The sequence below is a fragment of the Oncorhynchus mykiss genome, chromosome 19, assembly GCF_013265735.2.
Source record: "Oncorhynchus mykiss isolate Arlee chromosome 19, USDA_OmykA_1.1, whole genome shotgun sequence".
NCBI classification, from domain to species: Eukaryota; Metazoa; Chordata; class Actinopteri; order Salmoniformes; family Salmonidae; genus Oncorhynchus; species Oncorhynchus mykiss.
In genome coordinates, this window is record NC_048583.1 from 44,994,145 (window position 1) to 45,131,341 (window position 137,197).

A 137,197-nucleotide genomic window follows, 5' to 3' on the forward strand; every position below is an offset into this window, starting at 1 on the left:
CTCCTTCTCAGCCCTGTCTGTGGCGTATCTCAGTCTTAGGAGAGCACAAATGCTATGAACAAGACAATGCAGCGAGGTCAAAGAGATAATAATAGATCATGATGTCAAGGCTGTGTGTTGCCATGAAAGATTGATGCGGACCTTGGGTGTTAGCAGCACACATGCTCTGCCTCCAGACCCCAACACCCTGGGTCTGGTAGGGCACATGCAGTCACAACCCCAGCCACAGGCCCCACTCATCAATATTTCACCCAGGGCACTCTGTACTTGGGCTGTAATCCCTATTTAACCCACACACTCTGATTCAGGAGAAGCCAGGTCACCCATGATACAAGTCAGTATTCGACGTCCGTCCCTGTCTGAGGACGTTGAGAAATGACGTGGAAACCGGCCACTAGGGGGAAAAGTGAGTGCAGATTTGCTAGGGCAGGGCTGCTCAACCCTTTTCCTGGAGATCTACTGTTCTTTAGGTTTTCAGTCCAACCCTAATTTAGCATATCAGGTTCAGCTAGTTAAGGTCTTGTTGCACAGCTAATTAGTAGAATCAGGTGTGTTAAATTAGGGTTGGACTGAAAACCCACAGGACGGTAGATATCCAGGAAAAGGGTTTGGCAGCCCTGTGCTAGGGTGTTATGGGAAGAGTATAAGCATCTGCCTCTGGCTGGAATCATGTTCGAATCCAGTGATAGAAATGTGTTTTTGATACATTCGTTTTAAGCCTATCCCAAACCTTAACACTTACCTTAACCATTAACCATCCATGCCTAACCTTTTTAAGAATTTTTAGTTTATGCCTGATCTTAACCTTTACTTTATAATTTCGTAGTTAATGCCTAAACAAATATTCAGACCCTTTGCTATGAGTCTCAAAATTGAGCTCATGTTTCTTTTAATCATCCTTGAGATATTTCTTAGAAATTTGACATTTGAAACTATTTCTAAATTTGACGTTTGAGAAACATGGATGAACGTCTAATTCTGATGTGAGACTGTGAGAGCTGGTATTTCAAGAGAGTGCCATCTACTGCATCTGCCATCCATCTCAATGCCATCCAAAAGATAACTTTGAATGTAGCTATACTGTATATCTCGCTCTGAAACCTCAAATGTATTGTATATATAAAAGTGGATGTAAAACATAAAACATTTCTTGAAAGACAAGGATAGGAACACAGTATATTTGCTCTGATGTAAGACAGATATGTCACGTTTACACAGGAAATTACTCTAGGAAAATGTTTCGAGTATATATGAGAATTAGACAACCCTTGGACGTCTTCTATTTCTTCTCCGTAACTACTACTGTAACTCTGTAGGCCATAGTGATTCTTCTCACCTCCTTACAGCTACAAAATACTGATAGACATAAATAAATATCTACATTTCACATACAAGTTGTTACAGATGTAGGATCTTAATTTGATCACTCTTTCGTTGCTGAGAATTTTTCTGCACAGCAGGAAATGTAGATGTGTATTCAAGGTATAAAAAGGCTTCTAAAGTTTGTAATTTCCACTTTAAAATGTCAAACTTGACGAAAAAGATATAAACTCTAGAAAAAAAGGACAAATTATAATCCACATAATAGTTTCCATTTCCTGTTGTTCCAGGATGATTTACCTAATGTAGCAAACTTGCTCAAATGAAGTTATTATACGGTGCATTCGGAAAGTATTCAGACCCCTTGACTTTTTCCACATTTTTTTTAACTTTACAGCCTTATTCTACAATGGATTAAAGGGGGGAAAAATCCTCATCGATCTACACACAATAGCCCATAATGACAAAGTGAAAACAGGTTTTTAGAAATATTTGCAAAAAGAAAACAAATGTTCAGACCCTTTGCTATGAGTCTCAAAATGCAGGTGCACCATGTTTCTTTTAATCATCCTTGAGATGTTTCTTCAACTTGATTGGAGTCCACCTGTGGTGAATTCAATGGATTGGACATGCTTTGGAAAGGCACACACCTGTCTACAGTGCTTGGCGGGTAGGAGTGTCGGGCCAGTAAATGAAAGGTTGCTGGATCGAATCCCCGAGCTGACAAGGTACTGTAAATATCTGTTGTTCTGCCCCTGAGCAAGGCAGTTAACACCTGGGCGCTGATGACGTGGATGTTGATTAAGGCAGCTTGAAAGATTCTGATTCAGAGGGGTTGGGCTAAATGCAGAAGACACATTTCAGTTGAATGCATTCAGTTGTGCAGCTCACTAGGTGTGCAACTGACTAGGTAGCCCCCTTTCCCTTTTGAAAAGTATTCAGACCCCTTCCCTTTCTCCAGATCTTTTTTTACTTCACAGCCTTATTCTAAAATGGATTAATTAAAAATAAATCCTCATCAATCTACACACAATACACCATAATGACAAAGCAAAAATAGGTTTTTAGAAAGTTTGCAAATCTATTACAGATTAAAACCGGAAAAACATTATTTACGTAGGTATTGAGACCCTTTACTATGAGACTCGAAATTGAGCTCGGGTGCATCCTGTTTCCATTGATCATCCATGAGGTGTTTCTACAACTTCATTTGAGTACTGTGGTAAATTCAATTGATTGGACATGCGTTGGAAAGGCACACATCTGTCTATTAAATGTCCCATAGTTGACAGTGCATGTCAGAGCAAAAAAACAAGTCATGAGGTTGAAGGAAATGTCAGTAGAGCTCCGAGACAGGAGCTCAGATCAGAGGCTCAGATCAGGGGATGGCTACCAATGTTTGCACAATTGCATGTCCCCAAGAACACAGTGGCCTCCATCATTCTTAAAAGTAAAAAGTTTTGAACCACCAAGATTCTTCCTAGAGCTGGCCGCCCGGCCAAACTGAGCAATCGGGTTAGAAGGGCCTTGGTCAGGATGGTGACCAATAACCCAATGATCAGTCTTACAGAGCTCCAGAGCTTCTCTGTGGAGATGGGAGAGCTTTCCAGAAGGACAACCATTTCTGTAGCACTCCACAAATCAGGCCTTTATGGTAAAGTGGACAGAACCCACTCTTAAGTAAAAGGCACATGACAGCCCGATTGGAGTTTGCCAAAAGGCACCTAAAAGACTCTCAGACCACGCGAAACAAGCTTCTCTGGTATGATGAAACCAAGATTGGATTCTTTGGCCTGAATGCCAAGCGTCAAGTCTGGAGGAAACCTGGCGCCATCCCTACTGTGAAGCATGCATCATGTTGCGGGCAGCATCGTGCTGTGGGGATGTTTTTCAACAGTAGTTACTCTGAGACTAGTCAGGATAGAGGGGAAGATGAACAGCACAAAGTACAGAGAGATCCTTGAAAACCTGTTCCAGAGCGCTCAGACTGGGGTGAAGGATGACCTTCCCACAGGACAATGACCCTAAGCACACAGCCAAGACAACGCAGGAGTGGCTTCAGGACGCAGTCTCTGAATGTCCTTGAGTGGCCCAGCCAGAGCTCGGACTTGAACCCGATCCAACATCTCCCCATCTAACCTGCCAGAGCTTGAGAGGATCTGTAGAGAAGGATGGGAGAAACTCCTCAAATACATGGGTTATCATACCTAAGAAGACTCAAAGTGCTTCAACAAAGTACTGAGTAAATGGTCTGAATACATGCAAATGTAATATTTCATTTTTTTAATTTGTAAAACATTTGCATTTTTTTATTGTGTGTAGCTTGATGAGGGAAAAACACATTTAATCCATTTTAGAATAAGGATCTAATGTAACAAATTGTGGATAAGGTCAAGGGCTCTGAATACCTTCCGAATGCATTGTATCTGTATAGACAGTTGTGTTTCCCCTCCACTATTTTTCCTTTCCCCTTTGTACACCTTTCCCACAGCCAGTGGTGTGTGTAACCCTCCCCAAGCTGGTCCGGAGCCTGCATGAATGAGCACTGTGGGTGAACTCTGAGGGAGGCTTGTTTTCACATGGGTTAATTCAGAGCAGGCTGTAGACGTTCTGTACTGCTATAGTCTTTCTCTGCTCTGACACTATGGGGAACTTGGATCGGGTGTGGGTGGGGGGGGGGGGGGGGGGGGGGGGGCGCATGCAAGGATACAGAGAGTAGCTATTCCCCCTAGCCCAAGGACCCAGACCTGCTGAATTGTATTTCGGACAGGAAGACAAAACTCACACCAACCAACGTTTTTTTCAGCTTGGGTTCTTCAGCTCGGGCCCTCCCTCCACTCTGCCACCAGCTACAGCTCTGTGCTGTAAAGAATCTCATTCCCTCTGCCAGAGTCCTGAGAGGCATGTTAAAAAGACTGTTTATTAGATGAAGTAGTAACCATAGTGACTGTAGACAGAAGCCGTCGGAGAGATTGAGCAGACAGATGTAATACGTAAAGTAAATGTTCTACTGTCAAGTGCCATCCCTGGAAATACAGTGGAACATTGTGTCTGAGCTTTGGCTTCAGAAAGCCTGGGAGGTTCAGTCTTTCCAACGGAGACACTCCTGAATACCAGAGTTAACCAAAGTGAAGCACCGCCGCATAGCTTTAGTACGTTCAACAAAAAGTTTTGTTGAACAAAAAGGAAAGTACATGTCAAATCGAAGGAAAATACACGTCTAAAGTGGACAATGAGTGAACTTTCCCATGAAGTAAAGACACCAAACTGTCTGAAACATTGAATGAAAGGTGACATTCTAAAAATGCCTATAAATATAACAAGTGTTGTTATGAGGTTGAAAATATCAAACATACACTTCAAGTCTCCACAACAGTTTGCCATGGTCTTAGAATATTGCTGGAAGTATTGGTCCCATTCAGATAAACAGGGACTTTCTTTCCCAAAGATTATCTGGCTGTCACTTTTGGACCCAGAGTGGAAATCATCACCTTCTGCCTGTCAGTTTAATAAGCATGATCCTTCCTTTAACTTATCCACCATTTATTAGAGAATGTCAGTCTGTCATCAGAACACTTCATAGCATGCAAAGAATTTAGTTGTGTTCAATCCAAAATGGAAAGAGTTCTAATTTGCATTCTAATTCAGTCTAATATATTCCAGAGATGGTCTGTGACGTTCCATTGGTTTTTCTGGTTAACCCAAAATGTGTTTCCCTTCATTTGAAAATCTATCTTATGACATAGCCATAAGCACTGTGCAGGAGTCAGGATATTGTTCCAGTTGACATTATAATGAGTGCAAAATGAGTTTACGTTTAATGCCTTGCTACGTAGAGGATATAATAAAACAAATTAATGCTTGAAGTAAATCCCAACAATCATTGAAACGTAGCTTTGTGGTCCTGGCTACCACCTCAGACCCGATCACATGGATGGCTTACTCTAGATGCCCCGTTGATCTCAACAGAATAATTTAAATCTGTATTCAGTTTTTTTGTGTCCGTGTATGGAGTAATCTGCAGACCCACTGGGCACAACACGTCATTTCAACGTGGAAAATTGGGTAATATTTGGTGGACGTTGATCAATGAGATTCCAACCTATTTTCACCCACTCAAAAAGTGAGAGATCTTCTGCTTGGATAGTTCCATCTATGCCACTGACTTAGTCTACAGTTTGTCTACAAATGAATAATTAATATGTTGGATTCACATCTCCATCTCAACCAAATTGTTTTTTAAAAAGTTAAAGAATAGGACTAAATCAAATCAAACATTAAATGGACTTTAAATACAGTTTGATTTGATTTAGTCCAATTCTTTAACTTTTTTTAAATGTTTTGGTTGAGGTGAAGATGTGAATCCAACATATTTATAATTACCTTGCAGATTCCATTTGAAATCAACCAAAGTTTGAAACTCTAGGCCTGTAGGTATTGTCTAGTTTTAGTTGAATCCTGGGCTGTATTAAGGGATAGTCCGCTTTTTAAAAATGTTTGCCAAAAAAGATTTACCCAAACATAAGCAAGGATATGCATATTATTGGTACCATTTGAAAGGAAACACTTCGAAGTTTCTGGAAATGTGAATTGAATGTAGAAGATTATAACACAATAGATCCGGTAGAACAAAATACAAAGAAAAAAATAAACTTTTTTTTGTATTTTCTTTCTACCACCATCTTTGAAATGCAACAGAAAGGTCCCAAATATATCCATCACTCGGGTTGTAATTCCGATGGTGTCCACAAGAGGGCAGCAGTGTATGTGCAAAGTTTCAGACTGATAATTGAAGAATGAGTAAGCTAGTATGGGCAAATCATGAAGGACACATTTACATTACATTTTTCTGCAAGAATATAGTATCTGTATAAATCTGTATACTTGGACTTTGATTTAGCTTTTCCAGTATTAGGAACCATATTGTAAGTTCAACATTTGCAAAACACCCAGTTTTTATAACTTCATAACTCTCCAAAAGGAAAAGGCTTGCTGTCGCACAAGGTTAGCAGTCAAATTTTGCGACAGATACGGAGTTTCTGTAACGATCCTCTTCCTGTGAATGACTATCCCAAAGCGCAGCGTGAGACGTGTTCATGATATTTTATTAAAATCAGAACACTAGAACCAAAAATAACAAAGAGGAAAACGAACAGTTCTGTCAGGAAACACAGAAATACAGAAAACAACTACCCACAAAACCCATGTGGGCAAGAGCTACCTAAGTATGGTTCCCAATCAGAGACAATGATAGACAGCTCTCCCTGATTGAGAACCATACCCGGCCAAAAACCAAGAAATACAAAAACATAGAAAAAAGAACATAGAATGCCCACCCCAACTCACGCCCTGACCAAACCAAATTAGAGACATAAAAAGGATCTCTAAGGTCAGGGCGTGACAGTTTCCATATACTCCCATAAATCCCAGCTCTTGGCCATCTAGCTAGCTTAGTTTGACCCCAATTGGTGCTTATTTGACAAAGTTACAGTCAATCAAGTGAAGACCGCCCGTGTCATCGGCGCACCATGAAGGCGTCGCTCTCTGAACAAATTTGGTGTCCTATAGGATATGCTACACTCCTAATGATATAGTGAAGTCTAGTTACGTTCTTTAATCTCTGAGGAAAAAATACGAATGTACTTTAACTGGTTGACTGTACGTACACATTTCACCTTCAGAGGTGAATTTATCAAACCTATCGCGGTGAAAAAAAGTGTTTTGTTGTTAGGAGCTCTCCTCAAACAATAGCATTGCATTATTTTGCAGTAATAGCTACTGTAAATTGGACAGTGCAGTTATATTAACAAGAATTTAAGCTTTCAGCCTATATAAGACACGTATATGTACAGACAGTTGTTGTTTCTCTAAAATCTGTGATCGTGACACACAGCGCTGCATGATTTACAACTACCCAGTTGACGGGACGCCTATCCCTAGTGTTTAAAGAATAGCTTCCCAAATGCTATATAGGCCTAAGTAGCATTATTGATGATATATGGTTAGACTACATTTAATTTTCTCTGTTAAACCTATCATTTGGAATGACTTTGATAGCAACAGTGTATCAATTAATGGGATATTTCTAAAAATCATTCTCTGAATAGCACATTGGTAATAGTCCGTGTCAAATATCAAAGCTAAGCAGGACTGTGCCTGGTCAAAACCCTGGGTGGGAGACGAATGGGATAGCTGTAGATAGATCAATTCTCCAATAGGACGTGCTGCCCAGACCATTTTTTTTATGTTGAAGTTCTGACATTGTTTCAAAGGTACATATTCAACATATTTTAGACAAGGATTATACAAGCCCGTGGATGAAATTTCACCCTCAAAACAATAGATGACTTTTTTCAAATACAATGTTTTTTTCCACATAGATTCCACATTAAAATACTTTGACAAATAACATTGAAAAATGTTGAAACAATGTTGATTTATCCAGTTTGCGCCAAATGGGGAGCTCTCTGCACATAGATGTTCTGTTACTTCTAGGGCAGTTCAGGTTGTTGATGGAGGACCTCCTTGTTGAGGAATGTGATAGCTTTTCTTAAATTGCTTATAAATATTGTATGTTTTATTACGTTGTATTTGTAAATGTAAATGTTGTATAATTTGTGCACTGAATATGTATTACTGTACAAAAGCACATGCACAATGTAATCATGGAATTGCAATTTACTGCAGAGATAGTCTGCAGAGATCTGTCATGCTATCCAGGTCTGTGCCCAAACAATTAGAGCTCCTACTTTTAAAAATCCAACTTTCCAGAAATAAGTCTCTCAAGATATAGATATCATCCTGACCAACCTGTCTCTAAATACACCTCTGCTGTCTTCAACCAGGATAATGGGTCTGCTGTCAAACGACCACCCCTCATCACTGTCAAACGCTCCCTAAAACACTTCAGCGAGCAGGCCCTTCTAATCGACCTGGCCCGGGTATCCTGGAAGGATATTAGCCTCATCCTGTCAGTAGAGGATGCCTGGTTATTCTTTAAAAGTGCTTTCCTCACCATCTTAAAAGTTTAGAACTAAGAACAGATATAGCCCTTGGTTCACTCCAGACTTGACTGCCCTTGACCAGCACAAAAACATCCTGTGGCGTACTGCATTATCATTGAATAGCCCCCACGATATCCAACTTTTCCGGAAAGTTAGGGACCAATATACACAGGCAGTTAGGAAAGCAAAGGCATCATGTAGCACAAACTCGAAAAAGTTCTGGGACAATGTAAAGTCCATGGAGAATAAAAGCACCTCCTCCCAGCTGCCCACTGCACTGAGGCTAGGAAACAATGTCACCACGATACATCTACAATAATCGAGAATTTCAATAAGCATTTTTCTATGGCTGGCCATGCTTTCCACCTGGCTACCCCTACCCCGGTCAACAGCTCTCCACTCCTCACAGCAACTTTCCCAAGCCTCCCCTACTTTTCCGAAACCCAAATCCAGATAGCTGATGTTCTGTAAGTGCTGCAAAATCTGGACCGGGACGGCATGGAAGAGCCCCAGTAAGCCAGTGACTCAGCCCCTGTAATAGGGTTAGAGGCAGAGAATCCCAGTGGAGAGAGGGGAACCGGCATAAGAAATATCCAAATGCCATGCATAAGTATTGAAAGTACCAAATCAGTGGAGAGAGGGGAACCGGCATAAGAAATGTCCAAATGCCATGCATAAGTATTGAAAGTACCAAATCAGGATGTTATGTCCATTTGCCATATATGATCATAGGAAGTCGGCTTCCGAACCCAAAAGTCAGTAAACCATGTCCAAATGGCATAAGAAATGCCCAATTGGTATTTATACTGACCAAATTATATATGTCACTATGTTAAGCCCTGAATCAACCTAGAAGGTCTATTTGTCATGTTGATCATAGGAAATCATGGGAAGTAAGAATTTGGTTCAATGAGAGAGAAGTGGGACTTAAAAGATTTTTGAAAAACTTCCAAAATGACCAGGGGCGCCCCTCTATTGGTTGGGCACTGGTGGGGTGTGCTCCCTACCCGGCCATGGACCCCTTGTACCCCCCTAAAGGCTTTAAAAAACATTTTCAAATGTGCTACTAGTGAACTGTTCAGGTAACAAGGTGCACGGCTGCAATGTCTTACAATGGGCATTTACCATCACAAATTTGACATGCTCTAATTTACTGCAGAAATGTCCAATTGACTGGCCCTTTGAACTCGGGATTGCCGGTCAGTGATAGTGGTTCCTCTCCATCGCTCATTGGTATTGATTTCAGCACATCTGTCACGTCCTGACCTTAGTTCCTTTTTTATGTCTCTATTTTGGTTTGGTCAGGGTGTGAGTTGGGGTGGGCATTCTATGTTTTTCATTTCTATGTTTTGTTCTGTGTGTTGTATTTCTATGTGTTTGGCCTGGTATGGTTCCCAATCAGAGGCAGCTGTCAATCGTCTCTGATTGAGAACCATACTTAGGTAGCCTGTTCCCACCTGTGTTTGTGGGTAGTTGTTTTCTGTTTTGTGTTTTGTGTATTGCACCTTGCAGAACTGTTCGTTTGTTGATTTTGTTCAAGTGTTCGTATTTATTAAACGCAAGATGAATACTTACCACGCTGCACCTTGGTCCTCTTCTCCTTCTCCCGACGACATTCATTACAACATCCATTTGGTGATGGTAAATCCATCATTAAAAACATGTGAAATGTACTGCAATGTCTTACAATGGGCATTTACCATCACGAATGTAACATGCTCTAATATACTGCAATGATAGTGGGCAATGATAGTGGTGCCTCTCCATCGCTCATAGGTGTTGATTTCAGTCTGTCAATTTGGTGATGGTTCATCACTTTTTAAACTTATTGCAAACGGACAAAGGTCAGCCATCAAGTCAGCGTCTGTCAGAAAATAAAATATCATTCTGATACCAAACTAATACATACTGACACCAAACCCACTTTGTCCAACATGTTTAGAAGCCAACTATCACATACAGTTGAAGTCGGAAGATTACAGACACTTAGGTTGGAGGTCATTAACTTCTTGACGCACCCATCTCGTTAGCGGGATCATTTGTCAACATCCGCTGAATTGCACAGCGCCAAATTCAAATTAAATTACTAAAAATATTTAATTTTCATGAAATCACAAGTGCAATATAGCAAAACGCAGCTTAGCCTGTTGTTAATCAGTTGAGTCTATGGGGGCGCTATTTCATTATTGGATAAAAAAACGTGCCCGTTTTAAGCGCAATATTTTGTCACGAAAAGATGCTCGACTATGCATATATTTGACAGCTTTGGAAAGAAAACAGTCTGACGTTTCCAAAACTGCAAAGATATCATCTGTGAGTGCCACAGAACTCATGCTACAGGCGAAACCAAGATTAAACTTCAAACAGGAAATGAGCAGAATTTCTGAAGCTCTGTTTTCCATTGTCTCCTTATATGGCTGTGAATGCACCACGAACGAGCCTGCCCTTTCTGTCGTTTCTTCAAGATGTCTACAGCATTGTGACGTATTTGTAGGCATATCATTGGAAGATTGGCCATAAGAGACTACATTTTCCAGGGGTCCGCCCGGTGTCCTTTGTCTAAATTGGTGCGTAATCTTCAGGTGCGGGCATTTTCTCCTGGGATTCAGGAGAGAAAGCACACTTCCACGAATGATATATCATCGAAGAGATATGTGAAAAACACCTTGAGGATTGGTTCTAAACAACGTTTGCCATGTTTCAGTCGATATTATGGAGTTAATTTGGAAAAAAGTTCGGCGTTTTGATGACTGGATTTTCGGGTTTTTTTGGTAGCCAAACGTGACGCACCAAACGCATCGATTTCTCCTAAACAAATAATCTTTCAGGAAAAACTGAACATTTGCTATCTAACAGAGTCTCCTCATTGAAAACATCTGAAGTTCTTCAAAGGTAAATTATTTTATTTGAATGCTTTTCTGGTTTTTGTGAAAATGTTGCCTGCTGAATGCTAACGCTAATGCTAAATGCTATGCTAGCTAGCTACTGTTACACAAATGATTGTTTTCCTATGGTTGAGAAGCATATTTTGAAAATCTGAGATGACAGTGTTGTTAACAAAAGGCTAAGCTTGAGAGCTAGCATATTTATTTCATTTCATTTGCGATTTTCATGAATAGTTAACGTTGCGTTATGGTAATGAGCTTGAGGCTGTATTCACGATCCCGGATCCAGGATGGCTAAGTGCTAGAGGTTAATCCACATGGCGTGTCAGATTTCAAAAAATATTTTCGGCAAAAGCATACCAAGCGTTTATGTAAGGACATCTCTCTCAGTAGACAAAACATTACAAACAGCTAGCAGCCAAGTAGATTGGTCACGAAAGTCAGAAAACAATTACCTTTGATGATCTTCGGATGTTTGCACTCATAAGACTCCCAGTTACACAATAAATGTTCCTTTTGTTCCATAACAATTATTTTTATATCCCAAATACCTCCATTTGGTTGGCGCGTTATGTTCAGAAATCCACAGGCTCAAGCGGTCACGACCAGGCAGACGAGAATTCCAAATAGTATCTGTAAAGTTTGTAGAAACATGTCAAACGTTTTGGGTGGATCACCAGTACTTCTCAGTCAGGCAGGCGATGGAAGCCACGTGTTGAATCCCCGGATGAACCTCCTGAAATAGTTGGTGAACCCCAAGAATCGCTGGGCTGCTTTGCTCCCCATTTCCACTCCCTCCGTGAATATGAGGTAGCGAAAAAAGGACACGGACTGCTGGAAAAACAAATATATTTAGATTTGTGTGTGTGTGCATGTGTGCGTGTGTGTAACTATGTCCAAAGCATTTTTTTTAAAGGTAAGATGCCCAAGTAATAATTTGTATTGAATGACCATACTGAATGAGACAATTTGATAGAACACATCATTCTAAGTTGACTGAATTTGAATCTGAGTTTTCTCACGTTGGAGCTAATTTTGGGCCAGCTAAAAATGTTATATTAACGTAACACTTTGACCGAAAAGTCGTGTAAACTAAAGAAAGGCTGTGAAACCAGTTACTGAATAATATTTAGTTGAAACAACTAGATTATTTTTAGTGTGTACTTGCAAAAGAGGCCTTGGTCTCAATGGGATTTCCCTGTTAAAATTAAGGTTAAGCCCTTACACTCGTGGAAATTGGCTAATTGAAATGTTTCTAACAGCAGAAATATAAAAAACATATGCATGACCATGGTAGCAATAATGATAGAGAACAATTTGGAGATTATGGGGAAATTATCAGGAACAAAAGTGAGAAAAAAATAGTTCACCTTACTCAATACTGAATCCAAACATTACACTGTTCATTTTATGTGCATTTTACATTTACTGTACTTTTCACAGCATTTGTCAACAACAGAATCTGAAAATACTCTGGATACATTTAGTACCTAATAATAATATTAATTGACATTTTGGAATAGGTGCAAGATAAGAATAAACTATTACAAGGGGTTTGAGTGAAATGTCTATCTGGTCTCTTCAAGTGCCGACACACCTCTCCAAACTGTGCACAGTTCCTAAGTAATTTCAATGCACTTTTATTACTCAAGGAAAAAGCCTTCAACTATTAAGTGCTCTTTTGAGCTCTCCTAGCTTTGCCATTGATGAACTTAAGCAAGCACACTTGTGGGGTTTTCTTAGGAACACAGCCCTGCGTCCCCACCATCACACAATATCTGCTCTTGTTTACGCAATCCAAAATGTAAATCGTAATCTAGTTCAGGTGGGCATAATTTGAAAACGTAGTCTATTGTAGGGTGACCAGACGTGCCCGTTTTCCAGGGACAGTCCCCGTTTTTGGTGGAAATGTCCCTGTTTTTAACTGTGCATTAAAAACAGACTGCAAAGTGAAATAATATTTTACGTGGCAAGAAAGACCGGGCAGCAGAGACTACCGGTTGACATCTCAATCACGTTGCACTTGTTTTGTCCAGCAGAGGGGGCTACTCGCTATAGCAGCTTCATTATCTCGTCTACTGACTACTTGCTCGCGCTAGTTTTAGAGAAAACTGCTGTGGAAAACTCAGCCAGAAGCTAGCAAGTGTCAAGTTAATCCACATCACCACAAACAGCTTTTCAAGCCAGGTAAATTACAATTGTTTAAGATACTAGTTAATGATGTTATAATGTCACAATTTATTATATAGATAGATGATATGCTACGATAAGGTTTTAAATAGGTTATGCTAGCTAACATTAGCTATGTCGACTAAGTTAACATTATCTAGCAAGGTTAACTAGCTACTTTCATGGTAGCTAGGTTAAAAAACGTTCACCTGTAAACATGCAGTGGACGGGCTATTTTGAAAATATGATTATATTAAATGAATGCATAATTCTGAGAATATTTATTTGTATATTACAATTTTAATGGTTAGGCATTATAAGTAGTGTGAAAATATATTTCGAAATGTTCATGGATAACATTAGCATAATGTTATCTGTTAGAGTGGAGAGGAGGAAGACTGGATAGGAAGAAGAGTGAAAGAGATAGAGGAGGAAAGGTAAAGATATGATTGCAGAGCCTGCCAATTTATTATTCCAAACAATGTTTTTGAGATAAAATACAAAAATGATGCAAGCAATGGGAATCTGTTAACCAAAGTTTTTTATATAATAGTGTACTTTTTATTATTAAAGATTGGAGAGGAAGGAGAAGGAAAAATTAAGGGAGTAAAAAGAGTGAAGCAAGGAGAGTGTGGAAGAGTGAGGTGGAAAGGTAAAGAGAAGGAAAGGAAGAAAGAGCAGGAAGACGAGTGAAGAAAAGAGGAGGAGAAAGATTGGAGGAGAAGAAAAAGTTAAGAGAGTAAGAAGAGTGACACAAAGAGAGTGAAGAAGAGCAGAGAGAGGAGGTACAATGGCTCTTTCCAATAAACGGAAATGCCGTGTTAACGACAACATGATGAGAGAATTTCCCTTTATACACTCAGGTCAAGACGATAGAATGGTTAACTGCACCCTTTGTAATTCTTATTTTTCAATTGGCAGCGGGGGAAGAACGGCAGTGGTAGAACATCAACAGACGAAAAAGCATAAAGCCTGTCTGATTGGCCGTGTGGGTATGCCCTCTGTCACCACATTCTTCAAGAAGGTAGAGCCTTCCCAAGAAGAATATGATTTAGCTGTGCAGGAGGGTGTCTTTGCATACCACACTATGCGACACAATCATAGATACAGATCTATGGACTGCACAGCACAACTCACAAGGAAGCTTTATGAGTCAAAGTTTACTCATGCTAGGACAAAATGTGAAGCCATAGTAACGTGTTAGCACCATGGGCAACTACGTTGGTAACACAGGACCTAGACCAGGTTGAATTTGTGTCCCTGTCCGTTGATGCGTCCAATCATGGACATGTAAAGCTGCTGCCAATACTAGTTAGATATTGCAAGATATATGATGGCAGCACATCTGTGGAAACAAAACTGCTTGATTTTGTTGAATTGAAAGGAGAAACAGCAGAGGAAATTGCAACTGAGGTCCTGGCGGTCATCCAAAAATGTAACCTGGAAAACAAAGTCGTGGCATTCTCTGCCGACAACACAAATACCAACTTTGGTGGACTGAATAGGCTGGGAAGGGTCAATGTCCATACCAAAGTTAAAAATGCTCTGCAGCGGGAGGTGATTGGCTTAGGTTGTCCTGCCCACATCATTCATAACACGGCCAGAACAGCTTTGGATATGATTCCCCTTGATGTTGAGTACCTGCTCACAAAGATATTTGCATATTTTCACCGTCAGAGTAGAAAGACTGAAGAGCTTTTGCGATTTTGTTGGCCAGGAGTACCATAACATTTTAGGACACAGCAATGTTCGCTGGCTGTCCATGCTCCCTGCTCTAGAAAGAGTGCTGAAAATGTATGTGCCATTGAAATCCTTTTTTATTTCTGAAGACAAATGCCCTGCGATGTTCGTAGATCCACTGTCTGAACTTTGGCTGGCCTTTGTCCATGGAAACTTGACTGTATTCAGTGACACGATCAAGATGCTTGAAGGCCAGGACCGCTGTGCTGTGGAGTCCGCTGCAATTCTGAGAAACATTGAGGCAAAATTGACTGCAAGACGTGATGACAACTTCATTCCAGTTTTGGTCAGAGGACTTCTGAGAGCTAGAGGAAAATGGAGCCATGTCTAAAGAGAGATTTCTCACATTCTTCACTAAGGCTGTGAACTACTTGCAAGCATGGGGAAAGCACACAGATAATCTAAAAGATTGACATTGTCTCCTTTTAAAAAGGCAACCTCAGCGTGAAGAGATCCAGAAGGCAGCAGGCATACTGCAGGAAAAATGCCCCAATGTGACCATCAATGAGGATGCATTGTTTGACGAGGTTACTGGCCTGCAAGAGTTCCTAAAGGGGGGATCGCTTGAAGAATGGAAAACATCTGAGACACCGCTTAGTCAGAGATGGAGCACGGTGGTTACCCACTTCAAAGAGAATGACATCCCAATCACTAACCTGGCTAGATTAGCGTCTGTTGTCATGTGCTTACCTGGAAGTAATGCACCGGTCGAGAGAGTGTTCTCCCAAATGAATGATCTATGGACAGCAGCAAGAAATAGGTTCACTGTTCCTACCATCAAGGCCATGCTTATTGTGAAGACAAACTTCAACCTTCCCTGCCAGGAGTTCATGGAGAAGCTGGCCAAAGACAGAGCAATCCTGAAGAAGATACATTCTTCTGAGAAATATACAGATTAGGTTTTGGTATAAGGATACAATGTAGGTACCAACCTCATCATCGTCTTATTTCTTTATTATGTTGTTAAGTATTTCACATATACTATTGTCTGTTCTTTCAATTTTGCTAATGTTCTCTTCTGCTCTTATTCTACCCAGACTACCAGGACCACTGAATGGCTGTTAAGATCAGTTCTGCCCAGACTACCAGGACCACTGAATGGCTGTTCAGATCAGTTCTGCCCAGACTACCAGGACCACTGAATGGCTGTTCAGATCAGTTCTGCCCAGACTACCAGGACCACTGAATGGCTGTTCAGATCAGTTCTGCCCAGACTACCAGGACCACTGAATGGCTGTTCAGATCAGTTCTGCCCAGACTACCAGGACCACTGAATGGCTGTTCAGATCAGTTCTGCCCAGACTACCAGGACCACTGAATGGCTGTTCAGATCAGTTCTGCCCAGACTACCAGGACCACTGAATGGCTGTTCAGATCAGTTCTGCCCAGACTACCAGGACCACTGAATGGCTGTTCAGATCAGTTCTGCCCAGACTACCAGGACCACTGAATGGCTGTTCAGATCAGTTCTGCCCAGACTACCAGGACCACTGAATGGCTGTTCAGATCAGTTCTACCCAGACTACCAGGACCACTGAATGGCTGTTCAGATCAGTTCTGCCCAGACTACCAGGACCACTGAATGGCTGTTCAGATCAGTTCTACCCAGACTACCAGGACCACTGAATGGCTGTTCAGATCAGTTCTACCCAGACTACCAGGACCACTGAATGGCTGTTCAGATCAGTTCTGCCCAGACTACCAGGACCACTGAATGGCTGTTCAGATCAGTTCTGCCCAGACTACCAGGACCACTGAATGGCTGTTCAGATCAGTTCTGCCCAGACTACCAGGACCACTGAATGGCTGTTCAGATCAGTTCTGCCCAGACTACCAGGACCACTGAATGGCTGTTCAGATCAGTTCTGCCCAGACTACCAGGACCACTGAATGGCTGTTCAGATCAGTTCTGCCCAGACTACCAGGACCACTGAATGGCTGTTCAGATCAGTTCTGCCCAGACTACCAGGACCACTGAATGGCTGTTCAGATCAGTTCTGCCCAGACTACCAGGACCACTGAATGGCTGTTCAGATCAGTTCTGCCCAGACTACCAGGACCACTGAATGGCTGTTCAGATCAGTTCTGCCCAGACTACCAGGACCACTGAATGGCTGTTCAGATCAGTTCTGCCCAGACTACCAGGACCACTGAATGACTGTTCAGATCAGTTCTACCCAGACTACCAGGACCACTGAATGGCTGTTCAGATCAGACAGTTCTGTCTTATCTGGAGTGTTTCTGTAGTATAGTTGTTTTCTCTATCACAATGTGCCTGTTAGACTAAATACATGAAACCGGAATTGTCCCCCTTTTTCATTTTATAGATAATAACATTGGATATTTTAATTATATATTGACAGCCGAACTGGAAATGTCCCCGGTTTTCATTTCAGAAATCTGGTCATCTTAGTCTATTGCCAACATGGCTAGCTAAGTTATAAAATGCGATCTTACCATTTTTGTCTGAAGTGCTTTTCGAAAGCCTAACAGATTGGAAGATGATGGTGTCATGAGAAGGAGTCATGATGGAGTCAGGAGCTTGCATTCAAGTACGTGTTCCGCGACAAATTTTCTTCACAATACAATTAACATATTCTCACTCTATTCAGGACAACGCATGGTATAACACATGTCATCCTTGTAACTGTGGATGAAACATAGCGATCATAAACATTGATACTGTAAATGACATTAATTTCCAAATATGGAAATGTGAAGTGCACATTTGTACTCGGTGTGTGGTTTATTTGTATGACATCAACGTGGCATTTATTACAATCCTCAACATCTCATCTTTCAGAACACATCAACTCCTGCCTATTTACAGCATTTCCCTAACAACAACAAATGCGCAAAAGTAGCTCAATTAGAGGGAGGGATGGGGGTGTCTTCTTGTCGCAGTGACTGGTTACTGACCAGTCACTGCGTTCCAATTCCGGCACTTATCAGTGATAATGTCTACCATTTTCAAACAGTATATGGGATGACAGGGGCTATGAGCGGAAAGGGCCGCAATAATAACAAAAATAAATAAATAAACATTCATTCCATATTATGTGACCTGACCTTCATCACTAAAGGTCATTGTTGTAGGTCATTGTTGTGTAATTATAAGTAGTTTTGGGGACTTAATTCCAATTTCCAAATTTCCTTCACATAACAAAATGTTATTTTCAGGAAACAAAATATGAATACATCTGCATAGGTGAAATGCACATGCAACAAACTGCAAGCACATGGTTTGGTCAAATGTTTATGTGAACTTAGCAATTGTTGGAAAACATAATTTATTAAAATGAACAAAATGTTAGAACAAAATATTCAAGAGAAACACACATGCACACACATACAGGGGTTTCTAGGTGAAGCAGTGACTGTGAGAGCTGAGGTAACAGTCTAGTCTCTGATTTGACAAAGTCCAGACTTCTCCCATGAGCGTGTCTCAATTGTTTCCCCCAGAACCATTGGACCTTCAGTCCTGCAGTTTTCTGGGGCTTCTAATGCTTCCTCCAGACTATTGCAGACATTCATTACATCATAGAGGTCTGTCAAAAGAAAAGGCAGAAGTTCTGTCAGGATTTACTACATAGACCCTCCCCAGTGCATTTCCCCGGTAGGCAGACGGTGACGTGTGGCGCGGGCGGCTGTGAAGGTTAGGCCAGCACACCATAGAGGGACCATTCACACGAGATCATCACTACCCAGATGGCCAACCACTGACTCTTTTATTGGAATCACCATGCTGTTGTCATGGTCTTCTGCAAATGAACTCTAATGACAAATAAATCGTAGTTTCAAAAAGTTGTACAGTAGGGATAAAACTCAATAAACTGGAGCAAGTAAAGAGTGCATCGCCAAGTTTAGAACAGAGTATTTTAACTGTTGTTTTCTGGACTGTGTTGGGTCATGATGGATGTGTGTCCCCATGTAACTTCTCAGGAAGAGGAAGAGCTGGGTAATTCATGCTGTAAGTCAGGCGGCCCCAGGAGACTATAAAACTTGTGTAGTGTCAGATATAGAAGCGTCAAGCAGTCTCACAGGACGTAACTGCTCAGACAAAAGAATCCGCTGGCACCACTCTTAAGCACCCCAAATGGAACTGTCTTTGAGAAGCAGACAGATCTATTATGTTTTTAATGGGGAAATAAATTGTATTATTGCTGTGTATATTTTTTCAAGTAACAAGAGAAGGTTGGAAGCACAAGAGAGTGTGCTATCCCACATATGGGTAAGATATCAGAGGGAAAAAACAATAGCTTCTCAGATATCAAACGCACAGATCTTCAAATTGAATTAAAGGATTGTCTTTTACTGCAAAAACACAACTAAAAGGAATACAGAAGCATATTGCTTAGTTTTTAGGCGCTATAGCTCAATCTGTCGATAGCTGATACTTGACAAGACAGTGACCGTCACAAATGGAGGAGGAGATTCATCATCAGCACAGCTGCTTGGGAATAATATAATGTGACGTGACATACTGTAGCCTAATGTACCCCATTTGAGTGGATTGAAAATAACTATCCTCAGCCTACTCCATAACATTGAACCCTCCCTAAACTTCCAGCCCGGCCCGTGGTGCTATGGGAAGAGAGAAAAACAGAAAAGGAGATGGCACATGCTGTGGCAGACCTTGCCCAGCCATGTGCTCTTGGCAAGAGACACACTATATTTAGTGTGGATGCACGCACGGCAGCTATTCATATAATTAGGCCCATTGAGCAAACTAGCCTGTTACTATGGTGATGTAAGCCTCTGCGTCTGGTAGAAGCATGGGCTTAACTCCTCGGCTTGCATGGAAAATCATAACAACAATATAAACACAAGCAGATTAAGGATATTCCTGGAATTAAAGGGAATACCATCATTAGCTTGTTAGCATTATGCACTTTTCCCAACTGAGCGTGTCCTAATAAACCAGGCCGCAAAGCCCTGGTCCACAGTTCTGCTGATTGATTGTGGCCACAACTGAGGGGCATTGAGAGGTGCTTCCCAGCTAACAACAAACATTCCCAAAACATTAGAGAACATTCCCTTAAGAGTCTCATTAGGTCATTAACTAACGTTTTCATAGGAATGCTCCTGTGATGTGCAAGGAATGTTTCCAAGAATCAATTCCCTTAATGTCAAATAGAATTTACCCAGAACGTGGTTACCGTGTTCTCAGAACTTAAGATATGAATGTCCTAGACACGTTTCATGGGAACATTGGAAAAACATTAATGTGTCCAGTTTTCTATTGGGTAGGATAATAGTCCCTAATTGTCCCACCAAACTTACAAAGAACATGGTTGCAATGTTCTCAGAATGTAAGATATGAAAGTACTAGACACATCAAATGAGAAGGTTGCAAGAACATTAATGTGTCCAGTTTTCTGTGGGTTAGGAGAACATCTCTAACTGTCCCACCAAACTTACAAAGAACATGGTTGCAATGTTCTCAGAATTTAAGATATGAAAGTACTAGACACATTAAATGAGAAGGTTGCAAGAACATTAATGTGTCCAGTTTTCTGTTGGTTAGGAGAATATTCCATCAATGTCCCACCAAACATACACAGAAAATGGTTTCCGTGTTCTCAGAACATGAGATATTAATGTTCTTGACACATTTCATGGGAACATGGCAAAAACATTTGTGTCCAGTTTTCTGTTGGTTATGAGAATATTCTGTCAATGTTCCACCAAATCACAGAAAGTTGCTGAGGGGAGGACGGCTCATAATAATGGAACAGAGCGAATGGAATAGCATCAAAGACATGGAAACTGTGTTTGATACCACATCATCAATTTTTTTAACCATTATTTTACCAGGTAGGTTGACTGAGAACACATTCTCATTTACAACAACAACCTGGGGAATAGTTACAGTGGAAAGGAGATGAATGAGTCAATTGTAAGCTGGGGATGAATAGGTGACTGTGATGGTATGAGGGCCAGGTTGGGAATTTAGCCAGGACACTGGGGTTCACACCACTAATCTTACAATAAATATGATCTTTAGTGACAACAGAGAATCAGGACACCCTTTTAACATCCCATCCAAAAGATAGCACCCTACAAAGAGAAGTGTCCCCAATCACTGCTCTGGGGTATTGGGATATCTTTTTTTTTGACCAGTGGAAAGGGTGTCTCCTACTGGCCCTCCAACACCACTTACAGCGGCATCTGGTCAGGGACCATTCAGGGAACAACCAGGACCAACCCTGCTTAGCTTCAGAAGCAGGCCAGCAGTGTGATGAAGTGTGGTATGCTGCTCCAGCCATTACCATGAGCCCGTCCTCCCTAATTAAGGTGCCACCAACCTCCTGCGCACCAAACATACACGGAAAATGGTTGCCATGTTTTCAGAATATACTATATTAACGAGCTAGACACGTTAAATGAGAACTTTACAAGAACATTCATGTGTCCAGTTCTGTGGGTTAGGAGAATATTTCATCAAGGTCCTACCAAACATATAAATAACATGATTGCCATGTTTTCGAAACATAAGATATTAATGTTCTAGATGCTTTTCATGTTACATTTGGTGCTTCTGGGCAAAGAGAACAATACTGCCTTTGCAGAGTTTGCACTTTGAGAGCTTGGACTATAAGGTTCTGTCTGCAAAAAGATGATTCTGAGATAATTTACTTTAAAGTTCGAAACCTCATTGGTTTGAATTGTTTAATTGTATCTAGTATTATTTTGAACTTAACAACACAAATTGGGATATTTAAAGTACAGTATAGGTAGAATTAAACGGTTAAGGCTATGTCAATAACAACGTTTTGACAAAAAATGCAAATAGGACCTTATAGTCCCAAGCTCACGATTTGACTAAATTGTTGCTCTCTTTCTCATCAATTAACTCAAAATAATGGGAGCATTTCCACAAGGAAAAGGTTAAGCGGGGTAACAACAAAGCCAGAGACATCATGCACCACAAAAATCTGAGTGGGCACAAAGTACATAAGGATGGTTGGGGGGGTGGTCCGGAAGTTGGAGATTTTAGCATTTTTTTAAACACCTGAAACAGCTTTTTCATGCAATTTAGAGCCATTATCCTTATGCTTAATTCTATGTAAAAAAAATATGTCTATTTTTCTGCATATCTAAGCAGAGGTAGATGTAAAATAGTAAATGTCACTCCAATTAGTATGATATATTATGTTTCGTATGGTATGTTTTCATTTGTGGATGTCCACCATCTGTTTCGTATGACATGTTACAAAATGACAATTTGTACAATTTGTTACGAATTGCAATTTTTACAACGTGTTACGAATTTGCTAAACGTATGATATGTTACGAATTCCAACATGAGCTAGGTGACTAGGTGGCTAATGCTAACGTTAGCTAGGCTAGGGGCTAGTGTTAGTGAGTCATGTTAAAGGTTTAAAGGGGAATTTCACCCTGGGGGAATCTGGGTTTGTTTTCATCACGTCCCAGGCATTTCTAGGACAGTGAATTGTGTTTCACATATAATTGCCCAGGAGGAAGGCAAGTCAGGGCTTCGTACACTGAATGATACACCCTTGACGGCTTCCGGTGTATTGATGGGGGGACAAGATCTTAAAATAAATATATTCCAGCTTTGTGACATTTTGCGAAAACTCTATGTTAAACTGATTAAACTGTACGTTTTGTGCACGTAGATATGCTTATCCTTGTTCGATAGAACCATTGGACGTCTTTCAGCAATATTCCTATCAGTGGATTCATTGCTAAATATACAAGCAGACACATTTTTCCAGTCTCTGATAGACTACAACTTATGTTGGGCGGTGCTTTGTGCACTGTCCCCTGTCCCTCCCTTGTCGAACATCTATTTCCAAAATCATGGGCATTAATATGGAGTTGTTGCTATAACAGCCGCCACTCTTCTGGGTAGGCTTTCCACTAGATGTTGTAACATTGCTGCGGGGACTTGCTTCCATTCAACCACAAGAGCATTAGTGAGGTCAGGCACTGATTTTGAGCCTACAGCATGAAACCCGTTAGCATAAGACAACCAACTGGGCACAGACATCAGTTAAACGTCTAGTTTTGATTTACATTTTGTTGAGTTTTCAACTCAGTAAAACACAGTGAATGGTAGTAAAGAGAAACTACAGAAATGTTGTTTTGTTGCATAACCATAGAATAGAATGTAGGGGAGACCAGGGTTGGTTGTCACACCTTTTACTCAGGAGCAGTATATCTTACAAGACTTTTCAATATTAGGAGAAATACCAAGGTATTGGATTGAAATCGCGACCCTTTTTATCCTCATATCTTATTCCAACATGGAGTTATTAGCCATCAAACACACTCTGTCCACTTGTGACAACCAGCTCCATTGCGGGGTTGGTATTGGGTTGATGGTCACAATGTTTGCTAGTAGCTTATTCCTTTTGTAACAGGAAGTGAAACAAATCGTAACAAAATTCCGCATTTTAGGCCTTGTTAATATCGTATAACATTTTGATGAAAGTTGTGCGTGTATGCGTGCGTAATATATGTGTGTGAGAGAGGCAACGAAGAGAGCTCTTTATAGCACAAGCACAAAATAGCTTGGGATTTATTTTAATACTGGCAGTGGCAATGTTGATAGTGACAACCAACCCCACATTCTATGTGACAACCATCTCCCTTTCCTCTTTTCAACAAACATATTTTTTCATGGATACTCCCATAATTCAAACATTTACAAGAAAAATACCAATAATACATTTTTAACTTCCAACTATGAAAAACATAAATTCCCCTCACCTCAATGATGTGTCATGCTAACATGAATTAACCAGGAGGATGAGTTCTTTCGAAGAAGTCACACGTTTTAACCTTGAGAAAATGACATAGGGCCATTTAGATTGGGGGTAATTAACACTGTGACAACCCACCCGTGAAACAACCAACCCCGGTCTAGACAACAACAAAAACGGTTCCAAAAGGATTCTACGGCTGTCCCCATAGGAGAACCATTTTTTATTCCTGGTCGAACCCTTTTCGGTTCCATGTAGAACCCTCTGTAGAAAGGGTTCTAGATGGATCACAAAAGAGTTGTAACTGGAACCAAAAGGGTTCTTCAAAGGTTTCTCCTATGGGGACAGCCGAAGAACCCTTTAAGGGACTAGATACTGTAGCACATTTTTTAAGAGTGTATATTTGTCTTCCAGACATTCATCCACAGACTTTCTGTACTGTACTTGCATGTTTTGGCAGTCCTCTGCTCAGGATAGGTCATTTTCTCAGTAACAATTGTAACAAGAGGCCAACGGTTTCATCTCTCCCCTGCACTGCCCCATGAACTGCACCACCCTCCATCCCACTTCAAGCCATTTATTTTCTTGGCAATGATCAAATTTACTAATACATTTGTGTTCGCAGGGATTTGTGTTCGCAGGGATTCATTTTCAGTAGTTTTTACATTCTCTGTTTGTAGGTGGGTCTGATTGCTCCTATCAGGGACTGACTCCCTCCTAGTTCTATTTAAACACAACTAACCCTAAGTCTTAGTCTCTTGAACTGATCACTAAACACTGAAAAATATACATTTTGACATTATATTTGGGGATCTGAACATTGCAATGTGTTGAGTGATTTTTTACAGACAGATACTTGGTCCATAGTCACTCCATCCCTGTGCTGTTGTAACTGTTTTCTTGAGGTGAAGGAGAGGCAGACCAAAACGCAGCATGGTGGTTATTCATGGTTCTTTAATATAGACACTATACATGAATAAACTAACAAAACAAGAAATGTGAAGAAAAAAAAAACCAAACCAGCCCTATCTGGTGCAAACACAGAGACAGGAACAATCACCCACAAAAACCCAACACCAAACAGGCTACCTAAATATGGTTCCCAATCAGAGACAATCACTAACACCTGCCTCTGATTGAGAACCATAGCAGGCCAAACATAGAAATAGACAAACTAGACACACAACATAGAATGCCCACTCAGATCACACCCTGACCAAACAAAACATAGAAACATACAAAGCAAACTATGGTCAGGGTGTGACAGTTGTGTACAGAGTCAAGCAATCTGTTTCACAGTAGAGCCCATGCTGTCAACCCTCTTTCTTCTTCAAGGTTCAGTCTAGGGTTTATTCTGCAAACACAAACTCCCTGGTGAACATTGGCTACAGGTCTGATAAACATTTCAGCAAGTCAACACTTTGTTCCTTTGGCTGGGCCGGCAGCAGCAGATTCATATTTATGTCATGTCAGCCAGAGTCAGTGCAGTGTACAGTACCTGGTGTTTTCTTTTCGCTTCTTTTCAGGCAGCTCTGTCCCCATTTAGGGACACAATGTGCCCCATGCTTTATTCAACAGTCATTGGCTTTATGACAGCACACTGAGTGCCAGCAGGGCCCCCCGCTTAGCCTGACAAGCAGGTGACATGGAACAGGTGGGGTCAACATCAACACACAACAACACAAGCTGTCTGTCTGTCAGTCAGTCAGTGGGTGAATGTATATTCATGAGTGTGTAGTTGCTTACATGTCTGCTTGTACTAGTATAGTGTCTCTCTATGAGTATGTGCTACAGCTAATGTAGTGTAGTGTGTTTTAGTATAGTGTAGCATAGTGTGGTATAGTGTAATGCAGTATAGTATATTGTAGTGCAGTATAGTGTAGTATAGTATAGTGAGTGTAGTGTAGCATAGTGTAGTGTAGTGTAGTGTAGCATAGTGGAGTATAGGACCGTGTGTTTGAGTGTAGTGTAGTGTAGTATAGTATTATGTAGTGTAGTGGAATATTGTGTAGTGTAGTGTTTTAGTGTACAGTAAGTAAGGTAAGCCTACTTGCGGCGGACGTCGAGGGGTGCTGCTATAATAAAGGGTCTGAGTGAATCCAGGGGTCGCCTGGGGACAGAGAGGGGGGCCCTCGAAGGCAGGCTGAGCCAATGCGAAGGTGCAGATGGTAAAGAAGAACAGCGCAGGATGAAGGGTGCCTACGGGAACGGCCCTGGCTAACACAGGGGTCCGGAGACACCGTTTACTCCTTAAGGGACTTGGACTGCAGTTCTTCTCCATGATAATACTGTAGGAGTCACTGTGTCGTACAGGGAATGAGTGGGATGCAGAGGAGAAGTAGAAGCTGATCTGACACAGGAATGTCACAGATCCTTCTGGAACTTTCATTGTGCACACCTGGCCCCTATTCCCACTGATTGTATTTGTATATATGTGCACTTTGTTCACCATGGTGCTGTCAATTATTGTTACAATGTCTGTTGGTGAGTGTGAGTACCTGTGCTGTGTTTTTTGGATTTTGTGTCATTGTGGATTGCGCAGATGATTACGGGTCTCTTCCCATGTGTTAACCATTGTGCGCTTGTGTTATTTATCCGAGGTACTCCTCGCTCTTTTGTTTTGGGTTTCAACCCTGGGTTTTTGTTACGTGTTTGTTTGGTCTTCATCACCGTGCCTTTACACGGCACGCGTCATTTGGGCTAAATAAAAAAAATAATACACATTCCTGCCTCTATCTCCCGAATCCATTATGCAAACGTGACAGAATAATCGATCATTAAGGGAGAAAGCGGGAATGGCCCGTCAGCCGACGCTGCGACTTGTCTGTCCAGCATCGCCGCAACGGGTCTGTCCGATGACCCCACTTCAGCAGCCACAACTGGCCCGTCCGATGCCGCCACAACCAATCCGTCCGACGTCACTGCTACTGGTCCCCCCCGACGGCGCCGCAACTTTGGCAGCGGCAACTGGCCTGTCCGACGACAACACTACTTCGGCAGCTGCATCGTGTCCTGAACGACCCGCATTGCATTCTGGTGATCGTCCTCGAGCCTGGTGTCGTTGTGCTACTAATGCAGCACGTCGGGGGGGTGGGGGGGGGGGGGGGGGGGAGTGTTCACCATGGTGCTGTCGATTTATTGTTACAATGTCTGTTGGTGAGTGTGAGTGCCTGTGCTTTGTGTTTTGGATTTTGTGCCATTGTGGATTGCGCAGATGATTACGGGTCTCATCCCATGTGTTAATCATTGTGCACTTGTTAGGCAGAGCGGAACGGGTGAACCCAAGAGCAGACTCAGACATGGAGATAGGGGTGAAGTAAGCAAGGTATTTATTGGAACATAGGGGGAAGATGAAGTGCAGGTCAGGGGAAGCTCGGGCGGGTCGCTGGAGACCAGGTGCTGAGGCTGGAGCGAGAGGGGTCTCAACAGGAAAACAGCGTCAGCAGGGAAACAGGCACAGCAGGGTAACATGATCTGAATAGAAACAAATAGCTAGAAGCGTAGACTGACTGAGCAGAGATGGCAATCTGGCAGTGTGGACGTGGCAGGACTGAGTACTTGTAGAGGTCTTGATTATGGAACAGTTTGCAGCTGGTGGGAATCTACTCTGGCTCCAGCACACCTGTCTCCGCTCCCACACAATCACACACAGAGCGAGGGAAAGAGCACTAGGGGAAGCGGCAGGTCAAAGAGACACAGGATGAGCAGTAGAGGGCGTTGCAGGAGCAGATGTAACAGTACCCCCCCCTCTACGGGTGCCACCTGGCGCCCGACCAGGCTTATCTGGGTGTGAGATATAGAAATCCTGTAAGTGGGATGGGTCCCGAATGTGGCGGCAGAGCACCCAGCAACACTCCTTTGGCCAGGATCACTCCCAGTCCACTAGGTACTGCCAGCCACAACCCCGAAGGCGCACGTCCAGAAGCCGCTGGACAGTATAGGCAGGATGGTCATCGATGAGCCAAGGGGGTGGAGGAGCTGCAGCAGGAGGAGACAGGGATACGTGGAAGGTAGGATGGATCCTGAGAGAGGCTGGGAGTTTCAGGCACCCCGCCGAGGGGTTGATGACGCGGTCATTTTTAAAGGGGCCATTGAATCGGGGGGACATTTTCTTTGATGCCACCTTCAATCCAATGGCAGGTCCTTCGATGAGAGCCATACCTTTTGCCCCGGGGTGTAGACTGGGGCTGAGGCCCAGTGACAGTTGGATTGTGGGATTATGATAAAACAATTTTACCATATTTCCACTTCCAGGAATAGCATGAACGATTCTTTCTCTGACACGACAGAGCAATATGGCACAAGGACTACAGTACTTTTCTCTGACTGAGTTAAAGACGAGAGAGATGGTGAGCATTAACCCAATACTGACTGTGCTTGTCTTTATCAGGACGTTTCAGGCTCAGGTGCAAATCCAGTTAAAGTGACTCACAGGTCAGTTTTCTCACTGAGAAGATTGTTCCAATGATCAAGAAGCCCTCCCTACTTGTTCTGTGAGTATGCTATACCAAGTGTGTGTCTTCAATCACACTGAAGAACCACTGGTGTCTGTGGTTTAGTCACCATCACCTTTCCTCATGTCGGAGGCACCAAAAGGCAAGGATGACTGTCGCCCCCTCTCACACACACAGTCCATCGCTCCATAGAGAGAGCAGGGAAGACAGGAGTCAGGGTGTCTGCTCCAATTCTCAGAACTGGGATCACATAGCAGTGGAGAACCCATTAAGGGAGGCCTGCACTTTGGCTGACTCCCCAGCAGAGTAGGCCCCTTTCCCTTCAGCATACCCCCCACTAACTCCACCACACCTCCCTCCTCTCTCACCAGTCTCCCCCTACACAGCACTGCATCCCCCGCAAGCTTGGCTGCCAGGATGTATAGGCCACCACAGCCCACCACCTCCAAGGTAGAACTTCTCCTCTATGCCAGTATAAATAAACCCAGCTAGCCCCTTCCCTCTCTCTCACTTTTCTACTAAAGCCGACCTGCATCACGGCCTGCCAGGGGCTACTGCCAACAGCTACACTCTGTTTTGTCCTTTTTTCCTCTCTCAGGCCAAGATTTACTTTACCCAAGAACATTTATGCCAGTTTTAGAGGAAATGTGTGCACGCCAAGATAAGTTACTATGTACACACTGGAGCAGACCACTTGTTGCGTTTATTGTTCTTTTGTTGGAAATTGGGATTTAAATGGGCTCTGGGGTGTCCTTGCTCAGCCCCCCCCCCCCCCCCCCCCCCCCCCCCCCCCCCCCATATACACACACCAACACAACACACCCTTGTGGCATGCTTTCATAGTAACATGATGGTTTTTGGATGGATGGCTGTTACTGTTTGGTATCTGGCATCCTGCTACCCAACCGGTTTATCAGCATAACTAAGACTCTAACCATGAGCTCAATCACTGATCTATCATTACTTCAACATAATGTTTGGCTTTTTAAGGGTTGTAAACTTTATAGACTTTTATATCGACTGAGTAACTTTACTATTAAAAAGTGCAAAATCCACTTACAAATCTGGCATATGACATTGCATCATTGTAAAAGGCCTATGAAAGATGTTTGGTTGGATACAGACAGTTTACCTCCTAGTCTCTTGAAGAGCCATGCTTCACTACTTTACTGTCTCTACGTGCCTGATTTGTGCAAGTCACTGAAAATGAGGAGCGTGCTTAGAACAGTGTGTTTGCACACAGAGCACACTGTACGTGCTTTGATCTGGTTTAGAGGATTCACTTGCATGTAAGCTAGTGTGTGTGTGTAGGTGTGCATGGATGTGTGTGTGGGCCTGTAGCAGGCTATGTGTATACCACCAGTACTGTCTGTTTGGAGAGGCTTAGTGGCGTTCATGTGAAACCTGACCCATTATTGAGAACGTGCATATCTCAGAGTGCACAGAGCGCTAGCGGCATCCTCCTCCTGACTCAAACAGCTGAGAAAACACTCCTGACGCTCCACTGCGTGATGCGCATCCGACTCCGAACAGCAGCATTTAGAGCCCTAGAGCTCATATCCCACAGCACTACTTCGGTTTGGCATGTCCTTAAGTTGACATCACACCTTCCTCACGCAACCCTCCGGGGGCTGTGTTTAAGTATGTAATTTAGCATTGTATGATATATGACAAGTCATCGGCTTTAGTACTGTGGGCTATGGCTGATCTAGCATGGTTAACGTGTGGTCAAACTGACCTTGAGAGGTCAATATAAATGTGACGGACTGGGGAATAATATGTGCCGTGGTTTCATAGGAAGCAAACTATACCTGGTGTCGTGACTTGACTTTCATTAATCTGATGACTGTTATTTATCTAATCAACTAACTGTGTGTAATTATTACCCCGATTAAATGAATCATGTAACAATTAACTCATTAGGATTTGGGGCATCACGAGAGTGGTTCTTTAAAGAGTTACCATCTCCCGAATTAAACTCTAAAGGTCTTTACCAATCACATCCATAAACAGTCAACTTATTAATCATAACCTCGTATCATATCATCATTCTGAACAGTCGTAACATTGCATCTGCAAAACCCGAGCCTTACTTATGATTCAGTACTATACACATTTGTTTAATAATGTATTTACTAGCTAACTCAATTGTAACACAGGATAAACATTCACACTTAATATATTAGAAACAGGCTCCTAGCGGATTGACAACAATATGGCTGCTTGTTACAAAAAGACATGGAGAGGGCGAGAAAGAGAGAGGGACAGAGACTACTCTCACTTATACTTTGCACACGAACCGCCACCCGCTTGGAGTAAGAAACCCCCCCCCCCCCCCCCCCCCCCCCGTCTACTACCGTTGTTCTTCCATTTGCTTCTTATTCTACTTCCAAGATGCTTCTTTAAAGACAGGCTAGCCAGCCGTGTCGATGGTTCCCAGGGGGGTGATGAGAGTAGCGGAATACAATGGTTTGAAAAGAGTAGTAGAATAGTTCCACATGAATCACTGTGGGTGAGAGGGGGTCTGGTTGAAGTTATTTATTGCAAAGCTGATCTGACCTATTTGGATCCTCACAGGACAGTCATGACACTGGGGTGGAAGGTAATTCACACAGTAACACCTGTAGCATGCGGAGGATACTTTAACAAAGAGGAAAGAGGGATCTCTGTGACTATATAAGAAAACGCAACCATCTTCCTCTTGGTGGCTACTGTTATATCCAATCTACAGTAATCCAATGTCTTGAGTGAGATCAAGTTGTCTACGCATTCCTATCCCAAACTTTGTCAATTAGAAGTGACGCTCATACTGTAAATTTATACAGAATTAGGGGAAAAGATTTGAAGACAATAAAGATTAGAGAGTAAAAGTTACATTGGAGCCCTGCACCAACCTATTCACACACATAAATGCAGCTTACACGCACACATGCGCACATGCACACGCGCGCGCACACACACACACACACACACACACACACACACACACACACACACACACACACACACACACACACACACACACACACACCACACACACACACACAGAATCCCCCAGCACACGCCTGATTGTTGCTCCAAGTGCAGAATTGCGGTAGAAATCCAAGATTTGGACTTCAGGGAACATAGTTAGGGGGATTAGATGATAACAGAGGATAACGGAAAAGAAGAGGTAGATAAAAGACACAAAAGACCTCTGAGTGACCCTGACTGCATCGTGATCCCACGTGCATGGTAATGAGGGCATTAAGCCCGTAATGTTTTGCCTGCTGATCTTGTTCAAAGATATCTCCCCCGGAAGCCCAGTGATGTCACCTGTCCACACTCACGGTCGCTTAAGAGCAAAGTGCAGCCAGCTGCTGTCCCTGGCCACAGAGAGAATAGAGATATAAGGAGAGAGAGAATACAAGAGAAATGAGAGAAAGGGAGATGCAAGAGAGAAGAGTAGTAGAGATATGGATGAAAAGAGATGGTACAGTTTATGGCCCCTACAAGAGAGAGAAGAGGAGGAGGAGAAAGATAAAAATACATGGTTAGATGGCACTTTAGGGCCCCTACAAGGGAATATGAACACTTACATAACCCATAATGGTGGTGACCAATCAAAAAACATTCTAACAATCTTTTCATCATCTAGACTCATGGCCTTCTCTCTGTTAGTTCTGGAGACGTTTCCAACAGGACGACATGAGAAGCGTTCTTTACCAGGACTGATTCCTGGATAAAGAAGGATCTGAGAGTGAAAAGTAGTGAAATATGGGCATGGGGACAATCAATCAAAGGAAAACACAGACATTTCATAATAACTGTGTGTTGGCGAGAGAGAGAGAGAGAGAGAGAGAGAGAGAGAGAGAGAGAGAGAGAGAGAGAATCCACAGCTGGGCCTGCATACGGAAATGACACACCCTCACTAGGGGGGGCTGTGATTGAACCTAGTTTATAACAAAGCCTCTGGGTGCTAATTTGAAGTAAGGAGAGCTATCTGTCAGCTGTGCCAGCCCCCATGGTAAATGGTATACACAGATTGAGGAAATGGCCCTGTTATTGATGGTCTCCCATGTGTGCTGAGGACATTTACTATTGGAGGTGACCAGGCTGAATACAAGGTAAGTTCGCTGCCAGAACAGGAGTGTGGTGCCAAAACTAGTAATTGACTAGGCAGCGAATTGTGGCACAGGGCATGGGAGGAACGCTCGCTTGCAAGGGGGAAAATAAAGAAACTTGAAGCACACATGTTGGCAGATCTTCATATTAGTAATGTAGGAATGCTCAAAAAGCAGCAGAAATATGCAGTGATCTTCAGTAGCTGGCAGTTAAGTTAACAATTGCACAGCAAATTCCAGGAGGTTTTGCTGGTCTGCTGTTGTGTTTGGATCAAAATCCAAAATGCCTTGAATACAGCCATATACTTACTTTCAAGTTTTTAGTAAAAAATGCTATAATTTTGATATAGTCATACAAATGTAGAGGAAAATATGCTTGCCTTTTTTCTACTGAAACAGATATATAAATGTGTGTCAGTTACTTGATAAGGTTAAGTCATCTGGTTGGTTGTTGGACTGAAGTGCGATAATTACAGACCCATTTTACTGGTGGACCATGATGACATTGACTCTCTGACTGGAGCAGTAGGGTCCAGGTCCTGGCCAGTGTAAGCAACAGGACAGCAGGATTAAGCAAATCTCTTGTTGTGGGATTCAGTTTCACATTTGCCTCATCCATTAGGCGCAGCTGCCTTCCATGGACTACATTGAGACAGAGTTAGAAAAGTGGGCTGGGGGTTGTAAATGAGGGATTCCAGAGCTTCAACATAAATAGTCCTAACAATTTACTGTGATGACTGGGACACAACTGCACAGATCAGGAAAGGGCAGGCTGCCAAGCCAAACAGCCAAGAGAGGCAGAGGACAAGGCCCCTGTAAGGGACTGTGTGTGAGGAACCAATACATGGCTGTGGAGGGGAGTTAACATGGACAATAGGGGAACAGGGACCACTACAGCATTAATGAGAATCTGAGGAGAGAATCAGAATGTTCAGGAATATTCCCCAGCACTGGGAGTTAGAGCCTGGTTACACACTGATGTACAGCATACCTGTGTCATGGAGCTGTGTTGTGGCGTGTAGCCATAGAAAGAGAAATTGGCATGCTCAGCTCAAAATATTTGTAGTCCCAAAAAATCTTTGGGTGCTGGGTTCAAAGGGCGTATACTGGAAGAAAGGAAAAACCCGCACTCACTGAAATATTAATATGTTTTAATATCTTATTTTTTAGCAGCAGAGGTCAAAACAAATGTACGCATTTCGGCGGCATACTTTATAGTGTGTAGCCCCACCATCCTCCCACCACCACTCACGCACACACATGGTGACCTCCCGGGTGCTGTGTTATGTGGAGAGAGAGAGAGAGCTGCCAAGTCACACAGCTTGAGCAGCAGGGAGGTCCAGGAGCCCAGGGGGAGATGGTACGTGACAGAAAGCAGGCTGCTGTGTGTGTGTGTGTGTGTGTGTGTGTGTGTGTGTGTGTGTGTGTGTGTGTATGTGTGTGTGTGTGTGTGTGTGTGTGTGTGAGGGAGGGAGGGGAGGGAGAGGTGTGGGAGGGAGGGAGGGAGAGTGGTGTGTGGAGGGTGCATGTGTGTTTGTTGTAGGAGGGTGTGAGGGGGGCTAGAAGGGGGAGGCACACCATTAGAGAGGACAGAAGGAAAAAAATTACATCACACTCGCATGCTCATTTGGTTTTTGAGTACCGTATTTAACAAGTTTGTGCCATCAAAGGGACAACACAGCACACGAAAGGACATTAGATGACCTCCTCTGCTTTGTTGGAACTGTATTGCATCTCACCACATGATATGCTGATTGGCTAATCCTCACAGGAAGGCGAGGAGGAGGAGAAGAGAGGAGAGCACTACACGCTGAATCAGTCCCCTAACCGACAACTCTGAAAGTGATATTCTCACCGTATGTTGGAGGAAATGATTCATTAGGCTGTGGCCTAGGTTGGATCGCCATTACTGAGAATCAGAACCAGCCGCTCACCCCAGGCTGGTGCATGTGGAGTGTGTGTTCTGTGACGAGTGGATGGGAAGTGAGGGATAGAGGAAAGGAGGGATGGGAAGGAGGGGAGGGGGCCACTATGGCGCTGAGTCAACTACATAACAGCTCTCTCCACGCTCAGGGACAGACTCGTCTTTCCTGGAAAACCACAGGAATACTCAGCATGCTGCATTAACACAGGAACAGGAGTTTTACCTCACCACATTATCTGATCAGGAAGAACTTCAGGCTCTATGGCCCGTGGGCCCACAGTTGTTGCTGGTCAGGACAACAGATACTGTAGGCCAAAACAATTTCTGGCTTTAGGCTTTGTGGAGGCATGGTGGTTATTTAATCAACCATAGGTTCCCGTTATAAAGGGTGTGGGGGTATGTGAATACTTGTGTACTTGCTCACCTCAGACAGCATGCACTGAAATGGAGCAAGGACAAGGAGTAGCATTTGAATGATGACACAATGGAATGCATTGCTGTCTGAAACAACAAGAGGACCATTATGTGTTAAAGACAAAGTGGTCTCTCCCATGAGTGAAATGTAGAAGGTGATACCTACGAGGAGAGAGAGGGAAAAGAGGAGGACAGGCTGAGATAAGAAATGGAGGTTAAATATCGTGATCTTCATTACTCCACCTCCCCAGTCTCTACACATTACAATAGTGTATGTGTGTGTGTGTGTGTGTGTGTGTGTGTGTGTGTGTGTGTGTGTGTGTGTGTGTGTGTGTGTGTGTGTGTGTGTGTGTGTGTGTTCGTGTGTTCGTGTGTGTGTGTGTGTGTGTGTGTGTGTGTTCTCCATGACCTTGCACCTCACTTAGAGTTTGTAAAATGGGAGCAAATTGTGAACTAGATAAGTGTCAGTGAGGTATTGGTCTTGGATCAGTTGGGACCGCGCAGTCCTCCCAACACTGTTATCTGAGATTGTGACACTACATACAATTTTGTGAGAAGACCGATTTTTGGGATTTCTCATGGTCTGACAAACACCGCTCTAGCTCTGTCACCTTGAGGGATACATTGGATTGAGACACATCTAATGCAAAAAAAAACATATGCCTATCTTAAACTGACATATTTTTATGGGAATTTTTTAATTGTGCTAATTTGATTTTCACGGGGGCATGGACATTGACTCTAGGGTGTTTTAATGGTCAGATCGCAAATGTGTTTGTCACGACAATATTGCAAAAATAAATCATATCTACTGTCATGACGATGGCTTGATGGGGGAGGTTTATGACCTCCATAAATACCTTTCTCCTTTTTCCTCTCTCTACTCTACCGATGTGACTATTGAAAATCCCTTTGTTAACATGGAGAGTCTGGTGACAACAAAAAATGGGAAACGGAACCATATTTTGGTAATCGAACCAGTTGAAAATTTGCGTTGGTACTTAATGAATATGATCTCAGAGACATTATGTCTGAGACATTATTACTAATGACAGGATGACATAACTGTATCTTGGAAAGTCGACACATTCTAGTTATGAGATTCACATGGAATTGTTGTGCAATTGAAATGTTTAAAAATGAAACTATTTGTGAAAAGATTAAATGTAATTTTAGCTTCTTAATGAGAGAACAGTTTGTCAGAAGAACACCACTCTACTCACTCAGAGGCCCCGCCCATGTGAACAGACACTGGGTTTAAACCATGAAACACGGCCCTCCCTCCCAATCCTATATAAGCCCCTTGATGAAAATGTAACTTTCTGTTCCAAGGACGTGAGGACTTACCATCCCCACGTTGAAAGGACAAAGACCACCTACAGAACTAAGCCAACCTCAGCAAGAAACTAACGAAATTGGCATCGAATTTCAACGTGAAGGTGACGACCTACATGCCGGAAGGATGAATTTCGACTCTACCAGCCAGAATATAGCATGAGCTTAAAAGTATAGCAACTTGGTCTGAACTTTGAACTCTTATTCACTAAAGAAGTGCTACCCCCTCCGCCCACTAAACGTGGGCTAGGAGCGGACGGACAGAGTATCCATTCTACCGCGCTCCAGTTCACCAAGAGACATTCTTCAAAGGACAAACCGTCCATCGACGACCAATCTACCGAAGCGCAGCTCAGAGTAAATATTTATTGCATTCTCCTTTTTCAAATGGGCATTTAGAATGCATAAGATACTGTATTTATGATAGCATAGCTTCTTCCTTTGTTCCTCAGTCTGCTCGCTCTTTCACTCAAAAACCCACACCCCCTTTTATTTGTGTAACCAGCCGCTATACTGGTTCCGTTCACCAGGTCCATCGATGTATGATTCACTCTGTGTATATGTAATTCTGTGTGATTAGTTAGGTATTTAGTAAATAAATAATGAAACCATATTTGTATTGCTGATTAAACTTGTTAGCCAGGGTTTGTGAAGATAACCAAGAATTTACAACTTTCAGATGAGACCCCTAAATCCCTAAATTTACCGTGTGAGGAATAAATTCCGTGTGAAGGAATAAATTCCCAGTAAATGGTATATTATCTGATTTTCGTGAAGATAAGGAGAAGTTTATCTATATGTCCATGTCTAACACTTATATTTTCATCAACATTTATATTGAGTATTTCTGTAAACTGATGTGGCTCTCTGCAATATCACCGGATGTTTTTGGAACTAGTGAACATAACACGCCAATGTATATTGAGTTTTTTTTATATAAGTATGCACTTTATCGAACAAAACATACATGTATTGTGTAACATGAAGTCCTATGAGTGTCATCTGATGAAGATCATCAAAGGTTAGTGATTAATTGTATCTTTATTTGTGCTTTTTGTGACTGAATTTTTCTGTGACGTGGCGGTGACCTAAAATAATAGTTTGTGTTGCTTTCGCTGTAAAGTCTATTTGAAATCTGACACTTTGGTGGGATTAACAACAAGATTACCTTTAAAATGGTTTTAAAGGAATTTATATTATGAAATTTCTGTTATTTGAATTTGGCGCTCTGCACTTTCACTGGCTGTTGTCATATCAATCCCGTTAACGGGATTGCAGACCTAAGAAGTTAACTTTTTTGGGAACGGGGGCAGTATTGAGTAGCTTGGATGAATAAGGTGCCCAGAGTAAACAGCCTGCTACTCAGGCCCAAAAGCTAGAATATGCATATACAGTGGGGTGAACAAGTATTTGATACACTGCCAATTTTGCAGGTTTTCCAACTTACAAAGCATGTAGAGGTCTGTAATTTTTATCATAGGTACATTTCAACTGTGAGAGACGGAATCTAAAACAAAAATCCAGAAAATCACATTGTATGAATTTTAAGTAATTCATTTGCATTTTATTGCATGACATAAGTATTTGATACATCAGAAAAGCAGAACTTAATATTTGGTACAGAAACCTTTGTTTGCAATTACAGAGATCATACGTTTCCTGTAGTTCTTGACCAGGTTTGCACACACTGTAGCAGGGACTTTGGCCCACTCCTCCATACAGACCTTCTCCAGATCCTTCATGTTTCGGGGCTGTCACTGGGCAATATAGACTTTCAGCTCCCTCCAAAGATTTTCTATTGGGGTCAGATCTGGAGACTGGCTAGGCCACTCCAGGACCTTGAGATGCTTCTTACTCCTTAGTTGGCCTGGCTGTGTGTTTCGGGTCGTTGTCATGCTGGAAGACCCAGCCACGACCCATCTTCAATGCTCTTACTGAGGGAAGGAGGTTGTTGGCCAAGATCTCGCGATACATGGCCCCATCCATCCTCCCATCAGTACGGTGCAGTCGTCCTGTCCCCTTTGCTGAAAAGCATCCCCAAAGAATTATGTTTCCACCTCCATGCTTCACAGTTGGGATGGTGTTCTTGGGGTTGTACTCATCCTTCTTCTTCCTCCAAAAACGGCGAGTGGAGTTTAGACCAAAAAGCTCTATTTTTGTCTCATCAGACCACATGACCTTCTCCCATTCCTCCTCTGGATCATCCAGATGGTCATTGGCAAACTTCAGACGGGCCTGGACATGCGCTGGCTTGAGCAGGGGGACCTTGCGTGCGCTGCAGGATTTTAATCCATGACGGCATAGTGTGTTATTAATGGTTTTCTTTGAGACTGTGGTTCCAGCTCTCTTCAGGGCATTGACCAGGTCCAGCCATGTAGTTCATGATCATTGATGCCCCACGAGGTGAGATCTTGCATGGAGCCCCAGACCGAGGGTGATTGACCGTCATCTTGAACTTCTTCCATTTTCTAATAATTGCACCAACAGTTGTTGCCTTCTCACCAAGCTGCTTGCCTTTTGTCCTGTAGCCCATCCCAGCCTTGTGCAGGTCTACAATTTTAACCCTGATGTCCTTACACTGCTCTCTGGTCTTGGCCATTGTGGAGAGGTTGGAGTTTGTTTGATTGAGTGTGTGGACAGGTGTCTTTTATACAGGTAACGAGTTCAAACAGGTGCAGTTAATACAGGTAATGAGTGGAGAACAGGAGGGCTTCTTAACAGGTCTGTGAGAGCCGGAATTCATACTGGTTGGTAGGTGATCAAATACTTATGTCATGCAATAAAATGCAAATTAATTATTTATAAACCATACAATGTGATTTTCTGGATTTTTGTTTTAGATTCCGTCTCTCACAGTTGAAGTGTACCTATGATACAAATGACAGATCTCTACATGCTTTGTGAGTAGGAAAACCCGCAAAATCGGCAGTGAATCAAATACTTGTTCTCCCCACTGTAATTAGTAGATTTGGGTAGAAAACACTCTGAAGTTTCTAAAACTGTTTGAATGATGTCTGTGAGTATAACAGAACTCATATGGCAGGCAGAAACCGTAGAATCCGGAGAATCCAGCCAGGAAGTGGAATATCTAAGGTTTGTAGTTTTTCAAGTCTTTGCCTATCCAATACACAGTGTCTATGGGGTCATATTGCACTTCCTAAGGCTTCCACTAAATGTCAACAGTCTTTAGAACCTTGTTTCAGGCTTCTACTGTGAAGGGGGAGAGAATAAGAGTCAGGGGTCTGGCAGAATGCCATGAGCTCAGGCAGGCGCGCGACCGTGAGAGCTAGCTGCGTTCCTTTTCATTTCTAAAGACAAAGGAATTGTCCGGTTGAAACATGATTGAAGATTTATGTTAAAAACATCCTAAAGATTGATTCTATACATAGTTTGACATGTTTCTACGAACTGTAATAAAACTTTTTTGACTTTTCGTCTGAACTAAGTGCTCCCGCACTATGCTTTTGGATTACTGGGCTAAACACGTGAACAAAAAGGAGGAATTTGGACATAAATGATGGACTTTATCGATCAAAACAACCATTTATTGTGGAACTGGGATTCCTGGGAGTGCATTCCGGTGAAAATCATCAAAGTTAAGTGAATATTTATAACGCTATTTCTGAGTTTTGTGACACCTCTCCTTCTTTGGTAAATGGCTGTATGCAGCCATAAGAAGATAACCAAGAATGTACAACTTTCCGATGAGACCCCTAAATCCCTAAATTTACCATGTGAAGGAATAAATTCCCAGTAAATGGTAAATTCTCTGCTTTTTGTAAATAAGGTGAGGATTAAATATTGACTGCTACTAACGTAAAAGATGACCAGATCTTTCAAAGTTTATTCGGAAGATAACAGCTCTATAAACATTATTTCGTGGTGCCCCAACGTTCTAGTTAATTATTTACCTGAGTAGCTTAATCAGGTAATATTAATTACAGAGAAATGATTTTACAGAATAGCATGTCATATCGCTTAATCCGGCATAGCCAAAAACACGACCCTACCCACCACAAAAACTTAATGAACCAGATTTACAGATTGTCATTGTCGGTAATCCCAGCCTACGGTATTGTGTAATGCAGAATGGAGCTGCTATTCTACACAATGTAGTAGCGCAATCTAAACATCTCATGTCTATGAAATTCTACCACCTGCATATTCTAACCTAATCTCATAAAGATATGTATCATGTTGAGAGGTCAGAGGTCAGAGGTTATGGTAATGGTCTGTTGGTTCTCTCCAGTAATGCTGTGGTCACATTCTCTTGGATCTCTCTAGATGGGGAAGAACACGTGTTTTATTTGAAAGGTACCAGAGAGAACTAACTCCATGGGAACCCCCCAGACATATGGACTTCATCAAAGCCAGTAGTCCAATGACATCATTGTCATATAATTGACTCTCACCTCATCCTCTCAGCATCTAAGTGGAGAGCTGAAGCTAGAAAGCCTTTTTTCACCTCATAATAAAGTCTGCTGCTGTGAGCTTCTCTCTCACTCTGTACAGATCTGATTTGTCACACAGTGCAGGGCCACAGGTATCTAGGTTCACCAACCACCACTGTTTTCCCATGAGGTCACTTTTAGACTGAATGGTGTCTTTGTTAAGTGAAGATGAACCAGAGGCCAATTATTTAAATGGGCTCCAGATTGCAATGATTTATTAAAGGAAAATAAGGGCAGGCCATGTTGAGCACAACCATTTTATGTCAGCCTCTGTAGCTGGCAGATCAGTTCAGGGTTTATCTGTCTTAATAAATCACAAACACTTACTCTCGCAAGGGGAAGCTAGACTTTATCACAGACATAAGTAACTAGACTATTACACCATTTGGTCGGATGACGTCCCCAGACAAGAGGTTTCCCACAAAGATAGAATACTTTTTGTCCCCCTTTTGCCTCTATAACCTCTATTTATTTGGTCCTCTGTTCAAACTACTGTTCCTCTTCTCACGCTGTGTTGGAGCAGAGTTGCTCCAGCTGTTGTCCAAAATGGCATCATGTAAAAACACCTCACAGTGGCCAGCCAGCCATATTTTACTGTAAACCATCGGACCTCTCCCTGCTTCCTGTGCTGTGGAAGGGCGGGTATCTGGACAACTATTTTGCTGTCTTGTTGTTATATGTTTAACAAAATCAAGCTGTCGCTATGGGTTTTTCTACAGATTGTTGTTGTTGTTGTCTATTTTTTATCCAGAGACGATACACTGAACAGATTTACTCTGCAGGGTTGTTCATAAACAACAACCGCATGCTGCACTGTAATAAAAACCAAGATGTAAACCCCAGCACTTTGTGTCCAGGTTGACCGGCTTCCTCCTCTGTCCCTGTGTCTCATCTGCTCCTTGATGGAGGAGAAGCTAAACTAGAGCGCTACAGGGTCAGAACTTCACCAAGAGGCTGAGAGGCCTGGACCGTTTCCCGCTGTCAACACACACCTGTCAAACGGTCATGTGCTCCCTGGTATTTCCTGAATCAAAGGCTTCCTATGAGAAGCAATTTTTTCCTCTCTTCAACAAACTGAAGCCCAATGCCAATATCCTGTGGTGGCTAAGTAACTTTGAATAAAGACTTCACCACTTAGTGGCACTTGTTTTTTATCTCCTCTTGGGCATGCTGAGGTGTTGAAGAGGTACTTCAGGCTAATCAGCTTGTTAAATGTGTTATACTAACACCCATTCACAATCCTCAACTGTCAAATGTGGAGGACAGACTGAGTCCACTTCCTAGCCTTCAAGGAAACCAACTGTTCCTAATAAAGCCCTCTAAATTAAAATGTATTGTGATTTTAAGGCAATTAAGGAAAGGAACATTTTTACTTGTCCATACATTATTGGCCTATTTTTTGTTTAATTTTCCCTTTTTTTCAAACTATCATTGCAAAAAAATATGTCTTGCTTTAAAATGTGTCCTTTCTGTTTAATAATTGCCTTCTGCGAAGCAACGCCGTCATTCTGTACTTTTGAGGGGAAATAAAAACTAATGAATTAGTAGGAAGTGGTTGCTGGGACTGTTGTGTTTAAATAATAAAGAGGATCTTAGCAGTGCTCTGTGCTCTCAGAAGCATCCAGAACCACCTCGGGCCAGCAGACTGTTGATAATTAATCCTGCTGAATGCAGACCAGACTCGTGGTCAGACATAGGCACAGAATACTGAGGGAACAGATTCTGAAGGAAGAGAATGATACTATACACCTTCACCAGTTCTCCAAATACAGTAGTTAAGCCAGCCATTATTCCCAATACCGTAACTGTATTCCAATGAAGGAGGGTTGATTTTATAAAAATTATTTCCCTAAGCATATGCGACATAACTGGTCCCATAGACCCCAAAAAATAAACCTAAAAAAATAATAGGTATAAATACTCTATTATTATTACATTTTTAAGGAACTCAGTCGGGGTCTGAATTTACTGTTGAGGGTTATAAAGTAGAATAGTACTGTAATGTCTGCTTCCAACTCACACCCTCCAACACATAGATCCCCTGAATGCAGCTCACTATCCAGATCCCAATCACCTGAATTTTGATCACCTGTTCACACACCTGTATGCCATTATCACACACAATTTAGTTCAGTTCTTTGTACCCCATCATTGTAAGGTATTGTTTGTTTTGTGAGACACTTCTATTCGGAGCCCTGCTTTTCCCGTAATGTAATCCTCCCGTGTATGATAGTTTTTGCCTGCCTCACTAACGATGCCTTTTGCCTATTCCCTGCCTGTACCTTAGCCTATTAGATGTCCTGTTATCAACCTATTGCCTGATCTCCTGGATGACTTTACTAGCCTTTTCCCTGCCTGTACTGTTGCGTTTTTGGACCCCCTGTGTATGACCTTCTGCCTGGACCCAGCTACCTGCCTCCTCCTGTGGTCCTTTACAAATAAACACCTGCTGCGCCCTGCACTTGAAACCAGCTCTCTGTCTCTCATCGTGTACATTACAGAATACCTCACCAAAAACAACAGATGGATTCAGCGGAGCTGCAGCTACATCTAGCCCGATATCAGGTGCCACAGTCTCCTCTCGTTCATCTACCCATATCCATGCCTAATAAATATGACGGCTCCCCAGGGAAATGTCCAGGACTTCTCATGCAATGTAACCTGGACATAGACCATCACCCCGCTGACTTCACCTCTGACAAAGACAGGGTGGACTTTGTTATCGCCCAAGCTCTGGATATGGTCACAGCCCTGTGGGCCACTCAAAGTTCTGATCTCGTTTCCATGCCCTCTTCAAGGAGGTTTGACCATTCAGTTTCAGGTCGTCACACCGGGGACCTGTTATGTGAGCTGCGACAGGGCCGTTGCTCCACCACTGAGCATGCCCTTGAGTTCCGCACCATGGCTGCCGGCAGTGGATGGAGTGAACCAGCTCTCCTTGTCTACCGGAGGGATCTTAAATCAGGAGTTACAGACCGAACTGGCCTGCGGACTCGGCCCGCAGGTAATTTCATTGATGAACAATTGGCACAACAGTTAAGAGTTAAACTAATTGCTGTTAATCCTCCCCTTAGGATTAATGTGCTGGACGGACAACACCTCAGAACTGGTCTGGTGACTTGCATGACCGAAAGTATCACCCTTCAGATTGGCTTCCTTCACTCTGAGGTCATTCAGTTAATGGTGTTGTCTTCATCTAAAGAACCCCTTCTCCTCGGTCACCCCTGGCTAAGCCATCACGACCCTACCACCTCCTGGCGGCAAGGGGAACTGCTGCCATGGTCTCCCGCCTGTTTTAAGAACTGCTTCAATCTACCCTGTCGAGCCACCTCTATAGAAGGATCGGAGTCTGCCCTTCCATCCCACCTGTATATGCCCAGTTCCAGAGTGTCTTCAGCAAGAAAAAGGCATCCATTCTGTCCCCTCATCGCCTGGGGGACTATGCGATTGACCTCCTTCCTGGGTTATCGCCCCCTAAGGGTCAGATCTACCCTTGTCCATCCCAGTGAATGAGGCTATGGTCACCTATATTGAAGAGGCCCTCGACATAGGATTCATCCATGTCTCCGGCTGCATCCAGTTTCTTTTTTGTGAAAAAAAGGGTGGTAATCTCCGTCCCTGCATAGATTACCGACCCCTCAATGACCTTACGAACAAGAATCGCTTCCCTCTTCCTCCGATTCCGGCCGCACAAGAACTACTTGGACAGGCTACCATCTACTCCAAACTGGACCTACGTAGTGCTTACAACCTGGTCCGTATCCGAAGTGGGGATGAGTGGAAGACGGCGTTCATCACTGCTAGGAGTCACTACAAATACTTGGTTATGCCCTATGGACTCACCAATGCTCCTGCAGTCTTCCAGTCCTTCATGAATTAAGTTTTCAGGGAGATGATCAACCAGTTCCTCATCATGTACATTATCTTGATATACTCTCACACCATTGCAGAACATGTACAGCATGTGCAACAGGTCCTCCAACGGCTACAGGACCACCATCTTTGTCAAGGCTGAGAAGAGCGCCTTTCACGTTACTATGGTAACCGTCCTAGGTTTTGTGTTAACACCAGGAGGGGCCAAGGTGGACGAAGACAAAGTCACGGCCGCGCTTAACTGGCCCAAACCTACCATAGTAAAGGAACTACAATGTTTCATAGGATTTTCCAACTACTACCACCGGTTCATCTGAAACTGCAGCAGCAAAACCACTCCCCTCTCAGCTCTCACCAGTCGAAAAACCTGTACCCTCCAATGGACCGACACCGACCTTACTGCATTTGAGACCTTGAAACACCTCTTCACCCATCCTTGGGCGCTTCCTTTTGTTCTGGAGGTTGATGCATCTGAGGTCAGCGTAGGAGGGGTTCTCTCTCAGCAGGTAGGGACACCTCCCAAATTATACCCATGTGGCTTCTTTTCCAAGAAACTGTCACCCGCTGAGAGGAACTAGGATGTCGGGAACCGAGAGCTCCTCGCAATTAAGCTGGCTATCGAAAAGTGGCGCCACTGGTTAGAGGGAGCTCATCATCCATTCCTTGTCCTTACCGATCACCGGAATTTGGAGTACTTAAGTGCTAAGAAGCTCAACCCCAGACTGGCTTGCTGGGCACTCTTCTTCACCCGCTTCAATTTCACCACCACCTATCTGCCCGACAAGAAAAATGTGAAGGTTGATTCCTTATCCCATCTATTTGACTCCCCTTCCTCTAACCCTGCTCCCGAGACCATCCTGCCTCCGTCTTGTGTCGTGGGACCCATACAGTGGGAAATCCAAACAGCAGTCGAAGAGGCCCTATGCCACAACCCAGCACTTCCCGACACCCCTACAGGTAAGACCTACATTCCAGATTCCGTCAGACCCCAACTAATGGTGGTCGACCCTAACAGCAGACATCCGAGATTACGTACTTTCCTGTCCTGTCCGTGCATGGGCAAAGAGCCCTCGCCAACTACCTACCGGTAAGCTCGAGTCTTTACCCACACCACACAGACCATGGTCCCACATCGCCATGGATTTCCTCACTGATCTGCCAGACTCTTCGGGCTTCACTACTATTTTAGTTGTAGTGGACCGGTTCTCCAAGATGTGCCAACTCATCCTCCTTCCACATCTACCTAATGCCTTGGAAATGGCCGAGTGCATGTTCCAACAGGTGTTTCTTGTGTATGGGATCCCGAAAGACATCGTTTCGGATCGGGGACCCCAGTTCTTCTCCAGGGAGTGGCGAGCTTTCTGCGACCGATTGGGGGGTCTCCATCAGCCTATCCTCCGGATACCATTCCCAAACCAATGGGCAGACGGAACGCCTGAATCAGGAAATAGGGACGTACCTTCACCAACACTGCACCCACCAACCACACACCCACCAACCACACGAGTGGAGTCGCTATCTAGCCTGGGCCGAATATGCACGGAACTCCCTGGTGTATTCCTCACTACATCTCACTCCTTTTCAGTGTATCCTCGAATACCAAACCCCCCTCCCCGTGTTCCCATGGTAGACAGAGCCCGGAACTGTGCCTGCCGTCAATGAGTTGTTTCGACGGAGTGGGCATGTTTGGGAGACCGCACATCGGCACCTACAGTGGGGCAAAAAAGTATTTAGTCAGCCACCAATTGTGCAAGTTCTCCCACTTAAAAAGATGAGAGAGGCCTGTAATTTGCATCATAGGTACACTTCAACTATGACAGACAAAATGAGAAAAAAAATCCAGAAAATCACATTGTATGATTTTTAATGAATTTATTTGCAAATTATGGTGGAAAATAAGTATTTGGTCACCTACAAACAAGCAAGATTTCTGGCTCTCACAGACCTGTAACTTCTTCTTTAAGAGGCTCCTCTGTCCTCCACTGTATTAATGGCACCTGTTTGAACTTGTTATCAGTATAAAAGACACCTGTCCACAACCTCAAACAGTCACACTCCAAACTCCACTATGGCCAAGTACAAAGAGCTGTCAAAGGACACCAGAAACAAAATTGTAGACCTGCACCAGGCTGGGAAGACTGAATCTGCAATAGGTAAGCAGCTTGGTTTGAAGAAATCAACTGTGGGAGCAATTATTAGGAAATGGAAGACATCCAAGACCACTGATAATCTCCCTCGATCTGGGGCTCCATGCAAGATCTCACCCCGTGGGGTCAAAATGATCACAGGAACGGTGAGCAAAAATGTGCCAGACGTATCCCCCTGCTTAAGCCAGTACATGTCCAGGCCCGTCTGAAGTTTGCTAGAGAGCATTTGGATGATCCAGAAGAAGATTGGAAGAATGTCATATGGTCAGATCAAACCAAAATATAACTTTTTGGTAAAAACTCAACTCGTCGTGTTTGGAGGACAAAGAATGCTGAGTTGCATCCAAAGAACACCATACCTACTGTGAAGCATGGGGGTGGAAACATCATGCTTTGGGGCTGAAAAATCACATTGTAGGATTTTTAATGAATTTATTTGCAATTGATTTGATCGTGGACTTGAGGAAACCGCAGAGGAAGCACCCCCCTATCCACATCGACTGGACTGCAGTGGAGAAGGTGGAAAGCTTCAAGTTCCTCTGCATACACATCACTGACGCCTCACCAACCTCAGAAGGCTGAAGAAGTTTCCTTGACACCTAAAACCCACACAAACTTTTACAGATGCACAACTGAGAGCATCCTGTCTGGCTGTATCACTGCCTAGAACAGCAACTGCACTGCCCGCAACCACAGGGCTCACCAGAGGGTGGTGCAGTCTACCCAACGCATCACCGGGGGCAAACTACCTGTCCTCCAGGACACCTACAGCACCCGATGTCACAGGAAGACCAAAAAGATCATCAAGGACAACAGCCACTCGAGCCACTGCCTGTTCATCAGACTGTTAAATAGCCATCACTAGCACATTAGAGGTTGCTGCCCTATTTACATAGACTAGAAATCATCACCGGCCACTTTAATAATGAAACACTAGCCACTTTAATAATGTTAACATATTTTGCATTAGTCATCTCACATGTATATACTGTATTCTATCCTATTCTATCCTATACTGTATCTTAGTCTATGCTGCTCTGACATTGCTCGCCCAAGTAGTTATATATTCTTAAGTCTAGATCAGAAAGAATACTGCAACAATAACATCCATAGTTATGGACTTGCAAACAGAAGTCACCATACTGTCCATTACTGTCCGTAACGTTGTAATGTTAGGCCGATTTTTTGTTATATTTACCATGTGTATGTCACGTGAAACTCCATGAGGGCGACCAACGGCGACACTAGATCCTTCCCATTTTCTTGACTACCAGCAGAGCCATCTGGTAAATCAGGCTCTTTGGTGAACCCCAGTCATGAAAAGAGTGAAAACATCTTCTCCTTCGAGAAAAGACTTCAATGCAGTTATTTGCTGTTCTTTCAATAAAGTTATGCCCTCTAATAATGTAACTGCTGCTATATTTTTTTCTTCTGCGCACAGTACATGCGCTTCTCGTTGTCATTATCAATTAAACCACCCCCACAGATTATAAGAGGACGCTGATTGGTCAGACCATACGGTGGATGGAAGGGAGGAGCTCAAATGGTTTGAATCTGATCGTGGCCAGACTGTATCTTTGTGGCGAAACTTTCAATTTCACTTAGCTACTGAATTCAGCTAGCTAGTCTAGCCTACTCAAACACCCAGCTTAAACAGAGAGGGATGTTTTGTTAGCTAGCTGGCTATGGCCATCCAACACGTGGAACTCTTCAGAGTGAAGGTAAGCTTTTGGTTTTACTATCATATTGCCACTGGCCTGCCGGTGTAACTGCTAAACTGCTTTCTGACTGTAAACTGTACTGCATGATTGTAGCGAGTTCACTAACGTGTTAGTTCTAGTATGTTGAGAAGGTAGGCTGTGTGTAGCGGTTAGTGGTCATGATATGAAGGTTTGGCTTGGAAATTTGCCTTGTCACAGACAGCTGATGTGTTGTGCACTGAAGAGCACCTCCTCCCAACTGCCCACTGCACTGAGGCTAGGTAACACGGTCACCACTGATAAATCCATGATAATCAAAAACTTCAACAAGCATTTCTCAACGGCTTGCCATGCCTTCCTCCTGGCTACTCCAACCTCAGCCAACAGCTCGCTACATATTCGTCGCCAGACCCACTGGCTCCAGGTCATCTACAAGTCCATGCTTCGTAAAGCTCCGCCTTATCTCAGTTCACTGGTCACGATGGCAACACCCATCCGTAGCACGCACTCCAGCAGGTGTATCTCACTGATCATCCCTAAAGCCAACACCTCATTTGGCCGCCTTTCCTTCCAGTTCTCTGCTGCCTGTGACTGGAACGAATTGCAAAAATCGTTGAAGTTGGAGACTTTTATCTCCCTCACCAACTTTAAACATCTGCTATCTGAGAAGCTAACCGATCGCTGCAGCTGTATATAGTCCATCGGTAAATAGCCCACCCAATTTACCTACCTCATCCCCACACTATTTTTATTTATTTACTTTTCTGCTCTTTTGCACACCAGTATCTCTACCTGCTCCTGACCATCTGATCATTTATCACTCCAGTGTTAATCTGCTAAATTGTAATTATTCGCCTACCTCCTCATGCCTTTTGCACACAATGTATATAGACTCTTTTTTTTCTTTTTTCTACTGTGTTATTGACTTGTTTATTGTTTACTCCATGTGTAACTCTGTGTTGTTGTCTGTTCACACTGCTATGCTTTATCTTGGCCAGGTCGCAGTTGTAAATGACAACTTGTTCTCAACTAGTCTACCTAGTTAAACAAAGGTGGAGGGGGAAAAAAATGACAGATTTAAAACAGGTTTTTAGAAATGTTTGCTAATAAGTATTCAGACCCTTTTCTCAGTACTTTGTTGAAGCACCTTTGACAGCGACTACAACCTCGAGTCTTCTTGGGTATGACGCAACAAGCTTGGCACACCTGTATTTGGGTAGTTGCTCCCATTCTTCTCAGCAGATCCTCTCAAGCTCTGTCAGGTATAAATTAGCAAAAAGTGTAAAAACCCTGTTTTCACTTTGTCATTATGGGCTATTGTGCAAAGATTTCTGAGGATTTAAAAAAATATGTATTTTTAGAATAAGGCTATAATGTAACAAAAAGTCAAGGGGTCTAAATACTTTCGGAAGGCTGCGAAGAGACAGAATCATCAGATCACTTGTTTTGGTACTGCCCATATGTAGCTTGTGTTTGGCTGCAGGTTCAGGAATGTTCAAGAATTGCAACATTTACCTGGAGCTAACTCTGCAAAAAGCACTGCAAAAAGCACTTGAAAAGCCATAGTCAATCTATCAATAATTTAATAATACTTCTAGTAAAAATATTAAATCTTTCATTTACAATCTATAGAAACTATGAGAATAGAAAGGTTCAGAACTTTTGTGAAACATTACAGCACAGTTGAACAATATATGCTAATTATACAACGGTATAATCCCAAATGTCGATTGGTTAAAACCACATTCCAGACGGTGTCGATTCCACAAGTTATCACCAGCTAAATCTTCCATTTATGATGTTAAAATGCCTATTTACTCTGTTCCATCTGACTGTGCAATCCACTGTCTCTTCAGCTCAGCCAGGCACTTTATAATCTTGATCTCCACTATAAAAAGCATCTAGACATTATCTCACATTTCTTTTAGATTAACATTTCGTTTTCAACAGCGGAGATTTGTATAAACCTTGCTGTCTGTCTCTCCGACATTTGCAACATTGTTTCAATATTCAAATTCGATCTCCAGCTGTCTCATGGTAATGAACATGTCAGGAATTGGGAGGAGACAGACAGGCAGCGTTTCTCAGAAATCATGAATCAGCTGGCATCATTTTTATGGATATATACAAAGAAATGTAAATTGCAAAGAGGTAAAACTAAACGAAGTGTAGCTAGTTTGCAGTCTTTCCAGCTTCAGTTTGAAGTGATTGTGTTAGCTGTGTTGTTGGCTAGCTCCTCTGAACAACAGTGTCCTGACGAGTGAGCACATTTTCCATGCCAGGCGAACTTGCGCATCATTAGCTCATGGTTACGGATGTATCCAAATAAATGTCACGAGAAAACAGCTTATGCAAATGCAGCTACTTTGCTGTTATTAGTTGGCTAGCTAGCAAGCAAGGGGTAAGAACGTTGCCAGCCAGTATGGTAATGAAACATGTAGAACGAACTACTGGGTCGCGTCCATAGATACAGAACAAAAAGCCTGAATGACTGGGTCGCATCTCTAGCAACCGAACCGATAGAACGAACGACCCGCCGACTTTGGTGGCAACCCAAGATTCGTATTGGGACTATATCTTGTGGAAGGATGAAATTGTAAAAATAATTCAGCAAAATAAAGTTTTTAATTAAAATATGTAAATCACTATTTGAATATGTTAGTATCCCGTTGTATAAAAGTGATAATGCCTTCAAAGTCAGTTTTTGGAGGATATATTGACTTCGTCTTGGGCTCAACAACAACTGGGCCAATATATCCTCTAAACACCGGATTCTCGGGCATTATCACTTAATTAGAAATCAAAACTGGATGGCTTTCAGAGATAAATGGGAGTGGTTGAGGGTAGCTGTAGGGTGGGACTAAAAACAAGAAACAAAAAAAAACAAGAATAGAAAACTAATATAAAATGTATATACAGTTGAAGTCGGAAGTTTACATACATTTAGGTTGGAGTGATTAAAACTAATTTTTCAAATTTTGGTAAGACGGTTAGGACATCTACTTTGTGCATGACACAAGTCATTTTTCCAACAATTGTTTACAAACAGATTATTTCACTTATAATTCAATGTATCACAATTCCAGTAGGTCAGAAGTTTACATACACTAAGTTGACTGTGCCTTTAAACAGCTTGGAAAATTCCAGAAAATTATGTAATGGCTTTTGATAGGCTAATTGACATAATTTCAGTCAATTGGAGGTGTACCTGTGGATGTACTTCAAGGCCTACCTTCAAACTCCGTGCCTCTATGCTTGACATCATGGGAAAATCTAAAGAAATCAGCCAAGACCTCAGAAAAGAATTGTAGACCTCCACAAGTCTGGTTCATCATTGGGAGCAATTTCCAAATGCCTGAAGGGACCACGTTCATCTGTACAAACAATAGTGCGTAAGTATAAACACCATGGGACCACGCAGCCGTCATACCGCTCAGGAAGGAGACGCGTTCCGTCTCCTAGAGATGAGCATACTTTGGTGCGAAAAGTGCAAATCAATCCCAGAACATCAGCAAAGGACCTTGAGAAGATTCTGGAGGAAACAGGTACAAAAGTATCCTTATCCACAGTAAAAATGAGTCCTATATAGACATAACCTGAAAGGCCGCTCAGCAAGGAAGAATCCACTGTTTCAAAACCGCCATAAAAAAGCCAGACTACGGTTTGCAACTGCACATGGGGACAAAGATCGTACTTTTTGGAGAAATGTCCTCTGGTCTGATGAAATAAAAATAGAACTGTTTGACCATAAGGACCATCGTTATGTTTAGAGGAAAAAGTGGATGCTTGCAAGCCAAAGAACACTATCCCAACCGTGTAGCATGGGGGTGGCAGCATCATGTTGTGGGGGTGCTTTGCTGCAGGAGGGACTGGTGAACTTCACAAAATAGATGGCTTCATGAGGGGGGAAAAATTGGTGGATATATTGAAGCAACATCTCAAGACATCAGTCAGGAATTTAAATATTGGTCACAAATCGGTCTTCCAAATGGACAATGCCCCCAAGCATACGTCCAAATTTTGGGCAAAATGGCTTAAGGACAACAAAGTCAAGGTATTGGAGTGGCCATCACAAAGCCCTGACCTCAATCCCATAGAAAAGTTGTGGGCAGAACTGAAAAAGCGTGTGCGGGCAAGGAGGCCTACAAACATGACTCAGTTACACAAGCTCTGTCAGGAGGAATGGGCCAAAATTCACCCAACTTATTGTGGGAAGATTGTGGAAGGCTACCCGAAACATTTGACCAAAGTTAAACAATTTAAAGGCAATGCTACCAAATACTAATTGAGTGTATGTAAACGTCTGACCCACTGGGAATGTGATGAAAGAAATAAAAGCTCTCTACTATTATTCTGACATTTCACATTCTTAAAATAAAGTGGTGATCCTATCTGACCTAAAACAGGGCATTTTTACTGAGATTAAATGTCAGGAATTGTGAAAAACTGAGTTTAAACGTGTTTGGCTAAGGTGTATGTAAACTTCCGACTTCAACTGTAGTATGTATTAGCTGTCAATATAAGCCTACGTATTGTTGTCCATTATTTTACTCCAATTATGGGAGTATCACCATACATCTGGAGGATTGCCTGCTTATGTACTCTCCCCACTGGGCACAGATGTCAATTAAACATTTCATTTTGATTAACACTTGGTTGAGTTGTCAACTAAAGTGAATTAAAAGTGAAATTAACAAAACATGTAGGTTAAAAGTTGGGTGAAGTAAATATGAAATTTTCTTACGTTGATGACTTTTTGCAAACCCAATGAGTTTTCCATGTTGATTCAACATCATCACATAGATTTTTGTGGTAGCATAGTTGTTTCAACCATAACTCAATATCTTATCTGGCAGCTCGATTCTTATTGCTTACTATTTGATTTCTCTTTCTGTAAGAACTTAGTGTACGTCTTCCATAATTCATCCAGCCCACACTATACTTCCATGATTTAAAGAGATTGCTTTAGCAGCTAATTCTTGTATTTTACCTTCGTCTCTGGTCCTCTCCCACTAATTCTCACAGCAAATAAATCCCTCGGCCATTGACTTCATGCATTGCTCAATACCTTTTGTGGGTTGCTGGGACCTCTGTCCAAAGGAAGATGCCAGGATGAAGGAAATCAATTAAAGATAACTGTTAAACTCATACAAAAGAGTACTATTCCTCCATGTCCCCTAGACTGGTGAACAATGATCAGTGAAGGCTTCTGAAAGAAACAACATTCCTTTGTGTTAGGTCTGTAGGTAGGTTCGGAAAATATAGAAGTGCTCCCTATATCCAATCCTTGTGGCTGTCATTTGGAGACGTCTTAGGGTCCAAGGCAAAGCAGGAATCTGAAGGAGCATTCTAATAGGCATTTATTACAATTATTTTACATAGCGATAACAATCTAATGATAAATTGGGTATGAGTGGCTGTTTAGCTAATTCAATACAATACTTATAACCAAACACTATAAAACGGCAGGCAATCAACTATCAACCGATTATCATTGCAATGCCTTGTGTATAAATCACACTTCCGCAAAGGACAGAGGTGTATTTATTTTTTTGTGGTGGAAAACATAAATGTGTGTTTTGCGACCATAGCCCAGGCACACATTTAGAAACTGGAACTGTAGGTGGCATATGGATTTCCAGTGCATTCAGAAAATAAAACATAATTGAGTGTGTGTGAGTGAGAATGTGTGTGTGTGTGAGTGTGTAGTATTCAGAAATTGACTGAGCTACTGCTGTTTTGATCAATTAAACTCCCTGTTGCTGAAGCCCGACAGGGTCAAGGGCATCCTTGCATTTCCCATCATGTGGCAGTATGTGTTCTTACTGCTGTCTGTGGGGAAGTACTCTTCAGACAATAAATAGTATATCTCCCCTCATCACTAATTCTCAGTGGTGAGGTGAAGGAGAGGCCCTTGTCACAGCAGCGAACTGCTTCCTGTGGCTGGGTTGACTGCTCCGGGGATGAGCCCTGCTGTCCCTCCAGGTTACTGTAAAGGCGACCTGGGGCTCTAATAATGCACAGCAGATGAGCTAGATCAGGAAGTTCCTCAGAGGACCACAGGATGTTCCGAGGGCCCCAGGAATACATTCTAAGAGAGTGTTTTTTTGGCAGAAGTGGTATTTCATTTGTTTTTGGAATACAGCAGCGACAGCTCCACTGGTTTCCTGTTTTCTTTCCTGAATCATGTCTCCTGTGCTCTTTGGGTGGCGCTACAAATATGAAAAATACATTTTCTGGGAAACTACCCTTACTTTTTTACATTTATTTTTTTACTTCCTTTGTGCGGATGAGTGGGTAAGAAGCCTACTGGTGACATTGGTCTACAAAGCCAGCAGGTGGCAATCTTCTCACCAAACCTCCCACCTGTGTCAATGGGAACGCATAGCCTGTACTTATCAGCTTTTTAGAGTTTGTATGACTTTGTAATGCAGCGTAGAAAACATGATTTGGTAAAGACATAAATTATGCTTGAGAAAGACAGTCGTTATTTAACAGCAAGATTATAATTTGGGATTGATGTACCATACAAGTGACACATGCTAATAAAATGTATTTCCAGGAATCACATCAGAAACCAAAATGAGTTATCTGATCAATTGAATGTATGTATGTATGTATGTGTTTCACAATAAGAACTTCCAAACCACATAAACAAATTGTCTGCAACTCTGGTGTATCAAAGTGCATGGAATGGGTTTTGTGTACCATGAGTAAGGTCTGGTTTACTCCCATATCTCTTCCCATCAGAGCAATATCAAGCTGTGATCACACTATAAATTACCAGCCCCACTGAGCATAACATGCAAAGCCAAACTGATTGTCTGTCAAGTCCTCTTTGGCATCAAAAGGACATTAAATTCATATTGCTGATTTAATCAATGTCCCCTCCATTGTTGTTAGGATATGGGTTATGTCTTTCATTTCCCCTACAGCCTCAAAAGACTAATCCAAATGAGTTTTTGCTGCACTGAAAGGGAAATTAATACATCTCAGAAAAGGAAATCATAGTTCCAGACTGTAAAAATATGGTTGAGTTCTGCATGCATACAAAATCACAGTATATACTATAGGACTGTGTATTAACACGTGATGTGGGTTGAATCCAAGTCATTTGTAACAAAACTGGAAAGGCAACATAATAGCCCATACTTAGCACCAGGAAATACTGTCACCATTCATCAATACAGTGATGGGATACTGAAAGCAGTAAGTCTATCGCGATAATGAGTGTTTGACCATGGAATGTTTCCCAATATAAAAAAGCCAAAAATCACGAGAGACAGAGGTAAAAAAAAAACACACAAAAAAAACAGAAGAACTCGGTCAACCGCTTACAAGTTTGACAGACAAGGTTTTTATTTGAGTTATTTGAGATAACTTACTTGTAGCCTATAGAAGCTCTTCAATCTCTTCACATATGTAAGATTGCTACACATCCGCGTTTTGGCTGAAACCTCAGTGGACATAATGGACAGTTTCAAAGCCACATAATGAAAAGATAAACCTGAGCCGAACCGAGAAAACCATGAACATGGCAAATATTCAAGCCACTATACACAATGGAGATTGGACGTAAAGCATTTTCTTTACTTTTGGCTCTGTACTCCAACAGTTCACATTTGAGATTCAATTATGAATATGAGGCAAAACAACAGCATGTCAGCATTTCTTTGAGGGTATTTATCATACATATGTTTTACTGTTCAGAAATGAAAGCAGCCCCCCCCCCCCCCCCTCACTAATGGTGTATTAAAGTAGCCAAAGGTTTAGTATGTGTTTTGGGTTATGATTTGCCCAATTTTAACTGAATGGTGAATGATGACTGGAGTCATTTTCTTTCTAAGTGAGCCGATGAGATGTTTCTGAACACTTCTAAATTAATCCGGATAACGAGTGAGAAAATTACTACAACAAAAAATGCTAACCTCTCACCATTACCAATAACAGGGAAGGTTAGCATTGTGGGTGAGGTATGATCTTTGTGCCTCTGTGACTTTCTCATGATTCATTCATGATTATCCATAATCATGGTAGCATCCAACTTAATGTAGAAGTGTTCAGAAACATCTTCTATTCTTATTTACAATAAAAGTGACTCCAAGATGACAATATATTATTCACCATTTAGTTCCTATCGGGCAAAACATCCTCTGAAACACAACCAAAAACTGCAAATGCATCCAACAAATTTGCAGTCACAAGCTTGATAATGTCATTGCGTGCAAGGATTATGGGACCAAATACTAAACTTTTGACTACTTTAATACACTATAAGTGAACTAGTCCAAATACATATGACTTCTTAAAATGGGGGGGACTATATGCATAAAGTGCTTTCTAAACGGTAAAGCAGATATGAAAATACCCTCAAATAAAGGTGACGTTCTGTACTCTCGCCTCATTTGTAACATTTTATCCCCAAAAAAATCTGGAGTATAGGCAAATTAAAAAGGTTAGTTATACTGTCCAAATACAAACAGAGGGGAGTGTATACTCTTTAAACAAACAGTGCTGCTACATTTATGAGTGGCCCTGATTTTAATAGGTCTGACAAAAAAGCCATACATATGACATCAGATATGCCTTTAATATGAAACATGTTCACATTCTGTCCAGTTTGATGCGTAAAATAAGCAATATTGTGTGCCTAAATGAATAGCTTTTTCTTTTACTATAATATTGGACAAGCACGCGCACTGTGCATGCACCAGCATTGTTGACAAGTAGCTGAGAGAGCTATGATTGGTCCATTGCGATGGGTGTTTCCGCATTCTGTTGTGAGCTGTCAGTGCGAGTGTAACTTGGAAAGCGCACTGTCGTGTCTCATAAGTAACTATCTTATCATCCATTCCCGGGGAACTACCCGTTAAACGGTTGAGATCCAGGATGCCCTATGTATTCGTTAGTACTCAGATCCGGCTGGTTAGTATTCTTCTTCCCGTCATAGCATACAGACTGCATCCTTGCGGTTGACGCGCACGCCGAAATGTTATAGACTAAAGACTTTGTAAAGGAAGGCTCTGCAACAATGTCGCCGATTTTGACGTGTAGCTTATTACATAGGTATCAGCTATGTCCATGTTTGCAACATTGTAACATTTGCAAACATGGAAGCGAAACAAATTCGAACTAGTGCATAGCAGCTCGCGTCTCGTTTCTTTTTCTACAGTACACCAAATTAAAAACACGTTCACTGCTCAGTCAGATAAAGTATGTAGGCCTATTTCTGTGCATAATTGGTAAATTGTTATAGAGATTGTGGATGGCATGCCATGCATATTTTCGGTGTTTGTCAATTTATTTCAAGAATGCAACGGAGTGTACAAAACATTAAAAACAGATGCTCGTTCCATGACAAACTGACCAGGCGAATCCAGGTGAAAGCTATGATCCCTTATTAATGTCACTTGTTAATTCCACTTCAATCAGTGCAGATGAAGGGGAGGAGACAGGTTAAAGAAGGATTTTTAAATCTTGAGACATGGATTGTATGTGTGTGCCATTGAGGGTGAATGGGCAAGACAAAAGATTTAAGTGCCTTTGAGCACACTGGTTTGGGTCAAGAACTGCAACGCTGCTGGGTTTTTCACACTGAACTGTTTCCTGTGTGTATCAAGAAAGGTCCTTCCTAATATTGTGTATCAATATTAGTAATGTGTTAATGTTTTGTACACTCTGCATATAGCATTTGTGCACACACCTGAATATCTGTTTTTCAGGAGACTGGGCCAACCATGGTAGGAGATGTATACTCTGACCCAGCAATAATGAACTACCTGGGAGCCAGGAAAACCACCATGCTGGGGAACAATTTGTGAGTGTTGAGTATATCTCATTGTATGTCTCCATCCTTACGGCCAAGATTATGACAAACCTCTGAGCGACGGAAGAATGGTGTAGTAGTGGTATAAGTTGAACCAGAGCAGGACATAGGCTGTTGCTCTGTAGTTTGGGAGCAGACAAGCAGAGTTGATCGAACAACAGGGAAGTGTTGTCATTGCGGATCTGCCACAAGTGCTTTTGGGAAATGAACCAAGGTGTGGAGGGAATAATCACAAACACAATCCTGGCTCATTTAGCGGAGTTCTCCTGCATGTGTTCGCACTCCTGACAGAGTTCACAGAATGAGTTTGACATTTTACATCTGAGAAAAAACTAAACTTTCTGCCCCTTGCAGCTCGGAGTACCACGTGGACGAACCTCCGCGTTTGGTGTTGGACAAGTTGGAGAAGATTGGCTTCCGCATGGTGACAATGACAGGTGTGGGACAAACGCTGGTGTGGTGCATGCACAAGGAGACTGAGTGACCTGACTGTGGATCAATGACACTGATAGTGTGTCTTGGGCCACAAGGTTGTGGTGGTAGTGTTCTGTCCAATGAGGAGCAAGAGCTAAAAACCTATATTGTAGGTATTACATAAAAAAATCAAGGATGGATTCTATACATTCATTTTGCTACTGTTCTTTGTGATGTAATGGTCCTTTGTATTCCATTTATTTATTTTTTAGCAAGGGGTGCCGATTACCGAATTTCGAATGATCAATTCTCCAGATCGTTATTTGCCCCGTTAGCAAATGTGTGAATTTGTATAATGACACTACTTGTCCAGAATCTTTTGTACTCCCATTCAAACTCACTCCAATGTGATGGAGCAGTTACCAAATGTGTGTTCATAATCTATCATAGCAATGGGTTTACAAACTGAATCTGAATGTCAAGAGTATGATGTTGAATCAGTTCCAAAGTTTTACATTGCCTTTAGGCCAAGCAAATATTACTTTTCCTAGCATGCAAATATTCCTCTATCCTGAATCCTATTCCATTTTCTCAAATGCTCTGTAAACAGTTGTCGATTTAACAGTGAACTGCTTAATTATGGGCCATTCCCAACATTGCAGAGAGAAAGAAAATAGAAAAGTAATAAATACACAATGAGTAATGATAACTTGGCTATATACAAGAGGTACCAGTACAATGTACAGGGTTATGAGGTAATTGAGGTAGATATGTACATACAACTAAGAAATAAGTGACAGATAAAACTGTCAAAAGTTGGTGCAAAAAGGAGCTGTGTGAGAATGTTAGTTTTCATATCATTGGTAATATAATTAGATGCATGTGAAGAAATTATAATAAAGGTGATTTGATATTTGTTCCGTGGCATGTCCCAACTCTCAAGGAGGTAGAGTATACTTAAAAGGACAGGTTGGAAGTCTGATCTCCCTGTGTGCCATCTGTCAGTACAATATGGTAAGCATGACATTTGTTGGACAAATGTCTCATGCTCTCTTAAAAAAAAAGCTCTAAACAAGCCCTTGGAACTGTGCCTTCACGCCTCAGGTTGAGGGGAAATATGGCACGTCTGCAGTGGTTTTTAGTGGGCCAGTGAGACCTCAGTACATGGGGGGAAGTTAGTCGGGTCCTGTAAGTGTGACAAGTGTGCTGCAGGCATGCCTGGTGGAGACCATCTGAGCCAGCACTTCTGCTGCTACTGGGTGGTTTCATTAGTCTCTGGGCTGCCAGTGCATGTCTGAGGCTAACCCCAGATCACCAAGCCTTCGCCAGGCCTGCTGCCGTGACTTGGCCACAATTTACACCCAAATATCAAAAGGGCCCCTAATTTCTACATGCGGGCGCAACTGTGGTCAGTTCCAGGTTCTGCTGGCATCTGAGGAGCTGCCAGCTTCCACACGGACAGAGGATCTGAGGAAGAGGATGCTGTGAAGATGCCGCCGGAGTCTTCTCCTGTTGATTGGATGGCTTTTGTTGGGACGCCACATCTTCCTGTTTCATTTGCATGCAGCACAATCCGCTGGCACTGGGCACGGTCAGGATGTGTTCCTGGAACTGTAATTGTATTCCCTCTTGTAATTTGGACTCAATGTTCAGCTTTTTTCTCTCGGGGTACGACAGGCCGTCCATCAAATGCATAAATAAAACCATCTGATTAGTGTATATTGCAGTAGGAGAGGAGAGTGTGGGGAGAGAAGTGTAGGGAGGGATACGATGGCTCACACCACACCACAGCTGGCCGTTGTGTAAGAGAGCTGCGGCAGGCTGGGAGTGCCGGGGAGATGGATCACTGGGTTGGACCAACCAGCTGGCTATGAGTCTCCAAAATAACACGATGACAGGAAGAAACTTCACACAGCCCCAGGAATAGACTACATTATACCATAGTCCCCTGAGGGACAACATACATCTATTTTGTTTTTGGATGTCCCACGGAGGGGACACTGTTACAACTGTTTGTTTCTCTGGTCAGAGTGACTGTAGCCTAGCTCAGTGTGTCAGGTCCTAAATGGAAGTGGCCCAGACATCCCAGCATTCGGCAGTGACATCAGGAGACCTCTTCCTCCATGAGCAACTCCTTTAACAGCCTCTATTGGGAAACTCATCTGAAACCACAACATTCAGGCAAGAGAGGAACGGTCATGATACTGTATGAATATATCTTTCATGAATGCCAACGACTTACGGGACGTGTACATTTGATCTTCAGTTCAGTTGTTTTCACTGGGATGACCAACTAGTCATCAGATTATCTCTTCATGATACTTTCAAGGAACAGATGTATTTATTGTAGCACAACCAGTAAACAGGATTTGACAGAGGAGACAAGGGTGAATCGCACTTAGAATAGGCATATTTTGAACGCTAACTACAATGTAAAAGTTCAGTGCAGGGTGGTACTAAAGTCTTCAGATCAAGTATCAGCCTTGAAGTTGTACAGTACCTTCGATATACAAAACTCAAAACAATCATAACCACCACTGCTGTAATAAAGGGCCTCTAGAGTATATTCCCATTTCATCACATGGGCCCACAAACATTCCCTTGAAAACATGCCTACAGTACTACCACTCCCATCCCAGGCTGATTGACAGTTAAAAATGTAATAGCCATGATTTCCCCATCTTCTTTTCACATGGTCTGTGGTTTACACTGTTGGAAGACAACATTGCATTAAAGGGAAACGACTCAGTCTCTTTGCTGCAAAGATTGTTCATTACCCTAACTTTTTACAGTTTGAGAAAGTGATACTGACAGATGCAAATTACATGATTGCATCATTTAGATGTGGTATAGCAGTGTTGGATGGCCCATCTCTTTGGGGTCTTTTGCAATACGTTATGATAACATTCCTTGTTAGTAGAAACTTCTTGTTCCCCTGTTCATCTTACAAGTGGTTTGGATGAAAAAGTACACTGGTTCAGTTTACATTAGAATAGTAGCTGGTAGTAATTCAGTAAATGACAAACCAGAAACACACCCGTTCTTTAAAAAAGATGTTTATTCAACAGATATTTTACAAAAATGTTTAAACACAAATGAGATGTGATTTATGAAACTAAAGCATCAGGTGTATAGTAAACTGTAGTTTAGTTGTGGCTAGGAAGAGCTGGACTGGGTCTGGGGCCAGGATTCATTCAAAGGTACATTGAAGCGCGGAGATGGCATTCACAGTATAGGGTGCAGATGTCAGCTCAAACGGAAATGACCTTCAAATGTCAAGCACCGCACGCTTACAGAAAACACACCTTGGATTGAATCCCGGTCTGAGACTGGATCTGGGCTGGTACTATGCTGCATCCTCCTCGTCCTCTCTCTGCATCTCCTCTATGAGTCTCTGTCTCTCTGATGCTTGTCTCATATTCATCAGCACCACGCTCTCATAGTCCCGCTCACTGCTCAGGGCGCCCTGTAAGGGTAGACAAACAGTCAGATCAACAGGGACAGGCAGGCAGAGGACAGGTACAAAGCAGTTACAACCAGTGATCTTTACCATAGTCATTTCACCACCTTTACCTTAGTTACCAGTGTAAAACGGTCAATATGAAGAAGCAAACCATGCTAAGCCATTGCATTAATAATGGGATAACACAGTGCAAATACAAAAACAAGCTCTACATGTGACATAGGTGTGCAACAGAGCATGGACCAAATGATTACTGTCTGTCACTCGTCGTGAAAAAAAGACAGCAGCCACAGGACCAGAGAGAGGAGACGACAGGTGAGGGGAAGGGAGGAGAGGACAGGACAGGTGAGGGGAAGGGAGGAGAGGACAGGTGAGGGGAAGGGAGGAGAGGACAGGTGAGGGGAAGGGAGGAGAGGACAGGACAGGTGAGGGGAAGGGAAGAGAGGACAGGACAGGTGAAGGGAAAGGAAGGGAGGAGAGAACCGGACAGGTGTGTGGGAGGGAGGACCGTTTCAGACATACAGTGCCAAAAAGTTTGCCCCCTCTCTGATTCTCTATTTTTGATACTGAATGTTATGATCTTCAACCGAAACCTGAGTTTACTCCCAAAAAGATGCATACTTTTTTATTAAATAAATAAAATAAGTAACATCCAATTCCCCTGTGTGAAAAAGTAATTGCCCCCTTACACTCAATAACTGGTTGTGCCACCTTTAGCTGCAATGACTGCAACCAAATGCTTCCTGTAGTTGTTGATCAGTCTCACAGACAGAGACAGACAGAGAGACACACAGTAAGCACTAGGCTGCACGGTAAGCACTAGGCTGCACGGTAAGCACTAGGGGCTGACACACACAAGTATGCAAAGACACGCTTACCAGTGGTGTTTGGCGGATGTGACAAATACAATTTGATTTGATGCATGTGCACACACACACAGTCAGTCAGACACACGCACCGCCCCTAATCCTCAATGGAGGGGGGGAGGCGGAGTGTCCACAGAATAAACCTGTTTTATAGGATTAGATGGAGGAAGTCTGCTGTGCCAAGGAAGTGTCTCCCTAACAAGCCAGTGAGCAGAGAGAAGTGAGTGTGTGAATGTGAGAGAGACAGAGTGGGACACAGAAGAGAAAGGGGGAGAGAGAGAAAGTGTAGAGAATGAAGAAGGGTTAGAGAGTGGCTCGGTGAGGTAAACCATCTGGAAAAGATCACTGGGACTCCAGCATCCACCCGTGTGTACGAGAGAGAGGGGTAGGAAGAGAGGAGGAGAAATAGGGATGGCGTGGGGAGGCAGGCTCCCTCTCCATGCTGTTGGATAGACAGCTGTGATTATCATTCCAGTAATGTGAGATCAAGTTCTTGTCTAAGATGTAACCATGAAATATCACGCAAGCTCACTTAAGTAAATAAACAACTGTTGCATCTTCAATTAAACAAAACAAAGGGTGTAACTGTGGGCCGGAGGGAATTGCAGCCCCCCCTTCCACCCACCATACACCTTTACTCCACACAGACCTCTACTGGCCATTCTCTGAAATGCTTATATGAAAAACTAGGCTTATATGGACACTAATACTGTATGTCTCTATTTATTTCCCATGTAAGGTTAATAGAGATTATATTGGTTCACTTCCCATGTAGGAGGTGAGCTCTGAACACAAACAGGGGTCTAAGGAGAGTGACACAGTTCTCCATAGATGAGAGCCGTTTCCTTGCCTGGTGGGCTCACACTCAACGTACGCGTTTAGTCTGTGCATCCCTGACTAACTTAACACTTGGGGAGGTGTGTTTGTGTGCGTGTGTGTGTTGCTCCATAAACACACCAGCGGCTGGAGAGAGACTAGGGAAACCACATAAGATAAACAATGAGGCCCACAACAAAGAGGACCAGGCCAGCACAGAGGCAGGATGACAAACACACACACACAGCTCCATTCCATGCTCGTTCGCTCAGGGCTGACTAACAGCACTGATATCACTCACGGCCCGGAGCCTCCCAACAGCATGCTACAACCTGACACCAGGCCAGCCGTAACATCAGCACCATACGCCAGGCAGGGCGGTGAGTCAGGGTGCTCCACAGCAGACGGCAGGCTATGCTGCAGGTGGCCAGGCACAGTATTTTCCCCCACAGACAGATGGGATCAGGAGATCTGCTCTACATTAGACCCACCTGTCTCTCTGTGTGTGTTTGTCTTGAGTTACACACAGTTCTCTCACTTTTGTTGAAAAGTAGTATCTGATCTGGCAAATGATCATACAAGGACTGTATTCCTTCCTTTTTATTTTACCTTTATTTAACTAGGCAAGTAATTAATTAGTTAATAACAAATTCTTATTTTCAATGACGGCCTAGGAACAGTGGGTTAACTGCCTGTTCAGGGGCAGAACGACAGATTTGTACCTCGTCAGCTTCCGGTTACTAGTCCAACGCTCTAACCACTAGGCTACCCTGCCGCCCCTTAAAGTGATAGTTCAAGATTTTGGCAATGAGGCCCTTTATCTACATCCCCAGTCAGGTGGCCAATGCACAGCTAGCATGGGGGTGATAAGAGAGAAAGAGAGACTTCCAGCTCTTCTTCTCCCCCTTGTAAAATCACTCTCTCCCCAGCTCATGACAGAAGTAAGTCTCCCGGGGGCTATGAGGACCTGATGATGTCATGAAGGCCTATTATGTGTCATGGACCTGAGACGGAGCTGGTCTGCACGCCTAACTGCCTGTCCAGAAACAGACTAGGAGCCATCAGCCCTCATTAACCTTAAATAGAGATTTAAAAGGAGTTATTGTGTTTGTGTACAGTACTGATAAACATAGAAGTATTTCAATGATTTAGACAAGCCTGAAAAGGACTTTAAGCCATCACCTTCTTGCAGAACAATCTGATCCACATCGCCTAGCTCCAGTTTGCTTTCCCCCTCTCACCAAGATCCACTGCAAGCAACGAGACATCCTGCTCCAAGGTGTCTGAGACAAATAGGTTTAAACGCTATCTTCTTTACAACAGCTCCTCCTATAGACTAGGGTACTTCTACCAAACCATAGTGGTTGTCCAGGTAAATTACTGCTAGGTCTACAATAATACAGACGGTACTGCCGTCTGATGAAACTAATCAAGAGGCCATTTCTCTGCAGTGTGTCCGAGTGTGTGTGTGTGTGTGTGTGTGTGTGTCAGTGGGTTATGGAGCCGGTGATTTATAGGAGCCAAACACTTATTTAGAGATCATTAGGGGTGTGTTTGATATGTGCGAGTGTATGCCCAGATGCTCCCGCTAACTAAAAATAACACACTGGGCAGGAGGATCGCATATGCCACAGCCAAACTAAGATTCCTCACAAGAGTAAATTCAGGGAGAAGATCAATAATTTTTTTGAGGACAGACAAAACGATCTACAGACCGACTCCTTGTAATGATGGAACAAATACTAACTCATAATACTGCAATAACAGCTATTGAAATAGGCTCCAAGTCTACTTCCTGTGTTGTTCAGCAATTTCCACAATTAGTCCTGAAAACATGGTTTATGGATGCCATTCACAGGCAAAGGCCCTTTTCCCTGAGAAGGAAAGCTAACCTATAGAAACAGGAACATACTGTATTTATGTAATGCCCTAATAACTGCTGAAATGTAGCGAATAAGGTTTAACAGCCTTGACAGGGCCAAACCACGCAATAACTACTAAAACCTACTGTAGCAGCATGTGACAACGGACTGAGTAAGCTGTGTGCAGGTGGCTAAATGAAGAGGTATTGGTGTCTAGGTGAAAGCTCTGGTCCGTGAATAGTGTAAAGTGTGAAGGAAGAGCCAGTCAGCACTGGATTCGGGGGGCTGTAGAGGGCTGGATTTGAGCCTGCTGGATAGAGGGTGCATTTGAAAACCCATAAAGGAAATAAACAAAATGAAAGAGAAATGGAAGTTGAGACGTGAACTCCCTGTGCTCTGGCATTTCCCTGTATGATGGATGTGTTGGGGGTTTCTATGACAGAGAGATGGGGAGAGGGCTGTTCAGCTATGTAATATCCAACAATACATCTTTGTAATACCAGAATGATGTCTTTCACATCAGGGCCTTCCGGGAAAAGCCCCCTGATTGCAACAGATTTGATTTTAAAACACTGGGGCCACTAAACCAGCAACAATGTAGAATTGAAACCCTCAATATCCCAAAAGAGACATGACAAAAAATTAAGTGAAAGGAAGGTTAAAGTACAAATACACATAAAACATTTCTTACTGTGTGTGCGTGCGTCTGAGTAAGCTGGTGGTTTGTGTGTGTCTGGTGTGCTGCCTGATGAGAGGTCTGTACTGCTGCTTTGAGCATGTGTTATGGTTCCTTATCTGCTTAATGTGCTGAACAAACAGCAACTGGAATGCAGCAGTCCACACACTGTTTACTTCAGAGCCCAGACATTCAAAGAACCCTAAATATCAAACCCTTCATTTAATAATTACAAATAATTCACTGCCAGGAGACACAAGCAGGTAAACATTCTCAGACTTCCCTGACCTCCCACGGAGAACGGCACACACACACACGTCTGGTCTGCTAGTCTGCAAACACGGCAATGAAGCTTTACTTCTACAAATCTCACAGTGGGGAAAAAGTCTGTGTGTGTTCCAATCATAACAATACACAAGGATTTGAAATGGAACAGACTGTTTTATTAGAGGACATGATGTAATTCACGTCACGTATCTGTTAAGATTGCCTAGGTAAAATGTATGGGATGGTATAAGACCACCCCTGGAATTTGGTCCACAACTGTACATGAAGACAAGAGAACTTTGTCATGTTACACAATGAAACTTCTTCAGATGCAACTAAACTGCCTATCCTGAGGGACAGAGGTCTATCCATTCAGTCAGGTGAGTTTCAGTTGGAGCTCTGCCACAAAGCTCATCACTGTCTATCTGACTCACTCATCATTGTAGAGCGACAGTTACGACACAGGCTCTCTCACTGTCTAGTGATGGATTTTACTGGTTTGCATCCATTGTTTCAATCCTGTACAGATCTTCATCACACACTATATCAGGGCCACAACCGAACTGCTGTGTATTCCATGTGAGAGGAAACATCTTAACACTGTGAAACACTGCTCTGTCTGTGGTTCACAAGACAAGAACACACAACAAAAGGCCCAAATGAATATCCACAAAAGCCTCAATTTTGCTTTATAGAGCCAGTCAAAGCAGTACCTGTAAGCACTTTTTCCTATTACAAAAACAAGCAGCATCCTAGGTTTGTGGGAGAACATAGTCGGTCCAGAAAGACCACAGTACCAACACTGCTCTGAGAAGGGAGAGATTGAGAAGAAGGCAGTCAGACACCATTCTGCTCTTATGGACAATGGTAATTTTATGGTAATCACCCCAGTCTGGACAATGTACTAAACACAAACATGAGAGTAAACACACCTCAAACCCCTGGTCTAATGGTGAGCTCTGTGTAGGGTTGCAAAATTCCTGTAACTTTCAATAAATTCCCAGGTTTTCACAAAGTCCTGGTTGGGGGATCCTAGAATGAGGAGGGAACAAGCAGAAAATCTGGAAACCTCCAACCAGGTTTCCTGGAACCCCAGGGAATTTATTGAAAGTTCCCAGAATTATGCAAGCCAAGCCCTGTGTGACCACATCACCACAGATAAAGCACGCTATCCTCTCCCTTGACGGTCTGCTTGCATGAAACCATGGCTTCCCAACAAAACAAAATAGTGGATGGGGTAGGGGTGGAGAAAAACAATACTGAATTGGGAGTTATTTAAATTTTCAGTTCCAGTCTTGGATAAATGTTATGATAAGGCAGTTAGTATATCTGCGTGAGTAATTGCATCTGTTAAAGGTCTGTTCTGGCGTTAGGGAGTTAATGGGGAAGGAAGGGTGGCAGGAATTTGTTTATTGGAGCCATTTTAAAAGATCTGATCAGTAAAGTAATCTTAGAGACCGAATTCAGTATATACAGTACGAGTCAAAAGTTTGGACGCACACTCAATCAAGGGTTTTTCAAAACTATGAAATAGCACATATGGAATCATGTAGTGTCCAATAAAGTATTAAACAAATTAAAATATATTTTATATTTGAGATTCTTCAAAGTAGCCACCCTTTGCCTTGATGACACCTTTGCACACTAATGCCATTCTCTCAACCAGCTTCATGAGGTAGTCACCGAGAGTGTTTTTCAATTAACAGATGTGCCTTCTTAAAAGTTAATTTGTGGAATTTCTTTCCTTCTTAATGCGTTTGAGCCTATCAGTTGTGTTGTGACAAGGTAGGGGTGGTATACAGAATATTGCCCTATTTGATAAAAGACCAAGTCCATATTATGGCAAGAACAGCTCAAATAAGCAAAGAGAAACAACAGTCCATCATTACTTTAAGACATGAAGGTCAGTCAACCCAGAAAATGTCAAGAACTTTGAAAGTTTCTTCAAGTGCAGTCGCAAAAACCATCAAGCGCTATGATGAAACAGGCTCTCATGAGGACTGCCACAGGAAGACCCAGAGTTACCTCTGCTGCAGAGGATAAGTTCATTAGATTTAGCTGCACCTCAGATTGCAGCCCAAATAAATGCTTCAGAGTTCAAGTAACAGACATCTCAACATCAACTGTTCAGAGGAGACTGCAAAGAAACCACTACTAAAGGACACCAATAAGAAGAAGAGACTTACTTGGACCAACACACACTAGCAATGGACATTAGAACAGTGGAAATCTGTCCTTTGGTCCAAATTTGAGACTTTTGTTTCCAACTGCTGTGTCTTTGTGAGACGCAGAGTAGGTGAACGGATGATCTCCGCATGTGTGGTTCCCACCGTGAAGCATGGAGGAGGTGTGATGGTGTGGGGGTGCTTTGCTGGAGACACTGTCTGTGATTTATTTAGAATTCAAGGCACACTTAACCAGCATGGCTACCACAGCATTCTGCAGCAATACGCCATTCCATCTGGTTTGCGCTTAGGTGGGACTATCATTTGTTTTTCAACAGGACAGTGACCCAACACCTCAAGGCTGAGTAAGTGCTATTTAACCAAGAAGGAGAGTGATGGAGTGCTGCATCAGATGACCTGGCCTCCACAATCACCCGACCTCAACCCAATTGAGATGGTTTGGGATGAGTTGGACAGTTTTCGCTTTGTCATTATGGGTGTAATGTGTGTAGATTGCTGAGGATTTGTTTGTTTGTTTTATCCATTTTAGAATAAGGCTATAACAAAACAAAATGTGGAAAAAGTCAAGGGGTGTGAATACTTTCCGAAGCCACTGTATATAAATCCATCTATCTATACATAATTATTTTTGTCACATACACTGGATAAGTGCAGTGAAATGTGTTGTTTTACAGGATGTTTCATCTCAGAAACCCTGGAGCAGAGTGTTGTGTTGTCTGGAGACAAACAGATGGCCACTAACGTTTCCTCAAGGTCAAAGACGAGGCACAATGATTGGGAGGATGCTGGTGTGGAGCACAGAGTATGACTGCTGCTGAGACCAGATGTAGACCATACCAGAGACATGTATACACTAGCTAGAAGCTGAGCAGAGTGGGGTGTAGGCCTCTGGCCACTGCTAAAGCTTTATCTCTGAAGGGAAAAGTAAGTCTGTCAATAGCATAAGCCCACAGCATACAAACAGTGATTATCAATAAGCATAATGGTTAAATTACAGAACACTACAGTAGACATCTAAGGAGGCCAAAAATACACACAGACACTACAAGCAAGACAATTACATTTGGGCCTATGGTGGCATTGACTGGAGGCTAGCAATACTGAGAAGCCAATTCATATTCTACTATGACTACAGTATTCCTACAACATTCCAATAACAAAAACAAGCATGCAGCTAGAGGCGTGAGAATTGGAACGGCAACAAGTTATCTTGTGCAACTCAGCCATTCTACACATACATATCTGTATGCTAGTCAGTGGCTTCATCCGATATCACCGCCTATTGGCCTCCACTCAGCCAGAATGGCCTACGTTGGCCCCGGGGCTTTACACAAGCTAACAGAGCACAGGAAATCAGTAGAGTAGAGACAATGCCATGGAGATTAGTGATCGGTTAACCCCATCGGAGTGTGAGTAGCCCCCCCCTCTCTCACACACACACACACGTCACTGTGGCCCTGTCTGTGTGAGGAATGTGCTGTGCTCTTTCCCGAGTTCAATTCCATCCATGTTACAAGCAGTAAATCAGTGGGGACTCCGGCAGCTCCTGTTCTGCCCTCTCCCTCAGGTAGTGGGTGCAGCCAGCGGGATTTACGCCCATGATTCAGACTCACACAGCAGGAAGGGTTACATCACCAGAGGGCAAACACTCTCTGCCGTTAGGTAGGGAGAAAAACCACAAAACCCCACCTGCTCGTCTTAACCCTCTTCTACACTCACCTGGGTTACTTACAGAGGACACTTTCTCAACCAACAAACCTGACAGGGTCTCTACTGATAAGGATTATAAGACTCAGGTAAGAGACAAGAGTAGCTAGGCTGTTAAATCCAGGATTTAGAGAATTTTCTGGGGAAGTGGCACCAGTTCGCTCTCTCAAGGTTGTTCACAGTGCTTCTCCCACTGCAGTTGAACAAGCCTCATCATGTCAGGAGAAACAGTGTCACAGTCTACAGGTATCAGCCCTAGCCTGGCTTCCTGATAGAGACAGACGTGTGGGTGTGGGATACAGATGCCCTGTGTACACAGCAGTACAGGTAAGAGCTAACAGATCTATCATACATGTTGTTACAAACTCTATCGATCAACCAATCAAAAGTATTCGTTTTAAGAGACTTAACCAACACCTGCTCTTGAGAACATTAGGCATTTCCATTTGGACAGGTGGCCAACTCATTTGAAAAAGTCTCCATCAAACGTGTTCGGCTAAAGGCAGTTTGACGAGAAAGATTATTTAGTAACTGTAAATGGCAAAGCAGTTTTTACTTCTTTCATTTGGACTTGGAAGATAAGTGTTTCCTTAGCGTGATAATGACCGCTACAATTCTAACACGCCCTCGTCCAACTGACATGTTTGGAAAGGAATGCTGTTGTGTCCACACTCTCCCCATCTCCCGCTGCTACTAAAGTGCCAGTAAAACCTTTATGGGCCAACAAAACATGTTTGCCGTAGTGCCTTACAAATTTACAGAGTGAGTGTTTCAAGTCACGAACACAGATATTATATGGGCAAAGCTGTTAGGAGCCCGTAAAATCACAGAGACCACTGAGATTGTCCATTTGACAAGCCAGAGATGAACTGCATTCTGTGTTACTCAATAAAATGACTAAGTTACTGGAACCATACTCAACTAGATTAAAATAAGGAGCATTTTATTTTGCGCTTTGGGCCTAGAGTTTACATGAACTATAATGGACTTTATCTTTTCAGAGCCACACTTTCCTCAGTGTGTTCAGTTGTCTTAGGTAAAAGGTTTTATGCCCTTGCTTTCTAAATGGGTGGTAGCTGTTCAAGGCTCAACATTTACAGCTAACTGAGATTGAAACTGTACAGATTAACTTCTAAATGACCAAAATCGACACCAGTTTGACACCAGTTACAGTATGTGAAAGTCATATTCCAGTTAAATTCTACATACATTACCATCATAACAAATCATGCCAGGTATTGCCACACCTCTCTCAAATAAGAGTTGCGGAATGTGATCTCTTCTGGATCCAGCATGTTTAACAGGAAAGGCTGACTAACTGTCTGTGACCAGTAAACCAGCTCAACAGATCCAAAGTTAAAGAGAAATAAAACAAGATGAATTTGCATACTGTGTCTGAAAGAATCTGGGTTTTGTCTCAACATGTAGCAAATTCCACCCCATTCATAAAATAACGCTTGATTAAAAGTAAGAGTGAAGCCTGTAGTTGTAGTTGCCTGATGGCTATTCCATGCAAGAAATTGCCAAGAAACTGAAGATGTCGTACAACGCTATGTACTACTCCCTTTACAGTTAACTGGCGCTAACCAGAATAGAAGAGGAGTGGGAGGCCCTGGTGCACAACTGAGCAAGAGGACAAGTACATTAGAGTGTTTAGAGTGTCGCCTCAAGTCCTCAACTGGCAGCTTCATTAAAATAGTATCCGCAAAACACCCGTCTCAACGTCAACAGTGAAGAATGCGACTCCAGGATGCTGGCCTTCTAGGCAGAGTTCCTCTGTCCAGTGTCTGTGTTCCTTTGCCCATCTTAATCTTTTATTTTTATTGGCCAGTCTGAGATATGGCTTTTTCTTTGCAACTCTGCATCCCGGAGTCACCTCTTCACACAAAACATGTTAAAAGGTTAATAATTCATAAAGGTGGTGTTAGCTGAATGATATTATCTCATAGAACAAAAGGTATCAGATCTCCTAAGCCTGTGCTAACCTCAGACCTTATTTTGGACGTTTATCCAAAAACTCTATGAAAAAACCTCCATTAATTTCCACATAGGCTTTGACCAACGAGCCATGGCTAACTCATTTCCGTTTTTTAGAACTACAAGCTGGCGAGTTCTATAAAGGATGTTGGGTCTGCTCTAAAATGTGCATATTTGGTGCACAGATACTGAAAGTCAGAATCAGGCTAAGACATCCCTTTAGTGCATTCAGCAGACCACACCTGCATTTATGGGAATAAACTGGATTTGAAAAGTAAACATTTAAAATCAAACACTTCAAAGCACATGTTGGACTATTTCCCAGGAGCCAAATGTTGAAGAATTGTATTAATACAAAACCAAGCAGAGCAGGTGCGTTCTCTAAATAATAGCTGCTGCCTTTTCACATCAAACTTGACATAATCCAAAGGTTACATCTGTTGTTGGAAAGTAGAGGGAAACAAATAGTGCACATCCTGTATGCTGCAGAATGATGAAAGTAAACCTGGACATTTATATCAGAGATGTATGATATGTTCTTGATGGGAAACCACTTGATCTGACATGAACCTAACCTCAAAGTGAAATCATTTAAATTAATTATTTTGTTTCTTATCTTTTCCAAAACAGAGCTTTTTTCTAAGACGGTAGACTGCATTTAGGCTTAATCTCAGAAGTGAACCAAAGGACATCAACAGGACCAGGTAAGATGCCACTGAAGATGTCTCTGTGCCGTAAGCCAGCCTCGGCCCGCTGGTCTAGGACCCAGAAGCGCAGGGAGGTGCTCTCTGTCAACATGATCAGCCTCCCATTGGCCGACTTCTGCCACGTTGCCCACATCGGGAACAATGCCAGCAGTGACAGCTTCGGGGACCTGTCCTTTCTGAAGGGGGGCCACAGCCTGATACTGCACAGCTCTCAGAGCGAACATAACCTCTTCCTGGCCTGCTACCCTCCACCCAAACCCCCACGACTTAACCTGGGTGAGGCCGAGGCCCTAAAGATCCCAGAGTGGACCAGGGCCCACTTGAGCCACAGCGCCTCAGAGAGGAGGAAGGAGTACCGATCCTTGCCCATGCTGGACAGTGAGGAGGGCGAGGGGGCGATCGAGGCCAGTGTTAGCCCCAGCCACGGGGTCATGGTCAGTAGCCACAGTCCTGGCCGGGGCAGTCTGAGCTCTGGCAGGGATGGAGATTCCACTCAGACCTGCCATGAGAACACACTGCAGCTGGATGAGGTGGACAACAGCTTCTCCTTCAGCCTGGACCTGGGCCCCTCCATCCTGGACGATGTGCTGCAGGTCATGGACAGGCTCCACTATTAGAGGAACAGCCAGACAAACATGGGTCCTCAGCAAGAGACTTCACTGACATAATTATATGTGACTGGCATTAGAACACTCTAATCTGTCCTAGGATATGAACAGCTGACATGAAAAAAAACTCTTGACTTAAAGAAACAATGTCAGAACATTTGAAACACCATGGGGATATAATCTCAATCTTTGGATTAGCTGACTGTGGCTGAATTATATAAAATGCAATGGACTCAAAGAGTAATGGATGAGATGTGGACAGAACTGTAACTACAAAGAGATCCTCCTCCATTTCATGTGAGGTAATCTAACCCAGTGGTTCCCAACCTGAGGTACGTAGTGCTTTCGGAAAGTATTCAGACCCCTTGACTTTTTCCACATTTTGTTACGTTACAGCTTTATTCTAACATGGATTAAATCATCCCCCCCCTTCAATCTACACACAATACCCCATAATGAGAAAGCAAAAACAGGTTTTTAGAAAATTCTGCAAATGTAAAAATAAACCAATATCAAATTTACATAAGTATTCAGACCCTTTACTTAGTACTTTGTTGAAGCGCCTTTGGCAGTGATTACAGCTGAGTCTTCTTGGGTATGACGCTACAAGCTTGGCACACATATATTTGGGGAGTGTCTCCCATTCTTCTCTGCAGATCCTCTCAAGCTCTGTCAGGATGAATGGGAAGCGTCGTTGCACAGCTATTTCTGGTCTCTCCAGAGATGTTCGATCAGAGACTTGTCCATAAGCCACTCCTGCGTTGTCTTGGCTGTGTGCTTAGGGTCATTGTCCTGTTGGAAGGTGAACCTTAGCCCCAATCAGAGGTCCTGAGCACTCTGGAGCAGGTTTTCATCAAGGATCGCTCTGTTCATATTTCCCTTGATCCTTACTAGTCTCCCAGTCCCTGCCGCTGGAAAACATCCCCACAGCATGATGCTGCCATGACCACGCTTCACTGTAGGGATAGTGCCAGGTTTCCTCCAGATGTGACGCTTGGCATTCAGGCCAAAGAGTTCAATCTTGGTTTCATCAGACCAGAGAATCTTGTTTCTCATGGTCTGAGAGTCTTTAGGTGACTTTTGGCAAATTCCAAGCGTGGTGTCATGTGCCTTTTACTGTGGCCAGCTCTGTCTTGGTGGTTCCAAACGTCTTCCATTTAAGAATGATGGAGGCCACTGTGTTCTTGGGGACCTTCAATGCTGCAGAATTTTTGTTGTAGCCTTCCCCAGATCTGTACCTCGACACAATCCTGTCTCTGAGCTCTATGGATAATTCCTTCAACCTCATGGCTTGGTTTTTGATCTGACTGCACTGTCAACTGTGGGACCTTATATAGACAGGTGTGTGCCTCTCCAAATCATGTCGAATCAATTGAATTATAGCACAGGTGGACTCCAGTCAAGTTGTAGAATCATCATGGATGATCAATGGAAACAGGATGCACCTGAGCTCAAATTCAAGTGTCATAGCAAAGGGCCTGAATACTTGTGAATAAGATGTGTCTTTCATTTTTAATAAATTTGCCCCCCCCCCAAAGAAATCTATAAAACTGTTTTCGCTTTGTCATTATGGGGTATTGGGAGTAGATTGATGAGGACATTTTTTTTATTTGATCCATTTTAGAATAAGGGAGTAACGTAACAAAATGTGGAAAAAGTCAAGGGGTCTGAATACTTTCCGAATGCACGGTATACCCTTCGGGGTACTTGGGCTATCCACAGGGGGTACGTGGGGAAGACTCAAAGGACCATTGGCCTACTGGTAAAATGCACGAGGGGGTACTTTGTGGGTTTTCCGGTCAGATCAAAATGTGATTTGGGGTACAGTAACCAAAAAAGGTTAGGAAACACTGATCTAAACCATGGACAATAAGAGCCAGCACATGGACTTCTGTTTCAACTTATCCCTTCTCTCATTTACAGTAGATTATCATTTCAGAACGTCATGTTTGAGTTATACGCTAATTTGTTGAATTTTTTTGGATCATATCCATCTGTTGTTTCTATTATACAGCAATAGAATCCGTATGAGTGTATATTATCTAATGTGATGTTAAAGAGTTAACGTTGGAATTCTTCCCTCTGAAGGGTTAAACTGCATACGCTTTAAAGGGCAAAGTTCATGTTCTTCTAGCATTACCCGTTGCAGCATTAGATAAAATGTTACAGTCTAGTTAATAATTTAGCACCTTTTTTTTATCTCAAGCTGTTCAAAGTAAAGTGGGCATTTTCAGTTGGCTGCTTTTTCACCTTAGTTTAAACCCAGTTCCTTCCTACAGAGCTCGAGAGGATTGTTCAATTTAAGAATGTTATGTTAAAGGGGAAAAAAAGAACGAGGGCTTAGTTTTCCAAGGTCCTGAAGCTGTGACGACTTGGCGTCCTTGCCATTCCGTTGTGTGGGGAGGGCAATCTCTCTTCCGCACGCATCTCAGAGGCCCCACTTGAAGGTGCACGAAGGCAGCCCCGTCTCTCTTTCCAACAACACAATGAAAACAAACACTTAGCTCTGCTTCCAATAAAGCCAGTGGTTGGAGGGCTGCAACTCAGGCCACAGGTCCGTGCCCCAAAACCCCAGCGCGGTTTTCTTAAATGTTAATCGGAGTCCCTCGCTCTGGTGAGTGGCGCGAGAGGGGAAGGTGGCGAGGGGTAATGTGATCCTTCCACGTGCTGCTGGAGCCAAGAAGGCTGGGGACCACAGCCATTCATTACCAGCAAGGCTCTTGATGAGGGTTTAAACACTACCTGCTTAACAAACAGGGCCTGATGCGCCGCCCACCACCCCCAGTCCTGGGCCCACTTACCCACCTGCAAGGGGAGCTGGGAGAAAGCCACAGCCAGCACCACAGCAGGGGGCTGTCAGTAAAGGAAAGCAGTGGGGCAAAGCTAAAAGCTGTTACATTCCAGGGATCCTTGAGGCGTTACAGAGAAATTCACTAGCCATGAGTTTCCTGCTGCTAACAAACAGTTAAACAGCGTTAGCAATAGCATGTTAATCTAATGGAGTCACTGATGTTTGTGGGTACATCTGTACTGCATATGTTTTGTGCATCTTTCAGTAAAACGAATTATGGCTTTCAGTATATTGTATGTTTTATGAGAATAATAACACATTGTGAAACACTCTTTTAGACCAGTGTGTACACTAACTTATTTTACTCTTGTCAAATTCCAAGATCAGTGGTTCGCATCAACATTTTAGATGGCTTGTATAATACTGCTTATACACTTTGATGGACAGACATATGTTTGGTTTTCTAACAGTCATGAGGTGCCATAGAGGCCATATTAAAGCCCCGTCTGTCACATTTTACACTTACTGTTTGAAGAGAAATTACACCCTGACATTACATGAGACAGCTGGAGGTAAAGTAGTCCATGTTAGATACTTACACATGGGCACGTACGGACAGACATTCCAAGCCAAATCAACCATCTACTCATTCACAGGTTTCACTTTGAAAGTTACTGCTATTACAATGAACTGGAGCTTGAGGGAAGTACTGAATGGTTATGATGCACAGTGTTGACCACACCTGCATCACAGCAAGGTTATTAAATAGATGAAGTTGGGCTTGATAAAGTCAACCTTTATTCCCCACTTATCCTGAACCAGCAGAACAAGTAATCCATTCATAAGGAACGTTAACGGACAGATTTCCTGGGCCTTATCAGATTGACATCTTGGCTTTCTAGGTTAACGAGTCTTGATATAATTTGCTCAGGACAGGAAAGGAGGACCATACATGATGGTTTCTTATTCTTGTCAAAGCCCAGAAAAGATAGCTCTTCCTTTCCCACCTTTCACCTAATCCTATGAAAGCCCACCTCGTATGCTTCATCAGCATCCATACCTTCATTGTCCAACCTGGTGCCTAAATCTACATTACCGCTTACCCAGACTCTCCTCAATGACATAACACGCCTCTGGAACAGTGGGACTAATGTCCCACTGTCCCAGACAGAGCTCAGAGACAGAACTACAGAGCACCCACACGCAGACTGTCCTTGGACCATACGACACCCCATCGTCTGCACTGGGCTCCTCCACACGAGAAGTCACATAAATGTATCCTCAACAAGCGCCCAAACTCACAAGGCTGATGTGAGAAGAGTAATTGGAAGACAAATTATCTTGGCACAGTGCCAACTGGCAAAACATTTTAAACTGTGAGGTACCCCATCATATCTGGGACCACTTTTCCCTCAAATTCCAAACTCACCATCATACAGAATACCACGAAAGCCATCTTACAAAAGACGAGGTTTTTATAAAAATAAAAATAAATCTGACATTTTTGGGGGGTGGAAATATTGTTTTGACAAGCGAGACATTCCGTTTCTGAAACTGATATTGTTTATGGAACTCTACATCGTGTCAGAACACATTACAGAGCCACCGGTTCACACATTTCTCCCCCATTTAAAAACACATTTAGGGCCAAGGTAGCTCACAATAGTACTGCTTCGCATGATATCCATGATACACTTGGGCATCGTAAAACCTTGAGAAGAAGACAAAACCATCAAAAGATCTCAAAAGTTTAACATCCGCTGATTAAAACTAGCAAGCTATTTGATCAAGTTCATATGCAATGTGTTACAGTAGATCGAAGAGGAGCACAAAAGTCTGAGGAGATTCAATTCAACTTCAGTCCACAGAGGAAAAACACTGAGTCAGCAATGTAAAAACAGTCTCCCATGGCCTTTTGCTCCTTCTAACTGTCCCATGAAGAAAAATGCAGTGGTCTCCATTGCTCCCAGACCTCGTGTTAAGATAGTCCTGTTACCACCTTCTCTATTCCCTGTCTAAGCTAAAGCCCAGTTAAATTAATTGATGCCGATAACAGCTGGCAACAGCGGTAAATTAAACAATCTGTTACATTAGTCCTTTCGCTGCTAAACGGACTCTTCCAGGAAGTCAGAACACTAGAAGTTGTTATCTCCGTCCAGAAAGAGTACAGTGCTGCAGCCAGCTGCCAACTGTAGCAGGACTATGCGCAGCATCCCAGGACCCAGTCAGACTCGGGGGCTATTGTAGGTGAGCGTGCTCTTTCTTTAGCAGAAAGAAGCTAGCCGGTCCGATATGATGTCAAAAACATCCTAGAACAGATGACAAGCTACATCCGGTTCATGTTGTGACAGGCTCCAAGTCTAAGTTTCCTCAAAGATGAAATAAACAGAGTCGTATCAAATATTGCGATACGTCTTTATCAGAATAAATACTCTAAAAAGACAATATGCTAAACGATTGTTCTAAATTGGGGATGCAATGACTTATGACTTCCAAAGACATGATTATGCTGCAGGTTCTACTGATAGGGAGGATACAGATGGTTGGATGTGGACCCCAAACTCAAGAGATTCTGTGAGGTAAGGGCTTAACAACTATGAGTCATATTGACACTGTGTGAATGTAGTCTGGCAGCAATGTGAAGAGTTCTGGGGGACAGCTTGAACACCTCATCCACCGTAATTGAACTGTGTACTTCGCATTGTCATGCAAACCACCATTCCATCTATGTAGGGACAGTATAGTCGATTCTTAACAGATTACGTAATCCACTCAGTATTTCAGGAACAGACACACAGCTGACTGTGTACATCACACTGACATTCAATAAAACTTGACATCAAATGTCAACAGAGTCCGACTGTTTGAAAAACAGCACAAGCACAGAATGATTTACCATACATATTTTACAGCCTCTCATTATGATAATTTATTATGGCACGGTACAGTGATACAAAACATAGCACACTCAGGAGGTGAAACTAGATCCTATCGAAATACAAGGGAGTTTAGTCTGGAGCATAGGGATCAATTCTCTGCACCATGGCCCGGCTGGGACAGGGCCTCTGTTACTTACCCTGCTTGGTTATTTATGTTTAGAAGAACGTTGTGAATGGACCACCACCCCTACAGTATTGTCTCTGCATGGTGTCCCAACTGGTGAAACGCCTGACCCAACACACCCATGTCTGACAGAGGGCCTGTATCATCAAAAAGTTCTACAGCTGCACCATCGAGAGCATCCTGACTGGTTGCATCACCGCCTGGTATGGCAACTGCTCGGCATCTGAACATAAGACGCTACAGATGGTAGTTCGTACGGCCCAGTACATCACTGGGGCCAGGCTTCCTGCCATCCAGGACCTGTATAATAGGCGGTGTCAGAGGAAAGCCCATAAAATTTTCAGAGACTCCAGCCACCCTAGTCATAGACTGTTTTCTCTGCCACTGTACCCCCGCACACTGACTCGGTACCCACTGTACAAAACCTCGTTATTGTTATACTTTTGTTTATTTGGTAAATATTTTCTTAACTCTTCTCTGCACTGTTGGTTAAGGGCTTGTAAGTAAGCATTTCACGGTAAGGTCTACACTTCTTGTATTCGTTACGTGACAAATGGTTTGATTTGATTCACAAACTTAGAGAATCACTCAGCACAGGAGTACAACAGGGCTCATCCATGTCTCTCCAAATGTGCTACAGTGTGTGATACTAGGGATCTCCATGGGCCTGTGGGTACTTGGGAGCCCAGGTGCAGCAACAGGTCCCAGACCAGTGTTAAACAGAGTGGCGCATAGTGTGAAGTCAGGCGTGTGCGTCCCTGGGCTCCCTGCTTTGCTGGGGCTGGATTGATGGAGGTTAAAGAGGCAGGTATCAGCACTGCTGCTCCTCTGTGATCGCAGCAGGTCACACTGAGGGAGAGGGAAAATTAGAAAATGAGGGGAGGGTGAAAGAGGCAGCAGAGGGAGAAAGACAGGGAGAGGAAGCAGAGTGAAAAATAGAGGGAGAAAGAGGGAGATGTAGTGTTCTGGATCCCAGACAGTCTCCCCAGGACCTCCATGGTTCTCCCCAATCAATCAAATGTACAGTGCCTTGCGAAAGTATTCGGCCCCCTTGAACTTTGCGACCTTTTGCCATATTTCAGGCTTCAAACATAAAGATATAAAACTGTATTTTTTTGTGAAGAATCAACAACAAGTGGGACACAATCATGAAGTGGAACGACATTTATTGGATATTTCAAACTTTTTTAACAAATCAAAAACTGAAAAATTGGGCGTGCAAAATTATTCAGCCCCTTTACTTTCAGTGCAGCAAACTCTCTCCAGAAGTTCAGTGAGGATCTCTGAATGATCCAATGTTGACCTAAATGACTAATGATGATAAATACAATCCACCTGTGTGTAATCAAGTCACCGTATAAATGCACCTGCACTGTGATAGTCTCAGAGGTCCGTTAAAAGCGCAGAGAGCATCATGAAGAACAAGGAACACACCAGGCAGGTCCGAGATACTGTTGTGAAGAAGTTTAAAGCCGGATTTGGATACAAAAAGATTTCCCAAGCTTTAAACATCCCAAGGAGCACTGTGCAAGCGATAATATTGAAATTGAAGGAGTATCAGACCACTGCAAATCTACCAAGACCTGGCCGTCCCTCAACTTTCAGCTCATACAAGGAGAAGACTGATCAGAGATGCAGCCAAGAGGCCCATGATCACTCTGGATGAACTGCAGAGATCTACAGCTGAGGTGGGAGACTCTGTTCATAGGACAACAATCAGTCGTATATTGCACAAATCTGGCCTTTTTCGAAGAGTGGCAAGAAGAAAGCCATTTCTTAAAGATATCCATAAAAAGTGTCGTTTAAAGTTTGCCACAAGCCACCTGGGAGACACACCAAACATGTGGAAGAAGGTGCTCTGGTCAGATGAAACCAAAATTGAACTTTTTGGCAACAATGCAAAACGTTATGTTTGGCGTAAAAGCAACACAGCTGAACACACCATCCCCACTGTCAAACATGGTGGTGGCAGCATCATGGTTTGGGCCTGCTTTTCTTCAGCAGGGACAGGGAAGATGGTTAAAATTGATGGGAAAATGGATGGAGCCAAATACAGGACCATTCTGGAAGAAAACCTGATGGAGTCTGCAAAAGACCTGAGACTGGGACGGAGATTTGTCTTCCAACAAGACAATGATCCAAAACATAAAGCAAAATCTACAATGGAATGGTTCAAAAATAAACATATCCAGGTGTTAGAATGGCCAAGTCAAAGTCCAGACCTGAATCCAATCGAGAATCTGTGGAAAGAACTGAAAACTGCTGTTCACAAATGCTCTCCATCCAACCTCACTGAGCTCGAGCTGTTTTGCAAGGAGGAATGGGAAAAAATTTCAGTCTCTCGATGTGCAAAACTGATAGAGACATACCCCAAGCGACTTACAGCTGTAATCGCAGCAAAAGGTGGCGCTACAAAGTATTAACTTAAGGGGGCTGAATAATTTTGCACGCCCAATTTTTCAGTTTTTGATTTGTTAAAAAAGTTTGAAATATCCAATAAATGTCGTTCCACTTCATGATTGTGTCTCACTTGTTGTTGATTCTTCACAAAAAAATACAATTTTATATCTTCATGTTTGAAGCCTGAAATGTGGCAAAAGGTCGCAAAGTTCAAGGGGGCCGAATACTTTCGCAAGGCACTGTATCTATAAAGCCCTTCTTACATAAGCTGATGTCACAAAGTGCTATAAAGAAACCCAGCCTAAAACCCCAAAACAGCAAGCATGCAGAAGCACGGTGGCTAGGAAAAAGTCCCTAGAAAGGCAGGAACCTAAGAAGAAATCTAGAGAGGAACCAGGCTCTGAGGGGTGGGCAGTCTTCTTCTGCCTGTGCCGGGTGGAGATTACATGATAACAGTACAAGGCCTGGGGTATCCACTGACCCCAGGCCAGACAGTCTGCCCAGGACCTCCATGGTTCTCCCCAGTATCCACTGACCCCAGGCCAGATGTGGGACAATATTACCAATATTCACTGGATCCCCATTATGTCATGTGGGCCTCTTTAGTGAGAAGCATTCTCACTGAGGGCTAATGTGAAAATTACACTGCTATAATCATTTTGTTTTCGTTCCCTGCCCTGAAAAACTCTGCGAGAGATGAAGCAATCTGCATCGGATAGCTTTAACCAGTAAAACCGGTTACCATAATAACATTACTCTGACAAGTCCCAATGCGCGGGCCGGGCTGTGAACCCTGCATGGCGTGCTAACCCTGACGAGGGGCCTGAGTTACTGTGCTGAGGTGAAACAGTCCATCCATGCAGACCCGAGACCAAATGTATGGAAAAGCTCTTTATAAACAAAGTCAGCGTTATTATTATTATTATTATTATTAGGCCTAAATGACCACAGCAGTGAAACTAAGTAATGGTGATTATGGACACAGACAGACTGAGTCATGTCTAGCTCATGACCAGAGAGAAGCTTAAACTTCCTGTACTCCTCAAACTGACTCAGATCACCTTCATCGTCCACCTACATTTCCCAACTGTGCTACAACATTATTCTGATTGGAAAAGGCCTCTAAACTGCCAGTATGCATGTTATGAAAGCCGACCAGGAGGTTAGCAAAAAGGTGGGCGGACTGGGGTGAGTACCACTCTGGGTAGAGAGAGAAAGCCCTCTCGTGCCAGCCTGCACGCTGGTCATGTTGGGTTACCGTGTGATTCTCATGGAGTGAGGCATTCCATTGGTCTCCCGGGTGGGTCAGGCCTTAATGAGAGGCGGGACAGGCCAGGGGATCGGGCCATCGCCGGGCCAACACACTGCTTCTCCAAGCCAAACAAACCTAAGACCATTTAACCAAACACATTTTTCTGGGCCAGATAAGGAGAGTGCAAGTGCATGGGCAATATTTTCTCGCTGATACAAAATTAAAACCGCAGAAGTTTACATACCTCTCTTTGCGGGATGGTGTTTAGGAAATGTTATTTGGATTGGAAGCCAACAACGTGGAGATATTTGGCAACATAGGGCTTACATTATCATTGATGGGAGTGAAGGAGAATTAGGACTAAGCACATTGGGGAGAGGTTGCCCTACTTGTGGTGGCGGTTGCCCTTGGTTACATACCTGTTTAGGTGGGAAGTACTGTCCAGATGTTTGCTGAACCTGCGACACCACTGGGGTGATGACTTCAGGCTGTCCCTCAAGCCAAGAGATCTTCAGTGGGTTTGCTGTAAGGCCACTCTCGTTCTTATATGCCAATTCCTGGAGAGAAACAACGGAGTAACGTTAGGCCCCAGTGTGACACGATCTGCTGACAGGCCATTTTTTCCCCAGCACCACTAATGGAGCTACATCAACCTCTCTACTCCTCTCAGCTCTATAGAGTTAGTTGTGTCTTCCACCCCAGCCGTTGTGTGGGGTTTTGCCTTGTGTATTTGAAACGCACATGTGGGGTGAACTTTGGATACCCCAACCCCCCCCAAGCAGTGTAGGGACCCCGAGATCTCCAGACAGCAAGAAGGCGACCGCAGGCCCAGAGTCTGGCTCCCCAGGGGACAGCAGAAATGTTCTGTTGAGGGGAACCACACATCGCACCAGAGCCCACAACAAAACAGCATGTGACAGCAAAGGAGCAGAGGACTCAGGTGGTCTGAACAATGAGGCGGCTCAGCCCTTCTGTCCTCCTGGTTCCCATCAGAACACTCTGTTCTGTCAACTCCTCTGTTCTGTAACAGACACACACTACAAGATGATGAGAATGTCATCATGTGTGTGGAAAACTAGGGGCCTTGGGCTGGGAAGTTGTTGAGACGCATAATGCTCAGTGCAAACCAAATGGTAAAGAAATGGCCAATCAGTAAAATCTGGTGGGTATTGGTTGATTTCAGTGACTTTTCAAAAGGAAATGAGATGAGCGTGTATAATATATGAACCAGAATACTTACAGCTGCTTTTACGGTTTCAAATTCTACCACAGCACTTCCTCTCTTCTTCCTGGATATGAGAACATTTAAAACGTCGCCATACTGAAACAGCCACAGAAACACAGACAGTTAGTACACAATGTATTCCCAAAGTAGAACACAGAACCAGAAAAATGGGCATCATTAAAACCAGCAAGAAAAACCCAACAGATGACCAGACAGGACTCTAAAGCTTAAATCCCATCACATCAGTTTATGGACCACCACCTCCAATGACAATGTTAGAGTACACACTTGTAATGGCTGAGTTTTCAAGTTACACAATAACAACTATACGTAGGACATCCTGTGATTTGGTCCCTTGAGAGATAGTGAGAGGGACCCATACTGTTAGAGGGAATGAGAAACATATCATCCCTAAATGTGATTTTAAAAATTACATGAACCCTAATGTTTTTTTTTTTATGATTCATTTCCAGAAAAAGATCAACCTCAGTAACATTCTACCACAGCAGAAATGTCTGGGACACGTCAACATAAACAACTTTTAGCATGTTCTTAGTATCAAGACAGTATCCTGGACTTCTTCAGTAAGCCTACTCTATGTGTGGTGAGAAAACTCTATAAAACATGTTTTGGTATAAACTGAAATTAGCCAAGGCCCTTGTCCAGCTGCCTGCCAGTACGTCAGATGCAGGGGAGTACAGGGGAGGAACAGTCCAGCCTGGGTCAACCACTGACCTCTGACACACACACACGGAGAGACAAAGACAGAGAGAGGAGCTGGAGAGTGGAGACAGGATTTGGACTAGGTCTCTGACAGGAGTAAAAGCTGATCTCTCTCAGCTGCACTTATAATTACAGAGGCTCTTGGCTGATTGAGGTTGATGGAGGCTGGGCTCCTCTGGGTAAAGGCCTGCAGCAGAGACAGGGCCCACGGCTCATACAGTATGTCACCTGAAATACAGGGCCGCTCTCATTAAGCCCACTTCTAGAGAGCAGTCTCAGCAAGGAGGCCTCTGAGAATCCCATTACCAGGAATCTGCTTCTCTGGGAAAAGGACAGGCCAGGAATGCTAATGGACGTGGACACTCTACAGCGTGCCAACAGTGACAAACGGGAGTCTCTGTAGACCCCTATTTCATAAATCCAAATATTTTAATATGTATTTCTTCTCCCCTCCAGAGAAGTCGTAAGGTTGCGTGAGTCCAAAACACACACAGTCCCCTTTCCCACACATGGGCGGCTACTCCTACTCAAGCATTACCTGCCACTCATCGGAGAAGCTTGCCATTGCAAATAGCGTTAAGTTGTTTTTTAAATGTCACTCTTTACTTTAGCAAAAACAACAACACTCCTTTTCCCACAATCCTCTGACCCAGCCTCCCACGCCTGACTGTACATTGAGTGCGTGCGGAGGAGAAATTCAAAGCTTTCCTTCCGTTTGACGTCAGTGACACTTGGACTTGACCTATCCTCATTCCTGCACGACCTACGCCCCACCAAAACTCCCATTAGCTGGTTGCAGTTCGAGGTGGTACACGGTTGCATGAGAAGAGCACATTTCCTAGCGACTCCCCTGGCACTGCTAAACCCGCCCAGTAGCAGGGACACTAACAATGGCGTGCACCACTAAGAGGGCACTGCATTGCCCTAAGCCCTTTCACTGCTACAAAACTTAATGGGGCTTGTATAAAGGGAAAAATAAAACCATCTAAAACACTGATGTCATGCAGAGCTCAAAAGCGAGCTGGACACCAGGCAGGTCTCATCACAGGCGAGTTGGAGACAGATACAGGTCTGTGATGCAGCAGGGGACAAGCCCTCACAGACAGATACAGGTCTATGATGCAGCAGGGGACAAGCCCTCACAGACAGATACAGGTCTGTGATGCAGCAGGGGACAAGCCCTCACAGACAGATACAGGTCTGTGATGCAGCAGGGGACAAGCCCTCACAGACAGATACAGGTCTGTGATGCAGCAGGGGACAAGCCCTCACAGACAGATACAGGTCTGTGATGCAGCAGGGGACAAGCCCTCACAGACAGTCTTACACCACATAGCTTGAGAGCTATATTCTACAAGTATGATTATATAACCAGTGTCTCTTCTGCGAAATTACACATTCAAATAAGAACATTTGATCGGAGACATACAGTAGGAGTCTTAGCTCCTTCCAAGAGATGCAGGTGTGAGAAACTGTTGCTCTCAGAAATAAACTGTGTGCCAACTTAATGGCGATGGCCTTTTGAATTATAGCCAAGTGGTGATTCAAGTTCAAGGCACCCACCTTTGATAGAAGGCTAAAAATAAAGTCTTGAGAGTAGCCGCCGTTGGTGTCATCCTCTTTTTTACACTTCCACTTCAACTGAAAAGAGAGAATAAAAAAAAAATTAGGAAAGAAAAACCGAGAGAGACAGATAACCCACCTTTGGTTATGATCTTACTTACATGGGGTCTGTACTAATGTTCCCCAAAGCTGCCAGTCTAGGGTTATGGATCCTACTTACATGGGGTCTGTATTAATGTTCCCCAAAGCTGCCAGTCTAGGGTTATGGATCCTACTTACATGGGGTCTGTACTAATGTTCCCCAAAGCTGCCAGTCTAGGGTTATGGATCCTACTTACATAGGGTCTGTATTAATGTTCCCCAAAGCTGCCAATCTAGGGTTATGGATCCTACTTACATGGGGTCTGTACTAATGTTTTCCAAAGCTGCCAGTCTATGGTTATGAATCCTACTTACATGGAGTCTGTACTAATGTTTTCCAAAGCTGCCAGTCTAGGGTTATGGATCCTACTTACATGAAGTCTGTACTAATGTTTTCCAAAGCTGCCAGTCTTGGGTTATGGATCCTACTTACATGAAGTCTGTACTAATGTTTTCCAAAGCTGCCAGTCTTGGGTTATGGATAGGGTTGGGCGGTCTCTAGATTTTCATACTGTCATATCGTTTCTGTACCATACCGGGGTATACGGTATTACCGGAAGTGCACACAAGGGGCGCATTTTTTTTTTAACAAAATCGTTTTGGGGCAACAGGGATCTTGATCCAAGAGGGGATTGAATATCTCTGCTATAACCAAGAAACTTGATCTTTACATCTAGCCACTTAGCTAGCACAAAAGCAAACTAAAAACAATGCTGAAGCACGGAACTGGATATATACGGTATATATCCGGGGCTCCCGATACATCTTAGATTTCTTACAGTTATACTTCATTTATAGTCAGTGGTGTAGCACACACTCCTGCAGCCCCCAGGAGAAAAAAACAAACAAACATATGTTCTGATGACAAGCGCAGATTAAGCAGGACTGAGCCCGTGCCAGGCCGAGGAGCAGAGCAGTGCTCCAGGGGGACATTGTTCAGCTCTTGGAGCATACCCACCACCACCACCTGGGAGACCTGCAGTCAATTTCCAGTCAGCTTTACGTGCTTAGGGGAGGGCTACAATTAAGACAGGTCAGACTGGGATCTGGACCGAAGACACCAGACTGACTCACCTGCTGCTAGACAAATACGTGTGGCACGCAGCTAATGCGAGGGTCACTCAATCACACAGAAATATGTGAGAGTTATTCTGAGCAAACTCCTGGTTAGCCAATACCATGTAATAAAGCCATGATCTCTAACGTTGGCTGACAGCTGAAAGTTAACTCTACAGCATTTAAATTGTAAATGGTTCTTCTTCCCAGTGTCTAGCTCTCTGAGTAAGATGTTACATAACAGGTTAATTTCATTCATAACTCAGCAGTGTCAAGACCGTATCTCGCTAACTAATGGAGCAGAATTAGAAATGGCAAGCAACGAGTAACCGGACCAGGGCAGAACTCTGTTCACTGTCAGGGAGAGCCTTTCTGGGAATTGCACCCCCCACCCACACCTTTTTTTTAACAATTATTTCCAAAATGTGCTTTCTCCTTCCAAGGCCAATCTCCTCTACCCAACAATAACCTTGTACCCCATTAATCTTCTAACAAGGCAGAGCAGATCTTGGGTGATACCCAAATGTTCAGGCCGCTCCAGCAAGTTGCTACGGTGTACGTTACTGGCATTCTAAACAACTTATAAGAGATTGGAGTTCCCTGGCAGTACCCAACTGCTCTGGTACATTTAATGCCCACACTTGCAAGCCACAAATAACTAAAGATGTAAGAACAAAAACAAATACCCTCACACAAAAAATAACAATGCATAATCAGAGGTCATATTTCCCTCTCCCCACACTGGGGAGGACAAGAATGGTGTATGGTCAACTTCCAAATAGCACTGTTGAAATCTACTCTTTGAGGACCGTTAGAAACGTAAGCGTCAATGTCCCCCAGTAGTTTTGGACTTTATTCCACCCCAAAATAAAATACGAAAATATTAGCGAAAATTATTACATTTCTGTTGTGGGGAAATTTAAATATGAAGCAATTTTTTTCCGTCTCAGATTGAAAGATAAAGGACTGACAACATAGCCAGAATTGAGCCTGTTGTATTAGAATACTGAGGGAAAGAACAACGCTCTAGGGCCAGGAACAATACCGCTTGAATGTTGTAGCTTAAAAAAAGACACAGATGTCATTCATTTACATCTAGCAATATTGTTCTATAACAACATTACTAACTGAAGTCTGACTTTGATATTGACATTATTGCATGTTACCAGCTAACAGACACAACTGCCCCTCAGAGTAATGTATGGAATAATATTCACATGCACAGTACATGAATACAATTTGTACAGTACAGGAGAGGAACAGGGTGGAGGAGGAGGAGTGTATGTACTCTCCATTAGATCTCAAATGTCTTGGTTTCCATCATAAACCACTTACAAATTAAATACCTTAGGAGATTCCAGCCACTCACTTCAGAGATTCCTCAGGAGGAAACCAGTACGAAGACTCTTCTCCCTCTCCTCCCCCCTACTCTCTTGTTCCTTCGCCAGAAATCTCTACCCTAAATACTGACCCCTCTTCCAATCCCCTGACTAAAAGCAATATTAGAACTTACTTTTAATTTGGGGGTCACATTGCTCTTGGAATGCCTTCCAAATGCTGCGTCTGGAAGACAGTGAAGGAAAGGGAGAGAGAGAGAAAGACAAAGAAAAAATTATTCATTCAAGCAGACAAAAAATCTCAAAAGACGAATGAGACGTGCAGTTGGTCGAGGACGGGGAGGGCTCTGTCACAGTGGTCAAAACATTGTTGTCTCTCCGTTGGGAGACGGACAGGATCGGTTGTCTCGCATCACCGCAGGTCATACATGATCAGTCTTGGGTTGTTCATCTCTCCGCAGTACTGTACTCGCCCCGACCCCAAGCCTGCAGACCTGCCGGGTGTCTCGAGAGCCGTAACAGGGCGTTGTTCCAGGAAGGCCTCGCCGCAGAGGCCTGGAGAGGCCCAATAGCGTGCGAGCAGAGAAGATCTCAGTGACGACGTGCTGAACTTGCCTGACTTAATGTGCAGCAGCAATGGGGGGGCCAGGCCAAGACCTCATCTCCCACAACGCTGACTCCCATCACCCTTTACTAGACCATCCATGGTTTCTCATGGCTCCAGCCCAGAACAAGCATCTTTTTCCCCCAAATGCATATGATATTAAGATGTAAAAGGATACCTTGTGGACCAGATGATGAAGCGCTATGTGAGTCTGTCAGATCTGTATTATGCAGCCAGGTTATTTCTTTGCTAATGAACAAAAATAGGCCTTTCCTACAAATAGTCCAAACAGTTGTGTTCCTAAGCAGCATAACATTAAAAAAGTCAAAGAACATGCCATTGTTGTTCTGTCCAGACGAGCTGTGTACTGTGTAATATCTGGCCAACTGGCCGCTCACTGCCCTGTTGACTGGCCTAGTTCAGTAGACAGACTTAGCAGTGGGTCTCATAGACAGCACCATGTGCAACAGCATATAATTAGAGGTAGTAGATAGGGCGGTGATAGTCATGGAATTTTGGATAACAGTAATTGGCCAGCCAAATTACCTTGGTCTCTGTAATAGCCGTTCAAGGGGTTGATGGCAGGTAGCTTGGTGGTTAGAGTTGGACTAGTAACTGAAAGGTTGCTAGATCAAGTCCCTGAGCTGACAAGGTAAAAATATTTTGTTCTGCCCCTGAACAAGGCAGTTACCCCACTGTTCCTAGGCCGTCATTGCAAATAAGAATTTGATCTTAAACTGACTTGCTTAGTTAAATAATTATATAACTAAGCAAGTCAGTTTAAGAACAAATTCTTATTCGTGCCTTTTGTTTAACCCAGGCCTTTTTTTTAACCCCGTTCAAATAGCAAAAACATTTTGAAAAAAAGTTGCTTGAAAAGGCATGAGCCCTGCTTTGTTTCTTGCGCAGGCTGTACACACTCCAATAGTCTCTCATTCAATTTGACAAACACTTTCACGGCGGCATCCCCTTTGTGGCCGTAATGCACCCTAAAAGAATCCATGCCTTTTGCGGCCCGGAGTGCTGCATTTTGCCCTTTTCCCTGAGTGTGCTGCACAATCAGAAACGTCTCTCACTCACACGGCTCTCTGTCATGTGATCGGGTCTCTCTCACAGGCTACAAGTGAAGACCGACACATCCGGGATCCAACTGCACACGTCTTTATCCAATTCTGAGGTGCATATTGAAGATATTGGAAGAACTGTCCACATTTACTTTTTGTCAGTCAACAAGATGAGTAGGCCTAAAGAACAGCAAAAGCACTAGCCTATGTCAATATACAATCCCCCATAGTACAAAAGTTGACCTATTCTATTCTGTGCGAGAAATAAATATTCCAAACATAGTCTGGGACAGTTGTGGGATGTGATAGATCCCAAATTAATACAACCACTAGCATCAACAAAAACTTTTTCATGCAATGTGGTTGATGAAACCGATCAGAACGTTTAGCATAAAATGTTGATAAACTATTAGGCTATTTCTTCACACTATAAGCGCAGCAATGCGCACATGGTAGTAGGCTATAAGCGGGAATGTTCCATTAGCAGGAAAACACCATTATCAAAAGTGACCACAAATGCAATTATGCATGTAATGCTTTTATTATAAAAGGAACATTTACGGTGAAAATGATCTTCCCCAAACTTGAAAATGGGCTAGGCTCCATGAGATGTGCGACTACTATTCGGGGAGAGAAAAAAAAAGGCTTTGTTTCTTATGCTGGGCATCATTCACAAGTGATAATATATGATTTGGCAGGGTAGCCTAGTGGTTAGAGTGTTGGACTAGTAACCGGAAGGTTGCAAGTTCAAATCCCCGAGCTGACAAGGTACAAATCTGTATATAATCTGCTATTATTGTCACCCATTCGACTATTCTTGATTTAATCTGGTCTTTATATATACACTAAACAATATATATGTGTGACATTTGTTTTGATTTAGAATAGACAATTATCATGCACCTGTATCAAAACAGGGGCAGCGGGGGAAAAATATGTAATATATGCACTTAAATAGCAAATGGAGGAAGCTTTTCCCCATGGTTTATTTTCATGTTAGCCAGGTAGGCTGTACTCATGTTGTAAAGACAAGCAATGTGCTTAATATTAGAAAAGTTGAGAAATAAATATAGTAGGCCTAGCCTATAGAAAGCTGATGAGATCCTCGTTTTCTTATTAGCAGCCATCACACTCTTTTCTCCCACAATTACATAACCTATAGAAATGTTGTGCAATATGAGCTCATGGGGTCTCATGAAGTGTTTGATTAGATTTCAGATTACATTTGGGTTGATGTCAGAGTGATTAGAGGGACAATAGAGTGCTGAGTACCAGGCAGTTAGCAAGTTTGGTAGGCTACTAATGACCAGCAGCAGAATCAGAGCTTGGAGAAGCCTAATTACCGAGACTAAACAGTCATGTGGAATTTGACTGCCTTCATGACTTGTGACCTCCGGTGTGTCGGTAATACGGTCACCGAAACAGCCCTAGTCACAGAATGTATTTTTTGGTGGGTGGCCCTTGCCAGGGTGAGAGGTTCCAAGCCCATTCTATTAATCATTTGCTACAACACCTTGCTTGTTTCAGCAAGGAGCAACAAAGTTTCATCATGTTGTTAAGAGTGTTATTCCAGAAACGGACTCAACGGCACGAATGCTCGGCCGTCCCGTCTTCGGTCAGCTATTCGTTACAAAAATATTGATTTGATCATTTTATGACAGTCTTCATCCATAACCGTCGGTTACACGGTTATATGGTAAGTGTGCCAGCCATAGAAGTAGAATGAACATTGTAATCCAAACTCCGTGGGTAACAAGGTAGTAAAATGTACTGCGATGATGAGTGACTGGTGTGGTTGAGTAGTGTACCTGTAGCTGTGTAGTCTGCTGTGCCTGTGTGGTGGAGCTGTGCTTCGCTCTCCCTCCGGATCTGTTCTTTGATCAGCCTCTGTTCCTCCTGCAGCTGCCTGGAGCCCTCCTCTCGCAGACGGGCAATCTGACAGGACAATTACCTCATGGTTAACAACAAGGAACATCCTTCTCTCAAGGATAGGTTCCGGGCCAGTATTCACAAAGTGTCTCGGAGTAGGAGTAGTGATCTAGGATCAATTTTGTCCTTTAAATCATAATGAATCAGCGCTTTTACTATGCCTATTAAGGATCGTGGTCTTTTACTTGGTTGGACAGTAATCCACAACCATATGAACTGCAGTAACACCAGCCAATGTGCAGTACCACTAGCTCATTACTATACTTAGAATAGAATACTGCCACCCACTGGTGATCACTCCCAGTCAGTCACAACACATGGTCCATAATTGCATGCATTTAACAGGTTGAATGCAAGTCATCATGACTCAAATGAAAAGCATCCCAAACCTTTTATTTATCATTGACTTCACGAGCAAAGTGTATCAATAATGATATGGCAATGAATCTAGAACCAACAAAAATTTGATCATATTACTCAAGTGCTAACACCTCTACACTGGCTTCCTGTTAAGGCAAGGGCTGATTTCAAGGTTTACTGCTAACCTACAAAGCATTACATGGGCTTGCTCCTACCTATATTTCCGATTTGGCCGTTATTTGCTCGAATCTTTAGTGAATTTCAAGGTCAATCAAAGGAAACCTGTGAAAGCGTGCGTTATAAAAGGTTAATTGAGGGCTGAGACGGGTCGAGGAGAGTAGAGGTGGCTATGTGAGAGGGTGTGAGGGTCGAGGAGAGTAGAGGTGGCTGTGTGAGAAGGTGTGAGGGTCGAGGAGAGTAGAGGTGGCTGTGTGAGAGGGTGTGAGGGTCGAGGAGAGTAGAGGTGGCTGTGTGAGAGGGTGAGGGTCGAGGAGAGTAGAGGTGGCTGTGTGAGAGGGTGTGAGGGCCGAGGAGAGTAGAGGTGGCTGTGTGAGAGGGTGTGAGGGTCGAGGAGAGTAGAGGTGGCTGTGTGAGAGGGTGTGAGGGCCGAGGAGAGTAGAGGTGGCTGTGTGAGAGGGTGTGAGGGCCGAGGAGAGTAGAGGTGGCTGTGTGAGAGGGTGTGAGGGTCGAGGAGAATAGAGTAGAGGTGGCAGTGTGAGAGGGTGTGAGGGCCGAGGAGAGTAGAGGTGGCTGTGTGAGAGGGTGTGAGGGTCGAGGAGAATAGAGTAGAGGTGGCATTGTGAGAGGGTCGAGGAGAGTAGAGGTAGCTGTGTGAGAGGGTGTGAGGGTCGAGGAGAGTAGAGGTGGCTGTGTGAGAGGGTGAGGGTCGAGGAGAGTAGAGGTGGCTGTGTGAGAGGGTGTGAGGGCCGAGGAGAGTAGAGGTGGCTGTGTGAGAGGGCGTGAGGGTCGAGGAGAGTAGAGGTGGCTGTGTGAGAGGGTGTGAGGGCCGAGGAGAGTAGAGGTGGCTGTGTGAGAGGGTGTGAGGGCCGAGGAGAGTAGAGGTGGCTGTGTGAGAGGGTGTGAGGGCCGAGGAGAGTAGAGGTGGCAGTGTGAGAGGGCCGAGGAGAGTAGAGGTGGCTGTGTGAGAGGGTGTGAGGGTCGAGGAGAGTAGAGTGCAGGTGGCTGTGTGAGAGGGTTGAGGAGAGTAGTGGTGGCAGTGTGAGGGTCGAGGAGAGGAGAGGTGGCTGTGTGAGGAGGGTCGAGGAGAGTAGAGGTGGCTGTGTGAGAGGGTCGAGGAGAGTAGAGGTGGCTGTGTGAGAGGGTCGAGGAGAGTAGAGGTGGCTGTGTGAGAGGGTCGAGGAGAGTAGAGGTGGCTGTGTATGTCTTACCTTCACTAAGCCAGTGATTGGAACAGTTGTACTCTAGGGCTGACTGTGTGTCTGTGCAGCGTTTTGGAGTTAGGGTGAGCTAAGCATCCGTTCTACTTTATCCATTCTCCAGGATGCCTGGAATGGTTTTATCCACCTCACTGCTCTAGGCCCATGTGTCTGGTTGAGGGATTGACATTGAAAGTGAACCGTGCCTGTATGATCTGTTCTGGGGTCAGAGTAGGAAACTAGGATGCTGTGAAGTTGCGTCTTTCTTACCTCCTCCTCTAGTGTTCTGGTGTTTTGGAACTGCTCTGCACTATGTGCCTCAGCCTGGCGTTCCCTGGCCTCCAAGTCTGTGAAAATCGTACACACACAGTAACACACACACACACACACACACACACACACAGTTAGCATCATCCTGATAGCCAGTCTTGTGTTTTTAGGGGAAGAGTTGTTGAGTTGTAGTATGCACAGGTCTGAGGGCTCACCTAGCTTGATCTTCTTCCTCTTAGCATCTAGCTTGTTGTTTCTCTCCTCCGCTTGTTTCTTGGCAGCGCATATCTTATCGTAAGCAGCCTGACACAGAGGAGAGGAGGACAGTTTGATGTGATGAACAGTTGGAGAGAAGAGAGAAAGAGGGTCTGGTGATGGTATGGATGGTGTGTGTGTCAGACAGACAGAAAGGACAGAAGTCTTACCCTGGCAGCAGCATCAGTCAGCACCTCTAGGGCCTGGGACAGCTGGTGGAAGAGATCAGCTGGGGAGGAAACACCAAGGACACTGTCATAAATCACTTTCGAAAAGCCACCTTTTTATAAGTGATTGTTTTGCTTTCTATGTTCATTTATACATACTGCGCTGTACTTACAGATAACTGCCAAAATAAAAGACACACTTGAGTAAATGAGTAAAAGCATGTGCTTCCACACAGGTGTGGTTTCTGAATGAATTAAGTAATTAACATCCCATCATGCTTAGGGTAATGCATAAAAATGGCTAGTTACCCATTACTGGATAGAAAAAGAGAGCTCAGTGACTGTGAGTGTGTGTGTGTGTGTGTGTGTGTGTGTGTGTGTGTGTGTGTGTGTGTGTGTGTGTGTGTGTGTGTGTGTGTGTGTGTGTGTGTGTGTGTGTGAGATGGGAGATTCTGAAGCAGCGCCTGAGACAGCATTTTCCATCACCATCAACAAAACACCAAGTTATGGAATTTCTTGTGGAAAAAATTGTCGCATCCCTCCAAAAGAGTTCCAGACACTTGTCGAATCTACCTCAAGGCACCCATGAATGTGGTCTGGCAGCTTGTGGTGGCACAACACCCTATATAAACACTTTTGGTGTTTCCTTTATTTTGTCAGTTACCTATTCATAGAAACATATACAATATCATATTCCTGCTCAGTGAGGACTTAAAGGTAAGACGTGATCGAGGGGACTGTAGTGTATGTGTAGAATGTTAGCTTTAAAAACAACAACCAAATGGAATAAAGGCTAACAATACAAGGTAATGATATCTTAGTGAGGTGCTAACATGCAGGGGGAGGTCAGAGGAGGGGAGAGGGGGGAGAGACTTGGTGGAGTGTGGAGGAAAGGACGGAAACGAGGCAGGGTTAAGAAACAAGCCAGCGTGTGCTCTGTGTGGTGTCTGAGATAAATGGAGACATTTCCTGCATTAAAATGTGCCTGGAGTCTCACGAAATCGGGTTCCTCTAATGATCCACCCGCACTTTTCCCACAAACTCACCCGGGCCTCTCAATCCATCTCCCATTAGGGAGCCCTAAGGGGACACGGGGCCCATCAAGAGTACCACGCAAACCTCCGGTGCTCGCCTCTATCCAACCTTCCAGCCCCAGAACCGCAAACCCCCAGCCCATAACCGGCCCCATTACCGCACTCTACTGCTCCAGCTTAATCACTCACTTATGGGAGTTTTTTCTTCTTCTATCTAACAGGCATATACTTTTACTCCCTGTGAGGAAAGTGGCAAGTGGACGGGTCAACTTACCTACGCACATGGAATAGAGCTAGCTGAATCATTGGCCTGTGCAGCTCAGACTGTCACAGCACAGAGGGTGCATATATAAGGGTGGGGATGGAAGATGACCCCCACCTCACCTCAACATCCCCCACCATCCCACTACGGGCTACAGTCTCAGGGCTCTTACCCTCTCATGTGAGTGGATAAATCACTGCATGTGATGTGAAAGTGCATATTCCTCACCATCTACTTTTCATTTCTGTGAAACAGAGCGATTTTATGCCACTCAGTCCCCTATTACCCCATTGTTTCCCGTTTATAACTTAAATCAGGAAGAGTTAAAAGGCATCCAGCAACCGCACAAACCTCACTTGAAAACATGCCTCACAAATGGGCCTTTTCCAGGGTGCCTTTCTTTTTTCACCTGACGCAGAATTATATAGACATTTCCAAAACTGATTGTTGACATGTTTGTTGGTGACAGGCTGCGATGGGCCAGGGGGCTGACTGGGGAAACGGTGGTCATTAGGGCTGGGACGATACCAGTATTGCGATACTTCTTCCATGGCATAAATGAAAAACTTTTTGGTCCTTTAAAAACCTGCTGTATTTAAAATAGTGTGCTATAGCTTGGAAAATACATGTGACTTTGGATGACAACATAATGTTTGTTTCCAACATTAGGGCTGTTTTTAGGGCTGTTTTTCTAAAAGAAGTTAAATCCGAAGTGTTTTGTTTCCTTGTCACAAAACTAACGAGTATCGCGATATTGGATATATTTGGATCCCAAACATACTGGTCATACTGTCTGGCTGGGACTGGCCCGGGTAGCTGGAGGGCTTGTGGGAAGGCTCTGCTCTGCTTAGCCGGTCTGTAGAGGCCTGTGGCCGGCCTGTCTGGCAGCATGGCACAGAGGGGAGCAGGCTGTAGAGTTTTTTTTTATTTGACCTTTATTTAACTAGGCAAATCAGTTAAGAACAAATTCTTATTTTCAATGACGGCCTAGGAACAGTGGGTTAACTGCCTTGTTCATGGAACGACAGATTTTTACCTTGTCAGCTCGGGGATTCGGTCTTGCAACCTTTCAGTTACAAGTCCAACACTCTAACCACTAGACTACCTGCCGCCCTACGTAGTCTAGTCAAGGGTTAAGGCGTCCTCATGCTTCCCAAACGAAATAGTTCGGAACAGTTTGTGCATACAGTGCCTTCGGAAAGTATTCAGACCCTTGACTAACATTTTGTTACAGACATATTCTAAAATGGATACATTTAAAAATCCTCAGCAATATCCCATACTGACAAAGCATAAACAGGTTTTTAGAAAACACAAATAACGTATTTACATAAGTATTCAGACCCTTTGCTGTGAGACACGAAATTGAGCTCAGATGCATCCGGTTTCCATTGATCATCTTTGAGATGTTTCTACAACTTGGAGTCCAACTGTGGTAAATTCAATTGATTGGACATGATTTAGAAAAGGCTACCTATATAAGGTCCCACCTGCCTATATAAGGTCCTACATTTGACAGTACATGTCAGAGCAAAAACCAAGCCATGAGGTCGAAGGAATTGTCCGTAGAGCTCAGAGATAGGATCATGTAGAGGCACAGATCTGGGGAAGGGAAGCAAAAATTGTCTGCAGCATTGAATGTCCCCAAGAACACAGTAGCCTCAATCATTCTTAAAATGGAAGAAGTTTGGAGCCACCAAGACTCTTCCTAGAGTTGGCCACCCGGCCAAACTGAGCAATCGAGGGAGAAGGGCCTTGGTCAGGGAGGTGAACAAGTACCCGATGGTCACTCTGACAGAGCTCAAGAGTTCCTCTGTGGAGATGGGAGAACCTTCCAGAAGGACAACCATCTCTGCAGCACTTCACCAATCAGGCCTTTATGTTAGAGTGGCCAGATGGAAGCTACTCCTCAGTAGAAGGCACATGACTGCTCGCTTGGGGTTTAACAAAAGTCACCTAAAGACACTCAGACCATGAGAAACAAGATTCTCTGGTCTGATGAAACCAAGATGTAACTATTGGCCTGAATGCCAAGCGTCACGTCTAGAGGAAATTTGACACCATCCCTACGGTAAAGAATGGTCGGTGGCAGCATCATGTTTTGGGGATATTTTTCAGCAGCAAGGACTGGGAGACTAATCAGGATCAAGGGAAAGATGAATGGAGCAAAGTACAGAGAGATCCTTGATGAACACATGCTCCAGAGTGCTCAGGACATCAGACTGGGGCGAAGGTTCACTTTCCAACAGGACAACGACCCTAAGCACACAGCCAAGTGTGCGGCAGGGTAGCCTAGTGGTTAGAGCGTTGGACTAGTAACCGAAAGGTTGCAAGTTCGAATCCCCGAGCTGACATGGTACAAATCTGTCGTTCTGCCCCTGAACAGGCAGTTAACCCACTGTTCCTAGGCCGTCATTGAAAATAAGAATTTGTTCTTAACTGACGTGCCTAGTAAAATAAAAGGTAAAAAAAAAAAGCAGGAGTGGCTTCGGGACAAGTCTCTGCATGTCCTTGAGTCCGGACTTGAACCCGATCGAACATCTCTGGAAAGACCAGAAAATAGCTGTGGAGCCTAAGAATGGGTGAAACTCCCCAAATACAGGTGAGCCAAGATTGTAGTGTCATACCCAAGAAGACTCAAGGCTGTAATTGCTGCCAAAGGTGCATACAAATGTACTGAGTAAAAGGGTCTGAATAATTACGTAAATGTGATATTTCAGTTTTTATTTTTAATAAATTAGAAAAGATTTCTAAAAAACATTTTTTTCTTTGTGATATTGTGTGTAGATTGATGAGGGCAAAACACAATTTAATCCATTTTAAATAAGCTGTAACCTAACAAAATGTGGGAAAAGTTGTCTGAATACTTTCTGAAGGCACTGTATATTATGACAACATTTTGTGTTTTTTGTTAGTTTTGGACTTCGACAAAGGGTTTTTCAGCCGTTCGGGCACACTACATTTTTTATTGTGCTAAGCCAAGGTCGGTAGCCGAAGTCTAAGCCCCCTTATCGGCGATTGGTCAAAAGGTAGGGATTCTTCAATTAAGTCTTTGTTGTCATTCAACAAGAGACAACTCATCTTCATGCACATTTTTTCACTTGAGAAATATTGCACCAAACATCCTAGTTGGATGCAAAATTGCGCGACCAAGATCTCATCAAAAAACATCAAGATTAATAACAGATTTATTGAGTTATTAATTCTGACTATTTTGAGGAAGTGTATACTGGCTACGGCATCTGAAACTGGACAAACGTTATTATTGCCACTTTTTTCTCATTTTTCAAGGCAAGGTCTTTTAAGGGAGTCTGCAAGGAAACGAGTCATTCGGTTTGCTGAGCTTGGCTAGGCACCAGCCGAAATGAAGCTCACCTTTAGGGTGAGCCTTTAAAGAGGAGACTTCAGCATGGTCCCTGTTGACAGGGACACTGCACACAGGACATGAATATCCATGTTAACCTCCTAGTAATACAAGACACTGAACACACGCTATTCTCTCAATTGGTGTCTGGTCAGAATCATGGATGTGGCTGGTGGTGATGGTGTTCAGGTTTTACAATCATCTACAGAGGAAGAAAGCTGACATACAAGGTGAGGAGAAATGGGAATTGTACCTAAGCTTTACTTGTGCCATGTCTTTTTCACTAACCTGCTTTTGGGTTGTCTGGGTTCTTGTCTGGATGGCATGTCAAGGCTTTCTGTCGGTAGGCTTTCTTGATCTACAGGAGAAAATGGGAAAGTTAAATCAGAGTTATCGAGTATTTACTTTTTCAGTATGCATGGACTTAGGTCAGCACATTATTATTCTCATTGTAATGCCCCAGTCCACTATGTTCAGATGTCTATTGAAACTATAAAAATGTTTATCTGTGGTGAATTTTCCAGTCAAAAAACAAGTCACCCTTGTCCAATAACCTCCAGCCAAAAAAAACTGTCCCAAGAGTGGATGAATATTTTTGTAGATGCATACAGTTAGTTCTTCATTTTTTTCAGCTTGGTTGAACTTTGTGGTAGCGACTGTATACTGTTGTTGTTTCAAAATAACGCCTACAGGGTTGTTTTTCCTGAATATTCTAAACCGCTGTATGCAGCTTGGCAATCTAGAATCGCTGAAATATATCTCCAACACCAATTACTCTTTTGCATGCCATCACTGGCACGAAACGTAAATGTGCATAAAAATTATGGTCCCCTGGAAACATAATAAAAATAGTAAAAGATTGATAAAACTACAGGGGGTGGAAAAGTGTTCAGTGGTTGATAGGGAGTTTAGATTCAGTTTCACTGGGGGGCCCCATCTGCACCCATCCTTTGCTGTGCTTGTGATAATGTACTGTAAATAAAGATTGACTTGACTGCTGTCACCTTTATGCTGACAATGCTTTTTCAAGAAGGATAAATGTGGACTGTGTCAACAGGAGAGGATGAGCTTAGCTTCATTGGGGCCAGGAAAAAAAGTTACAATAACATGCAAACAGCGTGCCATTGTCATCACGAAATTGGGAAGGCAGCCATTCATATCTTGGGTCTCAAGCCAAAACATGTTCAAATATGAGCGACCAAATTAGGAAACAAAACAATACTTTGGAGCATTGCAATCTTAAGTGAGGTTTTAGTCCTTTTTTTTTTTTACTCTGTTGTTCTCAGGAATGTTAACCGCGTTTCTTCGGCCCTTCTGCACGAGTTAATGACATGTTTTTCATTAGGCGAAGTCTACTCCTCCAGCGAGGAAGTAGGGCACATTGAGAGAGAGAGAGAGAGAGCAGCTCTCTGAAGAGACAGGAAGTGCAGAGCACCCAGCTTTTCAAACCACTCCTCTATCCTCAGTACAGACCTCACTAGTAATCAGCCCTGTCAGCATTCTGCATGCTTTCACCTCCCCCTTTCACCTCCTCCTCCTCTCACCCTTGCTGCCAATCAATCAGATCCCGTCCATTGGAACTGGATAGAGCAGGGACTCCTTTCTGTTCTGCAGGCCTGGAACTTTTGCATTGGATGCCATCTACTCTGGCAAATGCAACATTTCCCTGTGTGTCTATTGTTTTGCACTAACAGGAATGTGCCAGAACATACTGTGCAGACCGACTAACTGACTGACTGACTGTTAGTGAACTGAAAAGGATATGGTAATAAACTCAGCAAAAAAAGAAAAGTCCTCTCACAGTCAACTGCGTTTATTTTCAGCAAACTTAACATGTGTAAATATTTGTATGAACACAAGATTCAACAACTGAGACATAAACTGAACAAGTTCCACAGACATGTGACTAACAGAAATGGAATAATGTGTCCCTGAACAAGGGGGGGGGGGGGGGGGTCAAAATCAAAAGCAACAGTCAGTATATGGTGTGACCACCAGCTGCATTAAGTACATCTCCTCCTCATGGACTGCACCAGATTTGCCAGTTCTTGCTGTGAGATGTTACCCCACTCTTCCACCATCCTCCTTAATTACACTGATCTGGCCTTAGGAAATTAACAGCTAGAGAAAAAGATAGAGGGAGGGTAAGAAGGAGAAGGAGTACAAGGCACCTGGAAGTTCCCAGACATTTCTGGGGGGGAATGGCCCTAGTCCCTCCAATCCAACAGGTCCCAGACGTGCTCAATGGAATTGAGATCAAGGCTCTTCGCTGGCCATAACAGAACACTGACATTCTTGTCTTGCATGAAATCACGCACAGAACGAGCAGTATTGCTCGAGGTTCATTCTTGTCATGCTGGAGGGTCATGTCAGGATGAGCCTACTGGAAGGGTAACACATGAGGGAAGAAGATGTCTTCCCTGTAACGCACAGCGTTGAGATTGCCTGCAATAACAACAAGCTCAGTCCAATGATGCTGTGACACACCGCCCAAGATCATGACGGACCCTCCACCTCCAAATCGATCTCGCTCCAGTGTACAGGCCTCGGTATAACGTTCATTCCTTCGATGAAAAACGCAAATCCGACCATCACCCCTGGTGAGACAAAACCGCGACTCGTCAGTGAAGAGCACTTTTTGCCAGTCCTGTCTGGTCCAGTGACGGTGGGTTTGTGCCCATAGGCGTTGTTGTTGCCGGTGATGTCTGGTGAGGACCTGCCTTACAACAGGCCTACAAGGCCTCAGTCCAGTCTCTCTCAGCCTATTGCGAACAGTCTGAGCACTGATGTAGGGATTGCGCGTTCCTGGTGTAACTCAGGCAGTTGTTGTTGCCATCCTGTACCTGTCCCGCAGGTGATGTTTGGATGTACCGATCCCGTGCAGGTGTTGTTACACGTGGTCTGCCACTGCGAAGATGATCAGCTGTCCATCCCTTCTCCCTGTAGCGCTCACTTAGGCGTCTCACAGTACGGACATTGCAATTTATTTCATGTTCACGCAGATGAGCAGGGACCCTGGGCATCATTATTTTGGTGTTTTTCAGAGTTCGTAGAAAGGCCTCTTTAGTGTCCTAAGTTTTCATAACTGTGACCTTAATTGCCTACCTTCTGTAAGCTGTTAGTGTCTTAACGACCGTTCCACAGGTGCATGTTCATTAATTGTTTATGGTTCATTGAAAGAGCATGGGAAACAGTGTTTAAACCCTTTACAATTAATATCTGTGAAGTTACTTGGATTTTTACAAATTATCTTTGACAGGGTCCTGAAAAAGGGACGTTTCTTTTTTTGCTGAGTTTACATCAGCAGTTAGAGAAGACATTTTATTAACTATCTGATATGAGCCTCCCCTGGCCTGAGGTAGTCTGGGTTTGACCTGGACCTGGTGTGCTGTCCAGAGGTGGATGGGGGCAGAGCTGGCAGAGCTGACAAAGTGAACAGCATACGTGCATCTCTCTCCTAATGGTGACTTTTGAACCAGTTCAGTAGGATGGCGTTGTGAAGCCACACATTCTTACAGCCCTTCATTCAGGAGAGCATACTATATACAGTAATATGCAGGTCTGTGGAACTATTTCAAGCAGCAACACTTCCCCCTCAGCCTCCTACACCCTCTCCTCTGACTCTGGACTTCCAGTAAAACTGGGATAAACTGAAAACTATCAACACCGACCACTTATCGCAGGCATTTTGCTGATATCATTCATTACAATAAGTAGCCTATACTAGAGAAATGTGAAGCTTGAAATTAAGTAAATTTGCTAATTTGTGTGATGTTAATGGGACAATTGATGGCTACAACCGCCAAACTAGTAGTAGTAGTTTAATTAAAGGATAATACAATTTAAAAAAAACAGATGCAAATTAATGTTTTTAAAGTTATTCTATTTATCATTATCTCATCAATTTAGACAATTTATTGAGATACAGATTTTCATCCATATCACCCAGCTCTATCTTCCAGTTACAATTCCCTTTCCTTTCCTCTACTAATCAGTCAGTCACTTTCTGGTCTGCTGCCTTTTTTTAGTCTCTTCCCCTCTCTTCGACCACCCCCTCCTCTCCTCATAATCTGTTTCAGAGTTCAGCACATTGCCTCAGCTGAGGAGTGAGTCAGCGGCAGATGTCCTGTTGAGCAGCGAGATTAGCGACATGAGGAGCTCCTGAGTTACACAGCACTGCCACTGCCCAAGAGAAACACCCGGCCAGCTGAAGAGGTCAGGTCGTGTCTTCAACTCACATAGCAGAGTTTGCCTTCATCAGACCAATTTAATAGGATTACGTGTCTCTGTCATTGTGTAAGGTCAAAGTAGGTTTCTCCAGCTGTCTGGACATCTAAAGAGCTCTTAAACAAGTGCAACCAGTCAACAAGGCCGCTATGCTGAAAAGCATTCAAGCTAGAAATTGTAACACCGCCAGTCAATCAAATCCCTCTGAGAGTGGCTACCTCACCTCCCTGGGGGAGGGGGAGGAAGAGATCCCCTCTGTATTAATAACAGCCCATTTGGTGAATGCGTACCCCCCCCCCCCCCCTGCCTCGTCTCTCTTTCCCTCGTCTACCACTGGCACATGAATACTGCTCCCCCAGCTCGGAATTTAGTTAAATAATACATGATTGCTCCCATCAATGCAGTAACACGCAAGCCCTAATTGAGGTAGAACCAGGATCCAAGTTTAGAGTTTGCTAATTCAGTGCTAAGTGAGAGTAGAAATCTCAGGTTGAGTGGCAGGTCCTCCCTGAATGAGGAGGGTCAATAACTGTGCCAACTAAGAGCTCATTACAGTTTTTTCCAGTGCTGGATATCCTAAATCAATTATGAGAGAAAGACCTCTTAAAGGATCCAATGAACCATAAGACTAATGAGGCCCAGGCTAGAATCAAGCCCATCCCTCACTCCTAAGCAGTGGGTTACAGTACTTTACTTGCAGTACCAGCAGGCACACAGTAGCCCAATGGTTGGTGCCTGATGAAATCAAGCTCTCTCTGCCACCCGCTGCCTGCCACAGTCTTTACTGCATGCCCACACCTTGTCCTCATTACCCCAGTCTGTGGTGACTATTACAGCTGACAACTGGCCCCAGCAACCACAGCACTGCCCCAGGAGGGCCCCAACAGAACCCACATGGGTGGTTGATTTGGTAGCTGCCTGCTTTGCCACGGGGCCATCCTCCTTATTTACACTGATCTGGCCTTTATATGAAATGATCAGCTATAGAAAAAGATAGAGGGAGGGTAAGAAGGAGCAGGAGTACAAGGGAGAAAGAAAACAACATAAGAGCTATAGAGCATGGGGGTATAAAGTGGAAACTGTGCGTGCGTGCGTCTGCCTAGTAAGATATAATTGCAGTTCAGCTCCCAAAATGCACACTGAGCGAGCATAGCTCGCCTGACAGGAACATTTGTTTGGGACAGTGATACAATTAGCGTGAGTGGGGCCTGCCAAGGGCCAGCTAAGTTACTTTCCTTGGGTGGGTGGGTGGGTGTCTTCTTCTGCATGGATGCAGGCAGCAGAGCACAAGGGTAGGATAAGTGTCACTCTATTCCCCCGCACTCCCTCAGCTAGCTACGCTACAGTACCATGAGTTACAGATGTTTGTGCCATGGAGCCCAAATGTTACTCCAGTCAGGGCGCCAGACACGAAAAGCGATAGGAATGAGAGGAAGGAGCTCCACATGCAATCGCTGCGTGTCATGGTAACGTCCACAGACATCTGCTGGTGAATGTCTGCACAGAACTCAGACAGCAAGATTGTGTCCACATATAAAACAGTCACGCTATATTGTGCTTTATTAGCCAACAGAAATAGCACCAGCAAGCCACATACAGTAGCTAAATCTTATTGAATTTGTTTGTGCCTAAAATGGGTCCAGTCTTTTCCCTTCTTCTGCTCTCTTACTAAGTAAAACAGCCACATGTTTATCCCTGCTGATATGCATGACAATGTGGCTGAAAAGTGATGGCGCAAAAGGAACTCCCAAGCTAACAACGAACATTCCCACAACTTTAGAGAATGTTCCCTTAAGAGTCACATTAGGTCATTAATTAACAATTTCATAGGAATGTTCCGGTGATGTGCTAGGAATGTTTAAAAGAGACCATTCCCGTAATGTCCAATTTAAATGATCCAGAACGTGGTTAACATGTTCTCAGAACTTAAGATATTAACTAGCTGTCACCATTGGCGTCGGCTAACGGGGATCCTAATAAATCTAGACACGTTTCATGGGAACATGGCAAGAACATTCATGTGTCCAGTTCTGAGGGTTAGGAGAATATTCCATCAATGTCCAACCAAACACAAACAGAACATGGCTGCCATGTTCTCAAAACATAAGATATTAACGTTGTAGACACATTTCTTGGGAAAGTTGCAAAAGCATGTTTATAAATAAATATACACTACCGTTCAAAAGTTTGGGGTCACTTAGAAATTCTTGTTTTTGAAAGAAAATCAAATTTGTCCATTAAAATAACATCAAATTGATCAGAAATACAGTGTAGACATTGTTAATGTAAATGACTATTGAAGCTGGAAATGGCTGATTTTTTATGGAATATCTACAAAGGTGTACAGAAGCCAATTATCAGCAACCATCACTCCTGTGTTCCAATGGCACGTTGTGTTAGCTAATCCAAGTTTATAATTTTAAAAGGCTAATTGATCATTAGAAAACCCGCTTGCAATTGTGTTAGCACAGCTGAAAATCTTCTTGAGTAGTTGACCTTCTTGACCTAGTTGAGTATCTGGATAATCAGCAATTGTGGGTTTGATTACAGGCTCAAAATGGCAGCTTCATTAAATAATACCCGCAAAACACCAGTCTCAACGTCAACTGTGAAGAGGTGACTCCAGGATGCTCGCCTTCTAGGCAGAGTTGCAAAGAAAAAGCTATATCTCAGACTGGCCAATAAAAATAAAAGATTAAGATGGGCAAAAGACCACAGACACTGGACAGAGGAACTCTGCATCCCGGAGTCGCCTCTTCACTGTTGACGTTGAGAAGGGTGTTCTTCAGTTTCTTGGCAATTTCTCACATGGAATAGCCTTCATTACTCAGAACAAGAATAGACTGATGAGTTTCAGAAGAAAGTTCTTTGTTTCTGGTCCTTTTGAGCCTGTAATCAAACCCACAAATGCTAATGCTCAACTAGTCTAAAGAAGGCCAGTTTTATTGCTTTTTTAATCAGAAACAACAGTTTTCAGCTGTGCTAAAAAGGGTTTTCTAATGACCAATTAGCCTTTTAAAATTATAAACTTGGATTAGCCATTGGAACACAGGAGTGATGGTTGCCAATAATGGGCCTCTGTACACCTATGTAGATATTCCATTAAATATCAGCCGTTTCCAGCTACAATAGTAATTTACAACATTAACAATGTCTACATTGTATTTCTGATCAATGTGATGTTATTTTAATGGACACAAGAAAAGTCATTTTCTTTCAAAAACAAGGACATTTCTAAGTGACCAGAAACTTTTGAACTGTAGTATGTATGTATGCATGCACACACACACACACACACAGTCTTGTTACTGTTGCCGAGCCAATAAAAGCCCTGATTGGTGAACCAATGATCCATCATCATTAGTATTTTATGTTAGCAGGGTTTATTGATACTCTCACACACAGTGGTTAATATACAGTGTTTTCAATTGACATATTTTACACATTTTGATATACATGATTGCATTTTGCATGTTCAATTAATCAATTATTATTATTCAACATGTCCTCGCCTGGGATGTGAACTCACAACCTCTTGGTTCATGGTACATGGTACTCTGAACTTCCTGCTACGCCACCATGTAAGGTATCAGTTAAATCTGACTATACTCTCATCATTGATTTTATTCACTTATTTCAGCAATTTAAGGGAATTCTGTATAGTTGTCCAATGTTGGTGGGGCATATTAGCCTGTTTTAATAATACTCCTGAATCACTATTAGAAATAAAAGATTTCCCTAAGTAAATCTCAGCTCGGTTAAAAGTACACTTCAAAGTGCATTTTCCCTATTACTTACATCTATCAAGTTGTTTCACATCTACACAAGTGCCCAAGGATGAGGGGTTAGGGTTTCTTCTGGACAGTGCCTAACTATACTGGCCTAATAAGCACATGCCCTAGAGATATCCCTTATATCATTTATTTATTTTATTTTTACAGGGACAGTGCACATTAAATCAACGTTTCAGTAAAAGTGCCGGTTTTAGCCAGCCGGCTAATTTTCAACCGCAGTCCCTGGGCAGGTTATTAAAAACAATTACAATATAGACAATAGCAGCATAGAACAAGCAAGACATAGCAACATAGGACAAGCAAGACATAGCATACATACAGAGCAACATAGGACAAGCAAGACGTAGCATACAGACAGAGCAACATCAAACAAAAAGCAGCAAGACAAAATTCATAAAAGCAACAAAGTGTTTCCACACCTCACAAGCTACAGACAACAGACAACATGGAAAGCGGCAACACACAGCTAGGGACCATGTTCACAAATCTGATTGACCTTTAGCCATGTCTTCAAGCATTTTGTGAAAGTGTGATATGTGGTGCAGTTATGTGTGTCTGATGGCAGTGTATTCCAGACATGGGAAGCTCTCACAGAGAATGCAGATTTACTAAAGGTGCTTTTCCTTAGGGGAACTATACAGCCACCTCTCATGGCAGACCTTGTGGATCTGCTGCCATATGTCTGGGTTTTCTGTTTAACAAAAATATTGAGTGGAGGGGGAGCCAGGCCATTAAGGATCTTGAATACAAGACATGCGTCGGTGTATTGCACAAGATTTTCCCAACTCAAGAGCTCATGCTTTCTAAGAATGTGACAATGATGATGGCTATTGGGCTTCCTATCAAGCACTTTGAGAGCCTGTTTGTAGACAGACTGAATAGGTTTTAATGTTGTACAGCAAGCTTGGGCCCAACTAGTCAAGCAGTATGTTAAGTGGGGGAGTATCATAGATTTGAAGTACAGTTTTTGCTACCTCTGTAGTCAAACAATTTCGTATAAATCGGAAATTAGCTAGGTTGAATTTGGTTATTTGAATTACCTTTTTCACATGCTTTTTAAAAGAGAGGTTGGAATCAAGAATGATGCCAAGGTACTTAAAATCGGATACCACCTGGAGCTTCTCCCCTGACACATAGACATCTGGCTCTGTAGCATCTGTTGCCCTCTTTGTGAAGAACATGCAAACAGTTTTTTTCACATTGAGATGCAAACACGAGTCACTGAGCCACTTTGTAACCTGGACCATTACAGTAGTGAGTTCTTGTGCAGCTTGTTGTTTGCTCTTTGCATGCACATATATCACTGTATCATCTGCATACATTTGAACTTCAGACCCAGTACAGACAGAAGGCAGATCATTAATGTACAGGCTGAACAGGAGGGGCCCCAGTATTGACCCTTGGGGCACGCCCACATCATAGCTACGAGTGGGCGACAGCTCATTGCTCACTCTGACACACTGAGTTCTGCCTTCAAGGTATGATTTCATCCATCTCAAGGCATCAGGGGAAAAGTTGAACTTGGACAATTTTGTGATGAGAATCTCATGGTTAACAGTATCAAAAGCCTTCCTTAGGTCCAGAAACACAGCCCCAACAGCACCCCCTTTGTCCATCTTGGACTTCACATTTTCCAGAAGAAAGCAGTTGGCCGTTTCTGTGGAGTGTTTCGCTCTGAAGCCAAACTGCATGGAGTGTAATGTGAAGGGGCTGTTGTTGAGGTGGGCAATCAGTTGTTCTGCTACACACTTTAACAACCTTTGACACCACAGGTAGTATACTAATGGGCCTGTAGTTACTCACGTCAGCAGGGTCGCCTGATTTAAAGATGGCCGTTATTATGGCCGACTTCCATACCCTTGGAAACACACCGAGACCAATAGATGTGTTGGTGACCTTAGTGATGGGGCCAATGAGTGACTCTTTGTAGTTTTTAAGAAAGGTAGAGTCCATCCCAAACACATCTTTGGCTTTAGAGTTCTTTAGTGAGCTAATCACCTTGTTCACCTTTGACTCAGAAACCTCCCTTATGATGAAGACAGGTTGAGTGTCATTCACTAGCACTGAGCCCAAGAAACAAGTGGAGGGGTTCTGTGTCAGTGCCCTGACAGAGTCAATAAAGTAGGAATTGAAGGCTATTGCTATTTCGACTGCATCCTGTGTTAGATTGTTATTCACCATGATTTCTAGTCTTTTTGCAGTGTTACTATGGTCTTTCCCTGTTAACTTTTTTAGATTCTCCCATATCAATTTAGAATTTCCCTTGGGAAAGTGGTTAGGGCGTTAGTCATTGTTGCTGGTGGCCTGGGTTCGAGACAGGCTAGGGGAGTCACCCTACTGTCACATTCTTAGCACTTTACACTCACCGGACCGTTTATTAGGTACACCACCCCATTCACGAAAATGGATCGCTCCTACAGACAGTGAGTCACGTGGCTGGTTATATAAAGCAGGCGTCGAGGCATTCAGTTACTGTTCGATTGAATGTTAGAATGGGCAAAACAATCCAGTATCTCAGAAACAGCTGCCCTCCTGGGCTTTTCACGCACGGCAGTGTCTAGGGTTTACCAAGAATGGGGTGACAAACAAAAAACATCCAGTCAGTGGCAGTCTTGTGGGCGAAAACTATGGTGTCATTTCAGTCTCACAATTTGAAGTTCGCATGGGGGCATGTCAAGAACATGGAAAATAATGTTGAGCGCGGGTGGAGAGGGTTCTAAGTTCAGATAAAAATCTTAAGGGCACAGAGGATCATGTTGAGGAACAGAGATAGTTGAGAGCTCAGACACAAATGTTGATTGGCCAGAAAGTGGAATTGAGAGCAAGAAGTAAAGTGTAGAGCACAGCATCTCCCATTTCTCGGTATACTTGCCTGCGCTCTCTCGAAATGTAGCTGTGCTTGTGTGAAATTATCTCTGTGTGCTTGCAAATCTACAATGACATGTTAGTCATGTTACTTTGGTCTTTGGGACCATCAGGTATTGTCCTGACAACTGATACACAGAAATGTTCTTGCATCATTCCCATGAAACGTGTCTAGAACATTAATATGTTCCATTCTAAGATCATGGCAACCATGTTCTGTGTATGTGTGGTGGGACATTGATGAAATATTATCCTAACCCTCAGAAAACGGGACACTCAAACAGAAGAACATTACGGTAATATACTAATTCTAGGGAGAACTTTTTTTTTTTTTTAAATCTGGTTCCAGATAACGAGTCACTCAGTGATGTTCATAAACCACAGGTTCCGAGCTACCAACTCCAGCTCCCTGGCTATAATATCAGGAACCCAAAATGAGAGGAATTTCGATACCAGAGATAACGACAGATCATTCAAACCAGGAGGAGTAACAGGAAGCCGGCATACGTCAGGGAATGGTTTACAAGTTGTGGTAAGCCCACATTAACATGTTCCTGGAGGGGTATTTCCTCTCTCAATGATAAACAGCAGCCCTGCTGGTGTAGCATTGGGCAAAAACAACTGTGACAAAGTAGCTGTCTTCATAGATTTCACCACTTAGTTTTAAGGCCTTCCAGTCTCCACACACTCACTTGTGTACGCACTACAGCAAACTATCTATCCTGACCATCAGTAGACCTCACAGAACTCTCCATTTCGGGGACTCTTTCTGTCAAAGCCACAACCACTAACTTCCCCAACATACTCCTCTGGGGCGGATGGGACTTTGAAATCCAATTAAGAAATTAAGTTCTTCCCTCAATTTGGCAGCAATGTTAATTTTCTTCTGGCCTGCGGATTTTGAGAGCTGGAAACTTAACAAGAAGGTGGTTGTGAAAATTACTGGATTTAGGGACACCCATGTAGGCCTATCACCCATGGAGCATGAATCTGAGCAGCTAAGATGGGACAAGGGAAGGGGAATCTTCACAGAGTAAACCCAATACCCATGTCTGCACATAAAAATAAAAATCAGACTAACCTGTTACATTCTGTTTCAATTGGGTGGAGCAGCCTTTTGCTTGAGCAAGCAGTCAAACATGATACTTGTTGAACATGCAGATTGCAGTACAATTTATGATCTGCAAACAAAAGATATTGAGGCAGATCATTTGTTTCTTGAATTGATCCAAATGCTGGCTCAACCAGTCCTGTTTTGAAATCACTTGAGAGAATAGTGCTGCCAGAGACAGTGGCAACATGATGTATTGGCTAGGTTTATAAGCATGATTTATTATTTCAAAAGACATCTGGTCCAGGTGGTGTTGCCCTGCATCTGCATGTTTCCTTCATATGCTATGCCAGGGGAGTATTCATTACGGAAACCGTTTAAGAACCAAATGGAAGCTGTGGAAAGACCACCAGAGGGCAGGCTGTGATCATGGATAGTAGCCCAACAAGGCATGGGAGACAAGGTAACCAGAGGCAATTAAGCACAGCTGATGGTACTAATGACATACTCTCCTTCCTCTATAAGAGAGAGAATGGAACCAGCAGAGAGGGAGGGGAAAACTATCTCTGGAAGATGGCCACCGAGAGAGAGGAGCTATCCAGGAAGAACCACTAAGACGGTGACAATCCCGTGACTTTTTGTTGTAGTTTAAAGATAATCCTATTATGTTCTTGTTTCATCTGGAGAAGAAGATGTATGTTTTTCCTTGGAGGATTTTCATTGATTATGTTGGAGTGTTTGTGTTGACCCAATGCCCTCAATAGAGAACTGTGTTTAATCAAGAAAACTTACTCCTGACTGGTTTATTCCACCTTCCTGCTTTAGAGTGACGCCCAATTACTTGGTCCGCTCACAAAGCAAACAGCAAAACAAGCATTTCTATTGGACAAATTCAGGTAGGTCCCTTAGGCTGTTTCGGAGAGTGTCTTACCCCCACATCGGCAGTCATGACCACAGTAAAATCGCACGTTACCATTGAGTCATGATAATATCCTTCTGCGCACTCTGGACATGCTTTGGTAGTACCCAACTTGCTAACTACCATCAGGTCCTAAGTCTGGTACTCAGGGCTCTATTGTCCCTCTAAGGAAGCACTCTGACATCAATGCAATGGACATTCACATCAAACAATTATCAAAACAGTAGGCCTATCATACTTTTTAAACTCACCTCACTGTGATAATCAAGTTGAAGAAAGAAGTTCAACAGCAGTTTGAAACAGTGTAAAACATGGTTATTGTGGATGTTGTTTCGAAGCCTAAAACAACAGACAGTGCTTTCTAAGGTGATAATTAATTTAAAAAAACATCCATATGCATATTAGAGCTTATGCATATGCAAGGTTTATGAGCCCAAGGCCCAAAATAAACTGAATTAATACTATGATTGTGCCATTATACAATACATAGCCTACCGCACATTATGCATGGAAGAAAAACATTGGTCTATAATTGGTCTAGCCTATACTCCAAAATTAAACAAATTTGACTCATCTCCTTTGAGTGAGGACTGCATTATTATGCATACTGAATGGACTGGTTACCTTGTGCACCAAAATGTCTATCCATGAGTCTGGTAGAGGACATGGCCCTAGGCGATGCTGTTGGTTTATGGATTATGCAGGGTGGCTTACTGTTAAGACTACAATTAGTAAATTTGTATTTGATTTAGAGTAGCCTAGTAATAGGGACTTTTATTTTATTTTCAGAATTAATTGAGTGACACATTATCTTCAACTATACAGAATCTCACCACCATGCATTTCCATCTCCTCCTCTCGCTCCTTTATATCCTTCTTCAGCGCGCAGACGGATTGAAACAGTTTAGTGAAATATGTTTAGTTGCGAAAACTTGTTACTATTGATGTTCCCGAACAGATTTCACTTGGTTTCCCAAATGAAGCACTGGGTAGCTGCAGGAACAAGATTTGAAAGCTCATGACATACAGAGTTTGGGCGGAATATCAACAGTTGGGCAGCGAGACCATGCTCCTCAAACAGTGCTTGATACGTGGAGTGTAGAGGTCGACGGATTAATCGAAATGGCTGATTAATTAGGGCCGATTTCAAGTTCAGAACAATCGGAAAATCTGTATTTTTGGACACCGATTTTGCAGATTTTTTTTTTTTTTTTTTACACCTTTATTTAATCTGTATTTAACTAGGCAAGTCAGTTAAGAACACATTCTTATTTTCAATGACGGCCTAGGAACGGTGGGTTAACTGCCTCATTCTGGGGCAGAACAACAGATTTTCACCTTGTCAGCTCGGGGGATTCAATCTTGCAACTTTACAGTTAACTAGTCCAACGCTCTAACCACCTGCCTCTCATTGCACTCCATGAGGAGACTGCCTGTTACGCGAATGCAGTAAGCCAAAGTAAGTATGCTAGCTAGCATTAAACTTATCTTATAAAAAACAATCAATAAATCATAATCACTAGTTAACTACACATGGTTGATGATATTACTAGTTTATCTAGCGTGTCCTGCGTTGCATATAATTGATGCGGTGCGTATCGTTGCTCTAATGTGTACCTAACCATGAACATCAATGCCTTTCTTAAAATCGATACACAGAAGTATATATTTTAAAACCTGCATATTTGGCTAAAAGAAATCCAGGTTAGCCGGCAATATTAACCAGGTGAAATTGTGTCACTTCTCTTGCGTTCTTTGCACGCAGAGTCAGGGTATATGCAACCGTTTGGGCCGCCTAATTTACCAGAATTTTACGTAATTATGACATAACATTGAAGGTTGTGCAATGTAACAGAAATATTTAGACTAATGGATGTCACCCCTTAGATAAAATACAGAACGGTTCCGTATTTCACTGAAAGAATAAACGTCTTGTTTTCGAGATGATAGTTTCTGGTTTCGACCATATTAATGACCTAAGGCTCGTATTTCTGTGTGTTATTATGTTATAACTAAGTCTATGATTTGATAGAGCAGTCTGACTGAGCGTGGTAGGCAGCAGCAGGCTCGTAAGCATTCATTCAAACAGCACTGTCGTGCGTTTTGCCAGCAGCTTTTCGTTGTGCGTCAAGCATTGCGCTGTTTATGACTTCAAGCCTATCAACTCCCAAGATGAGGCTGGTGTAACCGAAGTGAAATGGCTAGCAAGTTAGCGGGGTGTGTGCTAATAGCGTTTCAAACGTCACACGCTCTGAGACTTGGAGTAGTTGTTCCCCTTGCTCTGCATGGGTAACGCTGCTTCGAGGGTGGCTGTTGTCGTTGTGTTCCTGGTTCGAACCCAGCGAGAGGGACGGAAGCTATACTGTTACACTGGCAATACTGAAGTGCCTATAAGAACATCCAATAGTCAAAGGTTAATGAAATACAAATGGTATAGAGAGAAATAGTCCTATAATTACTATAATAACTACAACCTAAAACTTCTTACCTGGGACTATTGAAGACATGTTAAAAGGAACCACCAGCTTGTAACCACCGGAATGCTTACAAGGCCCTCCCCCGACCTCCTTTCGGCAAATCTGACCACATCTCCATCTTGGTCCTCCCATCATATAGGGAGAACCTCAAACAGGAAGTACCCGTGCTTCGAACTATTCAACACTGGTCTGACCAAATGGAATCCAAGGCACAGAATTGTTTGGATCACGTGGACTGGGATATGTTCCAGGTAGCTTGCAAAAATAATCTAGACACATACACAGATACGATGACTGAGTTTATAAGGAAGTGTATAGAAGATGTAGTACCCACTGTGACAATTAAATCCTACCCTAAGCAGAAACCGTGAATAGATGGTAGCATTCGCATGAAAAGGAAAGCATGAACCACTGCATTTAACTATGTCAAGGTGACTGGTAATATGGCAGAATATAAACATTGTAGTTATTCACCCCGCAAGGCAATCAAACAAGCTAAACGTCAGTATATAGATAAAGTGGAGTCGCAAGGCTCAGAAACGAGACATATGTGGCAGGGACTACAGACAATCACGGACTACAAAAGGAAAACCAGCCACATCGCCGAGACCGACGTCTTGCCTCTGGACAGGCTAAACACATTATTTGCACGCTTTGAGGATAGTACAGTGCCCCCGATGCGGCCCGATACCAAGGACTGTGGGCTCTCCTTCTCCGTGACAGATGTGAGTAAAACCCTTGCAGGGCTGCTGGCCCAGACGGCATCTCTAGCTGCGTCCTCAGAGCATATGCAGACCAGCTGGCTGGTGTGTTTACGGACATATTCAATCTCTATCCCAGTCTGTTGTCCCCACATGCTTCAAGATGACCACCATTATTACTGTACCCAAGAAAGCTAAGGTAACTGAACAAAATGACTATCGCCACATAGCCCTCACTTCTGTCATCACAAAGTGCTTTGAGAGACTAGTCAAGGATCATATTACCTCTACCTTACCTGCCACCCTAGACCCACTTTGATTTTCTTATCGCCCCAATAGATCCACAGATGATGCAATCGCCATCACTCTGCAAACTGCCCTATTCCACCTGCACAAGAGGAATACCTATGTAAGAATGCTGTTCATCGACTATAGCTCAGCATTCAACACCATAGTACCCTCCAAGCTCATCATTAGCCTCGAGGCCCTGGGTCTGAACTTGGCCCTGTGCAACTGGGTTTTGAACTTCCTGACGGGCCGATCCCCAGGTGGTGAAGGTAGGAAGCATCCCCTCCACTCCGCTGATCCTCAACACTGGGGCCCCACAAGGGTGCGTGCTCAGCCCCCTCCTGTACTCCCTGTTCACCAATGACTGCGCGACCAAGCACACCTTCAACACAGTCATCAAGTTAGCAGATGACAACAGTAGTAGGCTTGATTACCAACAATGACGAGACAGCCTAGGAGGGTGCTGAGGGCTGCTCAGGGAGTGTGGTGCCTGGAAAATAACTTCTCACTCAATGTCAACAAATCAAAGGAGATGATTGTGGACTTCAGGAAACAGCAGAGGCTGCACCCCCCCCTGTTAAACAGCAATCATTAGCACATTAGAGGCAGCTACCCATTAGGCATACACTAGAAATCACTGGCCACTTTAAGGAATGGAAAACTAGTCACTTTAATAATGTTTACATGTCTGGCATTACTCATCTCATATGTATATACTGTGTTCTATTCTACTGTATCTTAGTCTGGTTCCGCTCTGACATCACTTGTCCATATGTATATAGTCTTAATTCATTCCTACTTAGATGTGTGTATAGGGTATATGTTGTATAATTTGTTAGATATTACTTGTTAGATATTACTGCACTGTCGGAGCTAGAAGCACAAGCATTGCACTACACCCACAATAACATCTGCTAATCACATGTAGGTGTCCAATCAAATTTGATTTGGCAGCAGAATGACCTTACTGAAGAGCCCAGTGACTTTCAACATGGCATCGTCATATTATGCCACCTTTCCAACAAGTAAGTTTGTCAAATTTCTGCTGTACTAGAGCTGTCCCGGTCAACTGTAGGTGCTGTGAAGTGAAGTGATAGGCCACACAAGCTCACAGAATGGGACCACTGCTGAAGCACTTAGTGCGTAAAAATCATCTTTCCTCAGTTTCAACACTCACTACCGAGTTCCAAACTGCCTCTGGAAGGAACGTCAACATAAGAACTTTGTCAGGAGCTTCATGAAATGGGTATCTATGGCTGAGCAGCTGCACACAAGCCTAAGATTACCATGCGCAATGCATGCGTCGACTGGAGTGCTGTAAAGCTAACCGCCATTGGACTCTGGAGCAGTGGAAACGCGTTATCTGGAGTGATGAATCACGCGTCACCATCTGGCAGTCCGACGGACAAATCTGGGTTTGGCAGATGCCAGGAGAACGTTACCTGCCCGAATACATAGTGCCAACGGTAAAGTTGGTGGAGGAAGAATAATGGTCTGGGGCTGTTTTTCATGGTTTGGGATAGGCCCCTTAGTTCCAAAATGACCAACCAAAATGAATAAAAATGGCAAAATTGGGCATCCCTGTCGTACACTTCTGTTGATACTGAATCTTTTGCTACTCAGTCACAGTTGCTATTATATGCATAGTATTAGTATATTTGGATAGAAAACACTCAGAAGTTTCTAGAACTGTTTGAATGATGTCTGTGAGTATAACATAACTCATATGGCAGGCAAAAACCTGAGAAAAAAATCTAACCAGGAAGTGGGAAATATGAGGTTGGTTGATTTTCAACTCATTCCCTATTGAAGATATAGTGGGATATTGGTCATGTTGCACTTCCTAAGGCTTCCACTAGATGTCAACCATCTTTAGAAACTTGTTTGAGGCTTCTACTGTAAAGGAGGGGCTTATAAGGGCTCTTTGAGTCAGTGTTCTGGTAGAGTGCCATAAACTCGTGACGCTCGTTCACGTGAGAGGTAGCTCCCATTCCATTGCATTTCTGAAGACAAAGAAATTCTCCGGTTGGAACATTATTGAAGATTTATGTTAAAAACATCCTAAAGATTGATTCTATACATCGTTTGACATGTTTCTATGGACTGTAACGTAACTTTTTGACATTTCGTCTGCTCCTAGTGAACGCGCTTCGTGACTTAGGATTTGTTTACAAAGCGCGCTAACAAAAGTAGCTATTTGTACATAAATGATGGACATTATCGAACAAAACAAACATTTCTTGTGGAACTGGGATTCCTTGGAGTGCATTCTGATGAAGATCATCAAAGGTAAGTGAATATTTATAATGTTATTTCTGACTTCTGTTGACTGCACAATATGGCGGATATCTTTTTGGCTTGTTGCGTCTCTGAGCGCCGTACTCAGATTATTGCATGGTTTGCTTTTTCCGTAAAGCTTTTTTGAAATCTGACACAGCGGTTGCATTAAGGAGAAGTTTATCTAAAGTTCCATGTATAACACTTGTTTTTTCATCAACATTTATAATGAGTATCTGTAAATTGATGTGGCTCTCTGCAAAATCACCAGATATTTTTGGAGCTACTGAACATATTTTTTTATATAAATATGAACTTTATCGAACAAAACATACATGTATTGTGTAACATGAAGTCCTACGAGTGTCATCTGCTGAAGATCATCAAAGGTTAGTGATTAATTCTATCTCTATTTCTGATTTTTGTGACTCCCCTCTTTGGCTGGAAAATGGCTGTGTTTTTCTGTGACTTGGCTCTGACATAACATAATCGTTTGTGGTCCTTTCGCTGTAAAGCCTATTTGAAATCGGACATTGTGGTGGGATTAAACAACAAGATTACCTTTAAAATGGTATAAAATACTTGTATGTTTGAGGAATTTTAATTATGAGATTTCTGTTTGGCGCCCTGCACTTTCACTGGCTGTTGTCATATCGATCCCGTTAACGGGATCTCAGCCCTAAGAGGTTTTTAAGAGACATAGACAAGGTCGCCCATGCCCTTAATGCTATAACTGCATTTTCTATTGCATCAGGATTAATGCTGAATGTTTCTAAATGTGAAATCTTATGTTTATTTGACTCTGGTGATAAAGAAATAGAAAATATTCCTGTAAAGGACTGTGTTAAATATTTAGGAATACATCTGTCAAAAAAACACTTAGTCAGACATTTGAATTTATCTCCTAAATGTAAGATAACTCAAAATATATTTAATAATTGGCAACAAAGAGATCTTTCTATATTTTGGAGAGTACTTCTGTCCAAGGCAGAGGGACCGCCTCGTTTTGTGTACCCCTCATTATCGTTATGTGTAAATCCAGCTACTTGTAAAGAGATCAATAAGACCTTTCTTGACTTAATCTGGAAAAATAAGTCTCAAACTAAAAAAAATATGTCCTTTCTAACAAAAGAGCTGAAGGCGGTCTAGAAGTGTTGGATTTTGTTGACATAAATAACACTTTCAAGATAAACTGGTTGAAAAAATGTTTGATCAATGCTGATTCAATATGGTATTTCATTTCAAATAATATGTTTAATAAATTGGGAAGTCTTCAAGTTTTACTGAAATGTAATTATATTCCTGAAAGATTACATGCTAAATTGGCTAGGTTTCACCAACAAGCTTTAATGGCCTGGAAAATATGTTTCCTGCACAATCTTTCCCCACATAAAGCTCTTTTGTGGAATAATTCAGACATAACTGTAAGGAATAAGTCATTATTATACCCCAGCTGGCATATTGACTTTGTTCTTGATATTTTCGATAACAAGGGTAATATTCTCACATATTAACAATTTATAACATTGAAAGAGTTTCCAATACCTTTCAGAGAGTTTATTTCTGTGATCAACGCCGTTCCCAGTGGTCTAACTACACTTAATTTTGGGAATGATCACAAAGTTTATCCAGAACTCAGATTGGAAGGCGTTGGCTTACTTGAGAGATCTTGTTGTAATAAATATATAAGACAAATTCTTCATTCACAAAACCAATTTACACAGAGAGGAAAGTTTTTCTGGAACATGCTTATTCCCGATATTGTCTGGAAAAATGCATGGTTAAGGCCTTACAAATACTGTATACCAAACAAAGTTCTGGAAATGCACTTCAAAATTTTACATAAGATATATCCATGAAATTCCATGATATCCAAATTTGTGGCTATTGATGATATCTGCGTTTTCTGTAAAAACAGAAGGTGAGAATCTCTCACTTGTTCTCACTTGTTCCCAATTTTGGGAAAACATTGCAAAATACTTATTTACCATTATGAACACTGTCTATGTTTTTGACATGAAATATATAATATGTTACTATTGCAATGATAACAAGACCACTGAAATGATTGTTAATTTTTTTTTATTCTTGTTGCCAAATACTTCATACACAAATAAAAATTCCAAAATTCTATACCAAAATGACACATTTTTCTGATTGAATTTAATTATCTTATTAAAACATTAACCCTAGTTAATAACAACAAGAATAACATCTTCCTGAATCATTATAATAAGATTTTTTCAGAGTGAATACAATTGCACTAAAATTGTTTAGTTTTTTTGTATTATATTATTGACATTTTTTGTATGTTTGAGTATTTTCTTGTTAATACCTGTGTTTTGTTTTGTTAGACATGTTTGATGTAGCAATGTAAGTTGATTTTTGTATAATGAATTTAAAAATAAAATTTATAAAAATTAACATTTAAAAAACATACAATTGTGAATGGTACTATGCTGCCACTTAGTGGCCATGCGAAGATATTTTACTCGTAGAACACACAGGGCAAGTTGTACCGATGCACCAAGTCTAGAACCAACAGGACTCTGAATAGCTTCTACCCCAAGCCATAAAACTGCTAAATAGTTAACCAAACAGCTACCCCAGACTATCTGCATTGACCGACCCATTTTAGCACTAACTATTTTGACTGCTGCTACTGTTCATTATCTGTCACTTTATTCCTAGTTTTATGACCATATATACCTTGTACATCGACTCGGTACTGGTACCCCGTGTATATAGCCAAGTTATCGTTTTACTCATTGTGTATAATGATTAACGTGTAGTTACGTGTTTTACTTTCAATTACGTTAGCTAGCTAGCGTAGTTAGAATCTTAGCAAGTTAACTAGCTATCACTCACCTCTTTCGCCGTCGCTGTGCCTTCTATACCCAGTAGACCATACAGGTCCATCTGCAAAAGGTCTTTCGCCTTATTTCCTGTCATTTTATCTTTATTTATTACAATAAAATGCCAAAACAAACGTAATATCAACGTCTTGAAGATGTTTGTTGTTGTAGCATTTGGGTTGGACGTTTTGAACTTTCAACTCGGACGCATCCACTTCCTGAAAACAATGCATCATGGGAGATGTAGTTAAAGTGCACTAAACAATTTATTACGGACTCGCATGATAATTGTGAAATATAATTGTAGGTTTTGACCTTTGCAAGCATTTTGATTATATGTTTTTTAGTTTGTTATATTCAAATAATTTTCCTGACATTAATGTGATCAGTTTCAGATATCATTGTTATATGGAAACTTTGAAAATAATAAAAAAAATGTGTTATATGTAAACTGTACCAGACTGGCCATTATAGTAATATTATATTGGTCAGTCTGGTACAGTATGGTAGTTGGTAGAAGATGGTGCTTGCAATGCCAGGATATTGGTTTCGATTCCAGGGACCACCTGAATGTGAAATGTTTGCCAAATGACTGTAAATTGCATTGGATAAAAGTGTCTACTAAATGGCATATATTATATTAACATACATTTGAAAAAACTGTAAAACAACGGTAACAGAATGATGGCGCCAGAAGAGATGGCTGATGTTTTCCGGGCTCATAACCAATTGTACTATTGTGTGTGTGTGTGTGTGTTTTTTTTTTTTTTTTTTTTTTACATAAGTACAAAATAAGCCACCAATTGTTATGACCGAAAATAGCTCCTGGATATCAGGACAGTGATTACTCACCTCGTACTGGACAAAGACTTTTTCTTTAACGAGTCGGACGTCAAGGATTTTCTTCAGACACCCGACAAGGCCCAAATCCCCGTCATCAGCATGAAGAAGAGACAGAGATATCGGGGACGTAGGTCGGGGTGCCTAGTAAGTATCCGACGGCAAGTGAGTAATTTCCCTCTACCATCAGTCCTATTAGCCAACGTGCAATAATTGGATAACACAATGGATGAGCTCCAATCAAGACTATCCTACTAATGGGATATTAAAAACTGTAATATCTTATGTTTCACCGAGTCGTGGCTGAACGACAACATGGATAACATACAGCTGGCAGGGTTTTCGATCCATCGGCAAGATAGAACAGCTGCCTCCGGTAAGACAAGAATCTTAGCAAAAACTAATACATTCTAAAAGCTTTAACAAGAGCAAGGTATTGTGTTTCATTTGAAAACAGCATAACAGTTTGTAAAAGCAGAATATTTCACCAGCTATTATTTTATTTGTAAATAATAGCTGGTGCATGAAATCTAACATTAAGGAAGTCCCAAGGTTTTGCTCACCTGAAGTAGAGTATCACATGATAAGCAGTAGACCATACTATTTACCAAGAGAGTTTTCATCTATATTTTTCGTAGCTGTATATTTACCACCACAAACCAATGCTGGCACTAAGATGGCACTAACAAGCTGTATAAGGCCATAAGCAAACAAGAAAATGCTCATCTAGAGGTGACGCTCCAAGTGGCCGGGGACTTTATTGCAGGAAAACTTGAATCCGTTTTACCTCATTTCTACCAGCATGTGCAACATGAGGGGGAAAAAACTCTAGACCACATTTACTCCACAGACAGAGACGTGTACAAAGCTCTCCCTCGCCCTCCATTTGGCAAATCTGACCATAACTCTACTCTCCTGATTCCTGCTTACAAGCAAAAACTAAAGCAGGAAGTACCAGTGACTCGCTCAAAAAGGAAGTTGTCAGATGACGCAGATGCTAAGCTACAGGACTGTTTTGCTAGCACAGATTGGAATAAGTTCTGGGATTCTTCAGATGGCATTGAGGAGTACACCACATCAGTCACTGGCTTCATCAATAAGTGCATTGATGACGTCGTCCCCACAGTGACCGTACATACATACCACAACCAGAAGTCATGGATTACAGGCAACATCCGCACTGAGCTAAAGGGTAGAGCTGCCGCTTTCAAGGAGCAGGACTCTAACCTGGACGCTTATAAGAAATCCCGCTATGCCCTCCGACAAACCATCAAACAGGCAAAGCGTCAATACAGGACTAAGATTGAATTGTAATACACCGACTCCGACGCTCATCCAATGTGGCAGGGCTTGCAAACTATTACGGACCACAAAGGGAAACACAGCCACGAGCTACCCAGTGACACAAGCCTACCAGACGAGCTAAATATCTACTATGCTTGCTTCGAGGCAAGCAACACTGAAGCATGCATGAGAGAATCAGCTGTTCCGGACAACTGTGTGATCACACTCTACTTAGCCGATGTGAGTAAGACCTTTAAACAGGCCAACATTCACAAGGCCACAGGGCCAGAAGGATTACAAGGACGTGTACTCCGAGCATGCGCTGACCAACTGGCAAGTGTCTTCACTGACATTTTCAACCTGTCCCTGACCGAGTCTGTAATATCAACATGTTTCAAGCAGACCACCATAGTCTCTGTTAGGGTTGCACATTTTGAGGAATATTCAGAGGTGGAAACTTTTCATGGGAATTAGCGGGAATAAATGTACTTTAACGGGAATGTATGGGAATTAATGGAAATATATGCAAATTCATATTGATACCATTTAAATGTAGATGTTTTTTGCATTGTATATATTTACCATATCATATGGAGACAGAAACATAAACCTTTTACCTTATCATAAGTAGACATAATTGCAAATGATTAAATTCTTCCAATATAAATTTTTAAAAACAATTTAGTTACGAATTGAACTTTAATTAAACAAGTCAACTCTTCACATGGGATGATTTACAACAAAAGAAAGGGAATATTGAATGATCCCCAAAGATCCATCGCATCTCCCAAAAACATTTTCAAAATACTGTACATCTGTAAAATGATAGCCTAGAAACTAAAGCTTTGGTTGTCTTCCTCTCAGGCTTCCATGTCTTCTCCCTGGACCTCCTCAATGTCCACGTCTTGAACATCAGACTGAGACCTCATCTTCACTGTCACTTTCCAACCTTATTGAGAATGGCTCGTTGTCAGGCTCAAAGCCTCAAATTTGCCCAGATGGCCACCAATTTCTCAACCTTTGTATTGGTCAGCCTGTTGCATGCTTTGGTGTGTGTGTTCCCAAACAAGGACCAGATGCGCTCTGAGGCAGCTGATGTTGGTGGGATTTGGAAGGTGGGATTTGGAAGATGGAAGCATGGCTGATGAGATATGTTGGCACGACTGCAATATTGCATCTCCATCCAAAAGCCCTTGCTTGGAAGTGTACTTTGCCAGACTGCCAAGAACCTGGCCCTCATCCAGGCCAAGGTTGCAGGACACGGTAGTGATTATACCATAGGCCTTGCTGATCTCTGCAACAGACAGGAGGCTCTTGCCAGCATACTTGGGGTCCAACATGTACCCTGCGGTGTGTATGTGCGTGAAGGCAGAAGTCTTCACGCTTTTTGATGTATTTCAGATCTGCAGTTTCCTCTGCTGAACATCAGACAGGATGGCATTGTCTCCCTCAATCCATGCAATGGCTACTGCTATAGGTTTCAGGAGTTTCAGGCTGCTTACCACTCTCTCCCAAAATACCTCATCCAGGAGGATCCTCTTGATGGGGCTGTCCATATCGGCAGACTGTGATATGGCCACTTCTTGGAGAGACTCCTTCCCCTCCAGGAGACTGTCAAACATGATGACAACACCACCTCAACGGGTGTTGCTGGGCAGCTTCAATGTGGTGCTCTTATTCTTCTCACTTTGCTTGGTGAGGTAGATTGCTGCTATAACTTGATGACCCTTCACATACCTCACCATTTCCTTGCCTCTCTTGTAAAGTGTATCCATTGTTTTCAGTGTCATGATGTCCTTGATGAGCAGATGCAGTGCATGAGCAGCACAGACATTGGATGTGATGTGAGGGTAGGACTCCTCCACTTTAGACCAAGCAGCCTTCATGTTCGCAGCATTGTATGTCACCAGTGCAATACCTTCTGTGGTCCAAGGTCATTGATGACTGCCTTCAGCTCATCTGCAATGTAGAGACCGGTGTGTCTGTTATCCCTTGTGTCTGTGCTCTTGTAGAATACTGGTTGAGGGGTGGAGATGATGTAGTTAATTATTCCTTGCCCACGAACATTCGACCACCCATCAGAGATGATTGCAATACAGTCTGCTTTCTCTATGATTTGCCTGACCTTCACTTGAACTCGGTTGAACTCTGCATCCAGCAAATGAGTAGATAAAGCATGTCTGGTTGGAGGGGTGTATGCTAGGCGAAGAAAATTCAGAAATCTCTTCCAATGCACATTGCCTGTGCGCATCAGAGGTGAAGCAGTTGCATACACAACTCGAGCAAGACATTCATCAGCATGTCTATGACTACGTTCCTCCATTGAGTCAAAACTTCTGATTCCAGGAGGACCATGAGCTGTTGCTATCGATAAGGTGTCTGATTCATAATTTTCACCTCGAATAGAAGTAGAGGGACTTTTGTCAGAGGTTGCTTGTTGTGAGCGCTGAGGTAACTTTATGCACTTGGCCAGATGATTCTGCATCTTTATTGCATTCTTCACATATGATTTGGCACAGTATTTGCAAATGTACACAGCTTTTCCTTCTATATTACCTGCAGTGAAATGTTTCCACACATCAGATAGTGCCCGTGGTATTTTCCTGTAAAGATTAGAAAGAAATGTGTAAAAAAAAAAACACACAATTCCATGTACAGATAAATAGTTAAGAAGTTAGATTAAACAACTCCTTTGTAAGATAAATGTTTTAAAATGAACATGTATGGAAACATTTCTATTAACACTCCTCAGTTAGCAGGCTCAAGCAAGCTGAAACCCACATGGTAGCAAAAACGAACTAGTAGAAATTGTTAAGAAGTTAGAAATTATTTAAACACACTTTGTTGTAGGCTACTATTTACTAGTTAACAAAAAATAATGTATGTCATATAAAATATATTCACCCCACCCAGTATTGTAATCAAAACTTACCAGAAAGCATGTAGTCCTTGGCTCAGACAATGTAGTAGTGTGGGCTCAATAGCTTCTCATTAGTGTGCAAGATATTGAGAACCAGCTGTACATGTGATGGAAGAATACACTGTGCATGCAAAGGGTTGCAATTCCAATTTTAATTGGATATAGTTTAACCAAAATATATGCCACAAGACCTAGAATTGCCTTATGTGTAGTATCCCCCAAAAAAAGGTTCACTGTGATAAGCTAATGTTTTTGATGAATTTAAGTAAAATAACCCAAATTCCCAGGCTTAACTTCCCATGGAAAATGTATAGAAAAATGATAGAAAAAAGTTTCCGACCCTTTGCAACCCCAGTCCCTTTGCCCAAGAACACCAAGGTAACCTGCCTAAATTACTACCGACCCGTAGCTCTCACATCTGTAGCCCTGAAGTGCTTTCAAATGCTGGTCATGGCTCACATCAACACCATTATCCCAGAAACCCTTGTCCCACTCCAATTTGAATACCGCCCCAACAGATCCACAGATGATGCAATCTCTATTGCACTTCACACTGCCCTTTCCCACATGGACAAAAGGAACACCTATGTGACAATGCTATTCATTGACTACTGTATACATCAATGATGTCGCTCTTACTGCTGGTGAGTCTCTGATCCATCTCTACGCAGACGACACCATTCTGTATACTTCTGGCCCTTCTTTGGACACTGTGTTAACAATCCTCCAGACGAGCTTCAATGCCCTACAACTCTCCTTCCGTGGCCTCCAATTGCTCTGAAATACAAGTAAAACTAAATGCATGCTCTTCAACCGATCGCTACCTGCACCTGCCCGCCCGTCCAACATCACTACTCTGGACGGTTCTGACTTAGAATATGTGGACAACTACAAATACCTAGGTGTCTGGTTAGACTGTAAACTCTCCTTCCAGACTCATATCAAACATCTCCAATCCAAAGTTAAATCTAGAATTGGCTTCCTATTTCGCAACAAAGCATCCTTCACTCATGCTGCCAAACATACCCTTGTAAAACTGACCATCCTACCGATCCTCGACTTCGGCGATGTCATTTACAAAATAGGCTCCAATACCCTACTCAATACATTCGATGCAGTCTATCACAGTGCCATCCGTTTTGTCACCAAAGGCCCATATACTACCCACCACTGCGACCTGTACGCTCTCGTTGGCTGGCCCTCGCTTCATACTCGTCGCCAAACCCACTGGCTCCAGGTCATCTACAAGACTCTGCTAGGTAAAGTTCCTCCTTATCTCAGTTCGCTGGTCACCATAGCATCACCCACCTGTAGCACGCGCTCCAGCAGGTATTTCTCTCTGATCACCCCCAAAACCAATTCTTCCTTAGTCCGCCTCTCCTTCCAGTTCTATGCTGCCAATGACTGGAACAAACTACAAAAATCTCTTAAACTACCTCTCCCCCTACTGTATTTATTTATTTTGCTCCTTTGCAACCCATTATTTCGATCTCTACTTTGCACATTATTCCACTGCAAATCTACCGTTCCAGTGTTTTACTTGCTTTATTGTATTTATTTTGCCACCATGGCCTTTTTTTTGCCTTTACCTCCCTTAACTCACCTCAGTTGCTCACATTGTATATAGACTTATTTTTCTACTGTATTATTGACTGTATGTTTGTTTTACTCCATGTGTAACTCTGTGTTGTTGTATGTGTCGAACTGCTTTGCTTTATCTTGGCCAGGTCGCAATTGTAAATGAGAACTTGTTCTCAACTTGCCTACCTGGTTAAATAAAGGTGAAATAAAATAAAAATAAATAAAAACTACAGCTCAGCGTTCAACACCATAGTAGTATTCATAAACGTAGTCTAGCCTGGGCTAAAGCAAGGAAATCATGTTCTGATGCAGATTAGCTTCTTTTTAGGCAGTTATGAAACAAGTGTTATTTTCTTCTCAGGAAGGCCAAGTCTCAATATTTTATGTCTGTTACCACTGATAACCTGAATGACCCTATAACGTTTTGGAAGGCTATTAAGTCTGTCTGGTAACAGCAATGTTAATTAATTACCATCGTGTGTATTGAAGGACACTGTTGCTGTATATGACAAAACTGAAATGCTGAATTGTTTTAATGAGCACTTTGTATCATCTGGTAGGCTGTTTGATTCAGTGTCCTCTGTCTCTGTACAACCCTGTGTGGATGAACCAGTAAGAGCTGGTCAAACGTTTAGCTTTTTGCCATTCTCAGTGCAGGAGACACATAAAGCCCTGAAATCCTTAGATCAGAGAAAGACTGCAGATACTGATCTTCTTGATCCCTGCTTTTTAAAACTGGCAGTTGATTTCATAGCTGAACCAATTACATGTCTATTCAATCTAACCCTGGAATGTAATGAAATTCCAAAGATTTGAAAATCAGCATTTGTCCTACCTCTTTTAAAAAGGGGGATACAACTCTTTTAAATAATTATAGGCTAATCTCAAAGCACTCACCCCTGGCGAAAAAAACGTGAAACTCTTGTTAGCGAACAGCTAACAGTTTTTAGATACTTACTCTATTTTATCAATGTACCAATCAGGCTTCAGGAAGAAGCATAACACAATTACAGCAGCCATGAAGGTTTTAAATGATATCACTGAAGCTCTTGACAAAAAACAGCACTGTGTCTCTTTTTATTTATGTCGCTAAGGCTTTTGCGTCACGTCCTGACCATAGAGAGTCCTTATTTCCTATGGTGGAATAGGTCAGGGCGTGACTGGGGGGTTAGTCTAGTTTATTATTTCTATGTGTGTGTTCTAGTTTTCATGTTTCTATATTGGTGATTTGTATGATTCCCAATTAGAGGCAGCTGGCAATCGTTGTCTCTAATTTGGGGATCATATTTAAGTAGTGTTTGTTCCCACCTGTGTTTGCGGGATATTGTATTTTGTGTAAGTGTATGTAGCACCGCTGTAGTCACAGGTCGTTGATCGTTTATTGTTTTGTTAAGTTTCACTATTAATAAATGATGTGGAACTCAACATTCGCTGCGCCTTGGTCCTTCTCTACACACGGTTGTGACATTTTGATACAGTTGATCATGCTATAATGAGGCAGAGATTGTCTAGCTTTGGTCTTTCGGGGCATGCAGTTGCATGGTTTGCTAACTGCCTAAAAGGCCAGCATCCCGGAGTTGCCTCTTCACTGTTGACATTGAGACTGGTGTTTTGCGGGTACTATTTAAAGAAACTGGACAAAAAATGGGGAAAAAATTAGAAATGTGCTTTTCTTTCAAAAACAAGAACATTTCTAAGTGACCCCAAACTTTTTAGCGGTAGTATACATATTACCTCAACTAACCAATGTCCCCGCACATTGACTCTGTACTTGTACCCCCTATATATAGACTCGCTATTGTTATTTTATTGTTGCTCCATAATTATTTGTTAATTATATATTTTTATTTTTTACTTCAGTTTATTTCCGTAAATACTTTCTTAACACTTAACACAAGGCGCATGTGACAAATAACATTTGATTTCGAACAGAGGGGGAACATTCATGAACATTTCATATGGTTTATTATGGCATAATATGCTCTGGTTTCACTTTTGTATATCCGGATGTGGGCTTGCAGGGGAAGATAATGCATCCATTTTCCTGTAAAAATCCCATTGTTGCAGCATTTCCTGAGTGGCTGAGAGGTGATAAGAGGAGTCTAATATGGGCTAGTGTAATAGGAACTAGTCCTGACATGGTAGAGTCATTTCAATAACCTCTCATTTTCTGGAACAGAACCCAAACATGCACCCTCAAACACTTCAGAACATACTTTGGAACATCCTTGGGAAAATGTTGGCAGTCTTCTTTCAGGCCCAAAATCCCAAGGGATGCTCTTCAAAGTTAACATGTAATTCTTAGAGTCATCCAGTGAATAGTTTAAAAACCCAGTCTTGTAGTAATGGACTGAAAGTCCACTCCAACTTTCCTTAGATGACAGAATTAATGTAGGAGTAATTGTAACCTAATAGTATAGTACCTAATAGCATGTCACTTCAGTTTATTTAGTAAATATTTTCTTAACACTTATTTTTCTTAAAACGTCATTGCTGGTTTAGTTCTTGTAAGTAAGCATTTCACAGTAAAGTCTAAACCTGCTGTATTCGGCACGTGACAAATTAAAGTTGATTTGATCTGATTCCATAGAATCAGATTCCATGTGTATTTAAATGCAAGAGGCTCTGTTCGTGTCTATCCAGGTAGCGAGCTGGGCATCACTGGCCTCAGGCATTGTATTGTGATGAGCCCCACTGCCTTTCTTTCAACCTCTGTTTACTGTAGGCCTACCATAGTCTATATGACCATCTGCCTTGATTATGAATGCATTGAAATTAATTCATTATTCAGCTCGTAGTGTAGGCCTATACTGCCCTAGAAAAGCAAAGAGCAGTAACTGCGAAAAATGTTTTAAAAGTTGTTTTGATGTCCTGCCAAATATGGTGTAGGTAGATAAATGATGATACACTGATGAAATATATATTTTTATGAAGTCATTTTTATGCATATCACAGCATATCACATATCACAGCCCTATAATAATGATACAAGTTAAATCAGCTTAAAAGGGTTTATTTGCAACCATAAGATGTTGGGAATAGTGGAATAGGAGAGTCTGAAATTAATTAAATACCGTAACCCTAAGTAAGCTATGCTAAATGTCAGCAGCAAGTTCCAGTAAGAAATGCTCATTCTAAGGCCATTCGGCAATGGGTTTCACAGCCCTATAATAATGATACAAGTTATATCACCTTAAAAAGGGTTTATTTACGGCCTCCCGGGTGGCGCAGTGGTTAAGGGCGCTGTACTGCAACGGCAGCTGTGCCACCAGAGACTCTGTGTTTGCGCCCAGGCTCTGTCGTAACCGGCCGCGACCCGGAGGTCCATGGGGCGACACACAATTGGCCTAGCGTCGTCCGGGTTAGGGAGGGGTTGGCCAGTAGGGATATCCTTGTCTCATTGTGCACCAGCGACTCCTGTGGCGGGCCGGGCGCAGTGCGCGCTAACCAAGGTTGCCAGGTGTTTCCTCCAACACATAGGTGCTGCTGGCTTCCGGGTTGGATGGCGCTGTGTTAAGAAGCAGTGCGGTTGGGTTGTGTATCGGAGGACGCATGACTTTCAACCTTCGTCTCTCCCGAGCCCGTACGGGAGTTGTAGCGATGAGACAAGATAGTAGCTACTAAATAATTGGATACCACGAAATTGGGGAGAAAACGGGATAAAAAAAATTACAACATTTAAAAAAAAGGGTTTATTTACAACCTCTGCATGTTGGGCAAAGTGGTATCGGAGAGTCTAACATATAACCCTTAACTTGAGTTCAGTCTTCGCCAATAAGAACCAAGAGTGGCTTAGCTTCATCCTTCATGTCTGTGAAAGGCATCAATTCTATGCCGTAGAAAATCCTACATCCATATCATTGGATCAAAACAGGATGAATCAACAGTGATTCATATAACTGGTTTGCATCCTAGATCAGCAATAGTTGCATTATTTGTCTACCCATATGATGTGGATCATTGTCAGGTTATTTGATATACAGAGCATTCGGGAAAGTATTCGGACCCCTTGACATTTTCCAAATTATTTTACCTTACAGCCTTATTTTTCCCCCTTACACCTTTTTTTCCCCCCACATCAATCTACCTACCCCATAACGGTAAAGGGAACACAGGTTTTTATACATTTTTGCAAATTTATTAAAAAACACACAAAAAACAGAAATACCTCATAAGTATTCATAAGTATTCAAACCCTTTGCTATAAGACTCTAAATGTATCTCAGGTGCATCCTGTTTCCATCGATCGTCCTTGAGATGTTTCTACAACTTGATTGGAGTCCACCTGTGGTAAATTCAATGGATTGGACATGATTTGGAAAGACACACACCTGTCTATATAATGTCCCACAGTTGACAGTGCATGTCAGAGCAAAAACCAAACCATGAGGTTGAAGGAATTGTCCGTAGAGCTCCGAGACAGGATTGTTTTCGAGGAAGAAATGACAAAGTCTTTCTCACTTGATTTGGATTTTCCACGACATTAACAATATTGGCTTGTTAACATCTTTGTTTTTGATATAAATAAATGTGGGACACAAAAAAGGCAGTGTAGAACACCATTGCCCAAAATGCATTGATCCAATAACTTTCAAAAGATTGTTCTGAAGTTTGCTCCCAAAATGTATTTTTCTACTAATTAAGTTGCACAAAATTGTGTGTATTTTCACACGAATTAAGCCAAACAGAAACGCACAAAATCTGCTGAAATATTTTTGTAAATATTTACACAAATTGAGTGTGAGATTGTGTTGCTGTAAATGTGCCCTGCCTCAAGCAGGAAACAAGTTATTGACTAACCAGAAATGTGGGATAACTGTTTATTGCAGTGGAGGCTGCTAAAGGGAGGATGGCTCATAATAATGTCTGGAACGAAGCACATGGAATGGCATTAAACACATGGAAACCATGTGTTTGATGTATTTAATACCATTTCACTTATTTCACTTATTTCGCTCCAGCCATTACCACGAGCCCATCCTCCCCAATTAAGGTGCCACCAGCCTCATGTGGTTTATAGCAACCCTCATCTTTTTGGCTAACTGCATTGGAATATTCTAATCTTTAAAGGGTCCATCTGTAATAACTATGTACATTTTCAGACTTTTTAATTAATTATATATACCCATTGATTCTTAAAGAATAGAACTTATCGAACTGATTACTTTAGTTTGAATGTCATACCCCATCCAAACCCAAAACAAGCTTTTTTTTACTCTGTTGTTTGTTAACAATGTAATGGTACACGACTGCTGTATAGCTTTAAAACATAGTGGACATTTGTATTTTAATCTTATGGATGGTCAGTCCTTAAATCCATTAGCCTTGCTACCCGAACTCCTTGCTCCCGCCAAACATTATGCCAAACGCTATGCCACACCACAGATGTTAGTTTGTTCTCTGTAATGAGTCTGGATCTGAGCACTAAAAAGCACTCAAAAACTTCTACAGATGCACAATCGAGAGCATCCTGGCGGGCTGTATCACCGCCTGGTACGGCAACTGCTCCGCCCTCAACCGTAAGGCTCTCCAGAGGGTAGTGAGGTCTGCACAACGCATCACCGGGGGCAAACTACCTGCCCTCCAGGACACCTACACCACCCGATGTCACAGGAAGGCCATAAAGATCATCAAGGACATCAACCACCCAAGCCACTGCCTGTTCACCCCGCTATCATCCAGAAGGCGAGGTCAGTACAGGTGCATCAAAGCTGGGACCGAGAGACTGAAAAACAGCTTCTATCTCAAGGCCATCAGACTGTTAAACAGCCACCACTAACATTGAGTGGCTGCTGCCAACACACTGACACTGACTCAACTCCAGCCACTTTAATAATGGGAATTGATGGGAAATGATGTAAATATATCACTAGCCACTTTAAACAATGCTACCTTATATAATGTTACTTACCCTACATTATTCATCTCATATGCATACGTATATACTGTACTCTATATCATCGACTGTATCCTTATGTAATACATGTATCACTAGCCACTTTAACTATGCCACTTTGTTTACATACTCATCTCATATGTATATACTGTACTCGATACCATCTACTGTATCTTGCCTATGCTGCTCTGTACCATCACTCATTCATATATCCTTATGTACATATTCTTTATCCCCTCACACTGTGTACAAGACAGTAGTTTTGGAATTGTTAATTAGATTACTTGTTGGTTATTACTGCATTGTCGGAACTAGAAGCACAAGCATTTCGCTACACTCGCATTAACATCTGCTAACCATGTGTATGTGACAAATAAAATTGGATTTGATTTGATTTGAGTACCTCCCCAACGATTTCTAGAATGGAAAACCATTTTAGACCATCTAGTCCCAGAAACCGTTGGGTTGGGCCAGAGCCAGAACACACATGGGTATAACACGTTTTTTTTTTTAAATCGGAATTGGCTTTAATACTCTGATTTGTTCGAGATGATCCAATGTCTGATGACTTTGCTTTCAACAACACCCCTCATTTTGAAGTCACCACAAATAGGTTTAAGCAAAGTATAGTATCATTGTTTTCAGGAAAGTCTACCCATGGCGATAGGAGGGGCAGGAGGCAAACTAAGGGCAAGAGCAGGGCAGCCACCGTATCTAGCCTTTCTTCCACCGCAACATACGTGAGCTTGGACCAAGTTTAGTGAGACTTTTAGATCAAATAAAATCTCAGTAACTTCGAAGAGATGAAAAGAAGCATGGAAAGCTTTCTGGAGTTTTCAGATAATTTATACCAATATTATATTATTTTCTAAGTAACACTAATAATTGTTGGTATAAGGTTGTTTTTGTCTCTATTCCACTTGTGTAATAACAATGACCAAGCATTCTACATTTGTGTGAGGTCTGCCTATCTTAAAACCCCATGACACAATAGAGCAGGGCGTGGGAGGGGCCATCCAGTTGTGCATGCAGCGTCGTCACATTGTGCTCATGTGTAAACGATGAGGTCCACGACCAAACTGAAATTCCCCGAACCATCCTCACTCATTCTCCACTTAACCTCTACATACATTGTACAGAGGTATCCTGGTAAAGCACGAAATAAAAAAGGCGCTTGGAAGCTGGAAAGATACGTTGTCTGTCCGCAATCGGAGGACGCGATTCTTCAAGTGGTTATTTTGGCATAAGATCAGGTAAGCAGCGCAGCTGGAAACGCGCGATTTAAGGGGAATTGTCTTTTAGCTCATCGGTGGGCTATTTATGAGAACTTCAGACAACGAAGTTAATTTTTTAAACGATAAATTATCTGAATTCGAAATTATAAGCAGGTGATAGGTTTTCCCGTTATGTTCCCAGTGACACCATGAAAATGGGAGCAGTCGAGAGCGCAAAATAAAGACAATTCCACAACATTGGAATCCGTAGCACTAGAGTACTTACTTCACTTGATTATCAAACAGAAACACATTTTCACATCTGTTCGAAAGAGTAATATTACTGACATAAGTCTAGCCTGCCTGTATTGATAATGATTTAACAGATGGCAATTCATCTAATGGACATCACATCCCCCATTATCCCTTATTTATTTTTAACAGATGATTACAAGAGTGAATATCCTGACATAATGCATTTTGGAAATTGTCAAACATCTCCTTAATGTTTCCCATAGACACAAGGACTGCTTGTGGGTGATGCAGGTCAAGTAACATCAATGGAGTCCTTTGGTCCCTTTTGACAGAAACACAGACTGATGTGGTCTACATATGGCCTATGATGCATTTTTAACATATTCACATCCAGCTAATAAAATCATGCTTTGTGCATTGCACTGTTTAACAGTAACCAGGTTGGGATACACTGTCCAAATTCAGTTGGAGACCTTAGCCCTGTTTATATAAGGCTCTGCTTATTAACATCACCTTCTGGTGGCACTTTCAAGGCAAGCATGATCTCAGGAATGTTGTATGCACCTCTATGAATTTATTGTTCAAGGCAAGGCATGCTCAACTTCATCATTATAACCAGCATGGCCCGTTCTAGGCATAAGGGGGGGGGGGGTTCCTGACCAAAATAATATAAATAAATATAGAATTACATTTCCTTGTGCATCAGCAGTTTCTCTCGTGTTATGCCAGTCACTGAATTAATCAGCCATGTCAGCTAACAGTTTTAAGATTGGTAGTTAGTCTAGCCAGATATCTAAACTTGTAGTAATCATGGCCGAATACCGACCAGGCACACAGGGCACGTGCACAGGGGCCCTGACCTCCAAAGGGCCCACATTGATTTTGTTCGTCATTCCCACACAGATATTATATTAACATGGCATAAGTCATTACAAAATGTGTGAAATTGCAGAAAATTTGCTTTGAAATGGAGGGGAAAAAATAACCCCCAAATGGCAAATTTGGTAGAATTGCAGGAAATGATCTATAAAACTGCATATTTCCTCTCTCTGCCCCATGGCAAAATGAGTAGAATTGCATGAAAGGTGTTATGTAATTGCAAAGTCTTCTCTCCGCCTCATTGCAACATGTGTAGAATTGCAGAAAATGTGTTCTAAATCTGAAACATTTTCTCTACACCCCAGAGCAATTATGTGTAGAATTGCAGGTGGGGAACCCTCCAAGGTGGGGAACCCTCCAAGTAAATCTCAGGGTCCCCAAAAAGCTAGCGCCAGTCCTGAGAATCAGGATGAGAGGGCTCTGAAATATCACTATGTATAATTGCCACTAAGCAAAAGCAGCCCACTCAGGGCTTTGTGACTCACAGCATACCCTCAAAGGAAAAGGCTATATGGACCTGACCTGCAAACCAACATTTCATTTCAGAATTGGTTAAAATTAGGTAAAGGGTCAGTTTTAGATTTTGGTTAGTCATTTTGCAGGTCAGCAGCATTCTTATAATCTCTCTCATCCTCACAGCTGTGGGTTGCTATAGTATTCACATAGCTTGGCATTGGCATTGCCATAACAGATCATTCTCTTCGGGTTATCGTCACAACCGTGTATCTTTCCCCTCACGCCGACACCACGATGGCTCTCAAGAAACTACACTGGACTTTGTGCAAACTGGAAACCGCATATCCTGAGACAATATTTATTGTAGCTTGGGGACTTTAATCAAGGAAACCGGAGGAAAATGCTACCAAAGTTTTATCAACACAACGCCTGCGGTATCAGCTCATCAAGAATTCTAGACGATTGTTACCCCTCCTTTCAGACATCTGCTCTGAACTCACAGGTCTTAACATTGAAGTCAATAACATGAACAAGGTTTAAATTCAACCTCTTCAAA

The 137,197-nt window shown here is 42.7% G+C and overlaps 4 protein-coding genes across 6 annotated transcripts in view; 3 read left to right on the top strand and 1 right to left on the bottom strand.

Annotated features, from left to right (window-relative positions):
* Positions 1-57,015: 57,015 nt before the first annotated feature.
* LOC110497964 (GTP cyclohydrolase 1 feedback regulatory protein) lies at positions 57,016-59,408 on the top strand. The gene is made up of 3 exons (XM_021574454.2): positions 57,016-57,176; positions 57,974-58,068; positions 58,432-59,408. The coding sequence occupies exons 1-3, from the start codon at positions 57,141-57,143 to the stop codon at positions 58,559-58,561; spliced, it is 261 nt and encodes an 86-aa protein (XP_021430129.1). The 5' UTR covers positions 57,016-57,140; the 3' UTR covers positions 58,562-59,408.
* Positions 59,409-61,534: 2,126 nt separating this feature from the next.
* On the bottom strand, positions 61,535-121,542 carry LOC110497961 (dnaJ homolog subfamily C member 17). 2 transcript variants are annotated; one of them, XM_036954909.1, is made up of 12 exons: positions 121,330-121,542; positions 100,151-100,220; positions 95,206-95,264; positions 94,996-95,083; positions 94,781-94,857; positions 92,654-92,780; positions 89,354-89,403; positions 86,644-86,721; positions 84,373-84,453; positions 83,552-83,689; positions 62,644-62,697; positions 61,827-61,957 (listed from the first exon to the last, which is right to left on the bottom strand). In XM_036954909.1, exons 1-11 carry the CDS (start codon positions 121,411-121,413, stop codon positions 62,668-62,670), a joined length of 882 nt encoding a protein of 293 aa, XP_036810804.1. In that variant the 5' UTR covers positions 121,414-121,542; the 3' UTR covers positions 61,827-61,957; positions 62,644-62,667. The 2 variants fall into 2 exon arrangements, with proteins under 2 accessions (XP_021430125.1, XP_036810804.1); XM_021574450.2 differs by lacking the exon at positions 62,644-62,697 and having other exon boundaries at positions 61,535-61,957.
* LOC110497963 (cdc42 effector protein 3) lies at positions 70,093-74,061 on the top strand. Of its 2 annotated transcripts, XM_021574453.2 has the most exons (3): positions 70,093-70,423; positions 70,534-70,661; positions 72,942-74,061. In XM_021574453.2, the coding sequence occupies exon 3, from the start codon at positions 73,021-73,023 to the stop codon at positions 73,633-73,635; it is 615 nt and encodes a 204-aa protein (XP_021430128.2). In that variant the 5' UTR covers positions 70,093-70,423; positions 70,534-70,661; positions 72,942-73,020; the 3' UTR covers positions 73,636-74,061. The 2 variants fall into 2 exon arrangements, with proteins under 2 accessions (XP_021430128.2, XP_021430127.2); XM_021574452.2 differs by having other exon boundaries at positions 70,093-70,661.
* A 13,328-nt stretch (positions 121,543-134,870) lies between the features above and the next one.
* The window catches only part of LOC110497966 (inverted formin-2), an 18,186-nt gene continuing 15,859 nt past the window's right edge, over positions 134,871-137,197 (top strand). Inside the window, exon 1 of the mRNA XM_021574456.2 lies at positions 134,871-135,090. The gene's annotated coding sequence lies outside the window, so the exon portion shown is untranslated. The remainder of the gene's footprint in view (positions 135,091-137,197) is intronic.

Bases quoted from the DNA above. Each gene is read 5' to 3' on its own strand.
- LOC110497964 (XM_021574454.2), top strand. From the start codon at position 57,141: ATGCCCTATGTATTCGTTAGTACTCAGATCCGGCTG. The intron at 57,177-57,973 runs GTTAGTATTCTT...TCTGTTTTTCAG, and splicing joins TTAGTACTCAGATCCGGCTG to GAGACTGGGCCAACCATGGT. The intron at 58,069-58,431 runs GTGAGTGTTGAG...TGCCCCTTGCAG, and splicing joins ACCATGCTGGGGAACAATTT to CTCGGAGTACCACGTGGACG.
- LOC110497963 (XM_021574452.2), top strand. From the start codon at position 73,021: ATGCCACTGAAGATGTCTCTGTGCCGTAAGCCAGCCTCGGCCCGCTGG.
- LOC110497961 (XM_021574450.2), bottom strand. From the start codon at position 121,413: ATGACAGGAAATAAGGCGAAAGACCTTTTGCAGATGGACCTGTATGGT. The intron at 86,722-89,353 runs GTAAGTTCTAAT...CTCTCTTTTCAG, and splicing joins ATGTGACCCCCAAATTAAAA to TTGAAGTGGAAGTGTAAAAA. The intron at 84,454-86,643 runs GTGGGTGCCTTG...TGGCTGTTTCAG, and splicing joins TTTTTAGCCTTCTATCAAAG to TATGGCGACGTTTTAAATGT.